The sequence below is a fragment of the Pinus tabuliformis genome, chromosome X (assembly GCF_031772625.1).
Source record: "Pinus tabuliformis cultivar Carrire ecotype Pingquan chromosome X, CPIR1, whole genome shotgun sequence".
Classification (NCBI taxonomy): domain Eukaryota; kingdom Viridiplantae; phylum Streptophyta; class Pinopsida; order Pinales; family Pinaceae; genus Pinus; species Pinus tabuliformis.
In genome coordinates this window covers 1239364737-1239508915 of record NC_142308.1, presented here as the reverse complement: position 1 = coordinate 1239508915, position 144179 = coordinate 1239364737, and the positions used below count along the sequence as shown (strand labels likewise).

Below are 144179 nucleotides of genomic sequence, written 5' to 3'. Positions count from 1 at the left end.
TGCCTCATCCACCCTGGGTGATGAAGGTCCTCCTTCTTCTTTCTGTTCGGTTTCCTGTAGTCGAGCTAAGGTATCCTGTAGGACGTTCTCAGCTTCCTGTAGCCTGGTTTTCTCGTCCAACAGGTCCACTCGGTCTTGCCATGTGCTCTTCTTCGGGCCGTCCTTTTCATAAGTAACTGTGACCTTTGAGGGAGATTTGTCTTTGGGAGAAACAGGGGTGTCCTCAATGACAATTGGGCTGCTGGACTGCTGCTGTGGTTTCCCTGTTTTTATCCAAACAATTGCGGAAGGAGTTGCAGGGTTACCTCTTTTCTGCCACCTTTTTTACGTGAAGACTTCACCTTCCTGTAGAGCCGCGTTCCTCTAGAAACTGCTTCCTGTAGGACGGCGTTCCTGTAGAAACTGTTCCTGTAGGAGCAGTGCGCAAGCCTCGGGAAGAGGTTTAGTTGGCTGGCGGTCGAGAGGTGCTTTACCAGCGTTCAGGTAGCCGAGAGCTCGGCGTATCAACATGCAGAGGTAAGCAGAGGATCGACTCGAGTTTTGAAGTGAGGTTGATGGAGATACACGCTTAATCGAGCCGATTAGATTTTGAATCGGCGCAGCTCGTGGCGCGGGGGTGAGCTGTCCCCGCCGGACCGTTGGGTGACGTCACCCATCATCCGCCTGCACATTCGTTTGTTGCCGCATTCATTCCCACAGATCTGCCGCCGCCCTTTTTGGTTAAACTTCACTTCTCGGTTGACGGGACTGATCTTCACGTGCTTGCTGCGTATTGTAGTTTGATTTTTAGGCCATGGATTAGCTTTGCTTTCATCTCATTCTCAAGCTCTCCTTATGGACAGTTTTGATGTACCTTTCATTTCTTGATTAATAAAGATGGATCCAGCTTTGCACCAGCTCTAAATCTTTCATGGGAGGCTGTAGATCTTGGGGTTGGGCCCATCTCAAGCGCCCAGTACCTCCCTTGTGTATCTTTATGTGTTTGCTGCGTTCTTGAAATAAAAATCTGCTCTTTAGATTTAATTCGTGCTTTGTTACTTAGGTTTCTTTTGATGGTTCAAGTAGCTTCTCATGTTTATAATAGATTGGTAGGAGTTTGTATGCATTTAGATCTTTCGGCATGTTCTTTCTCATGTGATGTATATGGTTCTCTTTTCAAACAAAGCTGTTGTTCATTTATTTCATTGACAATTAGATTAAGTTAGCTAGGACTTGGTTTGTTTGCAAGAATTCATTGATTTGTTTGAATAAGCATTGTGTAGGGCATCTCTATCACCTTCATCACCTCCTCGTTCATCTGAGCCTCGTTCAGATCAGCTCCTCCATCACCAAGTCTGTTCGCTCATCTCCCATCTTCTCTCTTGCCAAAGTAACCTTACCTTCTTCTCCATTGTTGCCTCAACTACCTTCAAGCCAAGTCAGCCTTCCACCTATCATCTCATCACTCCATCCATCAGTTCCTAGGTCACTTCAGACCCCCATCCCACCTCCATAACCATCCATGCATCTTCCATCAACCATCCATCCTCAAAAACCCAATTCGTAAACATCCTGTAGAAGACCTACAGGATTATCCTGTAGAAAACAGAGTATCCTGTAGGATCCTCCACAGCCATCCTGTAGAAGGCCACTCTCTCGGTTGCTGAGCATCTGAATGCGAGGAACCTCTGTGGATGGATGCTAAGGATCCCTAGGAACCTCTCCTAGCCTCCCCAACCTATCCCACGCTTTCCTTCCTTCTCCATCCCATCTGCACAACCAAACCCTAGTTAGCACAAGATCACCATCATTCCACACACTTAAAGGAAAAATACAAAAACATAACTTTCATGATGCAAGTAGTTTAGATCCATGCATTCTTACTTATTATACAGTTGGAAATCAAAGAACCATGGGCTGCACTTGATCAAGTGAAGAGATCAGAATCAGAGATCAAGAAAGCTTCCTCATGGTTACCATCAAACCCTCCATGTAGTCAAGAGAAGGATCAGCAAAAAGAGGAAGAAGAGAAAGTCATGTTAGAAGGTGACATGAAACATGATTCAGATCATAAAAAGGACCAAGGATATCAAAGCTATATTGAGACATGGTTCCAGACAGTCACTAAGTTGCAGCAGTACTCTCTTCCTCAGCTATGTTTTGTACTTTCAAAGTCATATCATTTTGTCTCTGAAAGTTGGATAGTTGTCAAAGCATGCATTCCGAGCCTTTACATCATCTTGTCTCTAATCTCGATGTGCACATGGCTCCATTGGAAGTATTCTTATACTTGAAAATGATTTTTTTTTTCAAGTCGGGTGGGGTAGAAAAAAAGAGAAAAAAAAAATGAAAAAAAAGAAAAAGAAAAAAAATGAAAAAAGGAAGATAGAAATCTAAGGTGAAAACCTCCTTGGAGGCGCCTTAGGTTGGCTCATTGATTGAAAACCTCCATGAGGCGGTCAATGGGTTGGAAAAAAAAAGGAAAAGAGAAAAAGATCTTTGGGTGAAAACCTCCCTTGGAGGCGCCCAAGGCAGGCAATTAGGGTGAAAACCTCCATGAGGCGCCCTAATTGTTTTTCAAAAAAAAAAAGAGAAAAAGAAAAAGAGAAATAAAGCTAATTTCCATTTCATGTTGCAACAATGACATTGCAGGTTAAAGGAGGACGTTTCATGATAGGAGGAGCACTCAAATCAAAGACAAAGGAGTTTTTGTGCCTTCTACAGGAAGTTCCGTATCTTCTACAGGAAGCTTACAAAAAAGCCAAATTGATCTCCAAAGAGGACCCGAAGGCTTGGAATATATCCATGAGGCCTACACTCATCTATGTTTCCACTCCTCACCCCTTTTCCATCATTCGTTTCATGTCATTATGCTTCTTTCCTCAAAACTGTGTTTTCTACAGGATGCTCTATATTTCTACAGGAAACATCCTATAGAACCTTTGGACGAGCCAAATTCAATCTCAAAAATAAATCTAATGGTGGGAATCTGTTGATTAGGCCTACAAGCACTGGTGTGTCCATCCCTTGCCTTTCTCCATCATTCGTCCACCTCCTTGTGCCTCTCATTGTGCTTCTACAGGATCTTCCTGTAGAAATTGTGGGAAACTAGGCATACATTTCGAAAAGTGGTTTTGCAAGCATGGTAGCTTCCTCAAAGGTTCAAGAGTCCTCCTGCCGTCTTCCAACTCATCCTCCATCATCTCCATACCTGCATCACAGCAAAAATTCATTTTGTCATACCATGCAACCACATGCAAAATGCCTTGAAGCCAAAAACACATAGAGCAGAATTTGTTTTTGCCATAACTTGAGAACCATGCATCCATTTGACAAACCATTTTATGGGGGATTGTACAAGGTCGATGACAACATGCCTGAGCAGTTTCATGCAATTCCGGTGCACGGTTTCCAAGGAATTAGCCTCCATCACCATCAGCCATTTTTGCATTTTCTCCATAACCGTGCATCCGTTTCAAAACCTGTTTCATGGGGAGATGCACATGGATGATAGTAGCATACCCAAGTAGTTTCAGCCGATTCCAATGCACGGTTTCCGAGAAATCAAGCTCTGAAATCTTCAGCCATTTTCCAATTTTCTCGAAATCCGTGCATCCATTGATCACGAATTTGCTATGGGAGATGCATCATGATGGTAGGAACATGCCCACCGAGTTTCAGCTCAATCTGCTTTGGCGTTTGGGAGAAATGGCAAAAAGAAGTCTGGTTTTGTGACCATGCAGCAGCAGCAGCTTGAACGGGCAGAGTTGAACGTGGAATTGATTGCATGCACTCAGATCCGGCCAGAGGACACCTGCACATGAAAAAAGCAATCAAGGATTAGCAGCCAAGCCATATGCAATCAAGAAAACTAAGCATGCAGCAGCAAAATCAGAGAAGGCAGCAGCAAGCAGCTCACAGCAACCATTCAACTTCGAGGTACGTGACTTAACCTTGTTCCTCTGTTTGCGTAGATCTAATCTAAAGCAATGCATGAATGAATGAAATGAGTGGATTCGGCCAAGAAGGGAGCCACGTCCAATTGCACTCAGCAAGGCAAAAATCACGCAGCATGATCAGTCATTCACGTGGAAATTTAAAAAAAATGGTTAGTGGTAGATCTGTGGAACTCCAATGCATAGGACATCAGCTGATTGACAGATAGATGAAGACATGCAGTTCATAACATTACTGCAGTTCTAAAAAGCCAGCGCACATGTTTGCCACCTCACTCCACCCAAAAATCACGCAGAATTAATGAGCGCTCAGCTGGAAGTCATGAACTGTTAGTCAACTTGCACTTGCATCATGTTAAACTGAAGTTTACATCCTCTGCTTCCACAATCGGCTTAATCTATCGACCTCCGCTGAGTTTCCTACCTATTTTCGAATTTCTCTAGTGCATCGGGCTCACTCGAAGGCCGAATCACGTTCTACAGGAAGGCAGAAACAGGCTTCTACAGGAAGCCCGAAAACAAGAGATAGGTCAAGATATTCACCAAGTAGCTTGACTAGAAACTCTTGTGTGAAGTTGAAAGCTTCCGAGTCAAATGAAAATGAGTAAAGAGGTACAAGGTCCAGTTGCATCTGATGAGAATACCAACGAATCTAGGTTACAAATCTAATATACATCATATTTCTGTATGATGGGCAGTTTAAAATGCCTCTATTCTTAGAGATTTATGCATGTTTTTCCGAGGCCTAGATTGTTTGGCTGTATTTGTCTTGGTTAATGTTGTATGTATTTTTCACCAAACAGGGATTTGCATTTGTGACTTTCAAGACTGTGGAGGCTACTAAGTGAGCCCGTAAGGAACCAAACAAAACCATGGATGGAAGGATTGTTACTGTGAAACTTGCAGTTGATGGTCAGAAGGACAATTTATCATCATAACCTGTAGTATCTCCACAAATGCAGACAACTTATGGAATAGATTATCCAAGCCTGAACTCCTATCATCAGCATATTGATGAGTCTGAAACCAGTGCTTATAAAAATTTCTATGGGCTTCCTCATTCCTTCATTGCTAAGATAATCACAGAGACTGAGCCATGGAATCAGGCTGTGGCATTGTTCTACAAGCTTTGCATTGAATCTTTTGGGCAAATCATATACATATATTTGCCTTCCTTTGCATTGTTTCTGGCTTGGATCCTTCATGGCCGCAGGCATTAAAACAGACCTAAAGGCCTCCATTTGCATTTTCACTGCATCCAAGTAAGAATGAGCACCCACTGTTTCCATTTGCAGCAAGAGGAAAAGCAAGAAAAAAAGAAGGAAGAAACAGAGAGGAAAAGGAGAAATGGGCCAAATTGCTAAGCCTAGAATTGTGGGAGGAACAATGGCACAAACACCTCGAAAAAATATTGCAGAAGAGAGCAGAGAAGATTAAAAATTTCAAAACAAGTGGGGACACACCCAAGGCAACCACAGCACAGGTCGAGGAGAAGGCACCCTCCGCCAAGCAAGCCAAAACTCAGCTACAGGTCTGTTTCTACAGGAAGACAGAGTCTGTTTCTACAGGAAGACATAACAGTTTCTACAGGAAGTTTTGAAAGAGGGAAGCCAAAGGAGAAATCAACCGAGATGTTAGCCAAGGAGGCCATCAGGGCCAACAAAGACAAGGGGAGAGATTGGTTGCTCAGAGGATGAGAAACACCTTCAGTAGGGGGGTGATGATGAGCCCCAAGAATGTACAATTATTTGGGCTCATTCAACCTCCTAATTTGACTTAGTCCACCATTCTCATTTTTTTATTGCATGTTTTTGATTATTTTTATGTTAATAGAGTGAATTTGGTTAGTCATTATGCCAACAAGTCTAATGGGTGCTTTGTGTAGCCTTGTTGGTCAACTTGGAGACAAATTTGAAGGTCTTAATGAGCACTTGGCAGCCAAATTCGTGGGAGAACAAGCTAGAGGATTTGTAGGAAGGTGTCCCCCTCATTTATGGGCCCTTACCTCGAATTCTCCACCATCAGCTCGGAGTTCAAAGGCCACCAAACTAATGAGCACAAGGGCAGCCAAGCAAGTCAAGTTGGACTGCTGTTAACTCCAAGTCTTGGGCAGCCAAGTCCCTAACTTTTAGGAGGACTGTTGGGTCCTCAAATTGTATAAATAAGAAGGCTTGGGGCCTCATTTTGGTTAGCTAGTGGTTGGTCATTTTTGTTAGCTAGTGGTTGGTCATTTTTGTTAGCTAGTTGGTAGTCAATTCGTTTAGCTAGTTAGTCATTTTGTTTTAGCCATTAGTTAGCTAGCTTGTAGTTCGATTTTTAGGCCATGGATTAGCTTTGCTTTCAGCTCATTCTCAAGCTCTCCTTATGGACAGTTTTGATGTACTTTTCATTTCTTGATTAATAAAGATGGATCCAGCTTTGCACCAGCTCTAAACATTTCTTGGGAGGCTGTAGTTCTTGGGGTTGGGCCCATCTCAAGCGCCCAGTACCTCCCTTGTTCATCCTTATGTGTCGTTGCTGCATTCTCATAATAAAATCTGCTCTTTAGATTTCATTCGTGCTTTGTTACTTAGGTTTCTTTTGATGGTTCAAGTAGCTTCTCATGTTTATAATAGATTGGTAGGAGTTTGTATGCATTTAGATCTTTCGGCATGTTCTTTCTCATGTGATTTATATGGTTCTCTTTTCAAACAAGGCTGCTGTTTACTCATTCATTAACAGTTGGATTGAGTTAGCTAGGACTTGGTTTGTTTGCAAGAATTCATTGATTTGTTTGAATAAGCATTGTGCAGGGCATCTCTATCACCTTCATCACCTCCTCGTTCATTTGAGCCTCGTTCAGATCAGCTACTCCATCACCAAGTCTGTTCCCTCATATCCCATCTTCTCTTTTACCAAGTAACCTTACCTTCTTCCCCATTGTTGTCTCAACTACCTTCAAGCCAAGTCAGCCTTCCACCTATCATCTCATCACTCCATCCATCAGTTCCTCGGTCACTTCAGACCCCCATACTACCTCCATAACCATCCATGCATCTTCCATCAACCATCCATCCTCAAAAATCCAATTCGTAAACATCCTGTAGAAGACCTACAGGACTATCCTGTAGAAAACAGAGTATCCTGTAGGATCCTCCACAGCCATCCTGTAGAAGGCCACTCTCTCGGTTGCTGAGCATCTGAATGCGAGGAACCTCTCTGGATGGATGCTAAGGATCCCTAGGAACCTCTCCTAGCCTCCCCAACCTATCCCACGCTTTCCTTCTTTCTCCATCCCATCTGCACAACCAAACCCTAGTTAGCACAAGATCACCATCATTCCACACACTTAAAAGAAAAACACAAAAACATAACTTTCACGATGCAAGTAGTTTAGATCCATGCATTTTCATTTATTAGAGGTAGTGACAGCATTGGTAGAAGTTGCATTTACATTCCATGCATTGTAGAGGTCAGACTAGTTAAATTAGGGTTTCCTAGGTTTACATGCTTTGATTTGCTTTCAGTTCATTTTTGTCAAGTAGAGTAGCTTTCCTTTGAGATTAGCTTTCGTCCATCAATTAGCAAGCTTCTTCTGAGAGCCTATAGAAGTTGGCTTGAGCCCTAGCGGACTTGTGCCATCTGACCAAGTGACAGTTGCGACAAGAGCTAGTACTTGTGCATATAGCACCGCCGCTTCCAAGTTTGTACGAACTACCGGGTTGATAAAATTAAGAGACAGGAAGCCCCAGGAGTTGTAGCATTATTGCTACAATACTGGAGCTCACCATCTTTTTGGCGCCGTTGCCGGGGAAGCGGCAGAGTATTGGTGATTGTTGCTATTCTTCTATTTTCTACTACAACCTTCTTCTAAGTAGTTTATTTCATTTCCATTATGCAATTCCATTTATGCAAAAGTAGATTAGCCTTTCTTGCTTTCCTAGATTAGTATTTCCCGCTTTCATAGATTAGCATTTCCTGCTTTCCTAGAATAGCCTTTCAATTCCGCATTTCAATTCTGCAAGCGTAGATTAGTGTTTCAATTTCGGAAGCGTAGCCTAGCATTTCATTCTTGCAATTTCATTTGAGCAAAATAGATTAGTCCTTTCAATTTCGCAAGATAGTTAGTTGCAGTTCAATCTATTTCATGCTTTGTAGGAGTAGAGATAATTTAGAAAAATGATTGCACAACCTCCCCACTGCTTCACACAGCCAACGTTCTTCTTCGATGGCTGTGATGAAAGAACCCCTGGGTGGACATCAAGACATATCTGAAGAACCTCTAGGGGAGAGGAAGAAAGAAACATTCCTCTGAAGCAAATGGCTACAAGCAGAAATGATTGGAGCAGTCCCTTGTCCAAAGATGAATTTGAAAATCAGATCGAAGGTTTCAAGAGTGATATGAGGTAGTTTCTTGCCATGCAACTGGATACCTTGCGGATCCAAAAGAAGCAAGAAAAAGCCAAGAGGGCTTTGGTCATTTTTTGTCCTAGGTGCCTTAAAAAGCATCCCAGGAACGAATGTCCAATGCACGCCCTAGAAGTGTGTTTTGTATGTGAAGAATACCATCCTACAGATCAGTGCCCTTCCTTGCCCAGAATCAAAGCTGCATATCAAAGAGCCAAGGGAGCCACTGAATCACTCTTTTATATGAACCAAAGGAGGCCACATGGACCTAGATCTTACCAACAGGAACTGCAAGGGATACCCGAGACCTATTATGACCCTTATCAGTCCCGTCAACCGAGAAGTGAAGTTTAACCGAAAAGGGCGGCGGCAGATCTGTGGGAATGAATGCGGCAACAAACGAATGTGCAGGCGGATGATGGGTGACGTCACCCAACGGTCCGGCGGGGACAGCTCGCCCCCGCGCCACGAGCTGCGTCGATTCAAAATCTAATCGGCTCGATTAAGCGTGTATCTCCATCAACCTCACTTCAAAACTCGAGTCGATCCTCTGCTTACCTCTGCATGTTGATACGCCGAGCTCTCGGCTACCTGAACGCTGGTAAAGCACCTCTCGACCGCCAGCCAACTAAAGCTCTTCCCGAGGCCTGCGCACTGCTCCTACAGGAACAGTTTCTACAGGAACGCCGTCCTACAGGAAGCAGTTTCTACAGGAACGCGGCTCTACAGGAAGGTGAAGTCTTCACGTAAAAAAGGTGGCAGAAAAGAGGTAACCCTGCAACTCCTTCCGCAATTGTTTTTCCAAAGGTGGCAAAGTCATTTTTTTCACCAGCTGGTCATAAAAAAAATTGGATTGCCGTGCCTATACTATCGCTCCTACAGGATAGCTGTATAATCAACTGTGGTCTGAAAATTCATTGCATGTTCTGTCTTTAAGACCGAATTTCCTGTGTATCCACCACCTCTGGTATAAACCACTGTGTTCATCATGCCTGGCGGGTTTATCAGGCGAGAGCCCACTAATTCAAATGCATTAAGGAGAAACCCGGCAGTGGTTGAGCTCTTCACCAGAGCGCAATGAATGCCTTTCTGTGATAAACTACAGGGCTACGATGATGAAGTAGCCGAGGAATTTTTGCAGGCTCTGCAGCCTAAATCGCAGACATTGGCCACGGTAACCTTCAGAGGTCTCAGCCTCGAACTCACCCCAGAGCATATCAGTCGGATTACAGAGCTGCCCATGGGTCTGCCGTGGGACAAAGAAGAGCGGAAGATGAGCCAACAAGCAAAGAAGGAGTTCTTCCCACCTGAGGAAGAATTCTCAGAGGATAAAAATGGGGTAAGGAGGACGAGCCTAACACCACCGTGGAATGAAGTCAGTTTGCAAATAATGAAGTATATTACGTGTGAAGGCCAATTCAGTATAGTATATGCATATCATTTCCGGCTCCTCACTGAGTTAAGGCACGGAATTGACGATCCTGTAGACCAAAAACTAAGCATCCCTTATTATCTTCTACAGTCCCTCATGGAGTGTGCTACCAAACTAAGACAGGGCATCCCTGATCAGATAGCCCATCATGGGTTAATAAAATTGCTTGTGGAAGATGCCTTGCACTCATATAAAGTTCCCCTCTCCTGGGAGTCGTTTAGGAATCTGACACAAGATGGAGACATTAAAATGTTGATCGAAGAGAGTGGCTCCTCCAGTACTGAAGACAAGGAAGAGGTGGCTGAGGAAGAAGAGGCTAAAGAAAAAGCTGACTCCCCCATCCTGTCAGCAAGAGAAATAAGGTCAAAAAGCAGAAGAGACAGAGTCGGGGAAAGCCACGTCAGCCCAATTACCTCTCCAGCACTCGCAAGCAAACAAAAGGATCAAACCACCGTAGAAAGAAAATAAAATGGGAAGACACCTACCGCTACAGGAAAGAAAAAGCAGGCTTCTACAGGAAGCCCAAAAGCAAAGACCAAGGCTTCTACAGGAAGCCCGACACTAGCGTCTACAAGAAGCACAAGGGTGCAAGAACAGGCTTCTACAGGAAGCCATGCACAACCAAAATCTGAGAAGCAGAAGGTGGATGTTTTAGCGAGAGAGGCAGCGGCCATATTAGCTGGCCTCAGTACGCCACCTAAGCAGAGGATAAAGCTAAGCTAGCAGAATTTTATATCCACAATCTAATTCTGCCCAATGAGGTCTCTTGGGATCCCAATATCGCCTTGGGCGATATGAAACTAATGGCTTTTGCATCATGGCTGAATCATGAGGATCAGAGAGCCACTGAAGAGAAATCGGTCATGAACCGGGAAGTGAGTGAACCACTGTATATTCGGGCAGAACTAGATGATCTGGTTGCCCTCACCTCAGCCCGCCAACAGTTATCCAATGATCCTGCAGCTTCCTTGAGATTTATAGACCAGCAAGCCCAAGCAATAGCCCATTTTGAAGACATGGACAGACTCTTGGGAGAAACTGCTGGCCATGCTTGTGCACGGAGATGGCATGCTTTGGCACATAGCTTGAAAATCAGGGAATACCATACCCCGACCAGAATGAGGGAAGCATTTGCAAGGGTGGACCTATACAAGAAATCAGTGCAAAGACTTCAGGCCAGCTGGATTGGCCTCAAACTCAGCCCTCCATTGTTGCTAGGATTGGCTGAAGGAGGTACAGGAAAGGAAGAAAGGGCACAATGGGAAAAAGTGGAAAATACAGCAGGGTTTCATATCAACCATGAAGACATCACCACAGAAGCTTGGGATGTAAGGGGAGCAGTAAAGGCCATGAAGGATGAGGATCTTGACTAAGTTGCTCAAGGATGAGCAAATGGTTCAGCTGGGGGGTGATGATGAGCCCCAATTTTGGTACAATTTGGGCTCATTTTGGCCTATTTTGCTTGCTCAAACCATTCATTTTTATTGTTTATGCATACACTTCTTAGTTTATTCATGTTGTTTGTTGGAGAAAGGATAGGCACTTTATCTACGTAGCTAATGCATTGTGATTCCAGGTTTTGGCATTAAAAGGGAGCAAAATACAACGAAAAGGTGGCAAGGAGACAACGAGTTGGCATTGCTGACGTAAGGAGAGGTTGTCCACGGTCTTGGGGGACATTCCTCGTGATCCTCACCAAGAACTCCGAGCCCCACTCCATCCTCCCTCCAAGCTTAATACACGGCCAGCTGTTCTACAGGAACAGCAGTTCAAAACTGCTCTACAGGAAACAGCATTTATGATCATCCTACAGGATCAGCAGTTAAACTATAGATTGAACAGCCGAGCTCCTAGAATCATGGATACTTGTTGGAGCATCGTTTTGTATAAGTATAGAGGCCTTAGCCTTGGTTAGGTTGTTGAAACTCTCGTGTTACTATTGTAATTTTGGAGCACAGCTCAAGTTTCGTTCTCTTTTGTAAGCCAATTTGGCATGATATCAGATTATGAATAAAGAAGACAGTTTGTGATCTAGTTCTGAGTTTCTTAAGGAGACTATAGCTCTCGGGTTAAGGCCCAACCTGAGAGCCATAGATCCCCTCTGCTGTAGTGTTGTTCCCATTTCATTTCCAGCACTTTGAGCTTTTCATTTGTACATGCAATTCGAATTACAGGTTGTTGAGTTGGTCTTTTTCATGAGTAGATAGGATTTGCTTATGGTGAGTTTGTTTACAGTCGTTTAGTGTAGCAGAGGATAGATAGAGTCCATTGGAGCTCCAACAAAAAGGCTGTTAGGACTCACTGCCATCTTTCTTGAAGATTGGGGTGCAGACCATAGCTAGCCACCAAAAACACGCATTTCTTCACTTGATGATTGCTGCAATACAGTCATTGTTATGTTAGATGCTTCCTTGTCATCCACTCATGCACTGCACTCCTTTACCACAGCTTCATGCATATTCTCCTTCGCGTTTTTGATTGTTGATCATTGAATTATGAGCACAGGTAGTTAGGTTGATGCACTTTCGGTTTGATAACAGTCATATGCATTTGTTACATTTACACTTCTCCCTCTCGGCCCATTACCTTCTCCTCCACCTTGATCACACATGCACACACATCTTCTCGATCTTCACTCCGCTCTGCTATCTCTCCAAAGACTTTCACTCCTCGCATAGCTCCATTCTCTAGCCCTCGTTGTTGACCTAGTCCTCCATCTTCCAACCTACTCCCTTCATTCACTCCCTATCCCATTCCTTCACTTCTACATCCATCACCAGCCTCATCCCCACCTTGCACATCTCCCCCTACCATTCCATTACTCCTCCATCACTCCAACCACTCACGGTAGGTCATCCTGTAGCCATTTGTAGACATCCTGTAGAAAACAGAGTATCCTGTAGGATCCTCCACAGCCATCCTGTAGGAGGCCACTCTCTCGGTTGCTGAGCATCTGAATGTGAGGAACCTCTGTGGATGGATGCTAAGGATCCTTAGGGACCTCCCCTAGCCTTCCCAACCTGTCCCACGCTTTCCTTCCTTCTCCATCCCATCTGCACAACCAAACCCTAATTAGCACACAATCACAATCATTCCACACATTTAAAGGGAAAATACAAAAACATGTCTTTCATGATGCAAACAGCTTAGATCCATGCATTTCCACTTATTAGAGGTAACAGCAGCATTGGTAGAAGTTTCCTTCACATTCCTTGCAGTATAGAGGTTAGACTAGTTAAATTAGGGTTTCCTAGGTTTACATGCTTTGATTTGCTTTCAGATCATTTTCGCCAAGTAGAGTAGTTTTCTCTGAGTTAGCTTTCGTCCATCATTCATAAAGCTTCTTCTGTGAGCCTATAGAAGTTGGCTTGAGCCCTAGCGGACTTGTGCCAGCTGACCAAGTGACAGCTGCGACAAGAGCTAGTACTTGTGCATACAGCACCGTCGCTTCCAAGTTTGTACGAACTACCGGGTTGATAAAATGAGAGACAGGAAGCCCCAGGAGTTGTAGCATTATTGCTACAATACTGGAGCTCACCACATGTCTTCTTGTTGCATTGTTTGGGGGGACTTACTACTAGTGCTTTCTTCACCCGTCCAAGATTTTCTAATTTATATACATTTAAATATATATATGTAAAAAGAGAAGATATATATAGTAAACATTAATATTTTAAATAGAAAATAGCATATTTGTGTAGTTGTCATACATACCTTTTCAAAGCAAGTGGTTGGTTTGCCTTTTCTAATTGAGTTATGCGCTCTATTTCTTCAATTGTTTGTTTTCCTTTTTCAGGATTTATGCTATGTTATAGAATAGCAACATATATTTAGTTCAATTTGAAAGAGCATATAGAAGTAAAGAGTTAACAAGAACATTAAAACCATAGAACCATACATATGTAAAGATAGAATGCATATATAGTAAACATTAATATTCTAAATACAAACTGGCATATTTGTATAGTTGTCATAGACATACCTTTGCAAAACAAGTGGTTGGCTTGCGCTTTCTAATTGGCTTATGCATTCTATTTCTTCAATTGTTTCATTTCCTTTTTCAAGATTTATGCTATGTTATAGAATAGTAAGACATATTTAGTGCAAGCCAAAAGAACATATAAAAGTAAAAGTTGAACAAGAACAGAAGATCCATAGGAAAGGAAAGGCAAGAAGAATATACTCTGTTTGTTTATGTTCCATGTTGTTGTTCTTTTTTCTTGGTCGTTCTGTTCAATTGAAAAAGGTTTTACTAGCAGAATCTGCATCCATAAATAGATGAGGTCATATCTGCAAATTTATGATAGGATACTTGTGTTGGTTAATTGAAAAGGGTGTCTTTGGCATAACTTGCATTGATGAATACACGACGCCATATATGTAAATGTACAATAGAATGCATAGTATGTATGCTGTTATCATTTCGTTTAGTACAAAAAGAATATTGTAATATGCTTTAGTAAAATAGAAATGGTAAAACCAATGAGGTATTGCAAAAATGTCAAAATTTGCAATTTTGTAAACTGTTTCATGTGTATATCATAGCTGAAGGACAAGAGATATTGTATCATGGTCAGACCAATATGTATCCAATACGAAAATTCTATATTTTATATTAGCTAGATTTGCCCAAACATGGTCAATCAATGATTTATGCATGCTATTAGTTTTGTCAACTAGGAAATGAAGATTGTAGTTTTGCATGTAGGTTTCTAGCTGCTTTGTTTTTTGATTGCAATGTACCATATCAATATTGAAGTCCCCTAATATAACTATGATATTGTTTAGATCTAAGTGGCATAAAGCTTTTGCAATGACATTGAGGATATTGTTTAGATTTGCATGTGGCGATGCATATATATTGAGTATTGCAATTTGTAATGTGTGAACTTTTATTTTTGTGAGCAATGCTTCTACAAAGCAGTCTTCAAAATGGGTATGTTCAAGGATAATGATATTTTTCTTTATCAATATCATTACTCCATGCTTAATGCAACTTGAGATGCAATTGAAATTTTTGAAATATTCATTTTCCATACACAGCGACATATGTGTTTCTTGTAAGCATAAGATATCAGATTGCATTGTGTCATAATCATTGCATACGTCAGTAAGATGTGCATGAAGATTACGAGTGTTCAATGAAAGAATAAAGATGGATCGCAATGATTGTATTGATGAAGAGTCATATTCTAATTGCCATTTTGCAGTGGTTTGCAAACGTTGCATTTCACAATTTACTTTTTGCTTGACCTTAAAATTATTGTGTTTAAGAGGATTAAGCAAATACAATGATTCTATGTTTCTGACACGTGATAGTGTTGTGTATACTAGGCCATGCACTTGTACTCCAGTAGGGTCGAATGCAAGCCTATCCAAGGTTAAGCCTTGTGATCTATGTATTGTGCGTGCACATGCAAGTTGAATTGGAAATTGTTTCCGTATTTTCAATGGGGCCATCTTTGATGTCATAGGCATTGCTTTTGATATTCGCAATATTGGTGTCCAATCATGTGCTATGTCTAAAGTATACAAATGAGCTAGTTTTCTAGATTGTCGATGACCAATATTAGGGTCATGGAACTTAATCCATAGAACATCGACCTTATCTGTATGGGTATATGCTTTAACTATTCCATCTGCACCATTCACTAGCCCATCTGGTGCATCATAATTGCAAGCATACATTTCAACTAACATGTTCAACTTTATCAGAAGGTGCGGAGGCAAAATAGTTGTATGTTGATGGGTTGGGAAATTGCCGTTATTCTCCTCATTTTCATCAATTGCATTAATTAAAATTTCTTTGCCAGGCATCAGCATTAACATTTTCTTGTTATGCATTGCAACATCTTTGTTTTTGTAAAATAAATAGGGAAATGTCGGATCATTTGGTACAGGGCACATGCAACTTGTATTCATATATGTTATATCATCAGATGTTTGACAATTTGTTCGCATTCTATTTAACATTGATATGAATCTCTTATTTGTTTGTCGCATAGTCATATGCAATTGGAAGCACTTGACATTATCCTTCCAGAAATCGTGTGTTATTGTTTGATTGTTGATTCTTGGTTGTTCAAAAATAAGAGAGTCTTGAATAGGTTGGGCTTGATATAAATCACCACAAAATATGATGTCAATGTTCCCAAAGTATTTCGTTTGGACATGTTTTATGTTTCTGAATCTATTGTCAATAGAATATAAGAACCGACTTCCAATCATCGAGATCTCATCTATGAAAGCTAGCTGCAATTCTTGATATAGCTTTGATAAGTTGTCCAATACTTCTTTGCTCAGTGAGAACAGTTGAGACTTGTTAAAAGGCATTAGCAATGCAGAATGGATTGTTGTTCCACCTGCATTATATGCAGCTTTTCCTGTGTATGCTAATATTAGACCTTTTGGTTTCATAGGATCATTTGTGTTTTGTGAATCATAAATTCGTATAAGCATTTTGAAAATCACTTTTGTCGTGAGTGTTTTACCTACACCTGCTCCACCTGTAATAAAAAGTAAATTGGTTCCTTGGGGTTTTTTTTTTTTAATTGCAATGTCTTTTACAATTGCTTGTTGCTCTTTGTTCAAGATTCTTCTAAGTTTGTAATATTCATTGTTCTCCATTAAAAATGGATGGGCAGTAATTTGAAATCCAAGATTGATTTTTTTCTTCATTTCAAATTGTTTTGGAAATTGCAAGTCCGATTGCAGATCATATTCCTCATAATGGGAACTGTTCTCTTGGTTTCGCATATTCATTTGGTTAGTATTCAAAGAACTAATTTGCTCATTTGTTGCAGTCTCTAAATCACCCCATGTTGGATTGATGTTATATGTAAATTTGGCTTCATTGGCTTGAATTGTTTTTTCATGTAATGTATATGCAGAGAGCCATGTAGGCAATTCTTGTTTCAATGTATTTTCACAATTTTCAAATGGCATATATAATAATAATTTCTCTCGACAGAAGTTTTCAATATCACTGTGTTTGTTATATTTGACAAATCGTATAACATTTGGTTTTTTCCTTTTAGATATGGGTGTGCCATCTTTCTTGTAATTTGATACAAATTCTGCAAGGCAGATTTTGCTAATGGAACTTGGCCGTCCAATGTAGTAGTCAACAATGGAATGGCACATAACATCTTCTGAATCGTCAGGTTCTTGTTTCAAAAGAATAGGCGGTTTAAGCATAAATGTGCGTTCATCAACTGGAGATGTGTTTACAAATATACATTCCCTTGAACTACAACTCAATGGCAATGAAAGTGCTATATGCACTGCTTGTTGAGCTGACATTTGCTGTAGATTGAGTAATGTATTTCCAAGTTTACGAATCATTTGCATAGCATCAATTTCATCTTTCTGATGCTCTTTGCATATTCTTCTAAATGCATTTGTCATAGACTTGTCAATTTTGGTCATATATGAACTACAATATGACGCTGCGGCATATGCATTTAGCACAAATTGTGCATCTGTATTTGCATTCCATAAAGTAGGCATAGCCTTTGCAAAACTGTTATTCCAAATGTGAGAAGGTTTTCGTTTCAGGAAAATTGTTGGTTGTTTTATTGTATGTTGTAATAGTTCTATGTACTCATTTTCTAGTAGCCCTATTTCTAGGAGGAAATTGTCATGTGTTATTGAATCATTGTAGTTTGTTTACTCCAAGAATGCAAAAAGCGATATTGATTTCTCTACAATTTTTTTATTTTGTGCATTGGTTGGTTCAATGATCATTGTTGATTTCATTGGTGGCATGGGGACGTTGTATCTGCAATTTGAATTTTTTCACTTCTTACAACTTTTTGTATGGTGATGTTTATGCAATTTAGCAACATCTGGCTCCAAATGATCTGTATTACAAGTTATGTAATTGTCAAGAAACCTCTAAATTTCTGAATTGCTTTGTTTTCCATATATTGGAGCATTCTCTATCCATAACAGTCCATGTTCATGTTCAGTTCCTCTATTTTGGAATTCTGTTACGAAATAGTAATCAGATATTTTTCCAAAGAATGTAGTATCTTGACATATCAATCGCTTTATAGCATTAATTCTATGTCTATAGTATTGGCTACATGTGACTGGATATTTTCTTATAAGGTAGTCAATGTCATCATCTTCTAATATATCAATAGCATTTTTATTTGCTTTATTTCTAAACAATGTGACGAGTGTATCTACTAATGGTTTCCATCGATGTTCTGCACTTGTGAATGTCACAAAGAAAGTTGGAGGCCCCAATTTTCGTATCATTGCAAATATGTTTTTCTTAATTTGTTCCAAATGATCAGAAGATATGCGAATGTTGTTGAAATCTATGTATCCAATGTCAGATTTCAATAACTTTTCCAAATTTGCTCGATACTTGACATCTTTTGCTAATATTTTCCTGCCTTTTAGTTGTCCTTTTCTTATTCGTACCCATATGCAAGAAAGCACTTTATCAATTATTATTCGCATTGTCTTGAAAACAAATTTGTTGTATGATATTGGAAGTCACCACTTGCTTGTAAAAATTCCCATTGTACAAGTTTTTGGTAACTAAACCTATTTGTGATGTCATGATCATGTGCATTGCCATAAAATAATGTTGGAAAGTTCATTCCTTCTGCATATTTGTCCTTGAAAATTCCTAATGGTCGTTGTCCTTCAGCAGGTGCCAATTCAATAATCTTGTCTTGCAAATCGTAGATGCGTTGTGATTCTATTAATCCATGCACCAATGTTTCAGTAGGTGTTTCGTTATTTGCATCACTGTCTGTATCACTTTCATTGTCACTGTTTGAATTTTGTACAATGTATTCATTATTCTCTTGTAAAACATGGGCCCAATTCTCATTTATACAAATGTTGTTAGCTTTATAAAGACTTCTAGAACATAGTTCGTTCAATGCTTTCATGACAATAATTGGACATACTTTACCTGTCTGGTATGCATTTTTGTATTGCAATCGTCTTTTTAATGCAACTGCAATTGTCATTGTATCACTTAGTATTGTGGCAATGCTTTTTGCACAATGTGCATATGAACTGGTACATTGATAATTGATCCTGTTAAGCCAATTTGTGATCGTCTATGTCCCCATTGTCTGATTTGTGCAAATGCAATTCTCAATGACACAAGTCTTTCTTCTAGGTCTGAAAGTATATTTACAGTTGGCAATGGAATGTTACGTCTTATTTGTTCAGGTGTTGCAAATTGTGGTAGCTTTCCATTCTTGAGTGCTTTTTTGCAAGGAACACATATGTTTTCATTGCTAAAGGTCCTATTGTTCAACGTCAAATTCATATGCTTTTCTTGCAAATCTATAGTGAAGAATCTAATATTTTTTGCAAAATGCAATTTGGTACAAACTGCACATGTATTCCTAGGCGTGTCTTCGACTTTTTCCATATAAATTTGTATTGCATTTTTCTTGCTTGTAATTCTTGACTTCTTATTAGAAAATCGTTTTTTGCATATGTCATTGCATTTGTGTTTTGTACGTATGAATTGCTTTAGCTTGTGATAATTCAGCCTACGATCCTTAGTTGGTTGCATTTGTTCTAAATGACATGCTATCTCAAATGCAATATTATTGCTAAAATGTACTTGAGATATACATTGCTCTTTTTGTTGGAAATAATACTGAGAGGGGGGGGTGAATCAGTATTATCTAGCAATTTAATAAATCTTCCTTATTTGATCTTTGAATTATTTTAGCATGTCAGTACCATAAAATAATGAGCATGAAAAACAGATAGTCACACCAAAGAACACAAGATGTAAGGTGGAAACCCAATGTGGGTGAAAACCACCTGCTGCAATATGTCTCTATCTTCTTTCAATTTAGAAACTTCTTTTACAATGATTTTGTACTGGTGCAGTCCTTTACCAGTACGCAGGCTGCAACCTGCAGAGAGCTGCAACTCTCTCTCTCTCTTGTTTTCCAGTCTACTCCTGGAAGGGAGCTACAACCCACTACTTCTTTTCATAAAGCATCAGATGATCAACAAGTACATAACAGATATAGATCACTACAGATATCAGATCAGCAACAACAGAACTAACCCAGAACACCTTATCAGTAGAGAAATTCAATCAACAGAACATCTTAAAACAGAGACGCAGTTTTCTTTTCTGTGGCCTGCGACCAGACGCTGTTAACCTTCTGCTACTCTGCGTCCACCCGCAGATATCCTTCTGCTTCGCTGCGTGCCCACGCACTGTTCCTTTGACTGCTCTGCGTTCAGTTGCTTCAGGGACGCACCCAAGGATACTATCGCGCCGCGTCTTTCGCTACAGAGACGCACCTAAAAACACTATCGCGCCGCGTCCTTCTGCTTCAGAGACGCACCTGAACCTCGATCGCCCTGCGTCCCCACGCAGGTCTCTCTCTACTGTACTGCGTCTCGGCGCACTTGCCCTTTACAGTACCTGCGTCCCGGCGCACTTTCCCTTCACTGAACCTGCGACCCTTCAGATATAAATGATATGAAGACTTCAGAACAAACCCAAACAGTCAGATCTATCGATCTGTTCATGCGCCATAGAGATCTCAGTCCATTAGAAGATTCGCCTTGTTAGATCTGGACTAGATCTCACCAAATAAGATATTCAACCCAAGACTCTTGCACAATCCAAATGAACTCCTTTGCTTTATATAGGCAAGCTTCTCCCCAAAACATGGAACAATACCACGAGCCGACACCATAGAAACACAAAACCGTCGGCTAGATACCACACAAGAAACCCCCACGTGCTTTTCTCTGCCTTGAAATGTGTGCACTGGGTGGACGCACCCCTTGAACGGCTGGCCTACGTCTCTGGACGCGGACCCTGCATGGTGTACCTGCGGGTACGCACCTTCTGAACTGGCTTCCTGCGTCCTTCATAATTTTTCAATAAAATGAGAGCTGATCATCAACCTTTGCTGCTGACATGAAGAACAATGATCTGCTGACATGAAGAACAATGATCTACCACCTGAATGGGTTGCCATCAAGGACAACGCCTGAACCATAATGCCAACAATCTCCCCCTTTGGACTTGATGGCAACCTCATAATCTTCATTCTCCCCCTTTGACATCAAGGGCAAAGGGTATGCTCCCCCTAAGATCATGCTCCTCCTGAATATGAACCAGATCTGCAGCGACGAACCATAATCCACCGTGAAAGAGATAGAGACATATTGCAACAATTTCCAAGATCTCCTTCTGACCATCTCCCATAATGCCAACAATGCATTATGTGCTCCCCCTGAGCCTGTATCACCAATAAGAAGAGGTTCAACAATAAGATGATGCATCAACAACCCCCAGCTTTTGCCTGAGGTATTCAAAAGTGTCCCTGGGCAATGGTTTGGTGAAGATATCAGCAACTTGTTCCTTAGAAGGAACATACTCCAACTTGATCTTCTGTTCAAGTACTTGTTCCCGGAGAAAATGGTACTTGATTGGTATGTGCTTGGTTTTTGAATGCATAACAGGATTCTTTGAGATGCTGATTGCACTTGTGTTGTCACATAAGATAGGGATTGGTGGTGTACACGTGATTTGAAAATCCTGCAAAGTCTGCATCATCCAAAGGAGTTGGGTGCAACAAGATGCAGCAGCAACATATTCCGCTTCAGCTATAGACAAGGCAATTGAACTTTGTTTCTTGCTGAACCAAGATACCAGTCTGGAACACATAAAGAATGCACCTCCACTTGTGCTTTTCCTGTCATCCACGCTTCCGGCCCAATCTGCATCTGTATAAGCATGAAGTGTAAGATCTGTATCTCTAGGATACCATAAGCCATAATTTTGAGTCCCTTGAAGATATTTGAAAATTCTCTTCACTGCCTGAAGATGAGTCTCTTTCGGATTTGCTTGAAATCTTCCAACTATTCCAACTGCATCCATGATATCTGGTCGGGTACCTGTCAAATAAAGTAAACTTCCAATCATAGATCTGTAGGTTGGTTGATGTACTGCTGCAGATTCATCATTTGCACTGAGGCTACATCCTGTGACCATGGGTGTACATACTGGTTTTGCATCTTCCATACCATATTTCTTCAAAATCTGTTTGAGATACTTGGTTTGAGATAAAAAGATTCCTCCTTCCTTTTGTTGGATTTGCAAACCAAGGAAATATGTCAGTTCTCCTAGCAGGGACATTTCAAATTCTTTCTGCATGACAGAGGCAAACTTTTGACTCATAGCTTCTTCATTGCTCCCAAAAATAATGTCATCTACATATACAACAAGTATTAGCAATTTGTCATTTTCAACTTTTATATAAAGATTGCTATCTGCTGATCCTTTTGAAAAACCTTGTTGATGAAGATATTTGTCCAAACGGTAGTACCAAGCCCTTGGAGCTTGTTTGAGACCATAGAGAGCCTTTTTTAATCTGCATACAAGATTTGGATCATTTCCAAGAATGAACCCATCTGGTTGTTCAATGTACACTTCTTCTTCCAAGTCTCCATTTAGAAAGGCTGATTTCACGTCCATTTGAAATACTTTGAAGTTTTGAAAACTTGAGAGAGCAAGGAACATTCGGATGGCTTCAAGTCTTGCAACAGGAGCAAAGGTTTCTTCAAAGTCTATTCCTTCTTGCTGTGCATACCCTTTACAAACAAGTCTGGCTTTGTTTCTAATTACTTCTCCATTTTCATTTAATTTGTTTTTGAAGACCCATTTTGTCCCAATAACATTCTTATCTTTTGGTCTAGGAACCAGCTCCCAAGTGTTGTTCTTTTCGATCTGCTCAAGTTCTTCATCCATTGCTTTCACCCAACATTCATCTTTGCATGCCTCTTTCACATTTTGTGGTTCAGTAGAGGAGAGTAATGCCAAATAGCTTGAAGCTTCTGCAACTGTTCTTCTTGTTTGTACACCTGCTTCTTTCTGCCCCATAATCTGAGATTCTGGATGATTCTTCTGAACATATCTGGATGGAGTCTTTTCTTCTGTTCTTGTTTGCTCCTCTGGTTCTTCTTGAGGTTCTTCTTGAGGTTCTTCTTCTTCATCATTCTGTCTTTGAGGGTAGCCTTCATCTTCTTCTATATCTTCATGATGTACTTGCCTAGGAATATATCCCTTCTCATCAACCACTACATCAATGCTGTCAACAATTCTGCCAAGTCTTTTATTGTAGCATTTGTATGCTTTGCTGTGTGGAGAATAGCTAAGAAGAATGCCTTCATCTGCTCTAGGTTCAAGTTTGCCAAGCTGCTCATCAGTATTCTTGATATAGCATTTGCTCCCAAAGATTTTGAAGTGCTTTACCGAAGGAGTTTTACCACTCCAGAGCTCATGAGGAGTTTGAGTGCTGTTCACCCGGACATTTGTCTTGTTGAGAATAATAACCGCAGCATGTGCAGCTTCACCCCAGAAAGTTGTGGGAGTTCCTGATTCATCAAGCATAGCACGAGCCATTTGTTGGATTGTTCTGTTCATTCTTTCAACAACTCCATTTTGCTGAGGAGTTCTAGTTGTAGAGAATTCTCTCCTTATCCCATGTTCATCACAGAAATCGAAAAATTCATTTGAAGTAAATTCCCCCCCTCTGTCGGATCTGAGGCACTTAATTTTGTGACCTGATTCATTTTCAACCAAGGCTTTGAAGGTCTTGAATTTTTCGAATGCTTCATCTTTGTGCTTCATAAGTCCTAACCAGACAAACCTGGAGAAATCGTCAATAAATAATATCAAGTATTCCTCTCCTCTAGGTGTTCTTTTCCTGAATGGGCCACATGTATCTGTATGTACTAGCTCAAGAGGCATGCTAGCTGATCCCTCTTTCTCTGGAAAGTTAGTCCTGGTTTGTTTTCCAAACTGACATGATCTGCATATGGTGTTGTCAGGAATTTTGATATCTGGAAGATCGTGAACTGCCTGATATTTGCATGCTTTCCTTATTTGTGAGAAGCTTAGATGTCCCAACCTTCGATGCCATAACCAGTGCTCTTCATCCTTGCTAAGATAGCATTATTGTTGTCCTTCTTCAAATATGTACAGATTATTTGGAGTTCTTTTGCCTTTGAGTACTGTTTTACTTGTATCAAGATCACGAACAAGACATCCATTCGATCTGAAAATAACCTCGGTTTTTTGATCACACATCTGGCTGACACTTAGTAGATTATGCTTCAATCCATCAACATACAAAACATTTCCAGCCTTGACCTTTTCTTTTAAAGGAGCAATACCTTTTCCTTTTATAGTTGCAGGAGTATCATTTCCAAAAGAAACTTTCTTTCCCTTTTCTAAAGTAGAATAAGATTCAAGTTTTTCTTTATCACCTGTCATATGTTTCGAACATCCACTGTCAATGTACCATAGATTTTCCTGTCCTTCTGCATAAAATGCTATCCCACATCTTTCTGTTTGAGGTTCCTTTATTCTCCATGTTTTGGTGCTTGTGGCTTGTTCCTTTTTCTCCTGAAACCTGCTCCTACATTCAGAGTCTTCATGACCAAAATTATTGCAAATAGAACATTCAACTTCATTTTCAAGAACCGAAAAGTTGTTATAGGTCCTTTTTGTAATCCCTGTCATACTTCTTTGTTTTTGAGCTTCCCTAGTCATGATTGTTTTATATGCAACACATTGAGCTGCTTTGTGACCAAAGTTATGGCAAGAAAAGCATTGTCCATTGAAGAAGCTTCTGCGGTTATTGAATCTACCAGCCAACTGATTGTAATTTCTATTTTCATCTATTCTTGAACCAAACTGAGAGGATTTTACCTGTGGCTGGTTGTAGCTTTTGTTCACCCTTAAGATGGATTGTCCCTGATAGTTTCTGTTTGTAATTCGTCCCTGCTTTACCTGATTATCTTCATTGTTCTTCTGCTCATTTCTTCTTGCTGCATCAAGATAACTTTTTGAGGTGGATGCTTGAGAGGTTTCTCCATTATAGCCCAAACCTGTCTTGTTTAGAGGAGACCGCTGCACATTTATAATCTCATCCAAAGTTTCAGATCCTTTGACAAACTTAAGATTAATAGCTTTTGTTTTCTCTATTTCTTTTCTGAGACCAACAATTTCACCTTCTAGTTTTTCAAGATGTTTTTCCTTTTCATCAATTTGAAATTGCAAAGAATCAATGATCACATTCTTTTCTTCTATGCATCTCTTGAGTCTAGTAATTTCATCATAGAGATTATCCACATCTACAGCATCCTCATAATCATCATCTTCAAATGCCATTAACAGCTTATATTTATTACCTTGTTCATCTTCATCACTGTTTGATAAGCCATCACTATCTTCATGGGTGTAGTAGCTTTTCTTATTTGCACTTTGTTTCTTGTTCCATCTAGCAGGTTCTTTTCCTTTATCCTTATAAGGACATTTTGCAGCATAATGACCTACTCTTCCACAAGCAAAGCATTTGAAAGGTAGCTTACCTCTGAACCTTCCAGAACCCCTTTGAAGACTTCTGACAAAATTTGATTCTTCTTCCTCTTCTTCTGGAACATGGCTTGCTTCATAGTAATCTTCTTTGCCTGATGCCTTAAAAGCAGCTTCCCTTCTGTCTGATGGACCTCCCTTTCTCATTTCATAAGCAGTTAGAATTCCATGTAGCTGAGACATAGTGAGAACACGGAGATTTTCCTTTTCTTCTATTGCAGATACTTTAGATTCAAACTTGGGGGATAATGATCTTAGAATCTTTTGAACTACTATAGTCTCTTTTATTTCTTCACCCAAATTTTTCATACAATTAACAATCTCATCTACCCGAAGAAAATAATTAGCCACACTTTCATCATTATACATCTTGAGAGTCTCATATTGAATCCTGAGAGTTTGAAGTTTAGCTTGTTTTACCTGTTCATCTCCTTCATAGCTAGTGATCATTTTGTCCCATATCTCTTTTGCTGATTTGAAGTGCATGACCTTCATGAATTCTGTTTGGGATATACTTCCTAATAGAGTACTGACTGCTTTTGCATTTGTTTCATACTTCTTTTTCTCAGCTGCATCTGTAGGAGTAGCTGAAGGAAAAGCATAGCCTGTTTCTACAATGTCCCAAACTTCTGTACCAAGAGATTGAAGATATGCAGTAACTCTTACCTTCCAATAATTGAAGTTTGTCCCATCAAAAATCGGTGGCCTGATTGATGCTTCTCTCTCGTAGTTGCTCATGATGAATGATCTACCTTCAAGCGATCAAGCTTCTCTGAAGGACCTGCTCTGATACCAATTGTTGGAAATAATACTGAGAGGGGGGGCTGAATCAGTATTATCTAGCAATTTAATAAATCTTCCTTATTTGATCTTTGAATTATTTTAGCATGTCAGTACCATAAAATAATGAGCATGAAAAACAGATAGTCACACCAAAGAACACAAGATGTAAGGTGGAAACCCAATGTGGGTGAAAACCACATGCTGCAATATGTCTCTATCTTCTTTCAATTTAGAAACTTCTTTTACAATGATTTTGTACTGGTGCAGTCCTTTACCAGTACGCAGGCTGCAACCTGCAGAGAGCTGCAACTCTCTCTCTCTCTTGTTTTCCAGTCTACTCCTGGAAGGGAGCTACAACCCCCTACTTCTTTTCATAAAGCATCAGATGATCAACAAGTACATAACAGATATAGATCACTACAGATATCAGATCAGCAACAACAGAACTAACCCAGAACACCTTATCAGTAGAGAAATTCAATCAACAGAACATCTTAAAACAGAGACGCAGTTTTCTTTTCTGTGGCCTGCGACCAGACGTTGTTAACCTTCTGCTACTCTGCGTCCACCCGCAGATATCCTTCTGCTTCGCTGCGTGCCCACGCACTGTTCCTTTGACTGCTCTGCGTTCAGTTGCTTCAGGGACGCACCCAAGGATACTATCGCGTCGCGTCTTTCGCTATAGAGACGCACCTGAAAACACTATCGCGCCGCGTCCTTCTGCTTCAGAGACGCACCTGAACCTCGATCGCCCTGCGTCCCCACGCAGGTCTCTCTCTACTGTACTGCGTCTCGGCGCACTTGCCCTTTACAGTACCTGCGTCCCGGCGCACTTTCCCTTCACTAAACCTGCGACCCTTCAGATATAAATGATATGAAGACTTCAGAACAAACCCAAACAGTCAGATCTATCGATCTGTTCATGCGCCATAGAGATCTCAGTCCATTAGAAGATTCGCCTTGTTAGATCTGGACTAGATCTCACCAAATAAGATATTCAACCCAAGACTCTTGCACAATCCAAATGAACTCCTTTGCTTTATATAGGCAAGCTTCTCCCCAAAACATGGAACAATACCACGAGCCGACACCATAGAAACACAAAACCGTCGACTAGATACCACACAAGAAACCCCCACGTGCTTTTCTCTGCCTTGAAATGTGTGCACTGGGTGGACGCACCCCTTGAACGGCTGGCCTGCGTCTCTGGACGTGGACCCTGCATGGTGTACCTGCGGGTACGCACCTTCTGAACTGGCTTCCTGCGTCCTTCATAATTTTTCAATAAAATGAGAGCTGATCATCAACCTTTGCTGCTGACATGAAGAACAATGATCTGCTGACATGAAGAACAATGATCTACCACCTGAATGGGTTGCCATCAAGGACAACGCCTGAACCATAATGCCAACACTTTTTCTAGTATATGCTTATGATGCAATTGATTACAAACATCGTTTGCTTCCATGTGCATTTGTTGAGAATTGTGAACATATTTTTGTATCATTGCGTGGTAGTGAATATGTGATGTATTTGTCCTGAATGACATGATGTTAACAATATCATTGCATCTCGAATAAGCGGAACTGTAATTGACAAAGTTATTAGCAACAGAGGACCATACTTGGATATTGACTTTGAATATCACAGATATCCATTGCAGACAGAATGGTCCGCCTTCCACTTGTCCTTTCTCATATGGCATTGCCATATTTATGAGATATTGTTGCCAGTTGCTATTCATTGTATAGTGTATCACATCAACTACTAGGTATTACTCTAAACAATGCAATGCCTCTCGATTCTTATGCATAAGTGCATTGCAAAAAGATTGCACAATGTAAAGTCGCAAACACTCTGCATCGAATTCTGTTGCTACTAAATAGCAAATTGCATTAAAGAGACTATCACCACAATTAGATGTCACTTGCTTTGCAATTGTTAGTTCATTTAAAAGCATGTTATTTGCAATATGCATCCAGTGGCTTTCAATATCTTTGAAAATAGGTGACAGGTAGATATTAGACTGGTTGCAAATGCATATTGGAAACTTTTGGTAAACCAATGGTTCATAATGACCACTAACAGGATTTGCATCATGAAAGAGAATGCAATATGGAATTGCATTTTCATGTTGATTAAAAAGCAAATATCTTGTTTTTCTTGTCAATGACCAAACTGCAATTGATATATCTAGCCATTTAGCTAACCAATGTATGCAAAAGGTATCACCCCATAAACCTCGGTCAGACTCCTTTATATTTGTAGATGCAGAACAACGCATTTTATGAAGATATGTACCAATATCATTAACACCATGTAACTCGTATAGGAAGTCAGGGGCTAGTTCATACTCATATGACTGTATTGCTTCAATGTCATTGTTCTTTAAGCAAAAAAGAAAGTGGTCTATTAACCCATTTCACAGTTCATTTGAAGTATAACGAAAATGTAGAAGCATTTCGAATGAGTCAAATAGACAATCTCCTACAGTATATGAAAATGCATTTAGTCTAAAAAGACCATTTCTTTTTAATACAATATCAATGTTGTCAGGCAAAATGCATTGCAATCTGAATTTGTAATTGTCAACATCTATTATTTCTTCCATCATTTGCAATTGCTTACCAGAGTTGCCTTTTGCAATTGTCTTGTACAGCTTTGCAAAAAATATTGATCAAGTTAGCAAAAAGTGAAGATGATTGTTTTGAACAAAATATATATATATTAAAAAAATAGGCTATTGCATTATGTTGCTAAACAAATATCAAATTTCTAGCAAGAAGCCATATTTATAAATAACAAAGAAATTGGAAATGGAAACAATGCAAAGACATAATGAAAAAATGGAGCATAACTTTAAGAATATTTGTGCAAGTTAACAAAAGGAAGCAATGGAAAGACAAAATGAAAAAATGCACCATAACTTTAAGAATATTTCTGAAAGTTAACATCATTGTCAATTGCATTTGTGAAATAAAATAACTCTGAGGCTATTTATGAGTTTTACATAAGTGGTGCAGCAATTCAACTGTCAAAATATACAAAGTATTGTCTCCAATTGGTGCTAGGTTGCAACTCCAAAATATTTCAAGGAAAAAAGTTTCCTCCTATTCGGTATGAGAGTATGGCTATACTATATGGATCTAAACAGAATTCAAGGATCAAGGAACCCAAACAAGGCATTGAGAAGCAGATACGAGTAGTGCATAAGCGTACTTCCATAAGGCTTGTCAAGAAGATCCATCATTATGTGATGCTGGAGGTATGATTCATATAAATGATCAACATGTAATATGTTCAAAGGACAACTTTGGCAAACACACCAACAATCTGCCTGAGCAAATTGCCCCAAGACTGCTGCCGATTCTGGCACCTGAAAAAAGATGCCCAAAAATTACAGATCTTTGATGATTCACAAATTGTGGTGAATTGGATGAATGGAACAAATTCATTGGATAATTATAAATTTCAGCCTATATTTGAGGAGATTCAACTTGCTTGAACAGAGTATTTAACACATTATCTTTCAACATGTCTACAAAGAGAGGAACATGGAAACTGATGGACTGTCAAAAGCTGGATTACACTTGGAAGCACGAGCTTGGATCATTCAAAATATTTCAGCCTATATTTCAGGAGATTCAACTTGCTTGAACAGAGTATTTAACACATTATCTTTCAACATGTCTACAAAGAGAGGAACATGGAAACTGATGGACTGTCAAAAGTTGGATTACACTTGGAAGCACGAGCTTGGATCATTCAAAAGAAAGTGGAAGGGCAGCTCATGGAATGTCTTGACACACCTTTCATATAATGATGGGACTGTTTAAATGTGAATATCTATATGTATATTTTTTTATGGGACTGTTTATGAACATATCTAGGAGCTAATTTTTTATGAGACAAAACTGGTTTCAAACCTGTGATATATGTTAGAATGACTATGATAGGGCTGTCATATTGACATTTTTGAAAACCGTTTATGAAGCAAGATATCTTCTCAGCCATACTTTTATCACTTCCTATGCTTAAGGATATCTCTATATGTATATTTTTTTATGGGACTGTTTATGAACATATCTAGGAGCTAATTTTTTATGAGACAAAACTGGTTTCAAACCTGTGAGATATGTTAGAATGACTATGATAGGGCTGTCATATTGACATTTTTGAAAACTGTTTATGAAGCAAGATATCTTCTCAGCCATACTTTCATCACTTCCTATTCTTAAGGATATCTCTGAAATGCAGAAACACATATAGTAAATGTAATTTTGTTTTCATAATAAAATTATTTTTTCTCCCTGAGGAGAATAAGGTAGTCGAACATCATATCAGAACCAATCTGGTTATAACTAGCTAACATGAGATTTTAATCTAAGGGTTAAATAGACAAAATGTCTTCATACATCATTATACGCAGCTAGTTGGATGCATTACCCAACTTCTACTTGTTGGGATCATCTCAAACAAGACTTCCAGTGTAAATTGACATCTAACTTTAACGTGGTCAACTGTTTGTCTAACATTGTACCTTAAAGTTAAGATATACTTTACCAACATAAGATAGTACAAATCATTAGAATCGAGAATAATTTCTTAATTAATTATATGAAGTGCTCTGAAACTGGAAAGTTGAAACATATGCTAATTCAAGTTGTCTGCGGCATTGACCCCAATTAACATGATCGCAATACATCCACTTTGTCATGGATGATAAAAGTACAAAATGGTTATGCGGAATGACCCCTTCTCAACTACAGGGTTTACCCGGACTATGGCACAAATATGTATTTTGAAATAGCAGAATAATGTTGAGAAGTCATTTGGATGCACAGATAGAAGAAAGAAATGCCTGTAAACGAAAGCGCAGTAAAAATCACTTATGGAAAGCAATTTCATTCTTGCATATATGGTACGAGGCCAAATAAAAAATAATCTTCCATTTGGAAGGAAACAATGGTGGTACTATTTAAGTGAGCAATAATATACACCATGCAAATCTCCTACAGTTATTAAAGGTCAAAGTGCAAACCAGAACAGGTGATTAAACTTATTTCGTTATACGAGTCATCTGTCAATTGTTACTTCCATTCTAAAACATAAGTAATATATCATTGTAAAGAGCACTGGCAGCAGAAGTCAATTCGAACCAAAAGCATAAAATCAGGACAGAATACAGGCATATCTATTATTATTTTTCAGTTGTTTCCCCTCAGTTGTTTCCCCTAAACCCTGGTTCCTTTAAATCCAAATACTGGTATTATTTATGGAATCGTAACATATTTAAGCCAATCAATATTTAGCTACAGAAGTCTACATATTTTACGAATAAACCCAATTGCGTATGATTATACCTAATTGCTAGATGCTTTGAATCAAAATATTCTTATTGCTTTTGGAAGCATGCAAAATTAAGAAAAGCAATATTTAGCTACAGAAGTCTGGATATTTACCAATAAAACCAACTGCCTTTTATTATTAATAAAGGTACACATGGTCGGACAAAATACTTGAAAATTCAATGGCCTGAGCCTGCCATTTTCAGTTAGGAAGATGAAACTCTTATGCTCGGTGAAAGCAGATAACGCGGTTTTGCAGCAAACACAGAGGAAACTCGTAGCTCGTTCCGCGTAGGGGTTAAATAGAACGCTCTCTCAGCTTCCACTAAAATGATAAACCCTAGGAACCATCCCCAAAACCCAAAGTGTGAAAAACATCCCCCTGCATCTGATATTCCGGTGATGATTCATGCCATGGCGAGAGAACACTGGCATGTTAGTCCCACTAGATCGTTTGAATCAAAATATTCTTATTGCTTTTGGAAGCATGCAAAATTAAAAAAAGAAATATTTAGCTACAGAAGTCTGGATATTTACCAATAAAACCAACTGTGTTTTATTATTAGTAAAGGCACATATGGTCGGACAAAACACTTGAAAATTCAATGGCATGAGCCTGCGATTTTCACTTAGGAAAATGAAACTCTTTTGCTCGGCGATTTTTCATTTGCCTTTGGCCAAAAACCCTAAATAAAACTCTTTTGAAGAGGAAACTCCCAGCTACTAAATTCAACGCCCTGAGCCTGCCATTTTCAGTTAGGATGGCTTTGGCCAAAAACCCTAAATAAACATTTTTAGCGAACAAATACCCAAATAAACACAACACCCATTCGCAATGGTTCCCCTAATTTACATTTGTGGATTTAACCACCAAAACTATTCGATATTCACAGTCGGCGACATGCATATCAAAGCAAGAGTTATTTCTCATTATAGGCTTTTGAAGACAGGACCCATGGCGATTCTTACCTGGACTTGAAAGCAGATAACGCGCTTTTGCAGCAAATGCAGAGGAAACTCGCAGCTCGTTCCGCGTAAGGGCTAAACAGAACATTGTCTCAGCTTCCACTAAAATGATAAACCCTAGGAACTATCCCCAAAACCCAAAGTGTGAAAAACATCCCCCTGCATCTGATATTCCGGTGATGATCCATGCCATGGCGAGAGAACAGTGGTATGTTAGTCCCACTAGATCGTTTGAATCAAAATATTCTTATTGCTTTTGGAAGCATGCAAAATTAACAAAAGCAATATTTAGCTACAGAAGTCTGGATATTTACCAATAAAACCAACTGTGTTTTATTATTAGTAAAGGCACATATGGTCGGACAAAACACTTGAAAATTCAACGACCTGAGCCTGCGATTTTCACTTAGGAAAATGAAACTCTTATGCTCGACGATTTTTCATTTTCCTTTGGCTAAAAACCCTAAATAAAACTCTTTTGAAGAGGAAACTCCCAGCTACTAAATTCAACGCCCTGAGCCTTCCATTTTCAGTTAGGATGGCTTTGGCCAAAAACCCTAAATAAACATTTTTAGCGAACAAATACCCAAATAAACACAACACCCATTCGCAATGGTTCCCCTAATTTACATTTGTGGATTTAACCACCAAAACTATTTGATATTCACAGTCGGCGACATGCATATCAAAGCAAGAGTTATTTCTCATTATAGGCTTTTGAAGACAGGACCCATGGCGATTCTTACCTGGACTTGAAAGCAGATAACGCGCTTTTGCAGCAAATGCAAAGGAAACTCGCAGCTCGTTCCGCGTAAGGGCTAAACAGAACGTTGTCTCAGCTTCCACTAAAATGATAAACCCTAGCCGATTCGACAACTCTTAAACAGGTCCAACCTGCAATATCACAACTAATTTTCGTTACCTCGATAATAAACACAACAGCCATTTGCAATGGTTCCCCTAACAAATTGACAAAAAGCAATTAATAGAATAACATCGTACCTGCAACGAAGCCGAGGGTTAGAATTCCTTCTCGTCTAGACGATATTCATGCATAACCCAGCCTGTGCGAGTACCATGAGGTGCACGCCCTGTGTAAAACACAAGCGTCTTCCAGTGGCCTTCCAGTAACCAGCTTCCGTCGCTCGGTTTTTTCTCAATCCGTTTGGATACTTCCTGTCCCTTGGGCTGAAAAAATACCATTCCAGATCTCTTCCAGGCAAAAAGGAATTCGCTGTGTATCAGAAGAAATACCAGGAGGAACTATTAAGAGAAAAAGATAATTAGAACACTGAAAGCATAAGGATTTTATTTGCAAAATCATTTAACAGTAATTTCAAGCTTCAATCTAAATACTCATGAACCCTAATTTATTTAGATCTTCATGTGCAAAAACAGTTCAAATTACAAAAGATTGCCGCTCAATCTGTACCAAGAATCACAGTTTCACCCGAAAAGAAGAAAAAAGAAACCCTACAACGGTGTACCAATGGTTTCTTCAGCTAAAGCTGGCCAGACTTCGCTCAATTCGTATAAATTTCCACCGATCTGAATTGTTCTAAAGTTTTGAACAGCCACGGAAACGCCGTAGAAACTTCTAGATCTTTGATACTTTTCGCCTTCGAAGAAACAGGACAGCTTGTGTAAAAATCCTCACACTCCCACCCAAAAACAAGAAATGTGCAAATGACGAAATTGGTTAACGAAGTCTCCACAAGGCCCTGGAAAAATACTTGCAGGTATTTATTCCTTTCTCCAAACCATAATACATTCCATTAAAAAGGCAATATGCGGCACATACATACTCCAGCTTAGTGATGTACCTATGTAGCCGTGGGAATGTACATTTGTCTGTGTTGAAAAGGACTCGCATGTCGTATGGCTCGGCACTACAGAAGGAATTTGAGATATTTTTGCTTTCTGAAAATCTTTCTTTGCGTCGATGGAGTCAAAATCGGTATGCATCCCCAAAGCGTCACAACGAAACAATTAAAACAACACTGCCATGCTAGTCCCCAGGTGTACCACACTGAGCCCAAGCATGCCATCTGGTACCAGCCACTTAATTCCTCACAGATGCATTCACCTCGAACGATGCGAAGCCCGTAATAAGACCCCAAAACCTTTCCACCCCAAAACTTTGGTTCAACTTAGGTTATAATGTTATTATAATGAAAAATCACGTCGGTCAACCAACGGTCAGCGATCGATCGATCGCATATAGTCCCCGGCAGGGACTAATAAGAAAAACTTTGTTCGAGGTAAATGTTCATAATTCATAATCTCACTAACTAAATGTTCCTAACCTTGTAATGATATACTATTAAAAACTCTTCAAAATCATTAGGTTCATAATCCATAATGTTCTTAACTATGAGGTTTCTAAGATTTCTAATTAAATATTCATAACTCATATTGTTTCTAACTTCATCCTGTTAAGAACCTTTTAAAATTATGAAGTTGTGTGCATAATCTATAATGTTCCTAGCCTCATGATAATGTATTATCAAAAACCTTTTGGAACTATGAGGTTTGTATTGGAACAAAGTTGCTTAGGGAACCTAAAGTCTGAGGCCAGTGGAATTATAAATAGCTTTATATTAACATAATTATGATAATTGTGTAAGGAATTTTGAGGGAGATTTGGATTATAATAAATTATGATGTTGGTATTGTAATAAAATTGTAGATTTACATGATTATGTATTATGTAAGGAATTAAGAGATAGATTTGGATTACATCAAAGTTGTATGTATGGTAGGAGATATATTAAGTCTATGGATTTGCAAGAATTAGTAATAGGTAGAATTCATAAATGATTTAGGTGCTTTTGTTTAAAGAGAAGGTTAAAATATTAGCATAAGAAATGTAAATTGTTATCTATGTATTAATTGTTAGGAAAAAATCAGCGATCGATCTTTCACGTTGGATTTGCACTCAAAATCATTGAACACGAGTTTAGGGTCTACAGAGTAAGCCTTATCGATGGCGATGGTGACTTCCAAATCTCAGCCACCAATCTGCACTACCACAATTGCATCAAAAGACCTAACAATGATGATAACAATGAGTAATCGTAATAGAAGTTACCCCACATATTAGGTCGACATTCCCTACACAAAGGTTGTTAAAAAGATCAAGGAATACATCAAGGCTGATAAAATCTTTCACGGGCGAGTATGGAATGAAGAAGACAATGAAACTTTGTTTAACAATATCACGAGAACTCGGTTATGCTTGTTAGCATGCCAGGGTTGGTTCTCGCCACCACCGAAAGATGTATGGACCTGCGGTCCGGGTCACCTTCACCGTGCGAAGGACGGGCAAGGAGCTCGTGCGAAATGCGAAATGAATGAATCAAGAGGCAAGTTTATACGATGTTGGGCGAGTTGTGAGGGTGGTCCCATGAGTTGGGCGGGCCGACCCTCCACTCGGGCAAAGGTAACATGTTGAACGAGTCGGCTTTGGGCATTGGGCGTGGGTCGGCCGAGTGACATAACCCGCCACCTGCCCATATATATTAGTGGACAATTTATGGAGGCAAATCATCATTCGATCAACACGAGTTTGAACAAGGAGTTCTGTAGTGCGTGGATGAGCCCGCACGACGGGCAGAACTCAAGTGGAAAACTCATTCATGAAAGTCAGGTGAAAAACTTGGGTGAGAAACTCGGGCGAAAAACTCGTGCAAAAAACTCGGGCAAGGTCGTAGGCAGAACTCGGGCGAGGTCGTTCAAGCAGGACTCAGGCGAGGTCGTTCAGGCAGAACTCGGGCGAGGTCGTCGGGCAGGAAACTCGGGCGAACCGGGTGAGGTCGTTCGGGCGAGCCGGGTGAAGTCATCGAGCGACCCAGGTGAAGTCGTTTGGGTGAACTGGGTGAATTCGTGTGGCGACCTGGGTGAGCTCGTTCGGGGGAACCGGGTAAAGTCGTGTGGCGACCCGGGTGAAGTCGTGTGGCGACTCGGGTGAACGAGTTTGGGTGAATGGGTGGACGTGCGAACAGGCGACCGGGTGAGGGCGCGTCGTGCACGCCGAAATGAAGAATCGTGCGAATGGGCGACTTGGGTAGGGTGCGTCCTGCACGACAAAACGGTGGAAACGGTGAAGTGTTGAGGTTGTGAACGAAGGTGTGACTCGTGCGGAGGCGCCCATGTGTGGCGACTTGGTTACGACGAGGCGCGCCCAAGTTGGGCAAACAACACGATCATGCGATGAAGTGAATGAAGGGTTGGTGGGTTGTGCAGCGACCGTGCGGAGGTGCCGACGAGCTGGGCAACCGAGTTTGCCGAAGTTGGAAATTTGGCTAAGTGTAAATTTTGGGTTTCCCAAGATTTAACTTGTACTTGTAAAAGAAGATTATATATATTGATTCGGGCAGACTCATATTGCAGGGAGTTTCCCTTCCCGTTATACTGTTGTGCATTTCTATTGTATAATGTTGTTTATGTGAATGTTATGGGCTCTCACTTGTATAAAGGACAAATATAAGACTTGGTAATGAAAAATAAACTAAGTATGGAATGTTAGGCGTAGTCTACAATCGTAAGTATTGGTGAAAAGAAAATGGTTGGTAGTGCCGCACCTCGCTATAGTGCGGTTGAAAGAGTACCGCCGGTGTAGGGACGTGACAGGTGGTATCAGAGCTAGTGCCGGGGAGCTGGTGCTGGTGTTGAAGCGTTGAAGCTGATACACACTTGCACTTCGTGACAGGTGGTATCAGAGCTGGTGAACTGAATCAAGGAGTTGATTCTACGAAGACCGAAGACTTGGCAAGGAGCTCAAGTTTTGCAGGTGACAGGTGGAATATCAGGGTGATTCAGGTGAATGGTGAAACAGGTTTAGCAGAGAAGAAGCTTTGTGCTTGGGCCAAGCTAAATGAAAAGGCATGGAAAGTTTGGAAGAATGCGAAGGGAAGCTCTTGCTTACCTTATACAGGTTGAAGCGGTTGAAAGAAGAGAACCCCCGGATTTGAAAGGAACTTGAAGTCTTGGAAAAGAATGTTGAAGACGAACTTCTTCAACTTGGTTGGACAATGGAGCAAGATGAAGTTGCAGATTGTGCTGACAAGGAAGAGGAAGTCGTGATGATTGAAGATGTTGCAAATGTGACAACAATGGAGGATGAACTTCAGGTTGATCAAGTTGGACCAGGATCATGCAGTTTGCAGACTTGGATGGATGAAGATACTCACATGGAGGAGCCTCATGATGATGATGTAAGTACTATTGATACTTGTGTTTCACTTGAGCATTTTGTAGATGGATCGTATGGAGGGAAGGGAAAAATCAGTTTTCCGATGCTAGGGAGGATCTTACCATGGATGTCTACAATGAGACCTTGTATGGAGAAGCAAGGATTATTGACTGTTGCAGGACTTGTTGGGGTTGTTTGTGACCTTATGATAAAATGTACAAAGGCTCGTGACAAGGGAGGAACATGATGATCATTGCGGAAGAATGGGTCATGCTTTAGCCATATGGAGAATTGGCTAAGTGCCCGGCATGACTCATGGACATATTGGAGAAGGGGCACACACTTGAGTTGCTTGGGTTGACTTCTCATGGCCGATACCAAGAGATAGTCTTGGTGGAACCTTCAGTGGGGGAGCTATGATGGAAGGGACTCGTGATGATGAGGATATGGTTGGGTGACCAAGTTCACTAGACCGAATATGCAGACTTGGATTGGATGACCGATTGTTGTGATGAGTCTACTTGGTTGGACTACATGGGCAACTTAGTCATGGACATCAGGTTGGAGACATGGAGCACGGCAGTCTTATGCAGGGACATGATGCAGGATCACTTGTAGAGGTGTCACTTATGGGCATCCAATGAGGAGTGCCAAGGCAGGGATGTTGTGCAGGTGGATTTGCTGGTGTGACATGGAGATGTGTTACTTATGAGCTGATGGAGAGGTTGTGCATTTATGTACAACAAAGCCATGGACTTGGATAGAGTTGTGAGTAGACTATGGAGCATTCCTACTACATGGAGAGTTGAGGCATCTTGCAGAGACCTTTGGGCCGAGACATGTATGCTTGCTAAAGTGTTGGTTGGAGATGACTCATGGAGCTCATGATGACATGAGGTTGTGACTTTTGGGGACTTCATATATGGTGGACTTGGAGGATCTGATGCATTGAGGAGCTAAGGTTAGAGACTTTGATGCAGAATGGGATGCATACTTTCGAGTACATGTATGGGTGTGGCTTGGAAGAGTGACTTGATGTGGAGGATCGATATGAGACACTTTGGAGTGATGGAGTTACAACGATGATGATGCCTTGGTGGCAACACTTGGGCATGGGTTGAGCCGAGACTTAACCACTTTTGACACATGGGAGCTAATTGATCTATGATCATGGGCAGCACATGGATAGATGAGACAAGTGTATACTTGTTTCTATGGCAGACTTGAGGGATGGCACATACATATATGATGGAGGTTGCTTCATGGACCTGGATGTGGCACATCGAGAGTCGGAGTTTGATGAGATGATCTCTTCACCTTGAGGAGATGGATGTTTTGTAGATGGATGATGATGTTGGATAGAAAACATCATGGACAGCATGTTGCAGATGAGATGGAGACTACTTCATGGACCTGAGCATGGCTTACACTTATATGGAGATGGATTCTTGATCGAGTTGATGATGTGACGGGATGTTCTGAGAAACGACTGATGATGGCATGTGGATGGACATTCTCATGGTTTGGGCGTGACAGTTGGATTAGCTACCCAACTAGTTCAAACATGAGGGCTAGCAGTGTGCAGAGATGTGTTAACATTATGTTGGAGTATCATGGCAGCGGTTCACACGAGGACGAAACATGATGAGGTCGACATAATATGTTGCAAGAAGCATGTAGCTTGAGATGGAGGGGCTAGCCTTCCACGATGGGGAGCAGCATGTAGAGATTGTGACAGGGTGGTTGATGATCATGGATTGAGATGATTTTCAATGTATGACATACCGATGGGATGTATGCCTTGGTATGGATATCTTGGTGACAGATGGTTGTTGGGATGAGATATTGTCGAGGACGACAATGACTTCAAGTGGGGGAGGATGTATGGACCTTCGGTCCGGGTCACCTTCACCATGCAAAGGACAGGCGAGGAGCTCGTGTGAAATGCAAAATGAATGAACCAAGAGGCGAGTTTATACGATGTTGGGCGAGTTGTGAGGGTGGTCCCACGAGTTGGGCGGGCCGACCCTCCACTCGGGCGAAGGCAACATGTTGAACGAGTTGGCTTTGGGCATTGGGCGTGGGTCGGCCGGGTGACATAACCCGCCACCCGCCCGTATATATTAGTGGACAATTTGTGGAGGCAAATCATCATTCGATCAACACGAGTTTGAACAAGGAGTTCTGCAGTGCGTGGATGAGCCCGCACGACGGGCGGAACTCGGGTGGAAAACTTGTTCAGAAAAGTCGGGTGAAAAACTCGGGCGAAAAACTCGTGCAGAAAACTTGGGCGAGGTCGCGAGAAAAACTCGAGCGAGGTCGTTCAGGCAGGACTCGGGCGAGGTCATTCAGGCAGAACTCGGGCGAGGTCGTCGGGCAGGAAACTCGAGCAAGGTCGTTCGGGCGAACCGGGTGAGGTCGTTCGGGCGACCCGGGTGAAGTCATCGGGCGACCCGGTGAAGTCGTTCGGGTGAACCGAGTGAAGTCGTGTGTCGACCTGGGTGAGGTCGTTCGGGCGAACCGAGTGAATTCCTGTGGGTACCCGGGTGAAGTCGTGTGGCAACTCGGGTGAAGTTGTTCGGGTGAACGAGTTTGGGTGAACGGGTGGACGTGCGGACGAGCGACCGAGTGAGGGCGCGTCGTGCACGCTGAAATGAAGAATCATGCGGACGGGCGACTTGGGTAGGGCGCGTTGTGCACGACAAAACGGTGGAAATGGTGAAGTGTTGAGGTCGTGAACGAAGGTGTGACTCGTGCGGAGGCGCCCGTGTGTGGCGACTTGGTTATGACAAGGCGCACCCAAGTTGGGAAAAAACACGATCGTGCAACGAAGTGAACTAAGGGTTGGTGAGTTGTGTGGTGACCGTGTGAAGGCGCCAACGTGCTGGGCAACCGAGTTTGCCAAAGTTGGAAATTTGGCTAAGTGTAAATTTGGGGTTTCCCAAGATTTAACTTGTACTTGCAAAAGAAGATTATATATATATATTGATTCGGGCATAATCAGATTGCAGGGAGTTGCCCCTCCCTTTATACTATTGTGCATTTCTATTGTATAATGTTGTTTATGTGAATGTTATGGGCTTTCACTTGTATAAAGGACAAAGATAATACTTGGTAATGAAAAATAAACTAAGTATGGAATGTTAGGCATAGTCTACAATCGTAAGTATTGGTGAAAAGAAAACAATTGGTAGTGCCGCACCTCGCTATAGTGCGGTTGAAAAAGTACCGCCAGTGTAGGGGTGTGACAAAAGAGGTCGCATAGAAAATGGAGAACATCTTCCATGCTCTCGATGACCCCCTACAGACTAAATTTCATTCATGTGTTGGTTGAACAAGTGTTCATAAGGATCAACATACATGCACGAGTGGATTTCATGTTGTTGTTGGGGCATCCTTATGTCAATTGTAGATTTCAAGAATATATCGGAACCTTAGGTTGTGTGTTTCACATGTTGCGTAAGCATTCCCTTTACCTAGATTACTTCCAAATCTTTTGTTTTAATGGTGTTGATGAAACATCAGTCACGATGCAATGATTGGATGAAGGTTCGATGATCAAAAGCACAAACAATTTTCTTAGGAACAGTGATAAGTTCGGTCCCAAAGTGGTTGGATTTCTCAACCTTGAGCAAGGTTCAATTCATATGAAGGATTTCCCTAAAGCCATGGGTAACCTCAAGGTAGTGGATGCACATAAGTGGATCAAAACTCACCCATGTCCTTCCTTTCCAGACAAAGGATCACTATCATGTTTCTAAAATTTATGAAATAGTTATATATGATGTAATAATGACAGCCCATCTTTTAAAATTACATATTCAAATTTTAAGCTTAGAGATGGACATGACTTATGATAAATAAAAAAGTTTCCTCTTCTCATTTCACCATAAGCATTATCATCGTCAAACCTTTAGTTTTATAACATTTGAATGCTATCCATTTAATCCTCATAATCTTCCTTTTATTTTATATATTATACCACCAGTGTTTAGAAAAAGGAAGCACACAAAAAACATTTAAAAAAAAAACAAAAACCTCCCAAAGAAGAGGTCATCATGAACTTTCAAAAGACTTCTCCACAAGTGAATTTTACATTAATAAAACAGCGTGATTTATTTGGGTATTTTAATATTTGTGGTATGTTTTTTTTAAGCAAATCTGGTTTTATAGCATATTCATAATGACTACTTCTAAGGTTTAACCTCAGTAATTATTGTTAACCTACTAAACCATTGTGGGGAAAAGGTTTTTTTTTTTTGGCTAACCTTTGTACATAAAATCCACTAAAAGACAAAGGCAAGGATAGAGTAGTGGACTATGAAGAGTTCTTCCCGAAGTCCATATTTATCTCAAAGGAAGAACTTCTAGATATATGGGCAGTGAAAACTTACAAAAATAAGTTAAGACCCTATTTAGTTCAAGGAAGAAATTTCTAGATATATGGGGAGTAAAATATATAATAACGAATTACTCTCCAGTCATGTTTTAATTGACTAATATTGTGGGATTTTAGGAAATATCACGAAATGAAGCTGAGATGTGATAACAAAATATGGGATAATTAATTTTTAAGTGATAAAGGATTAAATGCAGGACATGTTATAAGAATAAGTTACAACTTTTATCTCTTACTACACAATAAATGTATATAAAAATGGGTTGACCAAAAGTTGATTGAATATTATTAAGTGACAAGGGTTATGGCTCCATGCCTAATTCTTGGAGTACATTCAAAATTGTAAGTTATTTAAAAAGAAAAAAAGTCATATATTTATGAATAAGAATATTAATATTTACATTTGTATTTATTCCATCCGCCCAAAAATAAGTGCTTATTATAATTATTTTTACTTCTTATCTCTTGGCAAGGTTATTTTTCAAATTGGCATAAATTCCTTTTTGGATTTCCAATGATTAACAAAATATGTATTTCTTTTACATTTTTTAACAAAATCCAAAACTGAAATTGTAATCACAATGTTAGAAGATAATGCCATTAGCGGAATTTTATGGTAAAAAATGGACCTCAATATGAAAAATGTACTATCAAAATTAATTTTTAAATAAGATTCAATGTGATGATGTAAAGTGTAAGAGCAAATATTTTTGGAGAGAAAAAAAGAAATTATTTTTTTAATCATATATTCAATTTGTCTCTTTATAGGTTTACTCAAATTTCAACACACGCACTTCGTTTATTTCTCTTTGAAAATTCATAACCCTTATTTTATTATTTTTCTTAAGAGAAACATCTCAAACCTCAAATTTCCCCTAATGTGGGTTAAAGCAAGGTATTCACTTGAGAGTGTGATCTATGGCTAAAAAAGGGGGAAAGGGATGATAGATAATAGTGGGAAAGAGATAAAGAAGATGTGTAGGTAAAAATAAAAAGAGACACGAGTATACAAGGCCAAAAAAGGAGATAATTGAAATGGTGTTGGACAAAGATGTAGGAATAGAAGAAGTGATTTTTTTGTCAAAAAGAATCGTCACAAGGCAATTTATTGGAAAAAAAGGGTGGATCCGCTAGTGTCAATGTTAATTTGAGGAATCATATACTCTAGAGACCATCAATGTCATTCTTAAAATAGTTAAAACAAAAGTTTGATCCTAGTAGCTAACCTCTATATTCAACCAATAGTGATTACAAAGTTTTGTGAGATCTCTTGCAAGGGGGGTTTTCACTCTAGATGTGAAAGCTCGAGGTTCAATTTTTCTACAAAGAGGAAGATTCAACACAAGGAGGAGATTCCCTCTAATCATTTATGGCTTCTCTTTGTTGGCAACCAATTAAATGACTCTTTATTGGACAACTAAAATGTTAACAAGGACATTTACTACTCGTTTGCATAGAGGCACCAAGAACAAATGAGCTAGCTCTTCCACTAGTCCTAAAAAAAATCCCATAGCAAGGGGTTTACCAAGGATATTCTCCCTCCAAAGAAACTCTCCTTCGTGCCAAGAAAGGTTGTGACAACTTCCCTGCACCCAATTGCTCCTAGGCACTAGTATAGTGTTCTTTGTGGAGAAGATTGACTCAACCTTAACCCTTGAGCTCAATCTAGAAATAACTAATGGATTGTCTATTTCCTTGATTAGTTAGTGTGCCCAAGGATAGATATTGTACGGTGTAGCGTCATCAATGTAGAGATTGATATTTCCTACACCAGCATAGATCCATCTTAAATACAGATCTAACGTGAACCGAGAGGGATCCAATTTCTTCATGTGCAAAGCTTTTTATGAGCCGATATTATTTAAATATTTTGTATAGTTTTTTTTAGATGTTTTAAAAAAATTGTTTTGGTCGCCATGAGTAAAATTTCAACTTTGATGACAGATGGGCAGCATTACAACCATATTGGGCTATAGAATGAGCCTCTCGGCTCAATTAGTTGATGTGTTGAGCAAAAAATTGTTATTATGGCTTATACTATATCATTTAACATAGTTGTGTATTTTGCAGGTACCCTTGTTTCCAGTTCACATCCAATCTAGTGCAAAAGGTTAAAAAAGGGATGATAGACCACTTAAACAACCACATTAGGCTTTTGGAAACTCAATTCACTCCAAGCAATCCTAACACATCGAGCTAGCTCTACAATGAAAGCAATCCTAACACATCAAACTAGCTCTGTAGTGAAAGCACAAAGGAATTGTTGCCACAATTACCTTCACCCACAAGCACTATAGACTACACGATCCATTTGGTTGAGATTTAGCGCAGAGGAAGTGTCGCCAAAGCACTATAGACTAACATGATCTCTATGTCAACACTCACCATTTTTTTGAAATATTGGCCAAGCCTCCCAAAACGACTGGCTATTGGGAGACAATTGTTAATGATCTAGTACCCACTATGGATGGTTAGGGGCTAACCAATAAGACCACAATGATTCCTAGCCCATGGCTCACCACATCAACTACATCAAGTATGGTTGAGGACTTCTGTTATTTTCAAGGGATCAGGGCATGTTTTATGCTAGTTCCAAGGTATCCGGCCATGGATCATTGAAATTTGTTATGTTTTATGTCATGGGCATTGTGTTAATATACTTTTCACAGCACACGGGTTGTTGGTTGAGAATGGTATTTTTTTAAACCAGCCCAATTTTATTTTTGCATTTAATGTAAGCAACCAAGTTTGCAACCCACTCATTTGGTGTCAAATGCCCAATTCACCCCTTTTACTGCTCATATGAATGACTAATGGAAGTGTTGCATTAAAAAATATACCATCCATTCCACAACATAAGTAAAGATCAAGTTCAATTTGTAATCTCAATCTGCATTCATATATATATATATATTCCCCAATAAAGATCATGCCTACTGTAAACCCATCAACTTGGGAAATCAACCACAAGACCTCCTATCTTAGTACTCAACCACAAAGTCTCTGCAGCCCACTCTAAAATGTGTACCATCCTCAAAATAGAGGGAAGTGCCCTGGACTTTTCCCAAAATTTATTTTCAATAAAAAATAAATATCAAGTTGAGCTGCAATCTCTTACACTAGCACAACCATATAAATTAGATAATTAATAAACACCAATATGCATGAAAACACTTATCTCATGGTATATTTCACATTGCCAAGATTTAAAAAAATCATTAAAAATATTTTTTACATTATATCTTTATTCTAAATTGTTATTATTAATTATAAAAAGAGTTAATATGAATTAAATATATATACATTAAACAAAAACATGTAACAAAATTTTTAATCATGGAGATTCATCCCCGCTTTGCAATATATATACTTAACCTTTAAATACACTTTGTTAGAATACCATGGCTTATAACTTCCTGATATCACGTGTTCAAAAAATCATAACTCATATTCATACTATACATGTTCATATGACATTTTTTAATTAATTAATTAATTAATTTAATTGAAAAGACAAAAAACATAACTACTTTTTGAAATAACTTTCCACTTTTAATCTATGACTGCTGCTATTAAAAATATTATACCATAATTAAATCTCTACACTTCATTCATTTTACTTACTTACTGCTATTAAAAATATTATACAATAATTAAATCTCTTCAACTCATTTAGGTACTTTATGATAATTAAATTCAATAAATTAAAATTTTAGAATCCTATACCTACCTAACTATTTATAGTGTTCCAATGCTATTAAACTTGCTTCAAATCTCTGCAATACAAATCACTTGGTATTTATTGATAATTAAATTCAATAAATTAGAATCCCTATTCTTACCTACCTACCTATTTATGGTGTTCCAATGCTATTAAACTTAGTTCAAAACTTGTGCATACCATATAGTTGTATCAAAACTTATGCATGCCATATAGTTGTATCAAAACTTATAAATGCCATATAGTTGTATCAGGCATAATAGTCATATGGCAAAGAATTATATGCCATATACTCCACAGAATATCCACCTACGGTGTATCACAATTAATTTGCATACTATAAGATGCCTCTCACGTCGAATTTTTGTTTCTCGTATACGATGTTCACAAATCAATAAAGGTAAATTATTCATATATGAAATCCACTACATGCATGTTATAACTTCCATTTGCATCATCTGCATTCTCCAAAGAATAATCTTCATTGATTATTCTGAGCTAAGCCAAATACGAACGACTCACTATGGATCCGACACCAACAATATGCCAAAAATATTCTCCTTAATGAATACCTTTATTGAATGTGGACGTGATAAATTACAGTCGTATTCCTTCAATAATATCGACTGATAAAATAATATCCTATTGAAAATGACAATCAAATGGCCAATTTGAACACTCGTCTACTTCAACCACTGATAGCACGCATGACTGTTGTAAGGAAAAATAATCTCAAAAAACTGACAACCTAAAATACTCCTCTGGGTGTGTCTATATAAATATCCGGCAAACTAAACTAAAAGCAAAATATGGCAGACTAAACTAAAAGCAAAATTCCCAAACCTTGTACATAGATTAACATGCAATATTAATAATTAGAAGAATATACACATGTTGTAATACATGAACTACCCGTTTAAATCTATACAGCTTCACAAAGAGATGCCTTCATTTTCACCAGAATAAATAAGTGAAATTTGAGAACAATGTGATATAAACATACTGAAATACTAAACTGAAAGTAATTTCCCAAAAAAATTCCAAAGAGGGTATCTCCAAAAAATGAGACAAACTAAATTCCTCATTTGCCTAATTGATATACAGAAACCACATAGTTACAGAATACAGATATTTGTGAGCATGGTAGTAAAATGCAATTAAAGGTTAGTTATTAGCATTCTTGGTGTTAAGATAGGTTAAATCTTTCTTTCATTCTATACAGATTAGTCTTCGTTAGAATAATGTTCACAAAAGAAGTCTCCTTCAAACTAAATAACATCTCCACAACAGATGTGTCGATGGAAATGTCAATCAAATAGGTAAAACACATCCTATAATACATCCAACCTAGGTTCAGGTGGTCATAGCTTACAACATTTTGTCGGCAGGGGTCAACACAATTCATGAGAATGTTATCTATGATTCCATGATGGACTCGTTCGTCGTGAATCACGAAGGATAGATGTACCACTCGATGCAGCTGGAGAAGGTGAAGAGGCTGCAACCTGAGTACCAGAAATTGACAATGGAGGCAAATGTGCATGCTGTGTGTGTGCTCCATATGCCCCAAGCAATGAAGGGCTTGCCAAAAGACCTTGCGATGGATTGGGATTATGCGGTGAATGACCAACACCTGTTAAGCCAGCCTTTGTCTGTTGGGAGGACTGCATAAACCATAAGTGGCACTTTTGTCAGAGAAAACAAATATTCAATTGCCATATATCACTACAACAGGAATAAACATCACTCAATTATATAGAGCAAAACTTGGAACCGTAAGGAGCAGCATGATAAGCATTTGGCAGCAGAATCAACGACTTAACAAAATGTTCTAATAGTATCACAGCATGCACCCCAACATTATGAGAAGACTCGCCCAAAAGCTCAGTAGCAAGAAAATAAAATATTCTGTCAGAATAATGCTAGTTAACAATCTTCATCTATATAACCAGGTGCCCATCAGACAAAGAAATGGTTTTGTTTAACAACCAAATCCTTGTAACCATAATAACTTGAGGAAAATGCCTTTTATCTAGCGTTGAATCAAAAACTATCAACGGCGTTGAATCTTCATCTATATAACCAGGTGCCCATCAGACAAAGAAATGGTTTTGTTTAACAACCAAATCCTTGTAACCATAATAACTTGAGAAAATGCCTTTTATCTAGCGTTGAATCAAAAACTATCAACGGCTCATGTTACTCCAAAGTCCAGGGGCCTGGGGCTCAGAGACTGGCGAACACAAGCATTTACAGGGGATGGCACCCAATTTTCCAGAAAACATGGCTTTAGCTAACAATCCGGACTAGCATTAAAGGCATACTTCCTTTGGTTAACATAATTTCATTTTAGAGGAACATTAAACCCGATCAATTTCCATGATCTGCTAGTGGAATTTACATGTACTCATCAGCATCAAAGAAAACATTTCCTTTGCTCATGAGTCACAGCAAAAGGCATCTCAAAATGGTCTTGTTTAACAACCAAATCCTTGTAATCATAATAACTTGAGGAAAATGCCTTTTATCTAGCGTTGAATCAAAAACTATCAGCGGCTCATGTTACTTCAAAGTTCCTCAGAGACTGGGGAACACAAACATTTACAGGGGATGGCAACCCAATTTTCCAGAAAACATGGCTTTAGCTAACAATCCAGACAAGCATTAAAGGCATACTTCCTTTGGATAACATAATTTCATTTCAGAGGAACATTAAACTCGATCAATTTCCATGATCTGCTAGTGGAATTTACATGTACTCATCACAGAAAACATTTCCTTTGCTCATGAGTCCCAGCAAAAGGCATCTCAAAATGGTTTCCATAGCAACAAGACCAAAATAAATATCAGAAAATGCTATCTGCATTGTCTTCGACTCACCCACAGATTGGGCATCTATGTTGCTATGTCCTTACACAGAACTCCATTAGCTCCACAAACATGACTTGTGGAGACTTGAAAAGTTTCAACCACTTAACTCATTTGGCCAGTTTGGTAAAGCCAAGTAAAAACTTTTGGTCCATTAGCTCGATACTAACGTTACTTGCAGAAACTAGAATAGTTTCAACAAATCAACTCAATTGGCCAGTTTGTAAACCACGTAAAAATTTTGGTCAAACTCACCAACTTCACAAAATTTAAGGATTTTGAACAGCACTCACTCAGTCTTGAAAGTTCCACCTGTTGACTCAGCTGGCGGCACTATCAAGCAAAATATTCCTTTTTTCATCGATTGACTTGCTTATTTGTTGTTTTGCACTAAGAAAGACAGTTTTCATCTAAGACAGTTTGCATGGTTTGAAGTGCCTCCAAAAAGTGCTGTGCTGATACCTCTTCTAAACTCTACAAGCATTTTCAATTTATGACGAGGAAATTTCAGTAACAATCTTGGGAAGGAAGGAGAAATACAACCTCCCTTGGAAATTACTGAATCCAAGAGGTAAAATCAACATCATCAACTATTGGGCATTGTCAATGTGATGTCAGTGCAGAGAAAATCGAACGCCTTTTCCAGTGCATATAATGGATGTTTTATTATTAGAAGGCTTAAAAATCCATCCATTGCAAATTACAATGTACAAGAATGTCAATGGGCTGTTTCAATATGGCATGGTGATTCAGGCAACAGAGAAAAACATACTAGGTAACCTTCACATTTCTACTTCACGTTTATTTTTCAGAATTTTGCATTTATTAGAGCTTGTCCTCCTTAATTTTCAATTTTTAATTATCAAGAATTCTACACTATACTAGCCACACTCTAAGCACGCTCTAAGCTACAGAAGTTTGTTTTCCAGGTACTGGGTCAAACCTGTAGTGCATCCATATGAAAGCATAATTCATTATAAGTGGCACATTCACTATAAGAGGCACAACAGGTTGACTCGAAAACAATAAAAACAACTTTACGAGGAGAATTTTGGAGCATTTAAAAAAAACAGATGTTCATTGTTCAGTGTTTATGCCTATGTTGAAAATCAATGTGAATCTCATTTGAGAGTATTTACATCACCTTATATCTATGTTGTACAAAATATAATTCTATGGATTTGTTATGAAATCAAAAATCCTTGAGCATTCCTTGTGAAATTGTCAAAGTTTTATGTACTTTTTTGAAATCAAGTTATTATTTAGTTTTCGATCTTGTCTTGGCAAGTTTAAGTCTCTTGTTTAGATTTCCTGAGTCATTCTAGAGTCCAACTCATTTGACTTGTTGAAATCCCCTTACACCATATGTCCGGTCTATCACTAGAATAGCACACAAACACACTAGGAGTGCTCAACACTAAAACAACTTTGCACAATGGAACATATTAGCAGTGAAATCAACAATAGTACACAAGAATATATGGACCCAAATCATATTTCACATTAGTGCATTTATAAGAAAACATTAAGGCTCCCGTACTAAGGATCATGGGATCATGGTCCTTTACAACCCCTGATACAAAGTAATATACATAGTATACAAAATCTAGGGCTTGAGGTCTAATCCTTCAGACCCTCAATCTGCCCATCACAACAAAGACAATAACTTGACTTGGTGTAGCAATATTTTTACTTCAGCCCTTTGTGTCCTCTTTGCCCTTGATGTACTTGGCTGTCCTTTGCCTTGAAAATCACACAGTGATTAGCTCCTTGAGTCTGGGCTTATCTTTTTAGCCCTCAGAATCCTTGCTACCTCCTTATCGCACAGGTCACGACTCCTCTCAAAGCCCTCAATGTGAAAATTTCTTGAAATGCAGCAACTAGAATTTACTTTTCTAAATGATTAATTATGCAGGTTATTTGTTACGGCAAATAACGAATAAATCATGCTGCAATTTCTTCACAATAAAATTACGCTACGCAATAAACTAGAACTGAGAAAATAGATGCACACACAATAAAAAAAGACACCAATATTTTTGGACAAAAGTCCCTAGAGAAACTCAACTGGGAAAACTGGTGCAGCAAATGAGGGTTTAATTTTACTATGCAGCAGCAAAACCTGAGTACAATATTGAATATCTAGATGCCAATCTTGAAATCCTCCAGCAAATCTCCTGGCAAAAATAATTTGGAGAAATTTTCTCCCATATGCAAAATCACTGACCCTCCCTTCGGCCTGCTCGCACTACCTGACTGGTTGCCCGCACTCCTGGCCTGTGCAGTTCGTACGCCCTCCTGGAACTGCTCCAAACTGGTCGTCTAGCCTTCTCTACAGCGGGATAGTTCGATGTGCCAAGGAACTCGCTCTCCTTTGATGTGTCTCTGGTGTGTGTATCTCCAACCTCATCGACCTGCTCTTATAATCTCTCATTGGTGAACCAGTGGCCATGATTAAATATCCATCAACGGCTAAAGATCATCTCAAACTCAATTTGTGTGAGTTTCTACAGCTTTCTCACCTTTCCTTAATTAATTACTATTGATTAACCAGTTTTCCTAAGTTACGTTTACGAAAATTTTAAATGATGGTTAATTAATTTAATTAAAGTGTCTCGCAATCTTATCCCGCAAAACGTTTTCTAAGTTTTGAAGATCTCATGTTCTTAGCCTCTCTAACACAAATCAAGACTAGAACACCTATCCAATGCTACAAAAACTAACACTCCCTCTTGGCGAGAAAGGTGTTTTGTCTTCTTTCGTAACAGCTTCCCTCGTGCTATTGATGTCTGACATCCATAACAAACTATCACTGTCCATCAAGCCATTACACATACTTTGATTCATCTGCTAACTCTGTCGCTGAACCATCCTGCATTTGTGTTGTTGCTGACATTTGCTCTATGCCTCCCTGCACTGCTACCATATCTGCTTTGTGCTGCAACTGATCTCATGTTGTTGTTGTTGCTGCAACTACTGCAACTGAGAACCAAATCCCAACAACTGGCTCTGCAACTATCCACTAAGTCCTTGATTGCAGTAGTTTTGCTCTGTCTACGGAGTAATTATCTGCGCCCAATTGTCATTGTGCACCGAAGTAACTGACTGCTACTAGCTCTGCAACTATCCCTCAGAACCTAATTGTGCCTACTGAATAATATGATCCAACTGTTACTAAAAATTGCCGGCCCTGTAGCAAGGGTATTGATCCATAAGGAAACATCTCTGTAATGTCGTCTTCCTTGGATCCTGCCCAATCCTGCAACTCTGAAGCACTATGCTCCTCCTCCATCTCGAGATATAATTGTTATCACCATGTGCTATTACTATGCAACTTTGATCATACACTGATGAAACCTCCGCATTGTTGCTTTTGCGTTGCCACTATACTGTACTGCATCTACGTTGCTGCCATCAATGCAACTGCACACTGATCACCTAAAATCCTAAAGTACTAAGCTTCCATAGCGTTATGGCTAACTTGTACGACCTCCTATAGCAATCTCGTGCATCCATCTCTAGAAAGCTGAAAAATCTGTGAAACTCAAATAACTGGGAAATAAACAGGAATCTCCTCCCTTTCCTGCTTGGCCTCTCTCTGCTACTCGCACTCCCTCCAAGAATGCGCAGATTTGCTATTGATAGCCTTTGAATGTCCCTTCTCCAGTATTAACTCTCCTGCTACCTCAACTGGGCAACTCGCTCAACCTTCTAAAAGTCCTTCAAAATCTAGCACACACTTTGCTACTCCTAAAGCTCGCACTAGTTCATTGGCAAAACTACTACGACCCACTACAACTAGAAATTTCAAATCTCATCCTGGAAACTGAATTTGGAAAGCCTCTGAGAAGTTCTGGAAATTCCTTTGTGTGCTTTTCTCTTCCCCCTGGTGTTGATCTGCTAGTGCAAAATCTGTTGCAAAATCAACTGCACCCAGGTCTACTCAACGAACTGACTAATCTGCTCAATGATATTGCTTCCCAGCAAATCCATTACTTGCAAATATTTACTTTTGAGGCTAATCGAATTTTTTGTTGGCTGCAACTGAAAATCGAACCCTTGGCTCTCCAATTCGCACTCTTCGCTGGCCTCTTCACAGATCCGAGAAATTTTGCCCAAAAACTCCCTATGACGCTGCAAAAATTCTCCTTTGCTTCTGAGCTTTTGATCTATCTTCCAACACACACTAATACCATGTGAAAATTCCCTAAAATGTAGCAACTGGAATATATTCTTCTAACTGATTAATTATGCAGTTTATTTGTTACAGCAAATAGCGAATAAATCACACTGCAATTTCTTCACAATAAAATTATGTTGCAGAAAATTTACTAGAACTGAGAAAATAGATGCACACATAATAAAAATGACACCGATATTTTTGGGAAAAGGTCCCCAAAAACACCCAACTAGGAAAATTGGCGCACCAGAAGAGAATTTAATTTTATTATGCAGCAGCAAAATCTGAGTACAATATCTGGATGCCAAAATCCCCAAGCAAATCTCTTGGCAAAAATAATTTGGAGAAAATTTCTCCCTTCTACAAAATCACTAAGCCTCCCTCTAGCCTGCTCGCGCTCCTAGCCTGCGCAATTCGTACAACCTCCTAGAACAGCTCCAAACTAGTCGTCTAGCCTTCTCCTGCCACTATAAAATTTTGCTTTGCCTTCCGGAATGACATTTTGTCCTCCAGCAACTGACCTTAACTCTTCTCGACTACTCGCACTACTAATATGGCTAACTCGCACCACCTTCACAGCTTCTTTGCAGAATATTTCGGCCTCCCCTCTGCTGGCTCTCCAAAACTCTCTATTTTTGCTCCCTCTCACTTTTGCTTTCCTTCTGGCTCAAACTCTCCTTCTTTGCTTGACCTCTACAGCTGGATAGTTTGACTTGCCAAGGAACTCACTCTCCTTTTATGTGTCTTTGGTGTGTGTATCTCCAACCCCATCGACCTACTCTTATAATCTCTCGTTGGTGAACCAACTGCCATGATTAGATCTCCATCAATGGCTAAGATCATCTCAAACTCAATCTGTGTGAGTTTCTAGCAATGTCACATGGTTCGGGTTCGGGTTTGGCAATGATTAGGTTCGGTTTGAGTTCAAATTATTTGATCGAATGAAGTTCACCATTAGGTTCGTGTATATATATAGGATAAAATAGTAAGAAATCAACATCAATAAACATCAAAAATGCTATTACGGGCATGGAAACTACAAGGATAAAATACAAGCTTGAGTTGTGACATGAAGTTATGAGTTTTATCTATGGACTTGGTCAATGGCTATATGGTTCGATGAAGTTCGCCAAACCTCAAAAAAAAATTAAGGTTCACAAAAAATTTGAACCTCAAGATTAAAATTCGACAAACCTTGTGACATAGGTTTCTAGAGCTTTCTCATCATTCCTTAATTAATTGCTATTAATTAACCATTTCCCAAGTTGGACTAACAAAAAATTTAAATGATGATTAATTAATTTAATTAAGGCTTCTCGCAAGCTTATCTCACCCAAACCTATTTTGGGTTTTGAAGATCTTGTGTTCTTAACCTCTCTGACACAAATCAAGACTAGAACACTTGTCTGATGCAACAAAAACTAACACTTGACTGCTCATACCAGACTTATCCCTTCAGTTCACTACATATATCAGCATCAAATCTTGTTGTTCAAACCTCCTTTTCATGAACAAACTTCACATATAACTCAGCAATTCACCTTCAACGAATAGAAACCTCCTTTGCTAGCCTTTTGAGGCATCTCGGCCCTCTATGCTCATACCAGACTTATCCCTTCAGTTCACTACATATATCAGCATCAAATCTTGTTGTTCAAACCTCCTTTTCATGAACAAACTTCACATATAACTCAGCAATTCACCTTCAACGAATAGCAACCTCCTTTGCTAGCCTTTTGAGGCATCTCAGCCCTCTATTCACAAGCCTGAGGCCTCTCGACATCCTCCTAGACCTACCACCTAGTCACAAAACAACTTGGCCCTGCTTCCCAAGGGTATGAAGCCTCTCAGCCCCCCCTTCTCTACTTGTGACTTAGCTCAGACAAGCTACGGCCTTGTCTTATCTTCTTGTCAACACACTGAGGTCTTTTCGGCCCTCCTGCTTGTTGATTTGAAGCCTTTCAGCCCTCCTAATCATAGACAGAATTTCAACCAGCTATACATTTTCAATGGTAGACAAAAACCTTAGTGGGCAGCCTTCTCTCCTCGTCCAGCGAACAAACAAATAGACAGCCTTCTCTTGGATGCTACTCGTTCTTCTTGAAACAGATAGACTCCATCTCAACTTCTCTTGGTGATCTGCGGCTCACTTGGGCTACTAGTTCTTCACAAGATGAACTTGTTATGATGTGAAATGACCTCTCATAAGTCTCCAATTTATACACTTATGTGAGTGATCTTGGGGCTTATCCTTATCCATCAAAGAAACCCCTATTTTACCACTCAACAACAAACTAGATTAGTCAAGTCTCAAGCCCACTACTTTGGGTCAAAGCCCCAACCACTTGGGTAACTTGCCCAACCAATTCCCTTTTGGTGTCTTTTCTCCATTCGGAAAGACCTTCCAGACTACCCAAATTTCAACACTCCCTCTTAGTGAGGAATGTATTTCCATCACACCTTGAAATCTCAAACTCCATGACTGTCCTCGCATGAGTCATGACTGTCCTCGCATACCCATCACTGTCCTCGCATGAGTCATGACTTCCCTTGCGTGGCCATATCTATCCTTGCGTGTGCCACGTCTTCTTTTGTAATAGGCCTAGCTTTATCTCGCATGGTGCATGACTGTCTTGGCATGCAATATGAATTTTGCTTGCACCACCATGAGTGTCTTCACATGGTTCATGACTATCCTTGCAAGTGTTGAAAACTCATCTCTCTCTCTCTCTCTCTCAAACATGAAGGTTCAGACTTCCACTAAGCAATTGCCCTTCCTCTATAATCTCCCTTTGAAGCTAGATTCCCTCTAAGTCCACACAACCTCCATTGGATCATTTTTCTTTCCCTCCTGGAAAGTGCTACAACTGAACTTTTGTACTTCCAAAGCCATTCTTGAGTTGCAATAAAACACTAGGTCTAATCCACTCTAGACCACCGCAACTCAACACTGCAAATGTTCTCATCCTCTTGGGTCAAACACCTCATGTGCACATGGCTCCACTGTCAAATGTGAAACTCCACAACCCAATGAAGATATTACCTCGCCATCAACCTGCCATCCACACAGAGCTAACTTGCTCATGCCAAAGCACTCCTTCAACAGTGCCACAAAACTTTAACAGTCATCAGAAATCCATGATCTACAACCTACCACACAACAAACTGTTGTGCTCCAAGTTCTCCACCGATCCACCTGAACTCCCATCCTACCTCATCACCAAACCAGTCAAGACCACAAATCCATGTTTTCTATTGAACCCTCAGTGCCATGCTCACTTGGAAACACTTTGCTTTCACAACTACCTCTTAAGTTGTTTTTTTTGTGCACAATTTGATCCCCCTGCTTCCTCAAAGTAGCTTTGATACCACGTTGAAATTCCCTTACACCCTAGGTCTGGTCTATGGCTAGACTAACACACAAACACACTAAAAGTGCTCAACACTAAAACAACTTTGCACAGCGGAACATTAGTAGTGAAATCAACAACAGTACACAAGAATATATGGGCCCAGATCATATTCCTCATTACTCTATTAATACGAAAACACTAGGGCTCTCGTACCAGGGATCATGGCCCTTTACAACCCCTAATACAAACTAGTATCCATAGTATACAAAATCTAGGGCTCAAGTTCTAATTTTTCAAACCCTCAATCTACCCATCACAACAAAGACAAATAGTTTGAGTTACTTGTTGTGGCAGTCCTTTGCCTTCAGCCCTTTCTGTCCTCTTTTCCCTTGATGTACCTAGTTTTCCTTTACCTTAAAAATCACACAGTGTTCAGCTCCTTTGGTCATTGTCATCTTGTTTCCCACCTAGCAAGTTTCTTAAATAGCTCCTTGAGTCTAGGCTTATCTCTTCAACCCTCAGACTCCGTGTTGCCTCCTTATCACACAGGGAATGACTCCTTTCAAAGCCCTGTACACTCGACTGCTCACAATGGGCTTATCCCTTTAGTTCACTCCATTTTTCAGCATCAAATCGTGTTGCTCAAACCTCCTTTTCATGAATAGACTTCACATATAACTTAGTAATGCACGTTCAACGAACAACAGCCTCCTTTGCCCACCTTCGTTGACCTTATGAAGCACCTCGACCCTCTATTCACAACCTCGAGGCCTCGAGGCCTCCTACTAAGCCTACAGCCTAGTCACAAAACAGCTCAACCCTTCCTTTTTAAGCATAAGCTAGCCTCCTCAAGGTCTTGTCTAGCCTCCTCTCGTCCCTGAGGCAATTCGGCCCTCCTTCCCAAGGGTCTGAGGCCTCTCACCCCCTACTGTCCTTGGCTTAACTCAGACAGATTACAGCCTTGTCTTATCTTTCTATCCACACACTGAGGTCTTTTCGACCCTCCTGCTTGCTGATTTGAAGCCTTTAGACTCTGATCTAGGGCTTTGGCCCTCCTAATCACAGACAGAATTCCTGTCAGCTATACCTTTTCAACAGTAGACAAAAACCTTATTAGGCAACCTTCTCTCCTCGTCCAGCGGATAAACAAATAGATGACCTTCTCTTGGATGTTGCTCATTCTTCTTGAGACAGATACACTCCAATTTGGCTTCTCTTGGTGATCTGCATTTCACTTGGGCTACTAGTTCTTCTCAAGATGAACTTGCTATGATGTGAAATGAGTCATGACCCCTCACAGGTCTCCAATTTATTCACTTGTGTGAGTGATCTTGGAGGTTTTCCTTGTCCATCAAGAAACCCCTATTTTACCACTCAACAACAAATTAGATTAACCACTTAATTAACTTGGGTCTCTAGCCCACTACTTTGGGTCAAAACCCTAACCACTTGGGTAGCTTGCCTAACCAACTCCCTTTTGGTGGGTTTTCTCTATACGAATAGGCCTTCCGAACTACCCAAATTTCATCAACTAGCTTAGGTCAACAGAAGAAAAACTTTGTAGTTTAGTCTCCAAGGAAGGCCAATTCCTTTTGTCCTAATCATTTTCCACCTCACCATTTCCAACAATTTCAATGCATTGGCTAGATATCTTTATTAATCTTTTCATGCATTGATTGTGTTGTAAGAATTGTGTCTCTACTTTGCATATCAACCGTATTATACACATAAGTGATCGCCTTGCATTGGAAACGGAATTTCTCTCAACAATATTTGTAATCTCTATGCTACCTCTTGAAACTTAATTACCCCCAATCTCTGTCAACCACATGTCACAAAAGGTTGGATATAGTTATTCATGTTTAGTTCGTCATATAGATGACAAATCTTGTTAATATCGTGATTCATTAGGTTGGTGACTAGGCTACCTACTCTTGTTTCCTCTTCTAAATGCCTTTTATTCAAGCATCTCCACTTCTACTACCAAAAGTGTAGAGTTTAAATGTTCTTCATCGGTTCCAATTTGTTTAACAACATATGAGAATTTTGTATTAGAAAAAACTGCAACCTTATTGATCAACATTATAAATTATAATACAAAATATGTTGTTTGGAATTGCATAGTTGGGATGCTCGGCTATATACTAAAGCAAAGTTTTACAAAATTCAAAATATCATCTACAGAGGATAGCTAGGAACTTCTGCCTAGGATAGATTCGAAAGAAAACACCTAAAAGCAACCATGCTTTGCAGAACATCAAGAAAATATGACTTTATGAAACATACGATCACGTTATCCATCAGAATGTCCAACAAAAGTAGGATGGAATCTTCAGCTTCAATCTCCACATATTCATATAATTGATCAATTGTGTCCTCTTCTTTGAAATCCTCCTAACCAAAACCCACTAACAATCCAATATTTGATGCAATAGATTGAGAGGTCACCTTTTGAAGGATAACCAACTTTATTAGAAATTGACACCTCCTTTCCAGTAACTGAATTTGCTTGCCTTGTTGAAAAATCAGTTCCATCATTTAAGAGGATTCCTTGCCATGAGCCTCATCATGAATGTGCAATTTGTTGAAATATTCTATGCCCCCTAGATCTGGTATGTGCCCTAGCTAAGAACACAACACACTTTAGAAGCCCAACACAAAGGGACTTTGCACAACGGAGATATTCAGCCATGAAATCAATTAAGTACACATTTATATGGCCCAAATCTCAACCTTTATTAATCCACTAATAAAGAACCATTAGGGCTCTCGCACCAGGGATCATGGCCCTTCAGATCTCTAATACAACTAGTATACAATTAGGCTTGAGATCTATTACATCAAACCTACAATCTGCCCAACAAAATACAAAGACAAGTCTTGACTTACTTGTTGAAGGTAGTTGTTTGTCCTCAGTACTTTTAGTCCTCTTGTCCACTACTCTTTTGGTTGTCCTTTGCCTCCAAGATCACACAGAGAACAGCTCCTTTTGTCCTCTATCTACATGTTGCTATAGACTCATTCTGCTAGATCTAATCACAAAATCTGACTTTCTTCTTGCAGATCTGACCTTCCAGCACTCAAATTTGACTTTCTTCTTGTAGAATTGACCTTCCAGCACTCAGATCTAACTTTCTTCTTGCATATCTGACCTTCCAGCACTCAAATTTGACTTTCTTCTTGTAGATATGTAACCCCTCAAAGAAAAATATGCATCTAGGTCCTTTAACCTCCCTCTCTCCACAAGTGAAATTCTTTCTCCACTTGTGTGTCTAAGCCTCTCCTTTGGCCTCTTATTTATACATTTTGTGTCAGTGACTTGGGATTTTCCTTGTCCATCAAGGAACCTGCATTTAACAACTCAAACACAAATTAGAATAAACACTTAATTATCTTACGTCCAAACCCCAACCACTGGTTAACTTGCCCAACCAACTCCCTATTGGTATGTTTTCTCCAATCAGAAATACCTTTCGAGCTACCAAAATTCCAACACTCCCTCTTAGTAAGGAAAGTATTTCCTTCACACCTTGAAATCGCTAGTTCCATAACTTTCCTTGCATACTCATGATTGTCGTCGCATGAGTCATGGCTTTCCCTTGTGTATCCATATTTGTCCTTGCATGTGCCACATCTTCTTTGGTACTTGACCAAGCTTTATCTTACATGGTGCATGATTGTGCTCGCATGCAACATGACTTTTCCTTGCACCACCATGAGTGGTCTCGCATGGTTCATGATTGTCCTTGCTTGCACTGAAAACTCCACTCTCCTGCATGAACTTGAAGATTCAAACTCCCATTAGGTGACTAGTGTTCCTTTGCAGTCTCCCTCTGAGCCTACAAACCTCCACTGGCTCACTCTACTTTGCCTCCTGAAAAGTGTTGTTACTGAACTTGTGTCCTCCCAAAGTCAATCTCTAGTTGTGGTCGAACAATGGATTTAATTCACTCTAGACCACTACAATTCAACTTTGCATGAGTCCTCATCCACCTAGGTCAAATACTTCATGTGCACATGGCTCCTCTGCCAGATGTGCAACTCTACAACCCAACAAAGATACAATCTCACGATCAACTTGCAATCCACAAAGAGCTATCTCATCCATGCCAAGACACCTTCTTTGTTGAACCTTTTGCTCCAGGTCTAGCGGTGTCACAACGCCCTCTTAAGCTGCTTCCTGTGCACACTCTGATCCAACTGCCTTCAAAGTAGCTCTGATACCATGTTGAAATTTTCCATGCCCCTAGATTTGGTATGTGCCCTAGCTAGGAACACAGCACACTAGATAAGCCCAACACGAAAGCACTTTGCACAGCGGAAATATAACAGCAGCAAAATCTCTAATACCAGAGATCTCGTACCAGAGATCATGGCCCTTCAGATCTCTAATACAATATCATGTCCCCATTTTTATTCTTCTTCATAGTACAGCGAAGGTGGATTTCCAGGACAGGGGTTGACCAGGTCAGTGGAGCAGGTTTATGTCATCAGGGGTCTCGATGGAGTTTTGAGGAGTTTTTATGGGATTTGATGGCATTCGCTTGGCATGTTCCATCATCAGCATAACTTGCCTTTCGTTTTGTTGCATTCCGACACCTTTAAAAAATCAGCATTATTATTGGGCAAAACTTAATTAATTATGCTCGAGGTGGCATTCTGGGGGGGGATTAATTGATGGAATACCTCAATGTAATAGCTTGTTGGAACCGGAACGAGAAGATCTACATGATGGGAGTTTTGGATGGGAATTTCGGTGACCTGAGGGGACATGGTGGCCAATTTACCATTTTCCCGCATTAAAAAAAAAAAAAAATTAAAATAAATAAGGGAAAAGTGCTCCACGATTAAAATAATAATAAAATAGAAGATTCAAGAGGGGTCCATCATATCTATAAAAGAGGAGGAGGTGGCCATTAGAGGACATCTTGGTTTTGATATTGTTTCTTGTATGTGAGGTTGAGAACTTGATTCTCTACTCTAGCAGTAGCCCCAGGACGGAAACCCTCAGGTGGTTCAGTGAGAGTGGGTGAGCACCCATCTCTTCCTTGGGTGAATCCATTCAGGGTTCACAGGTTGTAGTTATTTGATTATCAGTTTGTTTTGGGAGGCCCATTGCACCATTATTGCAGATCTATTTGTGGCCAGTTTATCTCAACTATCTCTGTTATTCTATTGTTCCAGCATGTAAAACCCCAGTTTATATATATTATAATAAAGCTGAGAATGTTTCTGCTTATTGTTTTATGGAATTGCATGCATTTCATCTGTTATATTTTACATGGCAATCTTCTGTTTATGAGTAGAAATTTCGTGTGAAGGGTTTGTTCCAAATTTTCCTCAATTGGGACATTACAATGGTATCAGAGCACCAAGCTTGGCTCAACCTATGGGTTCCCACTCTTCGATTGTGGTTGCTCAAGGGTTTTGGGGGTGCCAAAATTCCCTTTGGTAGGAAAATCCCAAAATTGTCACATCTTCAATAAAAGACCGACAAAATGGCTATAATTCTTGAGGAGAGTGGGTTTTAAAGCGCTGAATCAAATTTTGAATGGGGTCGTATCAATTTTTTTTAAGGTCAAACATTATTTTAAAATTTTCTCAAGGGGTTGTGAACTTTAATTGATGAAAGGTCGAATTGAATAAGTTGTTCTACAGGAGCATCGATCTACTATTTCACAGGTGTCTGTGGCAACTTATTCCGGAGCCGACTCACTCTTTATTTTGTGAAGGCCGCCAATCAAAATTTTATCAAGTGGACCGAGGAGCTGAATTAAAATGGTTGTATAAGTGCCAAGAGGGTCGCACTCACATGAAGATCAAGCTACTATGTTGGCCGACAATTGAGAGTGGATCGTGCATGAAAGCCGTCACATTCCCAGTCGTCATTCGTTTCTAGAAGAATCGCAAAGACTCGCTGGTGACAAACTGAGAGTTGAGTCACAACCCATTCAAGAAGGAAAAGGTCGAGAATTCATTTTCCGTCAGTATTGAAAGACAAAATTCGTGGTGGCTGATGTGTTAAAATCGGAATGCGTTTTTTTCTTGACGCCTCTTTGTGGGCGAAATTATTTCTCAAAAATTTGAGAGTTAAACATTTCAAAGCAGCCACCTGTTATTGCATGACATGATATTTATTTCAAAAAGCGGCGTGAAAGTGAAAAGGTTTGAAGCGGCTATGGAAATTTATCAAAAATTAAAAATCCAACATCATTTGACTGAGGTCCAATTATTTCATTAAGGCCGCAGGCGAATTTTTTATTAAAAGGTTCTATTACGTTTTGGAGCGGCTCATGTCTGTTTGATAAAAGCTGTGGACGTGCGCGGACAAGAGCCGAGATTTTGGTTGAGCGAATTGTTTTGCCTAAGCACCTAAAGAAGGCTGAATCATTTCTGTTGTGCAGGTCAATTGATAAAAAAGGAGGCTGCACTTTGGTTTCCAGTGTCTCTGCTCCACGCACTTTCCAGAATTCATACACATCGGAGACGCCGAAATTGGGGATTCGTGGTGTCAAAATCCATCTTCAGGGACGCGTGCACATTTTGGTGGTTACAAATTATTATCGGAAGACTGAATGCATCAAACAGTGAGTTCCACAAGCCAATTTATCACGGGGCCGTATTATCTTCGTTGTACCAGAATCTTGTCAAGATACCGAGTTGAATTGGTTAGAGAATTTTGGTGATCGAAGTCAAGGAATTCTTGCCTGTTCATTTTCAAAATCCTGTGGCATTAATTTGAGAAAAAGGCAGTTGGTTCCAGGCCTTGAGCAATCTTTCTAGAAGAATTGAGATTAGTTTAGTTCATTGGCAGTCGTCGAGCAAATAGCAAAAAGTATTATCTTCGTTCCAGTTTAATTACGAGCCCAACCAACCGTAGGACGAGGAGCGAATTGAAAGAAGACTGATTCACATTTTGTTGGAGCAAGAACAGAGGATCAATTTCTTAATCTTGGGCTGAGCCGAATTTGGCATTTTCTGAGCAAGCTGCAAGTGAGATTGAATTTTTGGTGCCTTTAGACAAGTTTTGGAGCCCAAAACAAAGCTTGAATTCCTTCCTTTCCTTGTTGGGTGCATTTCTACAGTTGGAACGTGAATTTCTCGAAGAGAACGGAGATCAAATCTCGTCATCTTTGATGGTATAACTGGAGGACGTATTTCCGATTCATTGTAGTTGTTGTTCATTACTTTAATTTCTTAGCTTAGGTAAAGGCATATTTTAAAGTTATGCTAAGAGAAAGCACCCTCCACCATTCTTAATCGTTGAAAAATCAAGCAAAGAGAAACCACGCTCTCGAATGCACCTAGGTCTTCCCTTACAACAGTCAATTCAACTTCTGGAGCTGATTTGAGACATCTAGACCAAGACTGGAGTGGAGACAAGCATTCCGGGGCCTCGTTATATCAGGTTAACTGTTTTCTTGGAAATCTTTGCTTTATAATCTCAGTGCATGTGGTTGTATGATAGTAAACTCATTGTTGTTGGAAGTAGTATAAATTTACTGTGATGTTTTCCTGGTATCTATTCTAAACAAAAAAATCATCTACAACATGCTTGTCAACCAATTATTTGACAAAAAAATTTCAGAAACAATTTATCAAACACTCTCAGAAAAATTAGTGGCAGAACATACAGGGTTTACCATTGACAGATTCCTGTAGGAAAAGGGGGGGGCTTGTTTCTTGACGACTATTTCTACTGAATATTTTTCACCATATGAAAATCAAAGAGGTACTCTACTGTATGTTGATGTCTTGTTGTTCCTAAATGATGGGGTACTTAAAGCACCTCTTAGATCAACACAACAGTACATTAGTAGAATGCAATCTGAACCAGAACCCCAAACTGAACAACAAACATTTCTCAAGAGAGGCCTATGCAATTCTCCAGAGAAAATAGCGAAAGGATGTGCAGAACGTGCAGGAAACAAGCCCCAAATTTTTTGTAATTGAGACAGATTTGAAGCACATGAGGGTCACATGGAAAGTTTTCTTCAAGCTTGATGAACTAGATGCCCTCCTTAAAAAAGTCAGTCAATTAGAGGGAAAGAAGTTGATGTGGGCTTTGAAACCAGCCATGCTAGCTTTAATACATCCCAAGTTCTTAGAGGAACCTTGTGAAGGGGGTATAAGAACGTGCAGGAAACAGGCCACAAAATTTTTGCAATTGAGACAGATTTGAAGCACATGAGGGTCACATGGAAAGTTTTCTTCAAACTTGATGAACTAGATGCCCTCCTTTAAAAAGTCAGTCAATTAGAGGGAAAGAAGTTGATGTGGGCTTTGAAACCAGCCATGCTAGCTTTAATACATCCCAAGTTCTTAGAGGAACCTTGTGAAGGGGGTATAATTCCAGCCGTATCTTGTCTCAGTAACATCATGAGACTAACAGCCCCTATAGCTCCTTACAATGATGATGTTATGAGGAGAGTTTTTAGACTGGTAATAGAAACTTTCCAAGACTTGGATGACAGTGTAGGTTCTACCTTTGGGAAGAAGCTTGAGATTTTGAAAGCCATGGCCATGACTAGGACTTATGAAATCATGTTTGATCTAAAGTGTGATTGTTTGATCTTGCAGATGTTCCAATGTTTCTTCAACATTAGGAAACATCATCCTAACACAATGATAGCACACATGCAGTCCATTTTGTCATCATGTATGAGAGGCTGTGACGCCATCTGTCAGGAGTTGTAGTCTAGAGTGTTATTTGTTTGGAGAAGAGAGCAATTGGTCTCACCGATTGCTTATGAGCTAGCCGAAAGGTTGGTTGAGCAAAACATTGGGTTGCTCAGGAGACAGTTAATCAGGGAGGAGTTGCTCGAGTTTGGGGGATCGCGAAGCAGGAATGAGCTGACGAGCAAGGGACTTTTCTTCATCTGCAAAGGACCTTGGGGACCTGACCAATCATGCTTGAGTGACACTGAGGAGATGACAGCGGTAGAGCAGGGACATATTCTTCATGTCTGTCAAGATGACGACTCTTCGTTGGACGAGTCCATGGGTTCATATGATGATACCTTAGAGGAGCATGAGCAGTGATATGGAGTTGATGACAGTAGCCCAGATATGCATCCAAGAGCAGTTGATTGTTCCCATGTGGGAAACAGATCAAGGAGCAGATGAGCGGTTGATGATTCAGCATAAAGAGCATATAGAGGAGCATGAGTCATGGCTAGTCAATGACATCAGGCCAGATTCATATGATGAGCAGCCCGTGGGTCCTAGAAGAGACATTCAAGATAGTGTGTCACCAGTGATGATGGATGATGAGCAGCGACCATTGGGGTCAGTGGTTGATGAGAAGTAGACAGATGTACAGACAGCTGGAAGGGTGACGATGTTCGCTGACACTTGTCCTTAGGAGATGTTGGAGTATGACAGGACAGTTTGGTAGGAGATTGGTGGATTGGAAGAGCGTGGAGTTTCCTATCAGGCGAGGGAGATGGTAGTGCATCCATCTTTGGGTCTACCCATTGATGAGGTGCAAACAGGTGTAGTGGCAGCTAGCCGAGATGCAACATTTTCAGGCAGCAGCCCTCTCCATGAGTACATAGACAAGGCTTACAACACAGTTTGGCTACTTATACCCATTACAGGGAGAGTGGCAGGACTTTCTCAATAGATATTGCTAACCAACCAGATAGGGCAGCATAAGTCGAGCATGCACTAGCATCAACATAGTAGACTCGTTCCTTACACAAGAGTTTGTGACTTAAATTGGCGGGACATCAGGAGTTAGTATCCTTTTTATGGGGTATCATTCTTAGTTGGGAACAGTGTACTGCAGAAGCCCTTAGAGGTGGGGGATATTACATGCTCCAGTCGCCAACAGAATGTGGGTTGGCCACTCATCAGTATCTCAGCGCAGCATCAGTATGGTGAGACTGACCTTGGGGTATGACAAGGATTGGATTGGAGAGAGGAGATGAGCCAGTACACAGTTGGTAGGGCAGCATTCAAGGCCAGAGCTATAACACAACAGGAGCTATGTAGCATTAATGCTCCTTCTTGATGGCATTGGGATCCAGGTGGATCTACTAGCAGCAGGTTGAGTCAGAGATGGACATGGGATCCAGGTATTGAAGGATCTAGTCACGTTTTGATAGCTCAGGGACGTGACGTCGACCAGTGGTTCATATGGGATCCAGGCATTAGGTCTTAGTGGCATTGGTCCACCAGATTGGTCCACAGATTTGGATTGCTCGAGGGCACACAATCCTGGGGGGGGAGGACTGTCATGTCCCCATTTTTATTCTTCTTCATAATACAACCAGGTTGGATTTCCAAGATAGGGGATGGCCAAGTCAGTGGAGCAGGTTTATGTCATCAAGGGTCCCGTTGGAGTTTTGAGGAGTTTTTATGGGATTTGATGGCATTCACTTGGCATGTTCCATCATCAGCACAGCTTGCCTTTCGTTCCATTGCATTCCAACAACTTTCAAAAATCAGCATTATTATTGGGCATAACTTAATTAATTATGCTCGAGGTGGCATTCTGGGGGGGATTAGTTGATGGAACACCTCAATGTAATAGCTCATTGGAATCAAAACGAGAAGATCTACATGATGGGACTTTTGGATGGGAGTTTCAGTGACTTGAGGAGACATGGTGGCCAATTTACCCTTTCCCACATTAAAAACAATATTTTAATTAAAATGAAAGAGGGAAAAGTGCTCCATGATTAAAATAATAATAAAATAGAAGATTCTAGAGGGGTCCATCATATCTATAAAAGAGGAGGAGGCCATTGGAGGACATCTTGGTTTTGATATTGTTTCTTGTATGTGAAGTTGAGAACCAGATTCTCTACTCCAGCAATAGCCCCAAGACGGAAACCCTCGAGTGATTCAGTGAGAGTGGGCGAGCACCCATCTCTTCCCTCAGTGAATCCATTCAAGGTTCACAGGTTGTAGTTATATGCTTATCAGTTTGTTTTGGGAGGCCCATTGCACCATTATTGTAGATCTATTTGTGGCCAGTTTATCTCAGCTATCTCAGTTATTCCGTTGTTCCAACATGTAAAACCCCAATTTATATATATTATAATAATGTTGAGATTGTTTTTGCTTATCGTGTTATGAAATTGCATGCAATTCATCTGTTATATTTTACATGGCAATCTTATGTTTATGAGTAGAAATTTCGTGTGAAGGGTTTGTTCCAAATTTTCCTCAATAGGGACTAGCATACATAGTATACAATTAGGGCTTGAGATCTATGCCATCAAATGTATAATCTGCCCAACAAAATACAGAGATAAGTGTTGACTTACTTGTTGAAGGTAGTCCTTTGTCCTCAATTCTTTTAGTTCTCTTGTCCACTGCTCTTCTAGTTGTGCTTTGCCTCCAAGATCACACGGAGAATGGCTCCTTTATCCTTTGTCTACATGCTACTATAGACTCTTGACCTACTAGATCTGCTTCTTCGTATCACAAATTTTACTTTCTTCTTGCAGATCTGGTCTTCCAACGCTCAAATCAAACTTTCTTCTTGCAGATCTAACCTTCCATCACTCCGAGAAATCTGACTTTCTTCTTGCAGATATGACCTTCCAACACTCAGATTTCACTTTCTTCTTGCAGACATGCAGCTCCTCTAAGGTAGATCTACAGCTAGGTCCTTTAGCCACTCTCTCTCCACAAATGAAAGTCCTTCTCCACTTGTGTGTCTAGGCCTCTCCTTCGGCCTATTATTTATACTTTTTGTGTGAGTGACTTGGAGATTTTCCTTGTCCATCAAGAAACCCTCATTTAACAACTCAAACAAGAATTAGAATAAACAATTAATTATCTTACGTCCAAACCCCAACCACTTGGGTAACTTGCCCAACCAACTCCCTTTTGGTGGGTTTTCTCCACTCAAAAATACATTTTGAGCTACCCAAATTCCAACACAGTTTAGAAGCGCCAGAAAACAAGGATCTACCATCAAAGATGAGATTCTCGTGTCTCCTTAGAGGCCTTTGAATTTCCAAAATATCCCAGTGTATATCACTCCCTTCATAACAAAAACTCCGTGAATTATCCATCATGTCCAAACACCGAGAATGCTTTCCCAATATCCAATCCTACAGGAGGTCAAAATAACACAAAGGAATGGCACTGGCAAACATTCCAAAAATGGGGCACATATCCACCAAAGCACAAAAAAGGTTTAAGACCATTGAACTCAAAAGCCCAAATAAAGCTTTCAAAGGCCCAAGCCACCTAGAAATTGATTAATACAAACCCAAAGTAAAACCACAAAACCAAAGCAACTAAAACACACTAGAAATCAAGAAGACAAAGCAAGAAAAGGGCTCAACAATGTAGTCAAACCTAACAGGTGTACCAAGCAAGCAAAACTACAATATCCAAACCCCGGCATTGAGTATCTCGTTATCCCAACTGCAATCTGTTTAATGCCTTCACACACTTAAAAATCCACACTCAAAGTTATGAAGATTAAGTGCAACAATTCCTTGTTTTGCAATCCATCGATGGACGATCCTCTGTATAAATTTCATTCTGCCTTCAAATTTGATGTGTGGATATCATACAAGTAAATATATCGACCATGAATAAACTTAAGAAATTGGTTCTAGTGACACAAACAACCACTTTCTACATCTAATGACTCTTAAGCGAGAGGTCGAGCTTCCCAATCGATCTACACTAGCTTATTGTTCACCCTTAGAGCATGAAAGAATTCCAAGGATTAAAATCTTTTGAGCTCTTTTTGGATTCTTTGTGTAATTCTAGCCAAGGAAATGTCAAATTCTTTTATCTGCTTTCACATCAAAAATTATCATGGGGGGCTTTTCTAAGTCCCACAATATGGGGAAATGGGTATGAGTTTTTGAAAAGAGACTCACTAGAAACATGACCCCTCCCACACCCCACAAATGAAAGAAAATAAAAATGGAAAAGATGGTTGGGGCATTGAATAAGCACGTGGGAAAAATCTTAGCATGGTCTCTACCCCTCTCATCAGCCATCACCCAATTTCTAATCATTACATGATCTATCTAAAAAATGAACTTATGAACATCCCAACCCCAATGAGCAATAAATTGTTACATCCTTAAGGGGGGTTGGAAAAGCATAAAACAAGTTGGGTCACCTAAGCTATGCAAGAAAGAAAGACAAATCATTAGAGTAAAAGGCACACTAAAGGGTCAGAAAAAGCAAGCCAAGGAAAGGGGCAATTAATGCCCCCACGATTGCTCCCTCTTGTCATCATTATACACAAGATGTTGGACTTCCTTTAGTTGGTACCATGGCTATGGTCATCTCCCTTGAAGTCTTTCCCATTCCATGACCGCAATGATCCCTAACACAAGTGTGGTAACTCACTTACAAATCATGAGCTAGAAAGACATTGGAAGGCAAGGTTTGTGTTAAGTGTTTTTTTCCCTCACATTAAATAAGGTCCTCTATCATACATTAATGGTTCCTATCCCTAATGATGTTGGTTTCACTTAATCTTGATAGTATGTTTCAAGTGGTTCATCACACATGAGGGATGGTTTAACACCTCTCCAGCCAATAAAGAGGACGTCTAGCCCAAATTTGAGAGCGCATGTGACACTGTAGCACCAATGCGGCCCCCTTGGAATGAGCGTTGGGTTTTGAGGAGCATCCACATGGTTGTATGCCCCTTGCCACACCTTCAAATGTTGAAACACTAAGCCATGAAGCCAAGGTGTTGGATCGATTAATGATGTTCCCAAATAGACCCAAGATGCCCCCAAGTTGGCCTTGAACTCGTTTGATGGATGTTGTCGTGTTCTAGAGCTCAAATAGCAATGGAGATCAATTGAGATGGCTTGGGAGAGCATGTACACCATGTTTTGATGCCAATGTTTGATCCAAGAGCAGCCACATCACCCATGCATGCCTTAGGAGGGTGATGTTAGCCTTCTTGATGATGACGTCTTGGTGGAGATGTACCCATGCAATTTGATGATGTCCACTGGAGTGAGGATCACTCTTGGACTCGCTTTGTCACCTCCTTGAGGGAGATCCCCAATTTTGGAGGATGGCATCAAGATGGAGAGCCTCTCCTCCCAGAAGCGCGAAGGGTTATGACATATTTCTTATGTTTATCATTTTCTAAAGCTATCTTCAGGTCAACTTGTGACTTTTTAGCCTTGTCGAATGCTTTAATCAAACGTTTAGGGCTTTTGTGGTAAATTAGTGAAAATTGACTTGGTTGCCTACATATAAATAGCGAGAAGTCATTTTCATTTATTCATCATCACATAGACTCTCTTCACTTCTCTTGAGTGAATGCGCACTATTTCTCGTCTCTTTTTATCTTGGACGCGATGGATAATTGAGGGAGCAAATTGCCTTGGGAGGCATATTTTTACATGGAGAGACTATCTTTGGATAGTGAAGTGATTCTTGATTGAATGGTGTACGTATATTATCATTTCTTCTATTTTGCATGTTATTTTCTGAAATTAGGGTTTTTATTGTGCCATATTAAAAAGTGCCAAATCTCTCATTAAATCTTGTTTCCACATGTTATGCAAAATCTATCATTCAAGAATCCATCAAAGGAGCATGTTGCATGCATTGCTTGATTTCAAATTTCCTATTAACATTGATGTCACTCTCTAACTCCATTGCCCAATTGAATAGAGGCACTAGTCTAGTTGTGGGATCACCTTTAAAAATTTATCTTTCCTTTATTTTTTGGTAACTAGGGTTAGGGTTTGGTTTAAATTTGCATTTTATTCCTATATGTTATTGTCCTTTAGTTGTAAATTGCATTTACTAATACTTGAAAAGAAAAATATATCATTTATTGCATGTTTTCACCCCAAATTAGCGCTAACGTCTAGGGTTTATATTGTTGTTTCAAGCATCTTTAAAGTTGACCTATCCCTTGCTTACCTCTTAAATAGCTTTCAATCCTTTGTTGATCTCATCATTTAGGGGCCATTTCTTTGTTGTTATATGCTTTTGCATGTTGTAAATTTGCATATCATAAAAACCCCTAGCTTATAACAGTGTATTCTCTAGTTTATTGTGGTTGGTGGAAAATTTACTTAAACATTTATAACTCTTATCTTGGCCTCCTAGCATTTGCCAATATCTTCTCCCGTAACCATTAGACCCATATCACACTTGAACCTTCCATTATTGAAAACATTTCTAGGTGATTTGTCTGCAGGGTCCTTAGCCATTTGGCATGGAACACTAGTCATCTGACCTCTAAGTCTTGTCAGGCAGCCCTCCATTTTAGGGATAACATCAAACCAAAAAACAACAAGAGAGAGGATGTTGAGGTGATAATAGTGGTCAATCTCTTTGTTGCCATAAGACCTAGATTGCCTAGTAAAGTTTTGCATTAGGCATGCTAGATTTTGTTGTACTAGAGTAAAATGAAATTTGAAACAAAACCTTACCTGGTATTTTGGTCTTCCTATCCTGGATAGCCCTCTCAAAGCCAGATGTTTCACTTGCCATCCTATTTATCTCCATTTCTTTAGAATCTTTGCATGTTATTGCAAAGACGACACCATCCTCTAAACAAAAGTGAGGCATCCATCCATCACATCGACATCAAACCTAAAACCCTGGGAGCAAGAAAACAAGGGATAACGGTAAACCATTAAAACATGAATGGGGAAATGGAGTGTATCGTTCCATAACACATCAATCACTCTCCATATCAATAGTCGTTTCTCAAACCCATCATGCCCCTTATCCTTATAATAGGTATGAATGGCTTCTTTGGCCTCATACAAGTGTCCCAATTATGGGTTTGTCTCCTTCAACCAACCAAAGAACCTTTACCAAAGGTTTGGTAACAACACACGCCTCGTCCAACCCTGCCCAAAAGATCACTCAATATGAAACTAGCCTACAGATGGCCTCCCCCCTGATTTGTGGTTAAAAGATCACAACACCTTTAAAAAAAACATTATCTTCACATCCCACATAGAAGTTGTTGCATTTACAATTATACTAACAGGGGAGCAATTCTTACTTATTTAAACATTCGAACATCGTAAAACATCAGTAAATTAAATAAGTAACATAACACATAAATGCAAACCCTTATAAGAGAAAACCACAAAAATTCTTTATATGAAATATATTGTAGGCACCAACCTACAAGAGACACCAATCCCCTCGGTTGCTTGTAGGCACCAACACCAATCCCTTGTGCGACTTTGTAGGCACCAACCTGCGGGAGACACAAATCCCCTGCACTACTTTGTATGCACCATGCTACAAAGGACACCAATCCCCACTATTGCAAGACTTGTAGGCACCAACCTACTATTGAATTTTGTAACTATGATCGGTTTTCATAATGTATATTTGGCCCTTGATGTATTTATATTGATTGTTATAAAGTATATTTTAAATGCTAGAGTCAAAAGAAAAATATATTTTGAGTCAAGTCCCATTTGGACTTTTAAAAGAACAAAATCGAAATTTTTAAAATTGAAATTTTTGGCTCCTAATTTGTCAAGTCGGCCTCCCTCCAAGTCAAGTCGGCCCAAGCAAAGTTACACCCATTCGACCTAGCTAGGTCATTATAAAAAGGCAGTTCGATCTCCTCCTCAAAGCACCAATTCACACTTTGAAAAGCAAGACAGTTTCAGGGCATCCTAGTAAAGGACAAGGACAAGGAGGATAAAAAGGACGAAATTCATCTATTTCTCTCTTCTCTAGCTCATGCATGTGGAAGGATTCTCTCTCTCTCTCTCTCTCTCTCTCTCTCTCTCTCTCTCTCTCTCTAGTTCGCATATTTTCTGGGCAGTTTGTTGTTGGGGCCAAAATTTCTTGGCAATTGCAAGGGGTTGAAATTCTGGGATGTTGGCAGTGATAGGAGAGCTAAAATTCTGGGGCAAACCAATAGAGCGCAGTGCTCAATCGGATTGGAAGGCTTGACTTGAAGGGTTTGACCAGCTTTTACTATAGATTTGTTAAGGTTAATTTGACCTAGATGATGTCTAGAAGGTCTAGGTGTGTCTCTTGATGAACATAAGAATTTCTCTATTAAAAAGGTTCTTGGGTTTTTCCCCTTAGTGGGTTTTCCTAGGGTAAATCGTGTGCTCTCTTTGTGCATTGTGATCTCTATTGTTCTATATTCTTGTATGGTTCAATTTCTAAAGTATAATTACTTAATGATATATTGGAAAAACTAAAAGAAGAATCAACATCATTAGAAATAATTATTCAAAAATATTGTGTGAGTATCTATTGCACTTGAAAAATCAACACCTTAAGGAGACATTAATCCCTTTTACTGCTTTGTAGGCACCAACATACAAGAAGCACCAATCCCCTTTACCACTTTGTAGGCACCAACCTATAGGAAACACCAATCCCCACTGCTACAAAATTTGTGGGCACCAACCTACAAGAGACTGTCAATCCCCATTGTTGTAAATATTCATAGGCACCAACCTACTTCACTAAATCTACTTGCTTCTTCTCAATGTCCATTAACTGCTTTTACTTTAACAAAGTTTGTTTGTTGCCTCTACCTTCACTAGGTCTGTTAGTTGCTTTTGTCTTCTCCATGTCTACTTGTTTCTTCCTTCATCAAGTCTACTTCTTCAATAAACATTTTCTTTTGGATTTTTCACAAAACCAAACTTGCGCAACATGCCATGTATTCAATTTCGCAAATCTAGTTCTGAAATTTCTACCACATGTACCCAGAGATCTCCTTTTTGTCTCCTCAAGTTTCACAACCTGAAACATCTTAGAAAGAAAGTTATAGCAAAATGCAAAACTAACCTCTTTGAAGCATGTTTTAGGAGCATTTAGGAACACTAACTTCCACAAATCATATCTTTGAAATTATAGCGAAACAATATCTAAAACTTCTACCACAAGCAAGTTAATCATATCTTTAAAATTATAGTGAAATAATATCTTAAATTTCTACCACAAGCAAATTAATCATATCTCAAAAATTATAGTGAAACAATATCCAAAATTTCTATCGCAGGCAACTTGAGATCTCTTTTATGTCTCCTCCATATTTCACAATCTAAATCATCACAGAAAGAACATTATAGCGAAAATGTCAAACTGACATGTTTCATCAACATTCAGGAAGCCTAACTTTCTTATATCTTCGAAATTATAGCAAACCATGGCCTTAAATTTTAACCACATGTACACGAAAACATTCTATCTGTATGCTCCTTGTTTCACGTTTTGAAACATCCCAAAACAAAAGTTATAGCGAAAATGCCAATCTGACCTGTTTGATGAGCATTCAAGAAGCCTTACTTAGACCATATCTCTGAAATTACAATGAACCAAGGTCTGAAATTGTAACCACAAGTATATGAAGACCTTCTACTTGTATCCCTCTAAATTTCACATTTCAAAACATTCCAGAAACAGACAAACAAAAACAAACAAACAAAAAAAAGTTATAACGAAAATTCTAGATGACTCATTCATCCATAAATCACATTTTTGCTTCCACATTTAGGCTCCAAGAATCAACCAAAAAGTTATTCCTCAACTCCTCTTATGACCTCAAATCTCTTCTTGCTTGGATTTGTGTACAAATGAACTCATATGCCCTTTATTTATAGTGTTTGTACATTCACTTATGTAGCTAACTTGTAAAATTGGTTGGATCAACGTGCTTGTACTTTTGATGGGTCATCACAATGAAACCTTTCATATCTCCTCATTATAGAGTTGGAGGGAGTACCATATACCATTGGAAAGGACACTAAATAATCTTCTAACCATATATCTTTTGTTCCAATTTGAGCTATGAGATTAAGAGTAAAAAGGCTTTCAAAAATATGTTGTTCTTATTAGCTTCTTCTCTTATTATTATGTTGTTCTTATCATCAAATAGCTATCAAAACAAGAAGATCAACAATACACAAGAACACAAGAAGTAGGTTGCAAGCGAGGGCCAAAACCTCTCCACTTGAGAGGAAAACCCACAAATCGCCTCTTCTTATAGATTCTTCAAATGACGAATTCCAATACCTCTAGACCAAGACCAAGTCGGACCTTCTTGATCATGTGCTTCCTTTGCCCACGTCAAACCCAATCAAATCTCTTCCAACTGCACAACTTCGACCCCCAACTACAGAATTTCAGCCTCCACTGCAAGTCTGAAATTTTCGGCCCCTGCAACATTTGTTGCTTCCACACGTGTGAGCAATTTATGGGCTTCCAAGGCTTCCTTTGACCTTAGCTTGGGTTTCTCCTTCTTCTAGGGTTTGTAGGTGACCTAATAGACCTTCCTTTGACCTTCTTCCTACAATTTTCTCAAGTTTGATCTTGCAGCATCGAAACCCTAGCCTTCCTTCTTCTCACATGTGAGAGAGAGAGAAATAACCCAAACCTTTGTCCTTCGTCCTTTGTCCTTCTTCACTAGCCTTCTTCTACTTCTCCTTCACTTAGATGATCAGAAGATGAGTGAGTGTTCATAAAAGGTCAAGTTCCCTCCTATATATAGGCTTCCAAGTGGTACAACATGCCCTAATGAGGCCGACTTCTTAGCTATCAAGCCGACTTAGTCTTGGAGGGTATTTTGACACTTCCAGATACAAAAATAAATCTTTTTACAAGTTACAATGTGCTCGATGGGGTCTTCTTCATATGACAATGACTCTTTTGACTTCTTGACCCTAGGACAAACCCTAGAAGCACTCAATGAAAGTTAGACCTCTAAATAAAAGACCTTGAGTATGAAACCCACGCTACAAAAATAACAATAATAAATTTTCTTTCTTTTTACAATATACAAGAATCAAAAGTACATTTCATATTTATAAAGACCGAACCTAGCTACACATTTCAACAATATGAAGTCTCCCCCCTATATTTGACATCAATGACAACAATATTTCCAACAAAATTTAAGAGAAATTGAAGAGATATGAAGCTAGTGGCCAACCGTGTAATGGTAGGATGCCCCAACTCGTTGTTATCTATGAATCTTCTCTCCATGCTAAGTACATATGCATGATTATATATCAATCTTGTTATGCTCCTGGATGATTCTACAATACCCCTAATATAAGGATTTTTCACTATATCCTCTAACATCAAATCAATACAATGTGCAGCACAAGGTGTCTAGAACAAGGTAGGATACGTCTCCATAAGAAACCTGCCAAAAGTAACATAATCCACAATATTATTTATTATAACTTGAACAACATTCTATGGGCCTACCTCTTGAATGAACATGTGTTAAAATTGGAAACTAGGGCCATATTCCACTTTGGACAGCTCCTCTGGGGAAGATAATTGCAGCATTGAATTCTTCTCTTCGAGAGGACTAAAATCAATATAAAGATTATCTCATTTGGACAAGCGAGAGTGTGATTTTGAATTTTTGTATTATCTCATGCAAATTATTAAGGTCGGCCTCTCCTATATGTCGGCTCATCAAGCCCAATGGACACGTCTCTTGACCCCATCGAATAGTATATATAGAAGTGCTCCCTCACATTATATCACACAATATATCTCTCTGAAATGGTCGTAGATAGAAGGTTTTTCATTTTGTTTCGGCTACTTTATGTGTTGGGTTCCCTAGGTTGGAGGCCACATCTACTAAGGAATGTTTGGGCTTGTATGAATTTTGTTCTGGGCTCCCTTTACCTTCTACTTCAGATCCGAGCTATCCTGGAAGATGATTGCAAGGGTTTTGCAATGTGAAAACCTTCTCTTTGGTAGGTTGCTATCTCTAGGAATCTAACTCATGCTAGCCACAGGCTCTATCACGCTACTCAGATGGTCAAAAGGATGATCTTCTTCACTAGTTAAACGCAAACCCTTCTTCATGACAGTTGATTGGTATTGAGGTTTGTTTATGGGCTAGATTAAGCATTTCAAGGAGGACAGACTGACTTCAAGAGAAGCCATGGCAGTGGATGTGTTTACAAGGGTTGTATGTCACAAGCCCTAACCTGGAGCAGCAAAGGCTCATACAGAAATGGTATATCCTCCTCATTTCTGCCTCTGTATTTCTACTATGATTGAGTCATCTATTGATCTAAGGGATGTGCCTCTGGATGTTCTATTGACAAGTCAATCTTGACCTTTTATTGTACTCTCTCTCTGTTGAACATTTGATTATAATAATAAGAAGAATTGATCAAGGGTTTTCAACTTTTCCCCATAATGGGGTTTTTTCCCTGGCTTGAGCCATATTCTCGTGTTCTTCTATCTTGGCTTGTCTTCAGCACTTATCATTCATGTTCTTTCGTTAGTTAATGTTCAATGTGATTGCTAATGAGTTGAATGAAATAACTAACCTAAGCAAAGAACATGTTAATCCAAAATTAACATGTCCAACAACTCACATAATAATTGTGCATTTTATAATATGTGTAGCAAATGCATCAACAAATTTAATAAAAATTGTCCCCTTGGGACAACTAACCAAGAAGCTAAGAAGAGTTTGATCAGGCAAACCATTTAACATCATAGTGCATCCCATGATGCCTTAGACTACTCCAATCTAGCAGTGCAATCAACCTTTTCATTTTGAAGAATGGGCCATCTCAACTCATCGAAGGAAGGGGCTTTACATCCCAAGCTAACAACAACAACAACATTAAACATAAACCGATAGAATGGATTGTTCTTGTCAATGAATGGAATGTCACTGCATAGAAAACACCTACCCACCATCTTGTCAACTTCTTCCTTCTCCTTTAATTTAACACCAACCAAATAGAAGTTTGTGCACCATGGGTGGTTGTAAGAACAAAAAAGGAGGCCAGCCAATGTGGAAGGTGATGTTGAAAGACTACTTTCACCTCTTCCCCTCACTACTTCCCCTTACAACTTGATTGTTCACAGCCTCCCTATTCTCTTTGGTTGCATTCTTATCTTACATTGTTTTGGTGGCGATACGAATGACTTATGCACTTGCTTCTAAACAAAGTTTTATATCATGTACCAAAATTTGTGCAAGGTAGAATTTCAACCGATAGATTCCCACCATGATATACTTCCCACACAACTTGGAATTCAAAGTGTATATTGCTGTGGAAAATTTTACCCAAATTTCATGGAGAAATTTGAATTTTATCTGAATTTCATCGCCATCAAACCCAAACCATGTGAGTTAGGTATATCATAGGCCTTTTCCATATCCAACTTGAAAAAAAAATTGTAATTTTGTAATTTTTGTGCTTCTTCTATCATTGTAATACTCTTTAAAAAAAAATCCCCAGACGAATAAACAAACAAGTTAACAAAAAAAAACAAAAACAAAAACAAAAAACAAAAAAATCTGGTAATTAAAAATCAAAAATTCATAATTGACACAATTATATTCACAAGTTAAAGTGGGGAATCAAATGGAACCAAAACAAACGCAAACTCTACAATCACTCAATCACAAGTGGACTAGAAAGAGAAGACCTAGTCCCAAGGGAGGGAGCACCAAGAACAAGTGTGCTAGCAAAGAAAAGATCCCAGAACATAAGAGTGCAAGAGTTGGATGCCCTTAGGTAAATATCACTTTATTAGGAGATTTCAAGTTCACAACATTGTGTATTTATACGTAACCCAAGTAGAGTGGTACCACAAGAGGGGTTTATGAGCCAATTTGTACACATTTTGACTAGGTCAACTTAACCACTCCCTAGTTTTACAACAAATAACAAAAGAGTAGCCTTAACAATGATTGCAAATACATTAAACAGACATATGAGTGTGGCATGACCACACATGAAGAATACACCCAAGATTCTAACACCACTCCATTTGAACAGCAAGAATGGAAATAAAGCATTACTATCACAAGGTTTACACCCCCCATTAATGCTAGAGAAGTGTATCATCGACCTTAAACTCCATATCATACATCCAAGAATCATCAAGAACCTCGACAATAACAACCATGGTCCAAAGAAACATTGGAGAAGGTCCCTAAACTTCACAAGAAAATCAACAACCTAAGTACTAAGGACTCAAGACAGAGGTGGAAAATGTTTTTCATAACACTTGAAAGGACCAAACACAAAACTAGATCAAAAATGGTGGAAATAGCCCACTTAGGTATAAGACTTGGCCTACTGAAACGCAAAGGGCAACTAGTGCAGATGGAAAGTCATCATCATCGTCACTAAATAACAAAGTGGAGCTAGCAAGAGCATTAACATCTACAACATGAGAAATGTATGAGCCACTAATAAGAGCATCATCTTTTACAACATGAGAACTAGATGAGCCACAATCAAGTGTATCCTAAAAAGTTGAAGAGACACTTGCAAAAGGAAGGTTGAATGAGTCATCGATAGAGTCCTTAGAAGTCGCAAGAGTATTCATCGAAGTAGGAAGACAACCAACATCATACTATGAAGAAGAAGGGCACAATAAGAAACCTTAAGAGCCATCAAAAAGAAAGCTTCTAAAGGGGTGAGGGGTGTCATCCATGGAAGCATGTCAAGAACCATTAGAAGAATCTTTTGATTAAAGTAATTAGAGAGATCCTTGTATGAACCTCATCAAAAATATCAATCTCTATACCTATCCACCTAGTGAGTGGTGGGATCATAGAGGCAGTTTCTATAAAAAGCTTCGTTGTAGCCAACCAGAGTGTAGGATTCTAAAGATAATAATATGTTTCACCTCAAATTAGGATCATGAGCCCATGAATGAGATCCAAAAATTACGAAATGAAAAATAGAGGGTTTGTTTCGTAATCAAGATGCAATAAATGCCTACTCCACCCACATATTAGTACCCATATCACTGAAATATGGAAATGCCTCGAAAACAACCTGAGTTGTATCTTACAACATTTCATTTTATGTACCAATCCTAACCTCCCTACTTTAGCTTACTTAAGAGTTAGTCAATTATGTATGTGGTTGTCCTTTTTTTATAAGGCTCATTAGATAGTTCGATATAGTTATTTAATATAAATGGGTCCACTCTATAAGGTCTACTGGGTACTTGGTACCCATTAAGGATGGGAGAACAAGTAGTTAAAGTTTTGATATTGAAAATCTATTTAAGGAATGCAAGGTTGTGGAATGTTTTGTGAAGTATTGTTGTAATTGGAGCTTTGCTCAATGAAAGGTTACCCAACCTTGAGAGACAAGTGAACATTGCTTTCTTTTTTCTAACTTATCATAACGCAAGGGTATATTTCACATATTTCATCCTATTAGTCTCATGTATATATTTGCAATTATATTCTTTGTATACCTACTTTGTTTTTCAACTCTCAAGGTTAAGGAACATCACATTTCACGATTTGAAAATGTAGTATAATTTGGCTCAAAGTATTTCCAAGGAGTTTCAACATGAAATCCTTGTGTTTTGGTGTGTTTTTTAAGTTCTTTGAGCCCACCCATGCATGAGGGACATGGAATCCATAGAAAGTCTCTAAATTGCAAGTCTATGGAAAGTCCCTAAACTGTTAATCTATGGAAAATAAAAACAAATTAATTGCTAAATCATTTCTAAGCCTACACTAAATTAACCTATAATTCTTTTTTTTAAATAAAACATTATCTTGTAATAAAATAAGAATGATAATACGATTTGATGTAGGCTAAAAACAAATTAGAGCCTAATGTTCGACATTTTCCATAGATTGTGGGATTTTAGACTTCCCATGGGTCTTACACATCGTGTTTCCCCCAATGTACCTATTTGGAGGGGTCATTTTCCAAGCATTTCCGTTTTTGAAATCCATACTTGTTCCAAGTTTTATGCATCTTAGTTCCAAACCATTTCTCATACAGAATCATGCTTTCAACAACACACGTAGGGGCTCGAGTGATGTTATAGGTTGTGCAAGCTACTAACCCACCCCCTAAAAAAACATACATATTGAAAGCTTCATTTTTTTAGTAAAGCATGTAGAGATCCATGTCCATGATACCCCTATTCTTTTATTTCGCTGCCTCATTTTGTTATGGAACATAAGTAATGGTTCTCTACCAAGAGGTGCCCTATGAAGTAGGAGCTCTCTAGAAAGCCTTCCCAATTGACCTCCATCAACACTGATACACTTAATCTTCCTCTTGCTTTGATTCTACACTAGAGTTTTGAAGTCCCTAAACTTCCCAAACATATAGTCCTTGGATTTCATGGTGTTTACCCAATGAAACCAAAAGAAAACACAAGTAAAGGTGAGGAAGCACTTGGCTCTCCCAAGAGAATTGGTGACCATGGGGCCACAAGCGTCACTATGAATCATCTCAAGAGGCTAAGAAACTTGCCTCGTTTTGTCCTTGAAAATAGAATCTCAATGATGTTTCCCCACCACATTCCCCTCACAAAACACCACTAACCGATTCAATCTATCGAAGGTCATCTACCATTTGTAGACTACTTATATGTCGAAAATATGCAAGGTTTATATGATCAAGACGTTGGTGCCATAGCATACAAATGTCATCAACATTGGCAACCATAGCAACAAACCCTTTACACTTCAACAAAGAAAGAGCATTCCCCAATTTGTACATATGATCAGATTCACCAATAACATAACATACCAATTTTATCTACATTGGCCAACATAGCAATAAACCCTTTGCACTTCAAGGAAGAAGTCTTCCCCAATTTGCACATATGATTGGATTCATCAATATCCTAAAGCAAACTCTTTTAAAACCATCACTCATGTCTTTCACAAACCATCAATCTAGCCAAAATTCCATATTTTATTGGTGTGTGTAATGTAGTAAAAACAAAGAAGATTTGGTCCAACACCTAGAAAAAGTACATCTCCAAATTTAATTGTATCTATGATGACATCACCATAGCCTGAAACTTATAGTCCTTAATGGCCAACAATAACCACTTTTTGTCCACTATATCATAGTCTATATTCAGACATAAGGTGTGTTTTTGTTTGTTCATATGTTAGGTAACTCGAAAATTACAATTCACTCTTGTTGAGAAGAGGCAAACCAATATCAAAAGTGCAATGCTGATTGTGCATTCTAAGATAAGATAAAACAAGTTTAATAATGTCCAACAAATGACCATTGAAAGGTCAACAAGAACGTTGAGTACATTTGTGTCAATACAAAGTGGGAGCACAACCACTACTAAAAAAGCAAGGTGAAAGACGATCTAATATTGGATCTAACGACCAAATCCTAGGCATATAAAATAGTAAAACCAATACAAGAATCATCTCACTAATGAGAGTACAAAAATACAACACCCTAGGACCAATAAAACAAAGCCAAGCATAAGGAGACATGAGAGAGGGGCTCAACACATCCAAATGTTGTTGTCATCTCATGCAAAAGAAGAGGAGGGTAGGATGGAATGCCTTTGATCGAAATTGGAATCTTAGTTTGTGCCACTCCTAACATCCAAGATCGAACAAAGGAAACTCCAAATAGATGGTTGTCTAAAATAGTGGGGAAGGAAATCCATTGAGACACACACAAACTACATGAGATGAGTAGTATTCAATTTTTCACCTTTATAGGACCAAAGGATAAATACCCTACCTAACCCTAAGAAAGGATGTGTTGGGTAAAAAGGCCTTGGAAATGCCCAAGAGCTATAGAAGAGAGGCACTAATTTTAAAGAGGGTTCAAATTTCTAGTAACCCTGGAAAAAATCCCAAAAAGAAGATGATAAAGATAACTCTAGTTCAATAGTCACAAGAGAACTTGAGAAATGCCATGAACCAATAAATTTTGGATAAACAAAAGGGATGATAGAGTAAGGTTCACACACATTAGGATACCATATTCAGATTCACAAGTGCACTAGAAAGAGAATTTTTGTGTGTGTGAGAGAGAGAGAGAATCGAGAACAAGTGTGTTACGCTACAAAAGATACCCAAAACAATAGAGTGCACGAGTTAAATGCCCTTGAGAGATATCACTTTATGAAGTTATATCAAGAATATCACAAAATGTGTTAATTTCACACTTGCCTTGATAACAAGTGAAAGCATGGAAACAAATGGAACCAACATAAACCCAAATTCTATGATAACTCAACCACAAACGCGCTAGATAGAGAAAACCATAGTGGACTAAAGAGAGGGGGAGAACCAAGACCAAGTGCTTTACACAAGAAAAGATCCACAAAACAAGAGAACACGAGACATAGATGCCCTTAAGCAAATATCACTTTACTAGAAGAGATGAAGATCACAAGATGAGATAATACAAAGGAAAGCTGCCATATATTTATACACAATTCATGTAAGAGCACTAGAACCTATATGTACAAGTTTGACTAGGTCAACCTCAATGATTCATTAGTTTTACAATAAATGATAAAAAGGATGGAGCCATGATTACAAATACATGAATGATACATATGAAAATTACACCGATAATTCTAACAACTCAATCTATTATTAAGTGTTAACCAATACATTAGCTATGATTCCATTAACTCATATTATAAGCAACAACCTAGATTTAAACAATATCTAAGATACAAAGTAGGATACAAAAGAATGTGCTTTTTTGCTTAAGGCAAGGTTCGAGTATACCTATGATGCATAAACATCTCTATCAAAAGTCGTTCCATTATTGTTGCTTCTAATGCCAGTTTCACACTGGAAATGGTTCTACTACTCATGCAACGTTGTTCACCCTAGTCGTATCAATGTTGCCATAACTACAATCTTGTTTTGCAACATTGTATTTTAACACCTCCCCATAGCCTACTGCCCTCATCTATTTGGCTATCATGACTTCCACAAGCACACCAATTATCTCCTTAGAAATTGACAAGGCCCTCAAAACTTTGGTCACCACCTCAAGTATGAAAGCCAAGGCCTTGAATGCATAATCTTAAAAATCAACTGGTTTGTAACAAAAATCGATCCAATCAATCGATCAGACCACCTCCAACTATTAACCGAAAAAGAATCTAATTATTGGATTATTGGTACTAGTTAGGTACCAAACCAATCAGTTTGGTACCTAACCAATACCAACCATTCTTTATCGGCTTGGTCCACAAAAAATTGACTCATTTTGCTTAACATGCATGTGGCAAGGAGTTGGGACCCTTAGGTGGGTTTTGAGGTGGTTTGTTCGCAAACCATGGACAAGTTCCCTCTTAAATTTGCCCCCCTAAGCTTATAAAAGCATCCCTAAGCTCCTATTTGCCTCACATTTTGTTTCTAGTGTTTGTGAGCATATGACAGCATGGAGATTTCTGCAACAACACTGAATTTGGCTGCAACAAGAACAAGTTTTGAGGTTTTGTCATTTTGGAGTTGGTTTGGACCTATCTAGTGGAGTGGCATCTTTTGGGAGGAGGCTTTAGCAATTGGTTTTCATTCCCAAGTATGATTTCTCTCGTAAAAATTTCCAAATTCGATTATTGATCATGTTTTTAATTATTTTCCCCTTTTTCAAGTAAAAGACAACCCCTCTTTGTAGGTTAAATCTATCCTTTTTTTTGTTTTCAAATTTATCATAGGTTTTGCATTTTACTTAGATGCATTTATTTTTCTAATTGCATATCTCTTTCCCTTCAAATCTAAAATTTCATCATCCACCATGGCCCCAAAAGCCAAAGATGCTACATGGGTTCATTGTGATGTTGTTGATGGCAAAATGTTGTGCAAATATTGCAAGCACCCAATGGGAGAGGGACACGAGGGTATTTATAGGTTGAAACAACACTTGGTTGGTGTAAGAGTCCAAGTAAGCCCCCTATGGTGCACGCGATAAACTAATAAGACCTATTAAGGCAAAATACCTTGAAAATTTGAGGAGGCGGAGGCTAGGGAAAAAACTATACAAGCAAAAATCACAGGAAGAAGGAACTTGTTGAAGTTATGGCTAGAAGAGACCCAAGTGGGTTTGATGTTTTTGACCTTAAAGGCTCCTCCTCGATCACTTCCATAATCTCCGTGATCCCTTCCATTATGTTCCTCCGCATCTTGGGTCTCTAAGTCGAGCTAAAGGTAAAATGAGGACGAACATTAAGAGTTATTTCACACCTTCCTCCACCTCTACCTCTACAAGCACCACTGCCTCCCAATCAAGTCCAACTTGCCCATTAGAAAAAGCAATGCAAAGAAGTTGCTTTTCAATACACTGTTAGATGGTGATATGATGTAGATATCCCCTTTAATGTTGCCTACTCACCTTATTACCAAGTTATGTGGGACTCTATCATATTTGCAAGAAAGGGCTTCAAACGCCCTAGTATGCATGACTTGAGTGGAACTCTTTTGCAAAAGGAGGTTTTGTCCATTGGAGAATATTTAACTGAGTTTAGAGAGTCATGGACCAAAACAAGTTGTTCCATCATGTCAAACGGATGGATTGATGGAAAAAATCGTACTATCATAAATTTCATTGTCTCTTGCCATCAATGAACAATGTTTTTGACAGCAAACAATGCATCTAATAGGGTGAAAGATGCCAACCTATTATTTGAGCTTTTGGATGAGGTGGTTAGGTTAGTGGAAGGAGCATAATGTTGTGCAGGTCACCACAGATAATGCATCAAATTATGTTCTTGCTAGAAAGATGCTAGACTCCAAATATAGGACCATATTTTGAACCACATGTATTGCACATTGCATAGACCTCATGCTTGTGGACATAAGCAAAGTGGAATGGGTAAAGAACATTGTACAGCATGCAAAGTGTAGCACAAAATACATCTACAGCCACTCATGAGAATTCAGCCTAATGAGGAAAAACATTGGGGCAAGGAGATTGTTAGGCCTGCCATCACAAGATTTGCAACTCACTTCCTCGCATTGCAATATCGCACTTCCCAACAACAAAACTTACAGAAAATGTTTTCGGGTGATGATTGGAATGCATCTTTGGGGCTCGCAAAGCAAATGGAAAAGACACCAAAAATAGAGTTTTTGACAACACTTTTGAAAAAAAGCAACAAAACTTGTGAAAATTGGTGAGCCCTTTGTTAAGGTGTTGCGATTGGTGGATGGGGAAAAATTGGCCATGGCCTACAACTATGAAGTTACAGATTAGGCAAAAGATCAAATACAAGCAACCTACAAGGATAAAGTAATTAAATATCAGCCTATTTCGTAGATCATTGATAACAGGTGGAACAATCAACCCCATCATCCTATACATGCAACCATGTATTTCCTAAACCCAAGATATCATTACAGAGCTCAATTAGGAGAAGACCAGACTGGGAGAGTCAAAGATGGGTTGTACAAGTGCTTGGAGTTCTTGCTTGCTAAAGAGTCTAAGCAGTTGGAAATATATCGATAAATCACTACGTTCACTAGGGCCACAAGTACATTTAGCAAAAACCTAACAAAGACTATAAGAGCTGCGGATCAACCAGGTACGCGATTCCATGTTTTTTCAATTGTTTAAAATTCAAACTATAAATACTTGTTTTTTAAGCCAAACTTACCATCTAAATTGTTGAACAATGAACTAACTTTAGTCTTTGTCTTTGCAACATATTTGGTGGGGGTTGTTTGTTAGCCAATGTCCTCAATTGCAAAAGTCTATAGTTAGAGTTCTCCCCCCAACTTGTAGTGCTTCCAGGTGTGAGAGCAATTCGTTTGTTTTTTAACGGATTCACACGAAGAAGAGAGACCGTTTGGAACAAAAACTATTAAATAATTTTGTCTTTGTGCAATACAACGTTTGACTAAGGCACAATCAATTGGAAAACAAAATCCCATTGTGTTCGATGATATTGATCCAACTTCAGAATGGGTAGAGGAGACTCGACTAGCTTAGTTTGATCTTGAATTTTAATATTGATGACATGGAGTTTGGGGGTGTTGATCCCAATGCAAATATGGTTATCGAACCAGGAGCTGAAAGAAGCAAACCACCAAGACCAAGCATGGCACATACTTAGGGAAGCAGTAGACGTGCAACTCGACAAACTCGTGCTTCTAGTTCTGGTAGGCCTAGTGTTGTTGCTAACTTGCTACTACTAGTACTACTCCCAAGGCTAGAGAGGAGATTGAGGGGTCTTCAGATTCTGAGCCAGATGATGTTTATGTGGCTCTTGGTGATGATCCCATGTGTAGTAGAGGTGATGAGTTTCATGAGTGATCATGTTGATCAGTGATTTGTAGTAGGCTAGTGGCCTAATAGCTTGAGTTGTAGCATTATTTTTGGACCCTAAAGGCCATTTAGAGCATCATTGGTTATGTATTTGGTTGATGATATGTATTACAGTCGGTGCCATTTTGATGTATGCAACATTACATGGCATATTGATGAACCAACTTCACATATTCTATCTCCGATGATTTGGGATCATGTTTAGAAATCTGAAAATTAATTTTTTCACTAAAATTAATCATTTTATGCATTTATTTCAATTCCAATTCACTGAATTTGGTTTGATCTAATTCTGATTCAAATCTCAGTTTGATAGGTGGCCAAGTTCAAAACCCAATTTTGATTTTTAAAACTATGCTTGAATAAACAAGTGAAATTTATCAATACACTTGTTAAACACACATGGACAACAAGAGAGATATGAAAGATAAATCATGCAATACAATTTTTATTAACAAATGATTTACATTTATAGTACAATATCTGACCGTTGGGTTCCACATCCCAAGGTCTCTTGGACTCCTTTTGTCCATTCGGCTTCCACACTAACCCATTTAGGATTAGGTGTCCAACATTCCCCCCTTAATCCGAAGGGTTATGTATGAGTCCAAGAAGAGAGCTGTAATACAAAATGTGCAAATATGCATGGCAGCACTAGGCTGAATGTGCTCTATGAAATGTTGGTATAAAGGGCGGTGGTTTAAGGATGACCACCAACACTGGAACGCTTAGTGCAGTTCCCGGAACTCTTCCAAAACTGGCAAGAAACTGAAGTTTTCTGCTAGAGGAAGTGATCCTATTGTTTTAAAGAGGTAAACCTTCAACCATAAAAGGGAGGTCTCACCCCGCATAAAAGGTAAAACTTCAACTTGAAAAGGGAAGTCTCAACCTGTGATGGTTTAAGGATGACCAACAACTCTGGAATGCTTAATGCAATTCCTGGAACTCTTCCAAAGCTGGCAAGAAGCTGGAGTCTTCTGCTAGAGGAAGTGTTCTCAATTGTGTTCCAGGAATTCTTCCAAAACTGGCAAGAAGTTGAAGTCTTTTGCTAGAGGAAGTGTCCCAGATTGCCAACTGAAGGCATGTTCACGGGCATCTTTGTTTTTGGCTACAACTCTGGAACTGGTGTGGCAGGTTGTGGCTCAGGCTCGCTTGATGTGGCTTTGAAGCTTGTAGACAACCATCATTTCCCCCCTTGTCAGATACAAGGTGAGATGATGGAGAAAACTCAACTGCAAGACTGTTCAATACTCTGGAACAAGTTCTGACATGTGTTTGGAATATCTTCTTGGCTGTTGATGCCCATTGCCAAGAAGCAATCCATCCAAGATGAATCTTTGTTCTTGCAGGACGTTTGTTTCTAAAGCATCTGTGTGAAGAATGACTGGTTTTATGACAATGCTTACATGGATGAAGATCAAAACGGTGATCTTTCAAATGGCCAACTCGGTCACAGTGTTGGCATTTCACGATCTATTGTTGTTGTTGTTGCTGTGGAAGAGGGGCAAAATCTGGAACAGCTGGAGGTGAACTGTCATGAGGAGCAAGTGAACTGTCATGAATGAATCCAGCACTCTGAAACTGAATGGGCTTTGAGTAGTCTGGAATATGAAAGGACAAGTCCTTGTCATATCCAAGACCAGTTCTGTGCTTGTTGTGGACAAGCTGTTCCCAAGGTCTGATGATAGGCTTGGGAAGTGCAGACTGAGTTTCTGCATCTGCATGTACAACTGCTGCTTTATTGGGTACTGAATCTGAATGAACTTGAACAATATTGACTTGCTGTTTATGGGAGTCTGCTTCATTGTTCTGAACAGAAACAGGTTCAGAATGACTCCTTCATTTTAATTCTTCTTGTTGTAGCTGTGTTTCAAGCTGCAAAAAATCAATTTTCTCTTGTGCATATTGTAGACATGTTTGAATTTCTGCGAGAGAACCTTTGCTGATTTGGAATGTTTCATGATTAGAGGAATATATCAGAGTTTTTAAGAACTCTAATATTTTAGTAATTCGAGGCATATTCTTCATTGTCAAAATTACACCCCTTTAAAACACTGATTACAACTATGACCCAATGAGTAAAAGTAACACCCACTCACAGTACAAAGACACAGAAAAATCCTTTGTAAATGTGCAGCAAATGAATCAAGGAACAGAAACTATAATGAGTTTTAAATACAGTTCCACAACTGGGGCAGCAGCAACTGCAACATTGGCAACTGAGAAGAGAAGCCAGCTGCCTCAAGCTGGATCTTCAGAGAGTCTTCTTGCCCAATTAAGAGATATACAAAAGAGGCTCCTTGAGTTTATTAGAAAGAGGGTATCACTTCTAGAAAAAGCACTGAATGCTGAATACCATAAGGAGTCAATAATTGCAGAGCAGAAGGAATTTGAGTCTATCAATGAAGAACCTGAGCAAGAGGCTAGAGATGCACATCAACCACTGACAGGTAGCACTGCTTTTTCTGCTCTATCAGCTCTAGGTTGATATTTATGCGTTTCTGCTGAAAGTTGACCCAAAGTTTTGATTCCAGATCCAGAAGAGGTGTCAACACATGCTTTTGATAATGATTCAAATCGCCTGGAATTAGCTAGACTTTACAACGAGATGTGTAAGGTGATTAATGAAAATGAGCAAGAATCATTTCAAACATATACAGGAAATAAGTCAGCTGGGCTTCGTTTGAGGAGAAATCTTCGCCCCCTTGACAGCTTGTGCGAAGGAGTTTGGAAAATTCTCAAAGTCCAGTATAATTCCACAAAGTTCTGAATCCAACAGTTCTCAAAAACGAACAATAATACCCTAATCAACAATCCGAGTTTATCCTATAACTGCTTCAAAGACTTGCAAGAACCTTTCCGAAATCTGTCCCGAGAGAATGCTTCTGCCTGCGATTTGCTTCAGATACTCATCCCAATTTTTTTTTTTTTAAAGGAAGGCCCAGGTCTATTCAAAACGAAAGGCCCATGAAAACTATTGTGGCAGACATGGAATGTAACAGTATGTACCAGGAAGAAAACATAATTGGAAGGGCAGGAGAAAGCCAAAAACTAGCAACACATCGAACCTTGCTATCTTAAATGTCCACTGCCACACCATTGCTCCGAAAGGACTCACACCCACACACAGAACCTTGCTATCTTAAATGTCCACTGCGACGCCATTACTCCGAGAGGACAAGTGTGAGTGAAACACATCACAATTTTCACTCACATCACAATGCAGCCATTAGATGTTGAGAGACATCCCTATTGGGAGCCGCTTATTAAACTATAAACAGTCTCTAAACACATTTATCTGGAGCCACTTATTAAACTATAAACAGTCTCTAAACACATTTATTTTTTAATAGAGATCCCGTGGCAGGCGTGGCACAGAACGCTAGGAAGTATGTCTATATCTATGTATATATGGAAAACGGTGTTAGAAATATAACGCTACGAAATCCAGAAGTCATATATACAAATATTCAGCGGATCCATGGCTTCAGACGGCGATCATAAGAAGCAACAGCTCAGACTGTTTGGAGTGGATCTCACACACTACACGAATTTCAGCCGCAACGACCGTAACGTGGTGCCGCAGTTAGTGGCTTCTGCTTCCAAGAACACAAGGACCGCTCCGGGCCCTAAAGGTCGTGTCTTTCGTTGTCGCTATTGCTCAAAAGTGTTCCACAGTTCTAAGGCACTGGGATGGGTTTCACAAAGAGTGAGGCAGATCCGAACCTTTACTTTATTGTGATCGATGAGGAGCCTCTCATTCTGGTGTTGTATGTGGATGACTTGGTCATTACAGGTGCAGAGAGACTCATAGAGCACTGCAAGAGAGATCTTGCGACGGAGTTTGAGATGAAGGACATCGGCTTGATGCATTACCTTTTAGGCTTGGAGGTGTGGCAGGAGGAGCGGCATTTCTTCTTGGGGCAGGGGAAGTATATTGTGGACATCCTTAGCAGATTCCACATAGAGGATTGTAGACCCATGTCGACACCGATGATCACCAACTGGAAGAAGCTTCATGCTTCGGATTCCGAGTTGGTGGATTCCACATTATACAGGTAGTTGATTGGTTCCTTGATGTATTTGGTCAACACTAGACCAGATATCTGTTTTGCAGTCAACACGATGAGTCAGTTTATGTGTGAGCCTAGGAAGGTTCACTGGGTGGCTGCAAAACACATTTTGCGGTACTTGCAGGGGACAGTGGATTATGGTCTGGACTACAAGCAGGGAGATGGAGTGAGATTGGTAGGATACACTGATTCTGATTGGGCAGGTTGTGCTTCTGATAGGAAGAGCACTTCAGGGCGCTGTTTTGGGTTGGGTTCAGTAGTAGTGTCATGGTTCAGTCGGAAGCAGCAGTCAGTATCACTGAGTTCAGCAAAAGCAGAGTATATGGCAGCCAGTCTAGTTAGTTGTGAGGCTATCTGGCTTCGCAAGATGTTGTTTGGCTTATTTGGTCAGCCGTTGAGACCTTCAGTGATTTACTGTGATAATCAGAGTTGCATTAAACTCACGGAGAACCCAGTATTTCATGACAGGTCAAAGCATATTAGGATCAGATATCATTTCATCAGAGACTATGTTCAGAAGGAGGTTGTGAAGCTTGAGTATATTTCCATTGATGAGCAAGTTGCAGATATTCTTACCAAAGCCTTACCACGGGGCAAGCATGTCTACTTCAGAGACAATATGGGTGTGTTGAGGAACACCTTCCTCGATAAGAGGGAGTGTTGAAATTTGGTACCGGAGGACAGGTGGTTCCCTTAGGCTTTGATCTTTGGCCTAGGGAAAAGTGTCCAAAAGAATTTAATTTTTCTCTTAAAGTGACTTTATAATTTTATAAAGTTAAATCTAATTTAAAAGTGACTTTAAGTGATAAAGTTACTAAGTCTAATTTTAAAGTGACTTTTATAAAGTCAATGAAAAATTATAAAGGAAAAGTGACTTTGGAAATAAATGACTAAGTGGGTCTTTATTAAAGTGGGGTGAATTAAAAAATAAAAAGTGAGATTTAAATGAGCATTTAATCTCAGCCTTAGATCTCAATCTATTTCAGCCATTGGATTTAAGGATCACCCAAAAGTCACTTGGGGTTAGATTAAAGGAGGAAAAGGTCATCAATTCTTTCATGAGCAGATTGAGAGAAAGAAAGCAAGGGAGATTTCTGGACAGTTAGCAGCAGAGTTTCAGCAGCGGAGTATCAGCAGCGGAGTTTCAGCAGCAGAGTTTCAGCAGCGGAGTATCAGCAGCGGAGTATCAGCAGCGGAGTTTCAGCAAAACGGAGTATCAGCAGCGGAGTTTCAGCAGCGGAGTATCAGCAGTGGAGTTTCAACAGCAGAGTATCAGCAGTGGAGTTTCAGCAGCGGAGTATCAACAGCAGAGTTTCAGCAGCGGAGTTTCAGCAAGGCTGAGTTTCAGCAAGTCTGTACAGCAGAGTTCCAACAGGGCGGAGTTTCAACAAGGCGGAGTTTCAGCAAGGCTGAGTTTCAGCAAGGCTGAGATAAGTTGTAAAAGTTTGCTTACTGATTTTTGTTGAATATTTCTCTTACTGTAAAAAGACATTTTCCAGAAATAAAGAAGAGCTCTCAAACTGATTTTCCCCAAGAGTTGTAGGGGGTTTTTCCAGGGTCACATTAACCAAAAATCTCAATGTTTAAATGTGTTTTAATGGTTGTTTATTACTGCTGATTTTTATTTCTGCAATTTCCAGCATTCTGTAAAATTTCCAAAATTTGTGTTTTCAGCAAATTTATTCTTTCCAGCTTGTTAAATGTATGGTTATGGGAAAGGACATTTAACTATATGGGAAAAATAAGGAGAAACTGAAAACCGAGGTGGGAAATGAGAAATTTCTACACTAGTGAGTCACCATCAATGTTAATATAATAAGTCATAATGCCAAGTAGTTATAATCCATAAAATTGTTCTAGGAAATTCAAAACATATATAATCTATACTTATGGCCTACTTGTATCATCAAAAATATCTAAATCATCATGTGTAGATGGCATAGTAAAGCCACTAGAATGGTGATCATCAAAGTCCAATTGATGGAATTCCAACATTTGGCTCATCTAGTGAGTCACGATCAGTGCTAATATCATCTTCTTCTGGCACCGGATCATCATCAAACCATGGCTGAGAGGAACTAAATGCATCTTTGGCCACATTACTCAAGGCCAACTTCAAATTACTGCAAACATAAACAAGGTCTTCCAACCTTGTAGACAATAATTTGTTTCTTTTCTTGGACTAAATATGGTTAAAGCTACTCCATTTCCTTTCACAAACAAAGGCACTTGATCCCTGACTCAAATACAAATTGCAAAACGTTGCAATTCAGGAGTCTTTGATCCATAAAACTGCCACCATCTCCTTGGAGGAATATTGGGCCTATCTTGTACAGCAATAGACCTTGCAAATATTCCCTCTTCCAATCTGTATGCTCGGAGTTGCTCTCTAATTATCCTAGATTCTTCTAGATTAGGAATCAACCGTTCAACTACGTCATAAAGGCCATTCATGACTTCTGCATCATTTGTTCTTTCTATCCCAAAGAGTCTAGGATCCAAATAACAAGATGTTGCATGTAAAGGACTATGCAACATCTTCCATCTTTCATCAATCACCTCCCATATTGCAATGTACTCATTTTCCTCATTATTAAAAGATTTTGCAATGGCTTCTTTAGCACAATCCATGCCCTCATAAACAAAACCCATGGAAGGAGTATCACTATCAACCATGCGAAGCATATCAACAATTGGTTCACATAATTTTAAGACCTTCTGAGCATTGTTCCAAAAAGCATTCCCTAAAATCCCCTGTTCCAACTCCTTTACTTTAGCTTCCTTTGAAAGATGAGACTTTTCCCACTCATTGCTGCAAAAAACACCTCTTATACTCCCTTTTTCTTCAACTAGCAAACCTGGTGTCACAAGGCCTGAGCAACTCTCTAAATGCTTTACTATTGTATAAGCTCAATGTGAGTTGATGGTTAAATATGAAGTGAAAAATTTGTTTCCCCTTCTGAACTGTCTCGTTAATCCATGGAAATTTTGCCAAAGTCATGTAACAATAAGTCAAAACAATGAGCAGCACAAGGTGTCCAATATATTTTTCTGTATTTATCCATTATCGTTTTTCCTGCTCCTATACAATTTGAAGCACTATCAGTTATAACCTGAACAACATTTTCTACTCCAACCTCAAGAATAGCTTTCTCTAAAATCTTGAAAATAAATTCGGAGGTCTTCTTATTCCCTGACACATCAACTACTTTAAAAAAAATTACCCCTTTAGGGCAATAAGCCAACACATTAATAAAAGTTCTATGATTCATATCTTATCAACCATCTGATAAAAGTGTGCACCCTGTTTCCTTCCAAGAGTCTTTGATCTTCTGCAAATTGTTTGTAACTCTTTCTTTTGACATCTTCAAAAGAGTGGTCCTTATAGTCTCAAAGCTAGGAGAGACATATCATTTACCAAAATCTGCCATCATCTTACACGCATTAATGAAGTAAGGGCTTCTTGCCACATTAAATGGAATTGCAGATTCAAAGAACATATCACCTACAGCATCATCAACTTCTTGTTTTGCATGGGCTTCCAAAGAGAAATCACTGTAGATGTCTCACTTGATCTACCGATCTTTGACTAAGATGAACTCTCAACACCAACCATGCTTGAAGAAAGTGCAAAAAATGAGTTGTAATTCATTGTGATTTCTATTTGAACACATTGTCTTTTGTTTTCATTCACTTGCTTAGCCTTTTTTATATTTTCATAATCTTTCTGAAGTGTTTCCTTGAGCTCTGCAGGCACATTCTTGCAACCATCAACACCACCTCCTTTGCCATTAGTGACAGAAAGTAAGTGGTTCATCACTCTAGTTAAAGATCCAACAAATTCATCATTAAATAGCTTGCATTTCAAACGCCTCCCATGAGGCCCATCCAATTTCTCCACATATTTCCATCCTTCTATCCTTGACTTTGGAGGTGCCATGACAAATATGTCTGCATTTTTGTTGGCATATTAGGATTACAATTTAAATAGATGATAAAATAGTGAAATTCAAATACAAATAAAACTTGAATGTCACTATTTTATCATCTATTTAAATTGCAATCTTAATATGCCAACAAAAATGCAAACATTTTTGTCATGGCACCTCCAAAGTCCACGGCAAAAGGATGGAAATATGTGGAGAAATTGGATGGGCCTCATGGGAGGCGTTCGAAATGCAAGCTATGTAATGATGAGTTTGTTGGACTTTTAACTAGAGTGATGAACCACTTACTTTCTGTCACTAATGGCAAAGAAGGTGGTGTTGATGGTTGCAAGAATCTACTTGCAGAGTTCAAGGAGACACTTCAAAAAGATTATCAAAATATAAAAAAGGCTAATCAAGTGAATGAAAACAAAAGACAATGTGTTCAAACAGAGATTACAATGAATTACAACTCATTTTCTGCACTTTCTTCAAGCATGGTTGGTGTTGGGAGTTCATCTCAGTCAAAAATCGGTAAATCAAGTGGAGCAGCTACATTAAATTCTTTTGCCCATGCATAAACAAAAAATTGATGATGATGTAGGTGATGTGTTATTTGAATCTGTGATTCCATTTAATGTGGCAAGAAGCCCTTACTTCATCAATGCGTGTAAGATAATAGCAAATTTTGGTAAAAGATATGTCCCTCCTAGTTCTGAGACTATAAGGACCACTGTTTTGAAGGGGTCAAAAAAAAGAGTTACAAACAATTTGCAGAAGATCAAAGACTCTTGGAAGGAAACAGGGTGCACACTTTTATCAGACGGTTGGTCAAATATGAATCATAGACCTCTTATTAATGTGTTGGCTTATTGCCCTAAAGGGGTACCTTTTTTTAAAGTAGTTGATGCATCAAGGAATAAGAAGACCTCTAAATTTATTTTCAAGATTTTAGAGGAAGATATTCTTGAGGTTGGAGAAGAAAATGTGGGTAGCTCAGTTTTGTTAAAATTGGCAACTAGGGCCAAACTCCATGTGGGTCACCTTATTTATGGCAGTTGATATTTTCTTAAATTCCTTGTCTAGAGGTGTAGGATTGATTTAAAGATCATCCAATTCCAACAAGTATTTATGGAGACATGAATTTATTTGTATTTCCCTGACAAACTGTCAAGGTCGGCCAACAACTAAATGTGTGGTACACATGCCCAGCAAATCATATAAGTACAAGTGAGGTTGATTCATTATCAACTCATCTCATCTCAACTCATCTTCTCTCTCCTCATCTTATTGGGCAAGCAAAGGAGCAGCTTCTCTCACACGTGCAAGAAGAAGGACGAATTAGGGCAGCGTTGACTGAATTAGGGCAGCGTTGACTTTCTGGGTTGTGTTGACTTTTCCAAGGCTGCGTTGACCAAGTGCTAGGTTGTTTTATGTAGCGTTGACCAAGGGCTAACATGCACTAACCTTTTAGGGGCTGCGTTGACCAACATTGACTTGAAAGTTGACCAGCATTCACTGGTTAGGGCTGACAGTAGATCATTGAACTTTGACTGTTGTTTGACGGGGGTATTGTGGACTGTTTTGGGTTGCTAAAGATAGTTGTTGAAGACCAAGTACTTCAAGTTGACTAGAAGTCAATCCGGGGTTGCTTTGACCAAGTTTGACTTTGTTGATTTAGGGTTTGCTATTGTTGTTGTAAAATTACAGAATTCTGAATTGTACTATTTCTCTCTAATGAACTATTGAAGATTGAAGAAGAATTGATCAAAGGGTTTCCCCACATTGGGGTTTGTCCCTGGCTAGCCGCCACATCTTGTGTCTCTTGTCTTGGCTTGTTTTCTGTCGATCGTTTAATGTTCTATCTGCACTTTACTTTATGTTTATGTGATTGTTAAACAATGGCTAATAAAAAGATTTGAAGTACACTGCTCTAAGCATAGAACATACCATAATTTAACATGGAATTAGAGCTGAGGTGAAGACAAAGCCCAAGCAAGAGCAAGAGCTAGAGCAGTCACCGAAGGTTGTTGAAGCAATCTTAAAGAAGTCATGGGGTCCTCAACGCACTTCCCCGCTGAAGACAAACTCTGTGAGAAGTCTGACTATCATGTGACACGGATGGAAGATGTCTCTCGATCTGACATTCGAAGAGCAGGAAGTGTTGGACCATGTGAGAGGTAGAATTATTGAGCCTCCATCAAAGGCATCCGTTGTTGCTAGAAACAAGTGGACCAGGGGAGAAGTCAAAGCAAAGAAAATCATCCAGGACTCTATCGACAAGCGCCTGGTGGCCTATGTTTCCGAGCTGACCACCTCCAAGGAAATCTACAATAGATTGGCGAGTTTATTTAAAGTTAATGATGCAAATCAAGTTTTGTTCCTTAGAAATAAGCTAAAGGAAATTAAGAAGGGCAAAGATGAGAGTATGCAAGCATATTTCTTAAGGATCACCGAGATCAAGAATGATCTCCTATCTATTAGGGAAGTAGTTCCTGACAGGGAAATGACTATAATAGCTCTCGGAGGGCTGCCACCTGAATGGTATATATTCAGGACTACTCTTCTCAACAATAATGTAATTCCTAGATTTGAGGAATTGATGGCAAGATGCATTCAAGAAGAAACAAGGATGGAAGAGCAAGAAATGCCCACATTTAAATGCAATCCCTTTACTTTTTCTTCTCATGCTAAAAGAAGAAACTATTCCGGGGCTAAATCCAAAGGAAAGGCCAGACCAAAAGGTGGAAGAAAAAGATGATGTTACAATTGCAACAAAATGGTCCACTGTGCGAGTGAGTGCACTAATAAAAGGGACTCACACCATGACGATGATCAAAATCACTCTTAAGGCAATCAAAGGAATGACAGATCCAATGGCAGAGGTAAAAGGAATGCTGGAAATCAAGGAAGAGGTCAACCCTTCAAGAAGGCAAGAAACTCCAGGTACAAATCTAACATTGTTAACAATAAGCAAGATGAATATTATCTACCAACGGCCCTCTCTACTACTGCTCCCCCGGACTCGCTGGGAAATTGGCTTATTGATAGTGGTGCCTCAAGGCACTTCACTAGTTACAAAGAAGCTCTCTCTAATCTGATAGAGAAGGAGACCAACCTGGAAATTGTTCTTGGGAACAACTCAAAATATCCCGTGAAAGGCGTAGAGAATGTTACTCTTCAATTGAATCAGGGAAATACAATTCATTTACAAGAAGTCCTATATGTACCTGATCTCAAAAAGAACCTAGTGTCCATTTCGACAATGGAAGACAAAGGCTACAAGGTGGCCTTCATCGATGGCAAGGTACGTGTATGGAAAAAGAACTTTGAAGATGCCTTCACTCTTGGGTTTCAAGTTGATTCATTATATCAGGTCGAAGGAAGTCCGTTGGGTGTCATGTCTTGTGACACATCTCTTCAGTCCAAACTATGGCATTGGAGGTTTGCTCACCTTCATTATAAAGCTCTACTCAATGTGAGAAAAATTGTGACCGAGATGCCCAAGTTCAGATTAGAGCAAGAAGGTGTATGTCCAGGATGTGCCAAAGGAAATCTCAAAAGGGGACCATTCCCCTCAAGGCAAAGCAAGACCTCTGATATATTACAATCGGTTCACTCAGACATATCTGGTATGATGCCTGTGAACTCCTTGTGAGGATATTTATATTACCTCGCTTTTATAGATGATTATTCTCGCAAGACTTGGATATACTTCTTGAAAAAAAATGATGAAGTGTTCTCTTGGTTTCGTCACTTCAAAGCCTTGATCGAGACTCAAACTGAAAAGAAGATAAAGACCTTAAGGACTGATAATGGCACTGAGTATGAATCCAATAAGTTCCATGACTTTGCAAAGAGGCTGGCATTAAGAGGGAGACTACAACACCATATACTCCTGAGCAAAATGGTGTGGCAGAAAGGAAGAATCATACGATTGTGGAAGTTGTCCCTGCTATGCTCCATGATCAAAGACTTCCGAAGTTTTTATGGGCCGACGCTGCGAATACCGCCGTATATGTACAAAACTGATGCCCTCATCAAGTATTGGGTTCCAAGACTCCCGAGGAGATGTTCACTGGTAAGAAACCTAACGTAGCTCATTTTAGAATTTTTGGAAGTCCTGTATATTTTCATGTGCCGAAAGGGAAAAAGAATAAATTAGGTGCATCTCGAAAGAAAGGAATCTTCATGGGCTATAGTGAAAATACTAATGGCTATAAAATCGATGTGGCTGGTCAAAGGGAAGTCAAGATTAGCCATGATGTCACCTTTGACGAAGATATGGCTCTTAGCAAAGTTGACAATCTTCCTACTCTAAGGGAATCTAAAGAAGCCAACACCAAGAAACCGAAGGAAAAGGAAGATGAGATGATGCCCGATGTGGAAGAAGTAAGAACCTATGTATCCTATTAATCCCCCTCCGCAAGAGCCTTCCTCTTTTAGGAAGAGGCCTTCATGGCTTAGGGGGACACTTGATGATGCTGAAGGACACATTGCACCCAGAGGGACTTTCCGGGAAAGTAAGAAGTCGGCTAGGTATCAGGGATACTTGACCATCATGAGCACGATCATCCAAAATGAGCCTTCATCATTTGCAGAAGTTGTCAAGCATCAAGTCTGGAAGGATGCTATGACTGAGGAATATGAGTCCATCATGAAAAACGATGTCTGGGATGTGGTCCCCAGACCCCAGGACAAAGTCGTTGTCACTTCAAAATGGCTTTACAAGATAAAGCATGGAGCTGATGGAAGTGTTGAAAAGTATAAGGCTCGTTTTGTCGCTCGTGGCTTCTCTCAGAAGGAAGGTATAGACTATGACGAGATATTTGCACCTATTGCCCGATATACCACCATTCGCTTGATCATAGCCCTTGCTACTTCGCAAGGATGGAACCTACATCAGATGGATGTCAAGACCACATTCTTGCATGGTTCAATCAAAGAGGAAGTCTATGTGGAGCAACCCAAAGGATTTGAGATTCATGATCGGGAATCTCATGTGTGCAGGTTGAAGAAAGCCCTCTATGGGTTGAAGCAAGCACCCCGAGCGTGGTATGAGAGGATCGATAGCTACTTGATGAAGCTGGGATTCACTAGGAGTGAAGCCGACCCTAACCTTTACATTAAGGTTGAAGATGACAAACCTCTCATACTAGTGTTGTACATTGACGACCTCTTTCTAACAAATGTAGACCCTCTCATTCTCAAATGTAAGAGGGAGTTGGCTTCCGAGTTCGAGATGAAGGACCTAGGATTGATGAACTATTTCTTAGGATTGGAAGTCTGGCAAAAACCAGGAGAGATTTTCCTATCTCAAGGAAAATATGTGGTGAAGATATTGGAGAGATTCGGTATGGTAGACTACAAGCCCGTGACTACCCCGATGGAGCTTGACTTCAAGAAGTTAAGCAGTAGTGCTATCGGACTTGTTTTACAAAATGCTACCGAGTATCGTCAACTCATCGGAGCATTGATGTTCTTGGTGAACTCCCGTCCGAATATATGTTTTGCAATCAACACATTGAGTCAACATATGGTTGAGCCTCACCACACACATTGGATTGGTGCCAAGAATCTATTAAGATATCTTCGTGGCACAATCACTCATGGGTTGAGATACACTGTCGGAAATGTGAGATTACATGGATATATCAATGCTAATTGGGCAGGCAATGTGGTGGACCGAAAGAGCACTTTTGGGTATTGTTTCTCTTTAAGATCTGCCGCGATATCCTGGATGAACAGGAAGCAGAAGTTGGTGGCTTTGAGCACCGCCGAGGCAAAGTACATTGCTACTAGTATGGCCTCTTGTGGGGCGGTCTGGTTACAAAAGCTCTTCAGTGAGCTGTTTGGATTTACATTGGATACTACCGTGATCATGTGTGACAACCAGAGCGGGATTCGTTTATCAGAGAATCCCGTATTTCATGATCGCTCCAAGCATATCGATATCAGGTACCACTATATCCGGGATATGGTGCAGCGAGGAGCAATAAGGCTCCAACATATCAGTACAGATGAGCAGGTCGCCAACATTTTGACGAAGCCCCTGGGAAAGGTCAAATTCTTGACTTTCCGAGAATGACTTGGTGTCGTTGAGAGACCCTCTTATGAGGGTCGTGTATGATGCATACATTGAGCTTTGGGAGCTCCAAGGAGGCGCAGGGTACTTCTTCGAGCAACATGTGAACACAGGGCAACTCACCCTCCCCTGGCAGTGCACTATGTACAGGGTGAAAGGTTCAACCTTCCCCTGTGGCACCTCGTAGCCACTATGGGACAGGATGATTCTTTCTCCTGTCGAGGCATCCTACTCATGCAGTCTGGGACTCATGGGAAGTACCTCTCATCTGATCAATGAGTAGGGAAGTGGGGTTAGGGACCATTAGTAGTACTATCGATGGGCGCATCGTTGTATCTACCGTACTCCCTATGCTAGGATGACCTCCACTGATCTAGGATAAATGACACTGATTTGGGATTAGTAAGAGTGGTATGACACACTCTGACACTGATTTCGGGCCAATGGAGGATGGTATGATACATCCTTGATCATTTTTCTTCTTCATAGTTCAACAGAGCAAAGCAGAGTCGAGCAGTGCAGGGCAGTGCATTTGATGGCAAAGATAGTACTGACGGTCTGAAAAATTAACAGATGGAGTTCTCCCTAGTTGAGAGGGAGTGTTAAAATTGGCAACTAGGGCCAAACTCCATGTGGGTCACCTTATTTATGGCAGCTGATATTTTTCCTGGATTCCTCTTGTCGAAATGTGTAGGATTGATTTAAAGATCATCCAATTCCGACAAGTATTTATGGAGACATGAATTTATTTGTATTTACTTGACAAATTGTCAAGGTTGGCCAATAGCTAAATGTGTGGTACACATGCCCAGCAAATCATATAAGTACAAGTGAGGTTGATTCATTATCAACTCATCTTCTCTCTCCTCATCTTATTAGGCAAGGAGAGGAGCAGCTTCTCTCACACGTGCAAGGAGGAAGAATTAGGGCAGCGTTGACTGATTTAGGGCAACGTTGACTTTTTGGGCTGCATTAAATTTTCTATGGCGGCGTTGACTTTTGGGCTGTGTTGACTTTTCTAAGGCTGCATTGACCAAGTGCTTGGTTGTTTTATGAAGCGTTGACCAAGGGCTGACCTGCGTTGACTTTTTAGGGGTTGCGTTGACCTAAAAGTTGACCAGCATTGACTGGTTAGGGCTGACCACAGATTACTGAACTTTGACTGCTGTTTGACTGAGTATTGTGGATTGTTTTAGGCTGCTGAAGATAGTAGTTGAAAATCGAGTTCTTCAAGTTTGTTGACACCTAATCCTCAACGGATGGGTGAACTGGAACGTGAACAGTCATCAAGAAGATGAACTGTTCCGTCTCCTTCTTGTATATAAACAATAGTTCTCTTAATGAAAGATTATCTCAGTTGTCTTCTGTTCATTGTGGAGTTACCTTGGCCTGACATGGTATCAGAGCACAGGTCCCAGTCCCTAAAATAGCTGTAACTCTTGCCTCTGTCCTGAGACTGCGCCCTCTGTCCTGACACTGCGCCCTCTGCCCTGTTGAATGTGCGTTTCGGTTACACCTGAGACTGCGTGCCTCTGCGCTGCTGAATGTGCATTTTTTGATATTGAATGCACCTGAGCGTTGATGCGTTTTTGATATTGAATGCACCTGAGCGTTGATGCGTTTTTGATATTGAATGCATCTGAGAAGCATAAGCGTTAATATACCCTTGATAATCTGCCCTGACGCCGAACCTTTACACTCTGTCCCTCGTTCTTTTCTGGAGTCTACTGCGATTCTCAAAGAAGGAAACGAAGTCATGTCGCTCACTCCCTCTGCTGGAACTTTCCTAGCTCCGTTCCCTATTATATTATAAATGGTGTAATTTATTCAGATTTGCATTTGGATATAACTTTGGATTGATGACAGCAATGTTGCGGAGGCAATTGCAAAACTGTTTGTTGCAGTTATATCATTTTTTGCAGCGTTGGATTTCCTGCTATATGGAGGAAGGATATTTTTAATACTGAGGCGGTTTCCAATTGAGGCTAAAGGGCGCAGAAAGAAGCTACATGAGGTTGGTTGTATATGCTTCACGTGTTTTAAGAATATTGGTGTTTTTCTAAGCAGAACTCGAACTTTCTATTGATGTCATTGTATTTTCATATCAATATCGATGTCTGACATTAAAAAATGCTAGCAATGGTGTAAAAACAAGCACAAATATTATATTGTAGACGCTAATGCATCTCCGCATTACCTGTCGGCTAACAATTGCGGGAGTCTAAGAAGCCCCAAATTGTTAAGACCAACCCATTTGTATTCACAGCAATCGAACTCAAAATCCATGGTTACAGTGGCCTTCGAACCACTAACCCTACACGCACAAATCATCAGAGCATTCGATGAGCGTGGTCAACTATTGAAGAACACAAACTCACCGAAGAGAATGATTTGGGATTGAAGTGGCTACCTTATTTTATTATTCTTTTATCGGGAATGAATGAGATGCGATGCAGCAGCTCTTTAGCATTTTTTTAACAAACTGTTCAAATATTGACAAACATTTCCGAGTTTGCATCATTGTAATTTTTAAGTATTCAGATATTGAAGTTATGATATGAGTGAATGTATGGATGAACAGCTGGTCTAGAGAATCAAAGGGATTTATATTGTAGACGCTAATGCAAAGTTATTTCCCACAGAAATCTTTTGAGTACAATTTCACTGTACATCAGTAAAAGTTTTTTTTTATCAGCAGAAATTTCTTATCAGCAGAAGTGTTTTTTTTACAAAATGCATTCAATCATTTCTATGGTAGGAATAGTTCTCACTGGCGAGGAGAACTATTCTGAATGGTCCCGGATGGTAAAACACACCCTCATCTACAATTAGTTGTGGAAGGGAGTGTGTGTCGGAAAAGAAGACAAAGACCCTGTGCAGCGTACATCAAATAAAGAACTTGTCATTTGGGAAAACAAGAACAGCAAAGTCTATGCATTGATCGCAGCATCTGTAAATGAAGAAGTAAGTCGTCATATTTCATCCTATTCCACTGCCTTTGAAGCTTTACAAAAGCTGAAAGAACTCTATGATTCACATTCTGCACTTGAAGTTGTTCAGCTCATGATTAAACTCTTCACTCTTGAACTGAAGAATAATGATCCTCTTGCTCTTGCATCTGAAATAAAGTCTATAATGCATGATATTAAATCCACTAAGGTTGAGCTCGATATCTCTCTTATTGCCTTTCTCAAAGCACTCTATCCTACCTACTCCAATTATCTTGAGTCTTTACAAGCAAATGGAAATCTTAAAGACATAACCTTTGAGTCTCTTGTGAAAAAGTTTGTTGAAAGAGAGAAAGCCTTTGGAAAGAAAACAGTCCCTGAATCTTCTGAAGAGACTGTTTGCCTTGCTCATAAAGAAAAGCATCCTGCTCAAGATTCTACAAGAGGAAGAGGTGGACGAAGAGGAAGAGGAAGATACTTCAGAGGCAGGGGGGGCAGACATTCTCAAGCAGAAAAGGCAGATCTGCATTGCATTCGCTGCAAACGAAATGGATCACATGATGCTTCTACATGCAAGCTACCATGGGACAAATTTGAGCAGAGAAGAAATCAGCAGAAAGGTAAAACTGATGACACAGACAAAGGTAAAACACCTGAATCCGCTCACTATATTGAGGCACAATGTAACATTGGAGTAAATGAAGATTTGTTTAATGCTTCACTTGCTTCTTCGAAAAATGACTGGATGCTTGATTCAGGAGCAACCTGTCATATGACTCATAGGAAAGATTTTTTTGAAGATTTCACTGATAATGTTGATGGAGCAGTATACTTTGCAGATCAGTCAAAAATCAAGCCATCAGGGCTTGGCACAATCAGGCTTAAACTGCCTAGTCTTCCAGACTTTCTTCTGGATCATGTTCTATATCTCCCACAGCTCAAGAGAAACTTGTTGTCCCTGGTCCACATCCGCCAACAAGGTCACTCCATTCACATGTTTGACGAAAAGCTTGAGGTAAGAAAGGCATCTGACCACTCACTTGTCATGAGGGGTATAGAAGAAGAAAGACTTCTTAAACTGCAAGGAACCTCTGCTCATGCACAACATTTCTCATATATTTCTCATCATGAAGAAGGTACACTTCCGTCAAGTTTATTATGGCATGCTAGATTTGGACATTTAAACTATGATAGTCTCCGCTTGTTGAAGAAAAATGGTGTTGCTGGTTTGCCTACAATTCCTAGAAAACATAAGCAATGTGATGCTTGCATTCTAGGAAAGCATAGCAAACAGTATTTTCATGATTCACATTCAAGAGCACATAGGAAGCTTGAACTCATTCATTCAGATTTATGTGGTCCAATGCCTGTTCCTTCTGCAAATGGAAATAAATATATCATGACATTTATTGATGATTACACCAGAATGTGTTGGGTTTATTTATTGAAGAACAAATCTGATGCTTTTCAAACATTCAAGAATTTTCATAAATGGATTGAAAATGATGCACAATCTCATATTGGGTCTATTCGCACTGATAATGGAAAAGAATATACATCAAATGAATTTGAACACTATCTTCGCCAACATGGGATTAAACATCAAACAATTGTGCCTTATAATCCTCAACAGAATGGTGTAGCTGAAAGAATGAACATAACAATTTTGAATATGGTACGATCCACGCTTTTCTTCAAAAATGTAAAGACAATGTTTTGGGCTGATGTTGTTCTATGTGCTGCATATATAAAGAATAGATGTCCATCTAATGCTATAAGAAACAAGACTCCTTATGAATTGTGGTATGGACATGTTCCTTCGGTAAAACATCTCAGGATCTTTGGTTCCACCTGTTATGCTTTAATACCAAAGGTACATAGAAACAAACTTGGTGCTAGAAGTCGTAAGTGTATCTTCCTGGGGTATTCAAACACATCTAAAGCATACCGCCTCTATGATGAAGTAAATAAAAAGTTTGTTTTATCTAGAGATGTCATTTTTCTTGAATCATCCAAATCTGACAGTGTTGTTGAGCGGCAACTTGATCGCTTGGATAGATTCACAAAACCGAAATCATTTCAAGAGTTTGATAATCAGCTTCCACATCTTGAAGGGGGGATTCCTATACTAGATCAACATGTGGAATCTTCTTCTAAAGAACAATCTCCCCTGCATGACACTCCAACAATGGATGATGCTTTAAGTGATGTAATTGATAGAATTGGGAGACTCAATCTTGATTCAGACCCAACTCAATCAACAGAGCAGCCTGGACCATCTCAGAAAGGTCCCCCAAAGTGGTTGACAAAGACACTTGAAAGTGTTCATCCTGATGAAATTGGAAAAACAGGAACCAGAAATACAAACCGACAAGATGGAGGTGATGTAGATAACTCTAATTCACCTGTTGATATGGATGTTACTTATGATTGTGAATTGAACTTGTCTACAGATTTTGAACCAACTTCCTTCAAAGAAGCTGCTTCTCATGATGAATGGAAAGAAGCGATGCAGAAGGAGTATGATGCCCTCATAAAGAATGGCACTTGGAAGCTGGTTGATCCTCCATTTGGAACCAAACCAATTGGCTGCAAGTGGGTCTACAAGAACAAGTACAAAGTTGATGGCTCACTTGACAAGCACCAAGCTAGGCTTGTGGCAAAAGGTTTTGCACAGAAGGAAGGGGTCGATTATGAAGAAACTTTTGCCCCCACAGCAAAATGGGCAACCATCCGGACACTCTTTGCACTAGCTGCTCAGAACGGTTGGAAAGTCCATCAAATGGATGTAAAAACTGTGTTCTTGAATGGAGATCTAAAAGAGAATGTTTTTATGTCCCAGCCTGAAGGATTTGTTGTGAAAGGACATGAACACAAAGTATGCAAACTTGTGAAGTCCTTGTATGGCCTCAAACAAGCACCACGAGCCTGGTATGAAAAACTAACTGAGCATCTTCTGAAACTCAACTTCAAACATTTTGATCTTGATGATGCAACTTTATTTGTCAAGAAAGTTGGCAAAACAGTTGTATATCTTGTGGTATATGTAGATGATCTTTTAATGACAGGGAACAATGAAAGCTATATTGCATCCATAAAGAAAGAATTAGGAAAAAGTTTTGAAATGACTGATTTGGGCTATGTTCATTACTATCATGGCATTGAAGTAACCCAACATCCAAAATCCATATTTCTTTCTCAAAAGAAATACATTGGAGATTTGTTAAACAGATTTGGCATGACAGAGTGCAATCCTCTTTCTACTCCAATGGAACAAAACTTGAAGCTCACATCTATTGAAGGAAAGGAATTTGAGGATGCAACAAAGTATAGACAGCTTATAGGAAGTCTCATCTACCTCACTACTACCAGACCAGACATTTCATTTGCTGTTGGAATCCTCTCCGGGTTTATGCAAAAGCCTTGTGAGGGACATTGGTCTGCTGCAAAAAGAGTTCTAAGGTACTTGAAGGGAACTCAAGACCTTGGAATCAAGTATACACAGGTGGACGACTTCAACTTGATTGGATACTCTGATTCAAACTTCGATGGAGACAAAGAAACTGGGGTATCTACTTCAGGATATGCTATGAGTCTTGGATCAGGAGCTGTCTCCTGGAGATCACGCAAACAATCAGTACCAGCAGATTCCACAACAGAAGCAGAATACGTGGCAGCAGCTGAAGCAACGAAAGAAATTGTGTGGCTCAGGAAAATTCTTGAAGGCTTGCAGGTAAAACAAACACAATCAACTCCACTCATGATTGATAACACCTCTGCAATAAAGTTGGCCAAGAACCCAAAGTTCCATGATCGTACTAAGCACATCAATACTAAATATCATCTGATCCGACATCATGTTGAGGCCAAAACAATCCATCTCCGTCATTGTTCCACAAACGAGCAAATTGCAGACATCTTCACCAAAGCGCTTGGAAGAGAAAAGCTTGAAAGATTCAGAACGATGCTTGGACTCACCAACATCCCTTCAGATTAAGGGGGGGAATGTTGACACCTAATCCTCAACGGATGGGTGAACTGGAACGTGAACAGTCATCAAGAAGATGAACTGTTCCGTCTCCTTCTTGTATATAAACAATAGTTCTCTTAATGAAAGATTATCTCAATTGTCTTCTGTTCATTATGGAGTTACCCTGGCCTGACAAAGTTGACTAAAAGTCAATTCGGCGTTGTTTTGACCAAGTTTGACTTTGTTGATTTAGGGTTTGCTGCTGCTGTTATAAAATTACAAAATTCTGAATAGTATTATTTCTCTTTGTTGAACTATTGAATATTAAAGAAGAATTGATCAAAGGGTTTCCCTGCATTGGGGTTTGTCCTTGGCTAGCCACCACATCTTGTGTCTCTTGTATTGGCTTGTTTTCTGTCGATCGTTTAATGTACTATCTACACTTTACTTTATGTTTATGTGATTGTTAAACAATGGCTAATAAAAGATTTGAAGTAAACTGCTCTAAGCATCGAACGTGCCATAATTTAACATTCTTTGAATCTGCAATTCCATTTAATGTGGCAAGAAGGCCTTACTTCATCAATGCCTGTAAGATGATGGCAAATTTTGGTAAAGGATATGTCCCTCCTAGTTCTGAGACAATAAGGACCACTCTTTTGAAGAGGTCAAAAGAAAGAGTTACAAAAAATTTGTAGAAGATCAAAGTCTCTTGGAAGAAAACAAAGTGCACACTTTTATCAAATGGTTGGTCAAATATGAATCATAGACCTCTTATTAATGTGTTGGTTTATTGCCCTAAAGGGGTAATTTTTTTTAAAGTAGTTGATGCATCAGGGAATAAGAAGGCCTTTGAATTTATTTTCAAGATTTTAGAGGAAGCTATTCTTGAGGTTGGAGAAGAAAATGTGGTCCAGGTTATAACTAATAGTGCTTCAAATTGTGTAGGAGCAGGAAAAATGGTCATGGATAAATACAGAAAAATATATTGGACACCTTGTGCTGCTCATTGTCTTGACTCATTGGTACATGACTTGGCAAAGTTTCAATGGATTAACAAGACAATTAAGAAGGGGAAACAAATTTCTCACTTCATATTTAACCATCAACTCACATTGAGCTTGTACATGAGTAAAGCATCTAGAGAGTTTCTCAGGCCTTGTGACACCAAGTTTGTTAGTTGAAGAAAAAGGGAGTATAAGAGGTGTTTTTTGCAACACTGAGTGGGAAAAGTCTCATCTTTCAAAAGAATCTAAAGGAAAGGAGTTGGAACAGGTGATTTTAGGGAATGCTTTTTGGGACAATGCTCAGAAGGTCTTAAAAGTATGTGAACCAATTGTTGATATGCTTCGCATGGTTGATAGTGATACCCCTTCCATGGGTTTTGTTTATGAGGGCATGGATCGTGTTAAAGAAGCCATTGCAAAATCTTTTAATAATGAGGAAAATGAGTACATTGCAATATGGGAGGTGATTGATGAAAGAAGGAAAATGTTGCATAGTCCTTTACATGCAGCAGCTTGTTATTTAGATCCTAGGCTCTTTGGGATAGAAAGAACAAATGATGCAAAAGTCATGAATAGCCTTTATGATGCAGTTGAACAGTTGGTTCCTAATCTAGATGAATCCAGGGTAATTAGAGAGCGGCTCCGAGCATACAGGTTGGAAGAGGGAATATTTGCAAGGTCTAATGTTGTACAAGATAGGCCCAATATTCCTCCAAGGAGATGGTGCCAGTTTTATGGATCAGAGACTCCTAAATTGCAACGTTTTGCAATTCATATTTTGAGTCAGGGATCAAGTGCCTCTATTTGTGAAAGGAACTAGAGTAGCTTTAAACATATTCAGTGCAAGAAGAAAAAGAAATTATTGTCTACAAGGTTGGAAGACCTTGTTTATGTTCGCAGTAATTTGAAGTTGGCCTTGAGTAGTGTGGCCAAAGATGCATCTAGTTCCTCTCAGCCATGGTTTGATGATGATCCAGTGCCAGAAGAAGATGATATTAGCACTGATGGTGACTCACTAGATGAGCCAAATGTTGGAATTCCATCTATTGATGACTTTGATGATCACCATTCTAGTGGCTTTACTATGCCATCTGCCCATGATGATTTAGGGATTTTTGATGATACAAGTAAGCCATAATTATAGATTATATATCTTTTTGAATTTCCTAGAACAATTTTATGGATTATAACTACTTGGCATTATGACTTCCATATTATATTAGCATTGATGGTGACTCACTAGGTGAGCCAAATGATGGAATTCCATGTATTAATGACTTTGATGATATTATGGTGACTTTGATGACATTATCATGATCACTAGTCTAGTGGCTTTACTAGGCCATTTGCTCATGATGATTTAGAGCTTTTTGATGTTACAAGTGGGCCATAATTATAGATTATCTATGTTTTTGAGTTTCCTAGAACAATTTTATAGATTTAGAGAAAGATTCTTCGGCGAAAATCACATGGAATCTCATTTGTCGACGCGTTGCTCAGACTATTTAGCATGATGAGCTAGATCTGTTTCTTCAACTTGTCCTGACGATGAACCACACTAATTGGTTCGAAACGCGTCGACAAATGAGATTCCATGTGATTTTCGCCGAAGAATCTTTCTCTAACTTGATATGGATCACAGAAGCCTAAACTCTATAATTTTATAGATTATAACAAAATGAGTTACATTATGGCTTCTTTTTTAAAATTTTGAAATTTGAAGATGTTCTACAATGAGTTCTTAATATAGTTGTATTGTAATGTGTATGTTTAAATTTTGATTATGTTTTAATTATGTGATTTTTTAAAATATTACTAGCATTTGACATTATAGACATTCATTTAAATTTTGAAGACTAAAAATTGTTATTTCTTTTTGCATTTGCAAACTACTATTGTGTATGTTTACATTTAACTAGATGTTAGAATGATTAAATTATTCATGTATGTTTACTAATAAGAATTTGTATTCATGTGTTTATGGATCGATTTCGAATTTTTTATTATTTTATGTCATATATATATATATATATATATATTGAAAAATATGTATAGTCAAACTTAATGTCGAACCTCATCGGAAAATTCGAACTCAAATCGAACTTAATCGTTGCTGGACTCGAATTCGAACCCGAACCATGTGACATAGGTTGGATATAGTGAAACAACTACCAAATGACTCAATAATCACAAATATATCCAAGAAAAATAGAAAACATCCTTGGAGCATTACAAAATGCCAGAATATAACTAACAACATAAAGTGCAGTTTCAATAGTTGCCACACGAACCATATCTGACATATTAAGTAGAGATATTTTCATCTACAGCATCCAGTTCCCATTAAACATGGTATCAGCATGATGAATCTGAACCTTATTTTCCTATGCAATCCATAGTTCATTCATCCCTTTACCTCCATAAACGCCACCATTACCTCTATAAATGCACTGACAATGTCTCCAACAGATATTTCTACAGATAAAAGATATCCTCGCGCAAAGCAAAGGCATACCTGGATTTGTTGTTGCGAGCTATTTGGTGGGCGGCCAAGAACTGAACCTACAGAGCCTGCTGGTCCAAGCACATGATGCAGATTGCGTGAATGTGGACTTGGAGTGCAGGCATCCTCCAGCTCTCCTTCTTCTAGATCACCATAACAATTGCGGCCAGCCTGCCTCGTATGGGATCCATCAGCTGTAGCTTCTCCTTGAAAAGGAACAGAAACATGCATTGCAGATGACTGGGCAGCCATTTGACCTCTTTTCTTCATTTCTTCTTCATTACTAAGAATCTGTTACAAGTTGAAAATTATTTTGCTTGCTCAGATAAAATAGCAATACAGCTGTCTGTCCATTAAAAAGTGACTAATACAGACCACACTGATAGTCATGCTTTAGATAAAAATTCACAATTGTGAATCAAATGACTCTCATGCCACAAAATAAAGTCTAAACTTATTCTGATATGACCCGCTACAAAAACACACAACAAGAAACATAAAATTAACAGAAACAAGGTCAAAGATGAAATTTACATGCTTGAGCATTTGAACAAGATGATGTTTCTCTTCTGTCAACTCCTTCAGCTTCACCTCCAATTCCATTTTCCTCTTCAATTTGTCAGTAATAATCTGTGAACTTTTATGGACCTAACCAGACAGAGGTTTATGAACAGAAGTTACTTGTATAGCAAATTCTAAAATAAGATTTATAACATTTAAAAGCACTATATGCAGAAAAAACAAGGCGGAAATGATAAGCTAAGCTCTGAAGGCTACTTAAGTCCCCAGTCCTCCCCATAATGGTGTTAAAGTTTACAATATCATCCACTGGAACTGGGACATACTTGTCAACACAATCACTCTGAATTGATTTAATTTGTGACCATTGTAACTATGAAATTTACTGGCTAATATTTTCCACGTGGATAATTCATTTCCATTCCTCCAAAATTAAAAAGCTAAAGTTTCAATTGAGTTCTTTAAGATGAAACAAATTTACATATACATACTGGAATTTGAGAAGACAGAGAATCAAGTTCTGAGTCATACCATTTTATGCCATTCCTCCAGTGTTACACACGCATGTAATATCCTGAGGCATTTTTTTCCCTTAGTGTTATACAATCACAAGAAAAATTCTACTGATTTTCACAGCATTCCTTTCAATTCCAAACAGAGATGATATAGAATACACAACAATGTAGTCAAGCAGTAGATTTCACAATACATCAATAGTTCACAACAGTTTTGATTTAACAACCACTCTTAGGGCTATTACATCAGTAGAGCTGGTTGTATAGCAATCATAAAAGTGACAATCCCTCCAATATAACTCTAGCAATTTTATATATGATTCCAACAACAGTCAATACACTAATCAAAAAATCTGACCCAATGACCAACTTACAGGACTGTTGGTATCCTCGCTTCTCAGGAGACAGTTAGATAGTGACTTTTAGAACCATGCTAGTGATTCCGTAACAGCCCTTTTATCTTACTGTTGCCTTCAGCTGCATGCCCTGCTGCTACAGACCCTTGCCGCTGCCCAGGATTACCTGCTGCCACCAACAAGTGCTAGTGAGAGGCGGTTGACTCAACAGAATCTTGGACAATGAGTCCACTGCTTCAGGGTATGCTAAGGACTTGGTCCGCAGCCCTAGAATGGCCTCCACCGGGCTCTAGAAAAAGATACGCTGGCCAAATTTACCTTCAAACCCTATGCTGCCATACATCACTGCTTAGAAAGTGCCACTGTGGGTTTGGAGGAGATCCACTGTCTTCTGAGGTTGATCTGCAACCCTAAAAGAGGCCTCACGAACCACAGAACTGTTTTGCAGCCACAAAAACCCTGTGCTGATACAAATAAACCCTAGAGGGGATCCTCACTGCTCCAAAATTGCCTTAGGCTAGGCCTCGTTGCCACAGAATGGATGTCTGTTGTGTTGATGAGAATTTTGCAGTCCGGAATGACCTCCGCTAGGCCCTTTAAAGGTTCTGCTGGCTCAGAAAGAGGTCTGGTGCTAGTTTACGCTCCACAGAAACCTCCGGCTGCCTCGCTGAGCTAGGTTTTAGCATCAGAATTCCCAAAACAGATGAAAGATACCACAGCGTAACTCCTCAAGCCAGATCATCCACAGAAACCTCAGGCTGCCTTGCTGCCCTAGGTTTTAGCCTCAGAATTCCCTGAACAGATGAAAGATACCACAGCATGACTCCTCAAGCCAGATCATCCACAGAAATCCTCCTTTTGCTTGCCAAAACCAGATGAAAGATGCCTCAGAAGAATTATACCAGGCAGAATAGAGAGAGAGATTGGCTAGGGTGGAATCTTTCACCACCGAAACCAATCAAAGAAAAAGGGCTCTTAAAACCCTTAGAGCCTCAGCTCATAAAACAGAAATATCCAATCAACCACGATGAGAAATCTCTTCTCCTTATTTTAATTTGAGGGGTTACAAGTCTCCCTCCATTTAGCCCCAAATCTGGCTTCCTTTACAAATGTTACCCCAATTTACCCAATGTTGCCCCAAAAACAATGGATAACCAGTTTCCCCATTTATGATTGACTATAGCCTATGCGGTTTGATAGGCTACTTCTGTGAAAATTTGGAACCCTAAATCACTATTGCAGCAACTGATTATGTTTCTCCTATTTGTTAATTATTGAAGCAAATTATTTACTGTTTCCTACAGTAAACACTGAAATGAATACACTGCAACGTACACCATTTAAATTATAAGCGGAAAGAAGAAACTGAACAGGAAAGAGATACAACGCATCTACACAATTATTTTGGACAAATGTCCACCAGGAAAACCCAATGCGGGAAAACCAGTGCAACGTCGGAAAGTTTTATTATTATGCAATAGTAATTTTTGAATATAATCTATGGATGCCTTCCCGTCAATCCAGTTACAGAGAATATCGCTGACAAAGAGATTTGTGAGATTACCTCACACTATCACTAGAAGTCCTGGCTGATCCAGCCCTTGAATGAACAGCCCCTGGCTGCCTCTGCGTAGTGTCTGTGTTAGCCCAACGTCACTTTGTCTAGGATCTGCATCACTCTTACTGGCTGATCGATTTGCTTCTGAGATTCTGACTTCTGCTCTCCCGATCTCACACCCCGGCTTCCAGCTGCAGAAGTCGAATCCTCTAGCAAATTTTAGACTCCCTCAAGGCTTCTGCACTGCTTCTGTGTGGTTCTTTGCTAGCCTCTCTGGCTTTGCGCTGCCTCTATTGGATCTCTCTCTCTTCTCTGCTAAGTATTCTCTGACCGGGAAAGATTTCCCTTTGGATACTATCCCTGCCCCTCTCTGCAAAAGATCACTATCGAAAATCTCTCTAGCAGCTTCTCTGCTTCAGAAAATCAAACTTCTAATCTTCCTACTGTGTGTTCTCCAAGTGCCCCTCAAGCCTCTTTTTATATCTTTCTGTTGGACAACCAATGGCTCAGATTAACTTCTAATCAATGGCTTAGATCATTTTGGCTTGATCCTTGTCTTCTTCTAGAAGTTACACCCATAATTAGATTAATACCCTTTAATTATTTTAATTTCCTAAGTTTAGACTTAGGATCCCATTAAAAATAATTAATTATTTTAATAAAATTGTCTCCGAGTGGAATTTCCCAAAACGATTTCTGCGTATTGGAGAATGCATGTGGCTAAGCCTTCCTGCAAATTTTAAGACTTAGAGCACATCTGATGCTACCATAAATAAACACTCCCTCTTAGCAAGGAATGTGCTCTAGCAATGCACCCTGTTGAAGCCTTTGTGTTATTGCTGACCTCTGCTCTGTGCCATCTACACTGTTGCCAACTCTGCTCTGCGTTGCTAAGTCTCTGGCGCTACTAGCCTCTACAACTGTCACTCCGACATTCCTTTGCACCAACTAACACTGGTCCATACTGCTACTACTGATCTGGGCTCCCGTAGCAAGGAATTGATCCATGAGGTGGGCTCCTCAAGGATCCTGCCCCTCTGTAGCTCGAACTACAACTCTAAATATCCCCACCTCCCTCTTGGAGATGCCTGGGCTGTCATGGCGAACTCATCCTCCTCGATCTTCGCAGCCGCAACCTTCGGATCATGCTTCTCATCTTTGTCCTTCTTCCTGAGAGGACATTGTGTTGCGTAGCGACTGAATTCACCACACCTGAAGCATTTAATCTTCAAGACATCTTTCTTCTTCTTTCATTGCTCCTGTTGCCCCTTAGATGCGAGGGATGCATTATCTTCCTCCTCATTGGGCTTCGACCCACTGCTACTGCTTCCATCAAGTTTACACTTGACCAAGTCTCTCCTCAACTCCTCTTGCTTAAGAGTTGCCCACATTTCATCCTAGTTTGGCAAAGTCACCCTGCCCAGGATGCTCTGGACAAAGACTTGCCACTCCTCAGATACTGAATTTAGGGCCAGTCTTACCATCTCGGAACCTTGAGGTGTTGACCCCACAGCTGCCTGATTTCGGGTCTCCTGAAGCTTAGTGAGGAACGGATCAATGCACTCCCCCTTTTGCATCTGCGTGGATCTCATCTTTTGCCCCAAGTACATCTTCTGATACTCGGAAGATCCCTAATATAGCGTCAACAAAGCATCACACATCTCCTTGGCAATATTTCTGACAGCGATGTGATAGACTATATGATCCTTCACTCTGTCGAGGATCATTCTCTTGGTCTTTGCCATTTCTCCCTTGTACTTCTTGAGCTGATCTAGATCCATAGGCTCAGCTACCACTCTATCGACATAGACTTTGAGAAAATGCTCATCCAAAAGGCATGACATCCTTGCCTTCCAGATCACATAGTTGGATGCCCCACTATCCAACCTATCCTGATCTCTCAATCCACTGGCTACCATCTCTGCCAATCGAAATGTCGAATAACCTCCTCTCTCCTATTGTTGCTCAACAAATGAGAATTTGAACTCCCTAGCTAGGAATTCTCTGAGGAATGAATTCCCTCGAGTGCCTCTCATCTTCCTTTTGACATCTTTCTACCCAACAACTACTTGCAGAAAACTGCGTCACACCAGGAACCCCTCTTCGTTGAAGCTTCTACTACGCTACTCCCTCTGTCGCTGACAAATTTTGATCTGGAAATCCTACCTCTCTATCGACTCACCCAGAGAGAAATTTACCACGAAAATCTTGCCCTCCTGGCCTAACTGCACAAACCCTCTGGGGATTCGATTTGTTGCCTCTGCAGAAATTTCAAACTCCCTTCCTCCTTCAGTGTTGGGCTCTTCCGACACTGTTCTCTTGTTTCACCTACACCTCTGATACAATGTGAAAAATCGGAATCCTGAATCACTACTGCAACAACTGATTACATTTCTCCTATTTGTTAATTACTGAAGCAAATTATTTATTGTTTCCTACAGTAAACACTAAAACGAATACACTGCAACCTACACCATTTAAATTATAAGCGAAAATAAGAAACTGAACAAGAAAGAGATACAACACATCTACACAGTTATTTTTGGACAAATGTCCCCGGAAAGACCCAATGCGGGAAAACCGATAAAGCAGTTGAGAGTTTTATTATTATGCAATAGTAATTTCTAAATACAATCTCTAGATGTCTTCCCGACAATCCAATTACAAAGAATATCACTAACAGAGAGATTTGTGAGATTACCTCACACTATCACTGGAGATCCTGGCTGATCCAGCCCTTGAATGAATAGTCCCTACCTGCCTATGTGCAGTGTCTGCACCAACCCAGGATCACGTTGTTTAGGATTTGCGTCACTCTTGCCAGTTGATCTATTTGCTTCTGAGATTCTGACATCTACTCTCCCAGTCTCACACCCCGGCTTCCAGCTACAGAAGTCTAACCCTCCAGCAAATTTCGGACTCCCTCAAGGCTTCTGCATCAACCTACGTTGCCTCTGCGTGACTTTGCATCAACCTCTCTGGCTCTGCGCTGCCTCTACCGGATCTCTCTCTCTCTTCTCTGCTAAGTATTCTCCGACCGAGAAAGATTTACCTTCGGATACTATCCCTACCCCTCTCTACAAAAGATCACTATCGAAAATCTCTCCAGCAGCTGCTCTGCTCCATAAAATCAAACTTCTGATCTCCCGACTATGTTCTCCAAGTGCCCCTCGAGCCTTTTGTTATATCTTTCTATTGGACAAACAACGGCCCAGATTAACTTCTAATCAATGGCTTAGATTATTTTGGTTTGATCCTCGTCTTCCTCCAGAAGTTACACCCACAATTAGATTGATACTCTTTAATTATTTTAATTTCTTAAGTTTAGACTTGGTCCCATTAAAAATAATTAATTATCTTGATAAAACTGTCTCTGGGTGGAATTTCCCAAAATGATTTCTAGATATTGGAAAATGCATGCATCTAAGCCTTCCTGCAAATTTTGAGACTTAAAGCACATCCGATGCTACCATAAATCAACAACTTCATCCCCCTTGGGCAATTAATTAGTAGGGAACATTACAGGGTTCCCAAGGGTGGGGCACATGATCCCCACACTCCCACAATGTGGGGACCCAAGGGGGACATTCCCCCATGTTATTCATTTACGTTTCAAGTTGCATATTTCTAATATATTTTTTTTAGTATTCTGGTTAGGTCCCCTATGTTGAAAACCCAAACATCCCCTACGACGTTCCCTAAAATTTGGTGGTGGTTCTACATATCCCCTGGCAATGTTTCCCTGTTCCTGCATCCCCGCATCACGGAAACTTGGTGGAACATTGATTTCCTCTTTATATACCACTAGGATTATCAACCTATATGTCTATGGTCTAACTCACACTAGGAATCAAATTTTTACCAAGAAAACAATACCCAGATTCTCAGAGCCACATGCTCTGGCAAACATTGAAACGGTAGCGTTACATAATCTCAACCTCATTCAGTTTAACCCTACATCCTTTATTTTGACAAAAAGAATACATATCATCCCTCTAACTGGGGACTTTTCAAAGACTTTTCTGATGAACAATTTTAAAAATAGATCCTTAGAAAAACACACACAATAAATAAAATTATGCTTTTACATGCATGACGAAACCAGAACTCTGAAAAAGACAAATCTGTTTCTGAAAATCCTTCCAATAAAAGCTTGCAGATATTTTTTAGGCTAGAGACAATTGTTAACAAATCCAAATATTTAACTCAAGTAGAACAGCAGGAAAATATAGAAGTTCAAAACAAAAAACAAAGCCATGGAAAAAGGAATGTCGAATGTACAAATGTACAGAGCAATAGGCGGAAGTAACAGGGTGTGAGAAGGGAGATCCTGCAACACAAGTGGGAGCTTCAAGGTAGGAGACTCTGAGACCCCCAAGGATATTAGTGAGTACGGAAGATTCGGCACAAACAATGAAGATTTCACCTCTGAGATTGACAAGTTGACAACAAGGAGAACTACATAACAAGTAACTCGTGGCAAGGCTGTGCAGCAACCAGAAAACCCACACTATAGATTGGGAAGAGCCGCATTCCTGTGTCTGCTTTTGCATTAGTATGTCCGGCATACTGCGCTTTTAGAAATTGGAAGTAGATGATAGCCCTTTGTTAAAACCGAGATTAAGATTTATAAATGTAATAAAAGTATAATGTCTATCAAGTCAGCAAACAGAGATTGTAAAGCAGAGAACCTGGCAGAACCTTCTGGGTAGGGCTGAGGGTTTTCCATACATGTAAAATACTAAATTTCAGATAACAGATTTCTAAGAAAAAGCAAATCTAAATGTTTGGATTTTCATCCAAATCTACGAGGGCTACACCAACGTCAAAGACGATTTTCCTATTTGAACATCTCATGACTTACTTAAGTCCTAGGAATTACTTTGCTTTATATTCACAGGAAATTTGCTATGGCATTCTTAAAAATATCAATCCACAGTCCAAACCTATTTTACCAGAAATGGCAAACATAAACAGAATAAGAAACACGACTACATGGTTAACAGAACAAGAAACAGAACTTCAAGGGCTTTGGGGAATAAGAAACGTGAACCACTTCCCTCACAGCATACAACACGACTGTAAAATTGAGTTTTGGGGGATAAGAAATCTACTTTGCCAGAAACAGGAAACATAAACATAACGAGAAACAAAACAGAACAAGAAAAAGGACTACAGAGTTTTGGCGGATAAGCAACGTGTACCCACCCCCCTCCCTGCATATATCATGCATATAAAAAAGGATGGTGGTGTATAAATGTAGTCCCAATGGGGAATGGGAATGACAACGGGAACAGAAACGGAATGAGAAACAAGTCTACTGGTCAGGTCTCTATGGACATTGATCTGAACGACGTTGCCTGTTATCAAATGGGTATGTATCACAAGGTAGAGCAGCCCACTGGCCAGGGTAGATACAATGTTCGATTCCTAGCCCATCGAAGTTTTAACACGAATTTACTGGGCAACATCGACCTCCAGCTCTAAACCCTTCTATTGGACAATATATGCCAAGTTAATAGTTCTTTCAAAAGTGAGAAGTTCTACATAAGCCACCAGCAGGGCATTGATTAACTAGTGAGGTCTACGGAGTTTAACCCAACCACCACGCTACATTGTCCCTGCCGTCCGCGCCACCCAAATGGCATAACACGAAAGCCTCGGGCGATTTTGGCAGAAAATTTATCATTCAGACCTGGCACCTAAGCCGACGGAAGTCCTCAAGGGCAATTTTCTTGCAGTAATTCCAATAATTAGACTATAAAAATAAAACGCAGTCAGCTACCTCTTGAGTGGGTTTAGTAGCCTCTGGAAGCTTCTCCTCTGGCACGGAGCCTGAATCCTGTTTGTCTGAGTTCACGTCCATTTCCTCGGCATCCGATTTTCTTGCTTTCGGACTCTCGGAAGCCTGTGGTCCGGAGCAATCCGAGGCCCTTTTTGGGTCTCTGGCATTTTTAGGGACGACTGGATCACCACAATCCATCTGAGCCAGGGCATCTGGCTGGTGAACTTCTGTGGTCTTAGGACATTTGATTTCCTTGTCGTAATCCAGGCATTCTTGCTCTCTTTTCCGCTTATTTTCTTCGGTGATTTTAAGGTCGGGAAGGCACCTGTCGTCTTCTTTGGCGCAGTCATTATCGCCCATGCCTTCGGCTTCGTCTTGCTCCGTGGAATCCTGAACATACAGCCGCTTGAGCGCCTCGCTGCGCTTGTCTAGAAGTATTTTGAAGTTGCGAAGAGATATAGAGGGCTTGGGGATGGGCCATCGCCTGGGAGTGTCGGGAACCTTGTGCAGATTCCCCCTGTAAAACGAAATCACTACCATTGCAGGCACCGGGAATCCAATTTCTTGAATTCAACCAAATGTATCAGATCAGAACTGCGACGGCTTGGCAGCCCCCTTCCTCCTCCTTCCCTGGACAAACCCTGCAACGCGAGGGAAATAAACGAATCCAGGATAAACAGTTGTTAGTAAATTGAATTATACGTGATGAACAGTTTTGATATTTGAAAGACAGAAATCCCTTGCAAACATTGAATGGAACTTGAAGGAAATTCGTGTCTGTTTTTCAGGGGCTATGAAATTCCATTAAATGAAATGTGCAAGTCTTTTCCTTTGGTTAACTCGCCCATTTAGATAAAGAGAGGTATTTCTCATTATAAATAATTATTAATAATATAAAATTTATTCATAAGTAATAGAATAAGTAATTTTTATTTTTTATAATAGGAAATATCCAATAAGAAGTTAGCAATAAGTAAACTTTATTAATTTAAGTTTTATTTTTATTTTTAAAAAGGATTTTATGAGAAGCAATAAGTAAACTTTATTAATTTAAGTTTCATTTTTATTTTTAAATGGATTTTATGAGAAGGGAATGTTTTTTTTTTTTTTTTTTTAAATCAAGTGTTTTTATTTGAATTAATGATTAGTTTAAGTTTAAATGGTTTAGATTTAATGTTGTAAAGTAAGGAGTTTCTAGTTGCTAAGGTTGGTTCAATTCCTATAAGGTGGTAGGGAAATTTGGGAGCACATTTAACTTTGTGATTATAGTGAAAATAATATTTTATTAAAAATAATTTATTATAATGAGTTAATATATATTTTAATTATATAAAGTCATAATAAATTTATTTTTAAATATTAGTATAGATCTATCTTAATTTTAGATTTATTAAACGTTGAAAGGGATCAAATTTCTTGAGACGTAAACTTTTTTTTGAGGGCAAAGCTTGAGGAGATGTCGAGAGATTTTATCTTTATCGACACTAGACACATTTGGAATTAAGGTGGACTTAGCTCATTCTTTTATAATATTTTTTCGGAAGAAAAAGGCTCATCATTCCATTCATTAAAATGATGAAGAGAAATTACATTTTGCATATATACACAATGAGAGTGTATTCTCGGCTCGGGAGGGAAGGGAAAGGTATAACCTCGAATATGATCACTTAAATATATTTTTTGTCCTATGTTGAGAGTATATGAGAGCATTGCAAAACAGGGGCATGGTTGGTTAATATAAAGACGTGTAACATACATGGTTGGTCAATATAAAGACGTGTAACATACAGTAATGAATAAATACATAACAAAAAATTTAAAGAAAAGTGTAATCGTCATATAGATAACGGATGATAGCTTGTACATGAGAACTCAAACAAAAAACTAAATATTTCTCACAAAAAGAAACCTCAGAGAAAAAACTCCAAAACTATCGAATATATTCCCTCGTAATTGCTTAGGGATATTAGTGTCGAAGCATATAAAGACCAAATAAAACATCATAGCGTGCAATGAAGGCAATCATAACAACCAATGTAAAAATCTTGTTTTGTCTTCACCATAAAAAATAAAATAAAAACAAACAAACAAAAAACAAAAACAAAAAGCAAAACAAAAATAAACAAAAAACCGTGCAACTAAGAAAAATATGTAAAAAGGCCAAAAACAAAAAATATTTCGATAAAGATCTTCAGTCCCCATGCAAAAATTAATTAATCAGAAGCAACATCCTGAGTAGGAGTCCTGTAAGGATTATGGATGTGCTCAAAAATTTGATCTTGAACTTGTTCAGTTACGAACCAAAAATTCTTCTCCAAATGGAGACCATCCTTTGACAAGCTGGCAGCAAAATGGTTCTTCCCTGTAACTTTGAGAGCATGCAAACATAGTGAAACAGTCAACAATATGTTTTATCTCCTCTAGAATAGGCAGTAATAAAATGTTCCTGCATGCAATATTATTTTTGAGCCATTTTATGGATAACAAAGTCCCCAAAAATGTGAATGTGAGTGCAACCCTTCTCTTTGTCAAACAGAAACATGTTTTTACAAGCGAGAAGTTATGCTTGGTTATTTGTCCTAGGGTGTAAGCCCATTTTAACCTTGAAACAGTGGTTCTGGGAAATATATAAAACAAAACTACCACCACATATATGTTTGTTATTTATGGATGTTCCATCGAAATAAGCCTGTGGCTTGGAGTAATTAATGATTTCAAGAGAGATTTTCCTATGAGTTGTCAAACCTTTTTCTTGAGGGTAATGGCTTAAAATAGTTAGTACCTTACGTACTATGCGTGTCAGGTATGATAATTTACCTTAGAAAATTGCCCCATTCTTGGCCAACCAAATCCCCTGATAAATAACGAGGGGAAGGGCCTTGAAAGGTCGAACACTTTGAATTGAGCGCCACAGAGATCATTCAGCCTCCACGTCTACCCCTTCCAAAGGAATAGAATGATTCAAGGCATAGCAACATAAGTTTCAAACATGTTTGAAGAAAGGGCAACCCATGAACAAGTGAGTTCCATTTTCCCCTATATTTTGACATAGATAGCACCAACCAAGCTTGTACATAAACCTCCTTTGCATAATTTCCAAAGTAGGGACCTTCTTCATCATCAAACACCACATGAATAATTTGGTTTTGGGGGGGATGTCACTTTCCATACTGCCTCCAACACCATTTTTCCTCTTCCTCTAATATGTCATACAGAAGGAAGATGAAACCCAGCTTTGGAGTGTAGGTTCCATAGGTTTAAATGCACCATTTAAGTTCATTATCCATATCAATCAATCTAATATGACCATGTGAGAGAGGTTTTATTTATTCCTGCCAAGTTATCAAATATTCCCCCTCAAGGCCTAGATCCGTAGTCGAAAGCCAACCATGCTGCCAAATAGAGGTAAGGGTTGGGTTTATAATGTGAACCAACTTATTATAACCATGATTACTAAGAAGATTTGTAAGAGTAGGAGGTAACGCACGGTTTACGTCGTTGCTAGGCCACAAATCAATGCCCAGTCTAACTCTATCACCCCTCCCAACCCTCTAGGCCATACCACTTTCAATGATATCAAAAGAGTTTAGTTTTTCCCTCCATATAATTGATATGTTTGTTATTCTCTTGTATGGATTTCTTAACCATTCTTCTAAAGAACTGTGAGAAATATACTTTTGAATTACCATAGAAGTCCACAAACTATGAGTGGAGATAAGTCGCCAACCAAATTTTGCAACTAAATCTTTGGAGAAATGAAATAAGTTTTTAAAGCCCCATCCCCATAAAGCTTTTGGTTTAGCGATAGAGTCCCATTTTACCCAGGGTAACACCCCTGACTCCTTATTACCAACCCAAAGGAAACTAGAACATAGGTGTCTGATTTTTTCCAATGCACACTTGGGGATCCAAGCTAATGACGCCCAATATATCGAGATTGCTTCTAATATTGATTTTATGAGGACCAGACGAATGACAACCACTCATGGAACCAACTTTTATTGTGTTTTTCTACCTTCGCAATTAGCCACGCCCAATCCACCTTGTTGTAACAATTTGGATTTTTTTTGGAAACTCAAATATTTTAAACCAGGTTATAGAGGCTTTGATTCATATGGAAGAAGCTAGGATATTTGATGGAGCTCAACGTCATAGATATTGTGGTGAGATAAGGATTATTTATGGGAATTTATCAACATGGTTATGTTGCAACCAAATAGCCTAAGGATCTCCATAAGAACCAAGATCTCTCTACATCCCTAGTGCAAAAGATGAGAATATCATCAACAAAGAGAAGATGGGAAATTGTCGTGTTCCTGGCAATGAGTGATCCTTGGAAATCCCCCTCCTCTTAGCATCGGATAAAATACGACTTAGCCCCTCTGCAACTACAAGGAAAAGAATAGGAGACAGGGAGCAATCCTAACACAATCCTCTTTAAGCATGGAAAAAGGGGGATGTTGACCCATTTATAAGAACTACAAAAGATATTGTTTTTATATAACTCATGATCCAATTTATGAAGTCCAGATTAAAATTCAAATGAGTAAAGAGCAATCTGATAACAAGAAAATTAACTCTGTCATATGCCTTTGATAAGTCAATTTTAATAACAACCCCTTTTAGATTTTGCATTTTGATATTGTGTATACCTTCTTGTGCCACCGTTATAGCTTTGTGAATTTGTCTCCCTTCCAAGAACACAAATTGCTTGAGGGAAATGTATTTGGATAGGATGGGTTTAAGCCTAGCAGCATTGATCTTAGATCTGATCTTATAAATGGTACATAAAGAAATGGGTATGAATTCCAAGAAAGAGAGGGAGTGGCTAGATTTAGGAATAAGGGCGACAAAAGTTGAGTTAAAAACTAGATAGATCCTACCCTCCTTCCTAGACTCTTCAATGACCATTAGTAGATCAAGACCCAAAATTTCAAAAAGATCCAAGAAAAATTCAACTCCCCACCCATCCGTACTAGGAATTTTGTCTCTTTGGAAACTATGGAGCATAGCCTCGAGCTCCTCCATTGAAACCTCCTCCATAATTGTCTTTCTTTCGTCTTCATCCACCATTCCTAGAAACAGTCGAGAGATTTATATTACTTTAGCGAAAGATGTTTCTCGAGGGGCTCTAAATAGGTTTTCAAAGTGTCTTTTACCAAACCTGATCGACCCATTGAAAGATGAGACATCAACACCATTTTCATCTTGTAAGCTCCATATGGTGTTCATAATTTTCCTTCATCTCCACTCTTTAACGAAATAGCTTTGCTTTTAAGGGGCCTTTCCTCCTCTCTTGTGGTGAGAAGGTCAACCTTCCTTTTCTTGAGGTTCCTATGAGTGATATTAGATTCCAATGATGAAAAACATTCCCCCTCTGAAGATGAGATAACCCTGATATGCCTTTCAATTTCTTCCAGTTCCTGTATTTCAATCATTTTCTTCCTTTTAGCAGAGTCCTTAATCTTTTGTTTAATATCTTTTAAATTTGCTACAAAATGGGGTGTAGGGGGAAGCTTCAACCGAGAAGAGAAAGGAGTCCATGAATATTTTACTAGGGAGAGGAACTCTTCATCCTTTAGCCAAGTCGAATTCATATTAAAGGAACTTGCGGGTTTCATCTAAGTTCCCATGATTTCTAAGAAGATGGGTGAGTGTGATCCAGGTGGATATTGGTGGCCACCTGCCAAGTCCACCTGGACCCCCACCATTGTCTTTCTCAGCATTTTCAGTTTCCTTAATTGTAGCACAACTTACTATTTTTAGCAGTTTTTCGGGTCCTGAACTTCCGGAGCCGTTTTGAGGCCCTAAACGACGTTTTTTGGGAAATATACCGCCAGCGATTTTTTTGATAAAAATCGTCTTTTCTGTCGTAGTCCTCGGAGAGATCTTTCCAACGGGCTATCATGCACGTCAAACGGAGATAGTATGACCAATTCGCGGCCCCGGGAAGTTGATGTACCAACTTACCCAAAAACGGGGCCCACAATTTGGCGTTTCATCTTCTAGGGTTAGGTTTTGGAATGTGAAGGGTTTTCTATTGTTTCTCAACAATAAATAGGCCTCCGAGCCTCATTGTAAGACAGTTCAGAGGCATGTAGCCATCACATCTCTTCTCAGAGATAAGCTACCATCGCCCTAGCTAGTTTATTTCCATTTATGTTGTAAGCATATTTGAGTATTTTCCATTAATGAAATGAAGTATTATTTCCGCTGCATCTTTGTGTATATGGTTATCTCTGTAATTTGTTGCGTTCCTGTTTAAATCCGGATCAGAGTGATCCAAGATGCCTCCCTCCCGAGTCCACTATTTGATAAGTGGAAGTGAATCCAGAAGATCTTTAGCAAAAATAAATTTGTCTAAACATTTAGCCACCCAATCCTCACCATAAAGACGATTTCACCAACTGGGGGAAATTTTGACAGGCTCCACATCCACCAGCCTACTACGGGTTAGCCTACTTCTAAAGAATTTGGTTAAAGGATCCAACCTACCTTAAGGCCCCCGAGATTTAGAAGGACACGGGGAGAAATTTAAATCACCTCCAATGATGGCATTCTCGAATTGAATGAGAGATTTATTGAGGAGAGTTCCAGAATTCAATACGATATTGGGAAGAACCGTAAATATTAATTAGCGAGAAGGAATGACCCAAAACCATGGGAGAGACCTGGATTCCCAAAACTGATTCCATACTCCAAGTGTTCGATACCAAGATTTGACGAGGTTTCCACCCCATTGCAAGACCCCCAATTAGTCCAGATGCATCCATAACGATGAAAGTCCACCCCCTCAAAATAAAGTCCATGCATTGATAAAATTGACTACCAGATCTTAAGCTTTCTTAAAGAAAAATGATATATGTATCAATTGCTTCGATCAAATGCTACAAAACTTGTTTTTTGAAGGGACGAGCAATACCCCTATAATTGAAAAACATAAGTTTCATTGAGGAGGCCTCATAAGGGTTGGGCTAGCTCTAAGGGCCCCTTCATGGGCTTTTTATTTAGCTCTAGATAAGAAGAATGTCCTACTGCGACAGTGACGTTTTGCGATGGATAAGGAGAGGTGACTTAAGCCCTAGACAATACCCCTTTCCCTGGGAAAAAACATGTGGGGAAAAATACTGTAAAGAACTGCATCAGAGATATGATGCTTAGAAGCAAAGAGAGTCAAGTAGGACAAGGGGGAAGATAGATCACCCAGAGCATTTGGGGAAGGGAACAATGCCGGTATAGGAATAGAATGGGATATCCGAGGAGTTTTGCATAAGTTAACAAATCTTTGGACCACAAATGTTGAAATAGATATAGCCAAGGAATATGCAAAAGAAACGACAAATTCCTTTAGAATATATAGAGAGGAAGATGGGGGAGTTGTAGACAACCTGCCTGTGTAGACAGGAGGCGACTGAACCAAAGGCAAAACTATAGACTGGGAGCCCTCTAATGACATAAGTGTCTCTTTTTCACCTTCCATGAAGCCCTAAGAGTGTATATTTGAAGAAGAGACCGACATATTATGTGATTGACCCTTTGATTCCACAGCTCCAACGGATGCCAATGCTTTAGCTCTACGGGTATTTTTACACAATGTGAGCACACAATCTTTTGCGAGGTTCCCGTGTTTGTGGCACCTCTTACAACAGAAGGGGACCCCTTCATAGTCTAGATCTAAATGAGCCATAATTAAACCCATGTTTATAGAACTAGGAAGCCCACCTCGTAAATCCACACTTACAAGAATCCTTTCCATGGACATGTCTCTCGTAGTGAGATAGGAGGATGCATGCTCTAAGTAGACCCAAAAGAGATTGCCAATATCCCAAAATATTAATTTGTGCCACTAATGAGTAGGAAGACCCGAGATTCTTACTCAGGGAGGGGCAATGTCAGACCGTTTGCATCTGGTGTCAAAATGCAGAGATCAGGGTTTGAAAACAACTGGAGAATTAGCTACTTTCAAAACCCTACCAGTAACCATTATTATGTCCTTATCATCCTGAAAAATTAAGTGACTCTAAGCCTTAGAGAGAACCCAAATAGAAAAAGTGTTTTTAATTAGTGAGCGAACCTCCATCTTGGTCCATTTAGGGAGAAGTGGCAACCTAAATTTCTGACCATGAACTCTACCAACCAATGACTTGTTGCATAATGCCTCTACTTTATGAATAACAACATTATAGCCCAGGGTAAGAGCCATAATCACTTCCTCATACAACTTTGTGTGTTGCCATTGTAGCATTAGCATTGATGTCCATAAGGCCTTAGTATTATTTGTCATATGCTTGATGTCAACCTCACAATGGTAGTCCTCATTATTGTGATGAGCGTTCAGTGGTTTGTTGCAATGATCGTGTTCTGATGCATAAGTGTTGTTTCATGCTAAAGAGGTTGACCAATGAGGTCTTCATGTTCGTGACTAGGTATTCATGTTGATGACATGTTGCAAAGATGTTAATGCCTTATGTTGGTTCCCTTGATGCTTGCAAATGAGTTCCAGGTGTTTGGAAAAATGTCTCAAGGTTGTCATGTTGCCTGTTATCTACATCTGAAGCTGAGTTGCAAATGGACCAGCATAATGAGTTGAAAAATCCCATCTTTATGAGGTGACCTAAATGACTAGTCAAGGAAGGTTTACTATGGTGAAAAAAGGTTGTTGAGTTGTTTATGAGACTTATCTGGTTTGGATAAGTCCTACAGATGCTAGAGAAGTTGATCAAATAGTTTGGCAGAAGTCTAGGCTGAAAGAAGAAGTTGATCAAATAGTTTGGTAGAAGTCTAGGCTGAAAGGAGTTGAATTTATCTTTGCTTTGGCACAACCGTTGGGAGATGATGTTGATAGTGTGGATGAAGGCTCTCACCCATTGGGGTTCCATTATAAAGGGTGTGGCTATAGCCATGGATAGCTAGTTATGTCCTTGTGCCTGTGGTTGAAACAATTTTTTCTCTGCATTCCTCGCACATCTAAGGTATTTTATGAGTTTTTGGAAGGTATTTGTTCGAAATTTTTGATAAAAAGTTAGAAAAAGGTTAACCATAATCTAGAAGGTGGTTAAAGTGGAAATAACTCTCTCATTCAATGGAGATAGTGTCAGATCAAGTCAAGGATGAAGATGTGTTCAAATGTCGAATCATCAAGAAGGTTTAATGCCCTCTCATAATAGTTGCAATAACATTTATTAGCACATGCATTCATTAACCTTTCATGGACAAATCAAACATATCAAGAACCATAGCTAGAACATGTTATGAAACCATGCTTATAACCAACATATAACGAGAATAATAACCCTGATAGAACAACCATCGAATCCACATAATAACAAGTACAAGTGCTCATGAAATACAATAATAAAAGAGCTCTTATTAACATATGCAAAAGCCAACCATGTCAGGGACTTCCAAATACCACCTGACCATAGACTGAGTTGAACCAAAACTTCTTTTCAACCAATCACCCCCGTGTCATATTTCAAGTATGAATGTGGGACTCAAAACAAAACAACCAGGATTTCCCCAGAGATTAAACCACCTCCATCCTTTGATTTACTATAATCCCGCCAAAATTGTTCAAGGGATTGCTAGGCCCAAAATAAGGACATAAACAACTAAGCTTTATTACAACCCCACCAAAACTAGTCAAGGGATCACTAGGCCATAAAAAGGCTTGGATCCCTCAGAATTTCTTCACCGATACCTTGAGGAATTTTCCCGTCTCCATCCTCAAGCTTTATCGCAATCCCGCCAAAACCGTTCAAGGGATTGCTAGGCCCTTGGGAATTTTCCTAAGACCACCTCACTCATTTCCAAAACCATCTGGAAATCCAAAGCTCAACTGAATAAAAGAACCCCATCACATCATGGCTATTCGGAAATGGCAAGGCAAGGCTAAAACCATTGTCGCACCTAGAAAAACCCATGTCAATGACAACAAGACAACCAAATATGCACATGCATGTACCATGCATTCACAAACTAGTTAGGAAATCACACATGCAATCAACTACCTGCATGTATTCTTGTTGAAGCTACCTAATCCAACTTTTCCTTGCTTGTCTTTTACTTTCCTTGCCCTTCCTTTTCCTTCCTTTGCTTGATTTCTCCAATGCTGGAGTGCTCGAAGAATGCTCAAGTGTGCAAGAGTGTGAGAAAATATAGAGAGCTCCAAAAGTGAACTAACAAAAGCTTGTGAATTGATCCTCATAAGCGTTTTTATCATTGAGGCCTCTATTTTCTTCAATTTTCCTCTCATGCAAATATGTGACCCTTCATCTCCCTTTTGTCCTATTTTCCTTTATTTCATAAATAAAATGTTAATTAATGCCTCTTTGCCTTTTCCAATGCCTTTAACCAATTTCCCTTAGCCATAACAAACCAAATGAACACCCACTAGGATGTTTTGCCCAACATTCAACTTGGAATACGTGTCTCGTGACCTTGGTCTTGTTTTATCTGTATTAATTAGTATTACATGAATTTTTAACCCAGGGTTGTTACATACCCCTCCCCTTTAGGGTAACATCGTCCTTGATGTTTTATGACACCTATGACCAACAAACTACTGAAAACCAAAACATACTGCCCATGGAGCTTTATAACACAATTCGTTGCAGTATCTACAATGACATATTGTTGAAAACATGGAAATCATACCTTTTACTAGAGCTTTTATAATACATATCATTACGATATTTACAATATCAACCACATACTTATGTGCACTTGCTTCAACTAGAAAATAACCCCTCTTCTATGGAGATTTATAAATCTAGCTCGATACAATATTTACAATAATATACACATATGCATGCTTGCTCTAACCAACAAATAAAAGGATACGATGAGCACATCTGCAACAAGGGAATCCAGAGGCTCTTGCCTCCACCTTCAAAGTAATACCAGGATTCACCTCCTTCCCAGGAAGTCCAAAATCCACTGCCAAAGTCAAATTTGCATGCAATGTCCAACACTACGATCCTTGCGCTACATGTTCCCTTATTGAACAATACTGACTCATTGTTCCAGGGAACACTCCCAATGTGCATCTGATTACATCTGGCAATGCTAATGACCAAGAAAAATCCATCCCCTGCCTTTCCCTTCTCTGTTATGCAATACCTCGAGCAATCTGGTCACCCCTTTCCATGCAGTCACTCACCTTCCAAGTTCCCTGACATCCCCTTTCTCAGTGATCCATCTCTTGGCAAGGTTTCCTCGCATTGGAAGGTCCAAAAACCAAGGCATATCCCTGCCTCAAAACCATCATGTCTATCATAAAATGCTCATGGCAATCAATGGACATTATTGGGTACCAACATCCCACAATGGCCCTACTCTTGAAGTGCTTTACCAAGACACTGCTTCCTATTTCAATTTCTTTTGTTGTTGTTGCTAATTCTTGTAGTTAGTTTCAACCACCCAAATCAAACATTTCCCTGCTTTTCAATACCAAGCACATAATTTCCATTAGAATTAAAAGGAGTTGAAATAAATTCAAATCATACCTCATTAGTGGCCTGTCAATAAGGTACACTTGCAATTATGTTTACTTCCTGCCACAAAAAGTCAAACTAGCTCTTTGACCAATTCATCACATAGGAAAAATTTTGAGGTATAAAATGGGCCTCTTAAGGAATATTATATAATAATAGTGAAAATAATAAAATAAGATTACATTACATCATTCAATTTTAGAGGGAATTTTTGTTGTTGTTGTTGTTTTTCAACTCGTAATTTCAACTTATCGCCCTATGGCTTTACTCATATTCTCAGTGGGAGCATTTGTTGGATGCAAAATTTAATTCTTCATCCAAGGAGTACCCATATTGCATACTTTCAATGGACCCAGTTACACGAAAAATGAGAAATATATGAAAAAATGTGATTGCGCATTTTTTCATGTATTTCTCATTTTTCGTGTAACAGGGCCCATCAAAATTATGTAATATCGGTACTCCTTGGATGAGGAACTAAATTCTACATCCAATGAGTGTTCCTGCTCGAAATTTGAGTAGTGTTTTTTTTTTTTTTTTTTTTTAATAATTTCATCTTTTTACTCCAAAAATGGTGAATCATCCCCCATGGTTGACATCATCATCTTGAATCCTATTTTTCTTATAAAGTTGATTTTGGTTGTACATTTTATTTTAGACCCATTTTAGACCTTGAAATTTCTCTAATGTGTATAAACATATCACATCTTGTTAGCTCAAAACGCAAGCATCATAAATCAATCTTAGATTACATGTAACCATCATAAATCAGAGTCATAAATCACATACATAATTAAAACTAAAATAAAATAATGATACTTATCTTTCAATTGGTTCTTTGCTTTTGCCCTTGTTCTTTGTCCTTTTTGTACACACACTAAATCGGTTGTCAAACCTAACGAGCACCAAGTGTCTTCTCTTCTCTTTAACCACATATACACATTGGTTTGGAAAACCAAATCCGACAAGCACCCAGTGTCTTCTCTTATTTTTAACCACATATACACATTGGTTTGGTTTTCCAAACCCGGAAAGCACCCATTGTCTTCTCTTCTCTTCAAGCAACAAGGGAATCTGGAAACTAAACCTCCTCCTCCCTCAATATTAGTAAAAAGGGTATCCTGAGACTAAACCGCCCCAACCCTCGATATAAGTAACAAGGGTCTCCCAAGACTAAACTGCCTCAAACCTCAATAGTAGCAATAAGGGAATCCAGAGACTAAATTGCCTCAACACTCAATAGCAACAACAAGGGCATCTAGAGACTAAACCACCTTAACCCTCAATAGCAATAACAAGGGTCCAGACAATCTTATACTTGTTTGTCCCATCACACTATACAACCCATACACATACGCAATGTACAACGCAACACATACACCTACACTCGGTGTGCAACACCACATATACACCTACATCCGGTGTACAAAACAACGCATACGCCTACACTCGGTGTACAACACCACACATATGCGTGCACAAATTACAACACAACGAATACACATGTCGTGACACAATGACTACACAATACTCGTAAGACAGTACCACATATATACAACACAACATGTACAACATGTACACAACGCCACCTACACAACGTGTACACAACACCACCTGCTCAACGTGCAGACAACACCACCTACACGACGTGTACACATCACCATATGCACACAATGCCACTTATACAACATGCACACATCACCACGTGTACAACATGCACACAACACCATGTGTACAACATGCACACAACACCATATGTACACAACACAACATATACAACATGCACACAACACCATATATACACAACACTGCATATACAACATGTACATAACACTACATATACAACATGTACACAACACCAATATTGTACATTCAGAGACCACATTGTCTTTACCAAGCAACCTTGCTTCTAGTGTCTTTCCACTATCCATGCTTGTCCTAGCATGCCACAAATCACATTGTTTCAGTCCACTGATGTATCCCTCAACATTACCTGTCCATAACATAAACATATGCATAAGCACATTATATCAAATCATATCCACATGATAATAACTTCATAGATCTGTCAGGGATACTCTTCCCACTTGATTCTTCATGAAACCAAGAACCTCTTCATGTCGTTCACTTGCATAAGCAATCATTCCTCTACAAGCATGATCACTGACGACCCTATCAGAAAACAACGTACACACATACATATATACATATAAGCATTAGCATAAACAATCGTGATCCCTAATAACCTTGTTAGACAACGACATACATACATACGTGTATACATATATAGACATTAGCATAGTCATGATCACAACATAATTAACAGACATCATAAGGTCAAGGTTAAGGGAACTCCTTTTATTCGTGCACAACATTAAGAACAATAGTTCCCATCATATCCAAGGCATATGGTACCACAAATACATTCACCTTACCTTTCCTGATCACATTTCTCATGACTATCCTATCGTCGTCCATTTACCCCAATGAACCCAACCAATTTAACTGGTTGTCATATTCTTGCCTTCAACTGCCCTTTACTCATGCACCAGGCTTCATTCGAGTCTTACATTGCATGTCGGGTTTCCTCCAACTCCTCTCGAGCTCCATTAACTTTCTCCTTTCCCCAACCAATTCCCAAGACCCTCAAAACATACAGGGCAAGAACAAGAAGCAAACAAAAGAAACCCATGAAAACCAATAGCAATACAACACCACAAACAAAGTGGCACGACCATGCACCAGATGCAATCAAAACTGCAAATCAAGCACAAACCAACCACAAAAGATTGAAAGCACAAAAATAGCCACAAACACCATGACTCAACCCCATGGGTTCCCAATGCTTCCAAGGGAGAACTCAACCTGGGCCTTCTTCAAAATTTTATGGTAGTGTCTTTTTCCATGCAATCCCCTACATCATATTGCCATAAACACATAATTGTCAATGTATAAATAAATATAACAATATACCAATTACCTTACCTTGTTGTACCCATCACGTTGACCTGTAACTGAACACACACATATATCATCTCTCAAGGGACTCTAATTCCTTGACAAACCTAGTTATAACTGAAAACCAATTGTTATACCTTGCAAATACATGTTCATGAATCCAACACGTATCCACATAATGTCAGACAAAATCAAGGTTAAGAAGACTTCCTGTATTCATGCAAAGCACTCATTTGTTTGGAATTATGGTTTCCAAACATAGCCAAAGGAATTCCTACCCAAACCCTTTCTTTTAACTTTTTCCCTTGTTGCAATTAAGTCTTATTATGTGTTATCACATCACCCAACTGTTAGTTATATAAATAAATCAAGTGTTACCTTGTCGCGCTAATGGCAAGCATGTTGCTCTGCTACTGTTCACACATGTCAGTCATGTGTTCCAAAGATCAAGACATCATGTCCATTAATTTGGAATCAACATTTACCAAGACTAACAACCATGTCATACTCAACAGTCGACTCATAGTCATTAGTCATAATACTACAACTAGCACCACTTGCGCTCAAGTACATATCAACTATCTTGACCCATATTGTGTTAGTACAACCGCCTTAAAACAAGATTATTCCTTCATGCAATCTTATAGATACATACTCATATCATGTAATTAATCAAACATTCAGACAACTTGTAAACACACATTGTTAGATAAACCAAGCAGACGACATAATCAAACTCATATCTCAATGTATTTCAAGGGAGGTTATCACATCTGCACAAGTCAGTATAGATTAGTACGACGCAATCTAAAAAGTAAATCAACACATACCTGAATATCGTAACCATAACCATCTGCACAGGGCAACCCAGATTAGCACGATACACATATAACATCAAGATCTTAACTGCAATAACCATAATCATCATGCATATAACCACAATGCATATACCAACAAGTTAATATCATTCATGACTATCAGACACATGTGTGTATGACCACATTGATTAAGTAACATCTATCATGCATGTAACCACAACAGCAATAAAATGACAACCATTAACCATCATACTTGCATGCCCAACATAAAAACCTGTGTGACGATATACTTTTACCCCGAGGTCCAGTGTTGGAACCTTTCTCTGATGATTTGTAACTTCTACTCCATCTCAGCCAACACATCAACATCGTAACATACCAATAGCATCATGATGACATAAACTGCATACAACGACCACCATGATGCATGTCTAACCTAGTATGCATGCATAACCATAACCATGACCATAACCATGAAAATGCATGCATAACAACATGCATCTAGCGCATCCAGTCCAAGTATTTGAACCATGCTGTATACTAATCTGGTATCAGATAACACCCAAAGAAATTGAAAACCCGCTCTGATACGAACCTGTAACCACCCCTCCCACATTTACCCACTTTCATCGGTTTGTCGAGGTAAACATGAGACAGAGAGCTACTATGACATGACCCAACCTCCTAGGTCCCATCAAGGAAGTGGGGTTGAATACTAAGAACCAACTGACATATCACACATCTTACAGGGGCTACAGGTCACTCAAAGGCTAAGTAACCACCCCAGGTGGTCAAATCATGAGTTAGACCACCTTTTCCTTGCCCCAAGCCCTCAACTGCTCACACAACAAGGCATCCATGTGGTTGCGAGCCTCCAACCGCATGCTTAAGCCTGCATCCATGCGGTTGTGAGCCTCCAACCGCATGCACAAGCCTGCATCCATGCGGTTGTGAGCCTCCAACCGCATGCACAAGCCTGCATCCATGCGGTTGGGAGCCTCCAACAACATGCATAAGCCCGCATCCATGTGGTGGCAACTTAAAATGTCAAGTTCATAGCATGTGGTCCTAGATTCTGAGCCTAAATTCCAGATCAGCTTCCAGACCACTAACCAAAACTTCCTATAACCTCTCAGATGCATAATTGATATGACAACAATGCTAAACACTCAAACTTGAATGAGAGACTTGACCTAACCAGGCCTAACCAGGACAATCATTTCGTCAAACATATTGAGAACATGTAATCTACAGGTAATGAATGCATATTTGAACATAGGGGTATGATACTTATTTGAGAATCATAAAGAAGGTCTAATTCCCTCTCATAATAGTTGTAATAACTTGTGTTAGCTCATGCATTCATTAACCTTTCATCAACAAATCAAACATATCAAGGGCCATAGCTAGAGCACTAGCATATAACCATAATAATAACCTTGATGGAACAACCATCAGATCCACATAGTAACAAGTACAAGTGCTCATGAAATACAATAATAAAAAAGCTCTTATTAACATATGCAAAAGGCAACCAAGTCAGGGACTTCCACGTACCACATGACCATAGATTGAGCTGAAACAAATCCTTCTTTCAACTAACCACCCTCGTGCCATATTCCAAGCATGAATGTGGGATTCAGGGAAAAACAGGTAGGGCTTCCTAGAGATTAAACCACCTCCACCCTCAGGATTTACCATAATCTCACCAAAACCGATCAAGGGATTCCTAGGCCCAAAACAAGCACATAAACAACTAGGCTTTACCACAACCCCGCCAAAACTAGTCAAGGGATAACTAGGCCAAAAAAATATTGGATGCCTTAGAATTTGTTCACCAATACCTTGAGAAATTTTCCTATTTCCACCCTCAGGATTTACCGCAATCCTGCCAAAATTGGCCAAGGGATTGCTAGGCCCTTGGAAATTTTCCCGAGACCGCCTCGCCAGGTTCCAAAACCATCTGGAAATCCAAATCTCAACTGAATAAAAGAACCCCATCAAACCATGTCTATTCGGAAATGGCAAGGCAAGGTTGAAATCACTGTCACACCTAGAAAAACCCATGCTAATGAGAACAAGAGAACCAAATATACACATGCATGTACCATGCATTCACAAACCAACTAGGAAATCACACATTCAACCTTCTACTTGCAATTATTCTTGATGAAGCTTCCTAATCCAACTTTTCTTTGCTTGTCCTTTACTTTCCTTGCCCTTCCTTTGCCGTCCTTCGCTTGGTTTCTCCAATACTAGAGTGATCCAAGAATGCTCTAAGTGTGTAAGAGTATGAGAGAATAAAGATAGCTCCAAAATTGAACTGACAAAAGCTTGTGAACTCATCCTCATAAGCCTTTTTATCATTAAGGTGTCTATTTTCTTCACTTTTCTTAATTTTTCCTTCAATTTCCCTCTCCTGCAAATATGTGACCCTTCATCTCCCTTTTCTCCTATTTTCCTTTATTTCATAAATAAAATGCCAATTAATGCATCTTTGTCTTTGTCAACGCCTTTGTCAATTTCCCTTAGCCATAATGAACCAAATGAACACCCACTAGGATGTCTTACCCAACATTTAGCTTGAAATATGTCTCCCGTGACCTTGGTCTTATTTTTCCTTTATTAACTTTTATTTCACGAACTTTTAGTCTGGGGTTGTTACAAGTTGGTTGTGTTTTGCGTTGAGTGAGTGTGAGAGAGGATAAGTGTCTGCAAGTTGTGAGAGATATGATGCAAAAATTCTGAATCGGTTTGCAGGTATTGGAGAGGGTAGTAGAGGTGTATCTTAACCAACATTTTATGTAGAGTTCGAGGGGATGAAGTAAGGATTGGTTGCAAATCTTTTTGGTAGCTGCTTGTGTATTCCCTAGTTTATTATTTGTGTGCATCATTTGTTTGTGAGTAGATTTATCTACTGTAGAGAGGGTTGTTGCTGATGTGTTTATCAAATTATTTTATGTAGTGTTTGTATTGATTGGTTCTATCTTTTGGGGAGACTAATATGTTGTTGTTGAGTTGTGAAGTTCTCCTTGGAGTCCAGTTTGAAAATGAATGAAATTGTGGCTTCGAGAGTTTGAGGAGGCAGTGGCCTCTGTTCATTGGTTGTTGAATAAGATAGGGGTGGTGGTCGAAAAAACAATAGATTGGGAGTAACATCTCCATCTGGTGGTGGCTAGATAGTCTAGTGGTAGCTAGGCGAGGCTCGTTGGGAGTGGTTGTTTCCAGCAGGTGGTGGCCTGTAGAATTGTGTGAGTAGAGACTTGCTAGCGGTGGTTGCTAGCAATACTGATCATAGGGGTAGTGACTCCTTGTTGATGGTGGCCAATAAAATAAATTTAAATGATTTGATTATATATTAATAAGAGAACAACAAGAAACACAACAACAACACGGGTGGTTTTTGACTTGGAGGGGGTTTTCCACCAGAAATCTTTGTGTCTTATGTGTTGAATGTTTTATGTTTTTGTGCTATGTCTTGATGCATAGATCTCTCTTTATATGTTTCAATTCATGAATGGAATAAAGAATAATTAATTGGAGAATATTTATATAGGTGCCTTCACTACTGATTCACCCTCCTCTCGGTAGTACTCAACATTTCCAAGATTATGTAGTGATATTTCTTCCTCTTTCCTTGAGTGATGTCTTTTACTTTGCTTGTTGGTTCAAAACCCTACACACCTTTATCAAAATTGTCAGATGACAACTCTAAAGAATCAAATAGAATTGTATCCCCATCCCCTGTAGTGGACACCAACTCTCTTAGAAAAATGTTGATCAAATGCAACTTAGTGGGGAGGGGAGGGATGGTGAAAGATGGGGTTACCACCAATAATAAAACTCCTTTATTATAGTTGGAGTCCCTTGGAACACTTGCAAAAAAATGATGGGTGAAAAGAGTTGAACCCTAACTCCAGAGAGTCAAGTGGTTGCTAAAGCGACATAACTTGGGTAAGCAAGCCCAAACGCCAAGAGAGTGAAAGGAGCTCTTGTGTAATTCCTACAACACCTTAGGAGGGCACCAAACTTGTTTTATCTGCCATGGAGAGAGCAGTCTTTCAAACCAACACCTCACGAGGCAAAGGATAAAACCCCAAAGATAGAGGAACAATGGAAGTAGACGAAACAAAAACAAACACCCTCGTTCTAATATTGGAAGAAACACCAAGGATCACATGATATAACAAGGGTGGATGGTCCCATATTTCTTGGTAATCCATCATATCTAGGTCATAATACAAGGATTTCTTGTTCCCCATGGTCATGGGACACATCACAGCCAAGTCAAAGACCCCGGGTTTTAAAGAAAGCCACCTGTATAAAACTAGCACCTCATAGTGGTAAATAGAAAACAATGTTAGAAATAGTTACAGTAGTGGAAATAATGTTGAATTTGATAATAATAAAAAAAATTAAAACACCTAGGCAATGAAGGTTAAGGGTAGACAACCATGAAAACCACTCGAACAGTAAAAAGGTTTGGAAAGAGGAAACATTGGTTGCCATGAAGGTCCTAAGTAACTGCCTGGAAACTCTAGTTCACCATTATCGCCAACAAACACAACATGTGCACCCAATTTCTTATTCACTCTTTGAAACCCATTCTTTTATAATATTAATTATATTATATACAAATTTCACATTTCTATCTATTTTTTTATCATAATTTTAATTTTATAATGTTATTTTTTTGTTTTTTTTTTTTTTAATGTGACATGCATAACATATATTATATATAGAGAGGGAGAGTGCACACGCTCAAAAGAAGAGTTTGTTATAAGTATTAAGTTTTTATGTGTTTATTAACTATATTTAAACATAAAGTTATGAAATATCATGTCAATTGAGTTTATCTTAGGTGGTTGGAGGAATGCTTGGGACCTTCCCCACTTAGGTTCAATTCCCACAAGTCACATGATGAGCTATGATGCAGTGGCTTTAAGCTTATGATGCAATGAATCGAAACATGTATATTTCTCATAGAAAAAAGTTCTAAATATCATAATTACAAATATGAATCTCCACCGAATGGGGTGATTGAGACATGCCAAGTGGGAGAGTGCCTGAACATCATCCCACCAAGCATTCACGGATGAGGATGTGGCCATGCACCCTCCCTAATTTCATTAAAAACTCACCATGTAGTTGCACAAGAGATCATATGAGGTCACTCCAATTTGGTGTGAAATCCCTCTAGAACTACCATTGGTTTAGTTGTGATTGATTGGAAATTAATCGCAGTTATGATATAGAGTTATGGATTTTTGCAATTATCGTTGAGTTCATTCTTAGTATACACAACCCTGCAAAACATTCATAATTTGCAAGTGCAACCATTCGTTCCAGGAAGTGGTAGTAATTTGCACGAGGCAGATGTTAATTCAGGGTACAAGGCCTTGCAATGTGGTGAACTATTAGCATTCATGGGCTATTTTTCTTCAATTACAATAACACAACAAGAGGTTGCCTCCAAGGGTACTACTTTAAGTCTATTTAGTGGTAAATTTTCTCTCCTTTATTGTTTCCTTTGTTTATGGTGTTCTCCCCCACTACATCCCCTCAATGTTGGTTACATTGTTTCCTTTTTCTTTTTTGTCGTGTCAACTCTTGACCACTCAATCAAGTTTTGGCTGGGTTGCCCCTCCGCTTTGGAATTATTTTTATAGTCACAGTATTTATCCTTTGATTTCTTCTCCGAACCAGTCCATGCTTGAGAAAATTCCTCATCTCCCAAGATCCTCCCTTCCTTAGCTTCCCATACCCTTTGCTTCCATCTCCCAAGTGGAGATTCGTCTTTTGGAAATATGCATTATCATTGGTTCGGGCTTACAGTGCCTTGATAATGCACTCAGAGTTGGAGAGGCATGACCCACTACATAGAACAAGGAGGCTCTTAAGCCCAACATAGAGCTTAAACTCGACTGCATCTATATTACATCCACACACAAAATATTTAGGACCAAATAAAGTGAATAGTCTAACTAATAGATAAAATAGCCCTTTTTCGAGCATTTTTTTTGGTCAAATTTGTTCAAAATATAGTATAGGTTTTTAAAAACCATATGTTTAAGTTGTTTAATTTGCAAAGATTGAGTTCCTTGGGGTTTTTTTAGGGTGTTGAATCCATTTATGCATTTAAAAGTGCATTTTAAACAACAAGAAACCACAATCTCACTAAAATGTGTATTGTTAGATTCTAGCTAAAAAGTCATTTCGTCTATTAGTTAGACTATGCCAAAATAAAGTGGTGGAACATAATTTTTAGGAAAGCGCAAATGTTTGACAGATGTTGAAATGGCTAGAGAGATAACAGACTAGGTTCCAGACACAGAGCACACCGAAGGAAGATATTACCAATACATGTATATTGTTAATATCTACTAGCAATTTAAAATTTTGTCTTCGCGTGTATTATTGGATCACAATGAGGCCGAGGAGGAAATCCTCCCCATGTTGGACAAGTTATAGCCTTGAAGAACCTAAACAAATGCTTGAATTGAATTGAAGACCATATGGGCCTTCCTCCAATTCCAGGTTGTTTGCTAGACAGTAGCAAAGAGGTAATCTTAGTGGAAGCACCAGAGTTTTCTAATCATGAATAATGGCCCATAATTCCTCTCGTGTCTCTAGTTCATTTTCTTGGTTTTTTGTTTACATGTTAGAGGGTAGGTTAGGTTGTAAATACCTACAGAACAATCTTTATGGTTGATTTTTTAGAGTTTTGTCACTAGTCTGGTTTCCCAACTGGTAGGTTAGGGCAAGTTAGAACCAACTATAATGTATAAGTTTAATTCATAAATATAATTTATCTTAAAAAAATGGTTACAAATACCAACCTAGATCCATCTTAACCCAGATCTACCAAGTGTCGAGAGAGATCAAATATCTTTTCACTCTAAAAGAGGGTTTCATGTCAAGAGATTCGATCCCTCTTGGTGCTTGGTAGATTTAGAGTTAAGATGGATCAAGGTTGGTTTAATTTTCCCCTTTAAATACGCTATATTCCACATGAATACCATGAGTTAATATCATGGTTCTTTTTTATTTTTATTTTATTTTTATAAGGTTAATTTTATTTTATTTCAACCAAGTTAAAATGTTTATATTATATTACATTGAGTTACAACATCTCTATCATACTAGGTTAGAGAGTGTCTTTCAACGCAATAAATCATCATTACATTAATCTACATGATAAGATTAATTTAAAATTATTTATAATTTTATTAGTAAAAACAAAATTTTAATATAACAAGCTAAATTAAGTCATTTTTTTTTATTATAATTAATTTTATTATGATATTATATTTTTTATTATCGTTTTATTTAAGGCTTCATTGCAACATCTCGCCCCTTTCATATTATGAAATATATCTCAATTGATATAATTTTTATATGAATTATATAAGATTAATATTTTATATTAGAATTAATTACATTAGTATTTAATATTGAGATTTATGTATAAATTTATTTATTTAATAAAATATGATGATGATGATGGTTAACGTCCACTGAGACCAAACTTTGGTCTATTGGACCTAAAGAAAACAAATTATTTAGTTTGATTTAAGATTTTATTCCTATGCTCAAAAAGCTTGGAGAGAAGCCTCCCGAGCTCACTATAATTTTGGCATCATAAAAGGCTAGGAAGGTCAGTATTGCAACAAAGATTATGAAACTGAGATCTAATGTGGTTGTACGCGGGGCACTCTAAAAGGAAGTGATTTTCATCCTCAATGTTCATATTCTCACAGAGATGGCAGATCCTTTCCATCCATGGTGTTTTAGGAACTGCCCAACGACTTGTTTCACTATGGAGCTCATGAGAGTTCGTTCTAATCTTGGCTATATTAATTTTCTTCTTTGAGCTAGTTAAAACCGATAGATACTTTTGATCTTCTAGGGTGGGGTTGATGACCTCCTTATAATATCTTAATTTTCTTTTAGCTGCTAAATCTTTCTCACACCACATTTTTTCTTTGAACTTAGAAGTAACAATATTTTTAATGTTATTAATGTTTTGCAATGCAACATTCTCGTCAATCTCCCAATGGTTTAACCAGGCCTTGGTGTCTTTATACCAACCTCGTTTGAGCCTTAGGTGGTTTTGGCTAGAATTTAAATAAATGTGATTTTATAAATATGGCCATGGTTAGTGGGAAACAACCTGGGGATTGGATAAAGATAATTTAATTTATTTTAACATATTGTATCGGAAATTACTTTTGATTATTATTTAGTATTTAGATTTAAAAGTGGATTTGGTTAGTATAATATGAAATGAGTAATGAATAAATATAATTTATTACATAATTGTATGTTAATTTTTTGTTGTTGTGTCAAAAGGCATTCTTGAGGCTCAATATAAGAGAGATGTTGTAATGTTTAACATTTTGACTCAGTGAAAATAAAATAAAATAAAAAATTATATTATTAAAAAAATAACAACAAAAAAACATAAAAATTTTCAACCCATGGTTTTTTCCCATGATATTACTAACCCATGATTTTGTCCCATGGTATTCTTCTCTAATGTGGTTAATTTAAAGGCTAATAATTAAAATAGCCTAGATCCATCTTAACTCTGGATATACTATGCATTGAGAGGGATCAAATCTATTTTCACTGTAAAAGTGGTTTGCACCTTAAGAGAGTGATTTGATCTCTCTCGATGTTTGATAGATCCCACGT

The 144179-nt window shown here is 39.2% G+C and overlaps 1 protein-coding gene across 1 annotated transcript; it reads right to left on the bottom strand.

Annotated features, from left to right (window-relative positions):
* Positions 1–46616: 46616 nt before the first annotated feature.
* LOC149144446 (tRNA (Ile)-lysidine synthase) lies at positions 46617–121034 on the bottom strand. Its single transcript, XM_089453077.1, has 4 exons — positions 120212–121034; positions 112013–112126; positions 111491–111769; positions 46617–47228 (listed from the first exon to the last, which is right to left on the bottom strand). Exons 1-4 carry the CDS (start codon positions 120749–120751, stop codon positions 46977–46979), a joined length of 1185 nt encoding a protein of 394 aa, XP_089309203.1. The 5' UTR covers positions 120752–121034; the 3' UTR covers positions 46617–46976.
* Positions 121035–144179: the final 23145 nt, after the last annotated feature.

Bases quoted from the DNA above. Each gene is read 5' to 3' on its own strand.
- LOC149144446 (XM_089453077.1), bottom strand. From the start codon at position 120,751: ATGGTAGTGATTTCGTTTTACAGGGGGAATCTGCACAAGGTTCCCGAC. The intron at 111,770-112,012 runs GTAAATTTCATC...AACTTGTAACAG, and splicing joins TTGTTCAAATGCTCAAGCAT to ATTCTTAGTAATGAAGAAGA. The intron at 47,229-111,490 runs GTATGCCTTTGC...TGGTTTATGCAG, and splicing joins GCTCGCAACAACAAATCCAG to TCCTCCCAACAGACAAAGGC.